The sequence below is a fragment of the Molossus molossus genome, unplaced genomic scaffold (genome assembly GCF_014108415.1).
Source record: "Molossus molossus isolate mMolMol1 unplaced genomic scaffold, mMolMol1.p scaffold_m16_p_4, whole genome shotgun sequence".
NCBI lineage: Eukaryota > Metazoa > Chordata > Mammalia > Chiroptera > Molossidae > Molossus > Molossus molossus.
In genome coordinates, this window is record NW_023425377.1 from 13,735,987 (window position 1) to 13,880,165 (window position 144,179).

General features: G+C 39.1%; 1 protein-coding gene across 1 annotated transcript; it reads right to left on the reverse strand.

Moving 5' to 3' along the window:
• Positions 1-40,673: 40,673 nt before the first annotated feature.
• Positions 40,674-98,850, reverse strand: GABRA1 (gamma-aminobutyric acid type A receptor subunit alpha1). The gene is made up of 10 exons (XM_036241637.1): positions 98,553-98,850; positions 96,196-96,286; positions 92,728-92,840; positions 79,008-79,075; positions 71,041-71,261; positions 67,709-67,791; positions 62,530-62,673; positions 53,447-53,599; positions 48,407-48,609; positions 40,674-43,583 (listed from the first exon to the last, which is right to left on the reverse strand). The coding sequence occupies exons 2-10, from the start codon at positions 96,270-96,272 to the stop codon at positions 43,272-43,274; spliced, it is 1,374 nt and encodes a 457-aa protein (XP_036097530.1). The 5' UTR covers positions 96,273-96,286; positions 98,553-98,850; the 3' UTR covers positions 40,674-43,271.
• Positions 98,851-144,179: the final 45,329 nt, after the last annotated feature.

A 144,179-nucleotide genomic window follows, 5' to 3' on the forward strand; every position in this document is an offset into this window, starting at 1 on the left:
TTACTGTTGTTCTCATTTTACAGCTTGGAGCTGATCACAATTGAAAACTTGTCCTAATGTCTTATAGTGGTGGTACTTCAACCAGGTAGATTCCAAATACTGTGCTTTGAAGAAAGTCAGTGAATATTATTATAAAAGAACAGCAATTCAACCACCAATGACTTGTATTCTATCAGGTAAGGAAGATGTGCCTTTAATTCAAATCATTTTCAATATATCTTCCACATTTGGTAAAAATCTATCTAGCCCTTTTTGTCTAATCTAGTAATAGAGAAATATAGCAATATATAAATAAAATGACTGAATAAAACAGTATCTTTCTGACTTTGTAATATGTTTTTGACAAAAATTGGAAAGACATAGTTTTCTTTTTGTAAAACAGGGTCTTAGATAAACTGTTCAAAGAGTAATTGCTCTTTGTTTCTTCGGAGCACCATATTGGCCTTATGTTCTTTGCAGGGCACGTACTTACACAGAGTGAGAGGCCATTAGTTTTCTGATGAATTAGAAACATCTGTGAGGCTGAAAGATTGCTCATCTAAAAGGACAAAATAAAATAGTGTTAATTCTTTATTAAAAAAAAATGTTGACATTGCCAGAAAAACTGACATATTTATCCAGATAACTGAAGGCCTGTATTCACTAATTGTGCTGAATGTTATTTCTTATGTTAATATTTAATTTATGCTTCTGTAATTGGGTCTTTAGAAATAAGTAAACACTTTGTTTTATCTATTAACATCTAAGTATACCTTCTTTTAAAAGGGAATTTAGTTCATTTACTATAATATGCATAGTTACTTTACTTTGAAAAATGAATATATGATATAGTGATTACACAGAAATCAAAGTTATTTTGAAATAACTCAACTGAAAAAAGAAAGAAAATAAAAATAAAACCAGAAAAGTTAATTCTGAGATATTTTAAGAATTAAATCTTATTTTTCTTCAACTTCTTTACAGAACAGTAGGTTCTTGAAACAGAAAAGTAAAAGTAAAAAGATGGCCTAAAAACGTTTTGAACCTTAAAAAGTCAAACCTGATTGTATGAAGCTATTTTTAGCTGTGCTGTTTAGTATCTTTAGCAATCAAGAAGATAGGAGATTTATGCTTCTACTTTTATCTCAGATAATACAAAGACCAAGACCTAGTATTAAATTTTTATTATTAATCACAGTATAATGTATATTTATAAAATTATTTCTCTAACAAGTATTCATAATGAAAATGATTTTCAAAGCCCAAATAAAAGAGCCCAAACTGAAAACTATATGAAGAAAAGGGTCTATAATCTATTTAGCTTGTTATCGTAAATTGACTTTCCTTTTGTAATATCAAAGAATTTTTTAACAAAGCTTAGACAGATTATGGATTCTTTAACTGTGTAATTAAACCTACTTTATAGTCTAAGGTCTGAGTGACAAAGCTAGACTCTGGTACAGTGTAAGACAGTCAACATTTTAACAAGGATAAAGGCCATGGAAAATCTGATTAAAGAACGTTTTTAAAATATCAATTTTAAATCATTATAGGGCATAAAGCAAATGCCAAATGAAAATGAGTCTTGTGAGTATAAGCCTTGGATAAAAGGATTATGATTTGTGCCATCTGTATTTCTGACTTGGTAGGTATTTAGAAATATGAAGAAAAACATTATTTCTTTACAAGGAATATGCATTACAAAGAGATCTGTAATCTCCTTCCGACAAGCCTGCGAATATCTTCATGAGATGACTAGGCTTTACACCAATATCCCCACTGTGAATATAAGAAAACATAATTTATAGGAAGACTAATGGGCAGGGGAGCAGGTCAAATATCAAAGCTAGGAATATGTTTATGAGAGCAGGCCTAGGAATTGTCCAGAAGCAAAGCAGACAAATCTCTGTATCCAACCAGTAGAAAGTGGTTCCATTTGACTCTTGCAGCATTCAAATTCTTTAATTCTCATTTTCTTTTCTTTTAGTTAAAATGAAACCTAATAGAGTTCAAACCAAACTAGGAGGAAGGGTTGTGGGAATGGAGGGAGAATGCTATTAACTCAGTGGAATCAACTCCTGGGCTTAGTAGTGCCAATCATAATAATAAAGCAACATTAGCGTGCGCACGCGCGCACACACACACACACACACAAATAGAAGTACTTGTTTTAAAGAACTGTTTTTTTTTAATTTCATTTTAATAGCTAAATTATCCAATATCACAATATTAGACTCAAGAACTTCATTTACATAAAAATACAAATGATCAAATTAATACTGCTAATAGTGAGAAATGCATATGCAAAAGGCTCTGTTTTCAGCACGTAACATTATATGCACCAAGGTATATAGTGGATACTGTTATTTCTCCAGCTTATCCATGTAGGCACATTGAGGTTGCACAACTTGACTAAATATTCAGCTTATAAGCGGCAGAAATGAACCTTGAACCCAGACATGTTCCAGTGCCTGTGTCTTAACCATGATACTGCACTGTCTTGCTCAAAAATGGAGACACTCTCTCTATATATATATTTTTGACATTTAATAAGAGAGTTGCTTCTACCTAGCTGTTGTTTGCTAGGAACAAAAATGTGTCATAGTGACATTTGTCGAATACAAAGAAATTTAGCATCTTCTCAAGTTAACTGTGGAAGTATCTGGCATTAAAAGATTCATTACTGAAACCCAAATTGAGTTAGGAAATTCCTGATGGGATGCAGACATATGTCTCCAATTTTCAGAGAATTTATGATAGATTTCATCTATTATTATTTTTTTATTTGTTTGTAAAATCTACATTTAGAAACAATATAAGTGAATTACCTACAAAATTGTCTGCACACCGTGCTCTCTCAGTGCGTTGCATATACCATAACTACCAGTTGTTTTGGAAGATGATGGGGATTTGGGAAGATGACAGGTTTTGAGTACATGTTTTTAAAAAAAGTTGCTCACTTCTGACATTTAGAAGTAAAACATCTTTTGAGTATTTTATTTGGAAAATAGTGTTATGAACTGGTGAATGGATGTAGAAATTGGGGTATGTCCAAACTATAGAATGCTACTCAAATAAAAAGAAAGGAACTACTAATACATTTAATAATATAGATGAGTTTCAAAAGCATGATATCAAATGAAAGAAGGTACACACAAAAGACTGCCTAGTATATGACTCCATTTATATGAAAGTTTGGAAAAGTCAAGGCTGCAGTAACAAGTGCCGACCAGTGACTGCCAGGTGTCTGAGGTAAGGGGAGAGGATTGGCTGAAGATGGGCAGGTGAAGCCTTTTGAAATTTCCTTGTGTATGGTAATGTTATTATGACAGACGATCTGTCTCTCTGTCTGTCCACTTACCCATCAATCCATCCAACCATTTGTACATATGTATATACATACACACATACAGATGAATAAAGAAAATGTGGTATATCCATATGATGGACTATTATTCAGCCTTTAAAAAGAAAGAATTCTTGACATATGTAACATCAATGAACCTTGAAGACATCATGCTAAGTAAAATAAGCCAGTCATAGAAGGACAAATACTGCATGATTCCACTGACATGCATGGTATCTAAAATAGTCAAAATCACAGAAACAGAGAGTACAGTGGCTGACAGGGACTAGAGGGAGTAGGGAATGGGGAGGAGAAAATGGACATAAAACTTTGATTATGCAAAATGTAAAGTTATAGAATTTTCTGTACAACATTTTGCCTAATGTTAATTATTTTATTGTATACTTAAGAATTTCCTAAGAGGGTACATCCACATAAAGTATTCTTATTATAATAAATAAATTTATAACTAAAATGATAATAGATCAGTACATAGTCATAATTGAAGATAACTCATTTTTTTTAGTAACTAAAAAAAAGAATAAACATGAAGTCAGAAAGAATAGATGAAGAAACCTGATTTGTATGAGAAGTATAGTAATCCAATGCAGAAAAAATAATGTGTTGCAGTGCACCTAGAAAATTTACTAAAATATATCATGTACTGAGCAATAAAGAATTCTCAAAATAATTTAAAGATTAGTAATTTTACAGAGTATATTCTCTACTCATAGAGAAATTTAGATTAAATAACAAAAGGAAAGTAACTAAAAGATCCCACCAAATGCTTGGGAAATAAGCAATATTATTCTATGTAATTCAAGAGTTTAAAAATATTCACATGAAAAATTAGAAAATATCTTGGACTAAATGATAATGTAAAAGCAACATATTAAAATCCAAAGAATGGCCCTGGCCGGTTTGGCTCAGCGGTTAGAGCATCGGCCTGTGGTCTGGAGAGACCCGGGTTCGGTTCCCGCTAAGGGCACGTACCTTGGTTGCAGTTTGTCCCCAGCCCTGGTTGGGTCGTGTGGGTGGCAACCACTCGATGTGTCGCTTTCACATCGATGTTTCTCTCTCTCTCTCTCCCTCTCACTCTATCTGAACAAAATATCGAAAAATGTCCTCGGGTGAGGATTAAAAAAAAAAAAAAAAAAAAAAAAAATCCAAAGAATGGAATGCCATACATATTTAATGGAAATTTATAGCTTTATAATCATAAAGTATATAAGTATAAAAATACAGATCTTCTAATTCTGCTCTAAGAGGTCATGAAACTATTAGAATAGCTGGTAATCAGTGAAATTGTAGTTTCACCTGTTCAAATTATGCATAATAATTCTTAGATTAAATTAATCATATTTAAAATTATGTTTTCTTTCAATTTTAAATATAAATTGATGTAATTTTAAGATACATACTTGAGATTTTATTTTTTCTTTCCATTGCTAAATATAATACATAAACTTATTAAAAATTTAGTTACTATATAAAAATTATACGACTATAAAGCCAATTTTTTAAGAATTAAAAATTCAAATTTTAACTCAACTAACATCTTATTCAGGAAATGAATGGGACTTTAGAGACAAAAATGGGTGATAACTCAATATTTTAATTTAATAGTAACACTTTTTTATTTCAATAAATGTTTAACTTCTTACTATCAAGTTTGACCTTTTAAAATTTAGGGCACTTTTTATTCTTCCCCTCAATGCAACTAGTATACATTAGTAGAAAAATACAATGCCATCCATGTAAGAAAAAAATGTCAGTGAAAGGCAGAAATCAAATTGCATATCAGGAAAAGCATTCAATGCACTTAGTGACTATAAGCCTTTGTTTAGCTAAAGACATAATTTTTATTGAGGACATTCTGTTTTCTGAAAGTTTTAATTATATTTCTTTTCTTTTGTTTCAATAAAGTCAAAAGTCCTTAGGAAATAATGCTTTGCTGGACTAGGTTGAGGAGATCTGTCTCCTATACATGCACTGTTATTAACTAATATTAAAACCTTGTGCAGCATTTTCTTCAATTCAGTTGTTTAGAATTGCTCTTTTGAGAAATACGGATTTCGTCAGCCGGGACTGTGCCACAAGGGTGTCACGGTCAGCAGATGAAGAGTGAGAACTTGGCACTTTTAACTTAATAATGCAGGAGAAGCCACTATGACTTGATTTATTGTTAGGAAAGTTAGAAAATTTCAGACACTATGATAATACAGGAAACTATTTTTTCCTTAATATTAGCAGTCAGTCATTACAACAATACCTTTTGTGTTTTTTTAAATCCTCATCAGAGGACATTTTTCCATTTTTGTTCAGATAGAGTGGTAGGGAGAGAAAGGAAGAGAGAAACATACATGAAAGGGACACATCAAGTGACTGCCTCCCGCACAACCCCAAACTGCACCTGAGGTATGTGTCCCCGGTGGGAACCGCATCTGGGACTCTCTGGACCACAGGCCGACGCTCTAACCACTGAGTCAAACCAACCAGGGCTTTACCTTTTTGATAACAGCTATGTATCCTAGGAGAAAGGGGTCATGACTACTCAGTACCAACCAAAGGAGGTTGGCCTTGCAGGAATCTTTGATAGAAACTTCCCAAGGGTACTATTTAGACCTTTACTGTGTAGGGTAAACAGCACACATAAGTGGCCTCTCAGATTGTGATCTATCATAAAAGCATCCTTACCACCACATAAAATCTTCACAAAATGCAGCAAGTGAATTCCAAACATGTTTGGAAAAGACACCTTTTACTTTTATTTATGTATTAGAAAATAAAAAAGTGCCTTATAATTGAAGACATTTCTCACTGAGGTTAATGTTTGTTTATTTGCAGGATAAGCATTTTTTCCCCTTCAATTAAATCAAGTGATTTCACTCTCCCTTATTTGCTTTGTTCGCCTGGCCAGGAAGTTGTGATGTTGCAAGGCTCAGTAAAAATACCACCTTCTTCCAAGCCTTTCCTGACTTTGCACAGGTGGAATTGGTGGTTATTTCCCATATGTCCAATAAATGCTTTCCACGCGATTACACTTTATTTCACTAGATACAAAATACCAGGCCCTGTTACAGACACTTTAGTTGTATTCTCATTTCATCCTCCCAACAATCCACATGACAGATAGATTGTAGGATTAGCTCTTTAACTTTCCCACGGAGGAAATGAAGCGCATCTCCTAAATTCTAATAAGCAAGAAACACAATAGAGAAGTTTTCAAACAGGTGGACTGAATCCAGAACTGATGCTCTCGTCCACAACGTATGTACCATCTACCTACTTATCTGTATGATAGAGGAAAAAATACAAATACTTATAGAAATTATATTACGTAGAAAATAAGTCAAAGTATATGTCGTACACACCCACGCATCTAATTTAGCCTCTGATTCTCTGATCCTTTATGTCCAAAATATCATCATATCTTACCTGGAGAACCTCTCCCAATATACTCTGAGATCTTTGCTTTCGATCATGCTCTCAGATAATCTATTACACACATACCAGCAAAAAGGGGTCTTTTAAAATGTAAGTCAGACTATGTGATCCCAAGTTTAAAGCTGTCAATGGCTCACATGGTAAATTCAGGCTTAGTTTCCTTTTCCAACATCATCCACATTCACCCTCATTCAATACTGTCCTTCCTGGAATACTGGTCTCCGAGATTCCTCCATCCTCCTTCCTGCCGTTCTTTCTGTCACAAACGTCATCATTCGTTCGGTCACACTCTTCCTGATTCAAACCCATGATGACAATCTTGGTTTAATCTGTCAGATGTAAAGGGAGACACCGCCTCCTCGAACAGGCATCTACCGCGTGTCCTTATCCCGTGCAATCACCCTATCCCAGTGCAATCACCCTATCCCAGTGCAATCACCTTATCCCAGTGCAATCACCCTATCCCAGTGCAATCACCCTATCCCAGTGCAATCACCTTATCCCAGTGTAATCACCTTATCCCAGTGCAATCACCTTATCCCAGTGCAATCACCGTATCCCAGTGCAATCACCGTATCCCAGTGCAATCACCTTATCCCAGTGCAATCACCCTACCCCAGTGCAATCACCTTATCCCAGTGCAATCACCTTATCCCAGTGCAATCACCCTATCCCAGTGCAATCACCTTATCCCAGTGCAATCACCTTACCCCAATGCAATCACCTTATCCCAGTGCAATCACCCTATCCCAGTGCAATCACCCTTTCCCAGTGCAATCACCTTACCCCAGTGCAATCACCTTATCCCAGTGCAATCACCCTATCCCAGTGCAATCACCTTATCCCAGTGCAATCACCTTATCCCAGTGCAATCACCTTATCCCAGTGCAATCAGCGCCCCTGAAACCAGCAGGTGTTTTCCATGGGTCCAGCACCCAGGTCCTCAAGGGCCCGCCCGCAAGCTTCTAAGGACCAGCCAGCCCTCTCCACGCAGGGCTTTCCACGCGAGATTCGCCCCGAGACTGCGTCCATCCCAAGAGGCTTTGCTCCTGCCCGGGTGCAGGGTGAAATCCGAACCGGGCTCCGCAGACCGAAGGCAGAAGCCGCGCTCTCGGGGCCGGTAGGTGGCAGCTTGAATGAATGAGCGAGGGGGCTCCCTGTGAGCTGGACTAGGTCTGGGCGCCGCCCTCCGTCTGCACAGTCGGCCGAGAGGTTTAACAGGGTTCAGGCACGTGCTCAGTGCATATGGTCTTAAAAACACTTGCGTCTGAAGCAAATACAGAATAATGAATGTAAACTGTAAATGGAAAAAAAAAATCCACATTGTGCTCTGAGGGCTGCATCCTTGAGACTCCACAGCTCCCTGGGGGTCCAGTGACGAGCGGTTTCCATTCCAAGGCCTGGGGCGGAGCCTTCATTTTCCCGGGTCCAGCTGTCAATCACGTGGTGGTCAGGTGTTCTGGATACCCAACCTCCTCCAACACAGAGGCTCCCCGGGCCTGCACCCCGGAAAATGAAAACTCACATCCGCTCAAAAACATGTACGAAGTTGTCATAGCAGCTTTATGTGACAGTAAAATCCTAGAAATAGCCAACTCCTTTCAACAGGTGGATAGTTCAACCTGTAGAGCTATGACTTGGAATACTATTCGTCCAGAAAAAGGAATTATATCCCGCGTGCTGAGCGAAAAAGAGATCTTCCCAAAAGGTCAGCTACTCTGTGATCTCATTTATAAAATCTCAAAATTAAATAGAGGAAAACATAGTAGTGATTACCATAGTTGGAGTTGGAGTTGGAGCTGTTGGGTGTGCTTATCAAAGGGCAGTGCCAGGGACATCTTTGTGGCCCTGAAATAGTTCTGTATCTTGATTGTGCTGGTGTTTACACCAATTACACATGTGATAAAATAATATAGAACTGTATACACACATTGCAGTAATGTCAGATTCCTGGTTTTAATATTGTACTTTGATGAATCCATAAGGAAAAACTTGAGTGATAGGTACACAGGACTTTTCTGTGCTGTTTTTCAATTTTCTGTGAATCTATACTTATTGAAAAATGAAAAGTTTAAAAAAAACCAATTAGGGCACATAGAGTGAAAGAAAAACCCTGAAACATTTAAAACGCAAATGGACAACATTTGGGGATAAAGGAGCATGCCACTGTGACTCTTAATCCTATAAACCTGAAAACTCACCTTTAGGAATTTGAATGTAAAAATCCACTCATGGCCAGATTGAGATATCAAAGAATGAAACAGTTTCACTGGGAAAAATAGAATCAGGCCCTTCCTTATATCAGAAATGAAGGTAATAGTAACAAGCTAACTGTTCCAGTTTATCTTTGTTCCTCCTTTATTATTAGAAAGGGAATAGTGACATTGTAGAAGCGGTCTGGGGAAAAATCCCTGTGAACAAATATTGCCATTTGATGGGACTAGGTTTCTCCACTTGCTGCTGGCTGTGTGACTTGGGCAAGTTACTTAACTTTGTAAGTTTTAGTTACATCACAAATTATTTAGAAATAAAATAGATAATTTATAGCAGATTCTTAGAACATCCCAATATGTGGCACGAGCCCCAATGATAGTAGTTATTCTGGCATAATATGAACATCAGAAATATGTTATGAAAGTATATTTGAATAAGTTGTTCCCTGCTAAATTGGCTTCTCGGGTTTTGATCATTTCTTTTATCTAATTGTGATTCTCTCAGCACCTTCTCGAAGTGCTCCAGGAAAACTTAGTTCTTTGCCGAGCCGGTATAATCGAAGAGGCCCTGTGTGCGTGTCAACAGGACCGAAGTAGTGTATAGACACGGAGTTGTATATTTTTTAAAAAATCACTTTGCGGTGACACAGAAAGGAAAAGGACAGAGGATGCATGAGTTCTGGTTTTTAAAGTTCGATATGTCCTGAAGCACTGTGACAATAAAGAGCTAGCTGCTGAGGCCAAGTTAAACCCAGCTGGGCCGGATACTGTTAGAGCTCCTCCTAATGGAAGCAGCCGAGGAAGGCGGGCATTTTGAGAAGATTCTCCTGCTAAGTGAGCAACGTAAAAACTCATCACTCTTCCTCCTTGCACTGAGTGGAATGGTTCAGAATAAGACAAACGTTTATTTTGTTGTTGATAACAGTTCTAGTTTTAATGATGAGAAAAACTGTGCAGTTATATCTCTGGATATAGAAACAATTTTTTTTTTTTAAATAGAAAGCTGATATAAGTGTATGCCTTCTTATGATAATCACTAATATTTTTCTTAACCAAGCCATCTTATTGAAATTTATGCATGAAATATTCCTTTGCAAAGTAAAAAAAATCTGTATTCTGAAAGCGAAACACATTTAATTTAAAATAGAAAAACTGTCCTGTTTATTATGATATGAGGCTCATAATGCGATTTTAGGATTTCCCATCATACTTCAGGTCAAACAAGCATGTTGGCTCTGTAGAGATAGAGGAGCAGACACCGCCTTAATTTAAGTTGATAAACTATTTTTTTTTCAGACAAACATCAGGGATATCATTTATAATCAGTGAAATGGCATATCTAGACTTCCATCTTTGTAGGTGATTATTTATCCCCCTATTCATTGAGATGCCTTTGTGTTTCTCCTTTTGAGAAGGAGAATCATCTTAAAGTACTTTTTAAAACATTTCTTTGAGGAATCAAAAGGTTTAATCACAGTCCTATGAAATATTCTTAAATGGCTATTTCTGTCACATGAGCGAAAAGGACATCGCTCCTTAAAAAAAAAAAGGTGACAATTATTTGTATTTCATATGAAGGAAAGCATGAGCATTTTACACAAAATATTATACTAATTGCTGTTTTCCTTTATATGCACGAGGGGCAGTGCTGGTCTCAGGAACACTGTAAGCTAGGAGCGAGGGCTTGATCTGTTGAGACATATGCAGTGCTACCTATGCATTTAGCTCTACTTCACCTTGGAGAGGACGTATCTGACTGGTTCTAACTGAGAGTAAGGTTATCTTCGAAAGGATAAAACACCGACCCATGCAAAAGTGGAGACACACAATCCACTTCCTCTTTAACCACGAATTACATCAATAATGGGTAATTGTTCCTGATTCTGGATCTAAGAAAGGCCGAACTATTGATACTAAGTTTTTAAATGTCTACTTGCTAACTCAAAAAAGAGGGAATCTTCATGAACAAAATGCCAGTAGATGTATCATAATAGCCTCCTCTTTCTTTTTAAGGAAGGACAAATATTATTTAAAAACTGACTGATAGCAACCAGTAAATACTTTGACTATTGCTAAGTGAATAAATATCAAGATTAAATATTAGGTTAAGTGATGATTTTAATTTTAAATGATAAAATAACAGAAATATGACTTTTTTTCAGGGCAGGGACCATTTCTTAGTATTCCAAGTATTCTATATATGGTTAGTGTCTAACATGTACCTGATATGTTATGCGACACAGTATGGTATACTTCCTTTGTGTAGGAGATTTTTAGAAATGCCTTACAATAGACACTCAAGAAGTATTTTTTAAGAAATTATAAATATGCAAAAAAGAAGTTTATGAGGTTATAGCTTAGCTTAGAGAATAAATTACACTATTAATTTTATGTTATAATGTTATATTATAGTGCTATAATGGTGATGTAAAATTCAGCCAAGTTTAATATTTCGTTTTCATTGTAAGTAATTCATCTTATTTTTTCCCATTAAATTTTAGCCAACTTTACTGTTGCATTTAATTTTTTAAGGAGCCTTAAAATAAAGAAAAAAATTAGTCATAGACATCTTATTGTTGAAATCAGCAAATGGTTCATTCATCCTACAGATCATCCTATTCTATTCTAATTTGTCATGCTGGCTTCTTTCTGAAAGGAAGGCCAATTGTCTAAAAGGATCAGCAACAGAGACAAGAACATAACAGTCTGAGGAACAGGGTAGTCCCAGAGACATGGAAGTGGGGTACAGACTGACAATCCCCAGAAGAGGCGGTGGGGGGAGAGACAAACCACAGAACTTATATGCATGTATGCATGAACAATGGACATGGACAGCAAAGCTGGGGACAGAGTGGGGAGGGAGAAGGAGGGGAAGTCTGTGGGGGGAAAAGGAGAAACACCTGTAACAAAAATCAATTAATTAATTTTTTAAAAAGAATGAAATCTCTACTTTTCCCAAGAGCTAAAATTAACATTTGAACATCCTCAATCTAAATACCAATAGCAGGACTGCCCAGCTGCTGTGGCTCAGTGGCTGAGCATCTACCCATCTACTGTGCACTAAGAGGTCCCTGGTTCAATTTCGGTCAGGTCACATGACCAGGTTGTGGGCCTGATCCCCAGGGCGGGGCATGCAGGAAGCAGCCAATCGGTATTCTCTCTCCTTGATGTTTCTATCTGTCCCTTCCTATCTCTCTCAAAAAATCAATAAAGAAAAATAATTAAATACTAATAACAGGAAAAACAAAGCATATTTAAACTTAATGATCCATTTAATGTTAAAACTACTGATATTCCAACTGTGCTGTAAAAAGTCATGTGATCAGTTTGCTCATTTTATTTGGTCAGTTGTGGTTTTATAAAACCAAAAAAATGTATTTTCCTTTGAACATATATCTGTGAAATTCTGTTTGATTATGAGGAATGATTTCAGAGCCTGCTCTTACCAGGAAGTGGTGTAAAATAGTCTAGTGATGGGCGATTCTTATTGGGCAATATCAATTGTGCTCTCTTCTAAAATAGTTTAGAACTCATAAGTCCTTTGTTCCTAGCAACAACCGTATATGGCAGGTGTTTTACAACTGACTTCTTTTATAGCTCAGGAAACGAATGCATAAGAAAACTAAGAGACTTTTCCAGGGTGACACAGTTAATACGCGTAGTTAATAAGTAGTCGAGTTGATATGTGATCACTGATAGTTTGGCTTCAGAATTTTCAGAGCTACTCTTCGATAGCTGTAGAACACAGAAGGTGAGGTATGGTAGAAACAGTTCCTGGTCCTCGTGATCTTGGATCAGCCTGTGGACTGAGTTCTTCAATTTCCAAATGCAGATGCTGTGTGTAGTTCCTATGGTATAATGTAGTGCCGAGAGCATAGAGTCTGGAGCTAGACTGGGCGTACAGACAAGTTCTGCTACTTACCAGCTATGTCTCTTGAGCAAGTTATGTAACATCTTTGCACCTCAGTTTCCCCTTTGTACTATGTGAATAATGATACACATACCTCATAGATATTTTGAGGATTAAATTAGAACAGAGCCTGGAAAATATAAGTGCTTGTTAAATATAAGGATGAAATTAATTTAACTAAATAATGGCTTTAAAGTGCCAAGTAGAAACTAAATAGAAAGTAGACACTGTTATCTTCAGCATTTAATATACCTATTTTTATGTCTCATCAAGTATATCCTTGGATTTTATGCTTTATACTACTAAACTACCTTCAGTTACTGTAAAATTCCAATTTTGTTCTTATTACCTGTTCCCAATGTCTGGACGACTTTTCCTTTCTGTATCTTTTCCCTCCTTCCTTACAGCTTTGTGTTATCGTCATAATCATAGTCACTACTATTATCATTACTTAGCCTTTAACTTCGTCTTCACTTTCTCTGCAAAGCTGCCTCTGGCTTGTTCAGCATCAGTGTGGAAGCCTTCACATGGTGTTTCTGAAACACCCTCTGCTGACCCTGTCACAACACTTACCCCCAGGCTGTATCGCAATTGATTTTCTATTTGCCTGTCTGTTGTTTCTCCTCAGCTGAGCACATCTTATGAAACACTCCATCCCTCTAGCACCTGTCACAGTTTCTGACACGCAGCATCTTTTCCTGTATATATTCAGTAAATGGAATCGTCCTTTTTCAGTTGACTGGTATCAAAGTCTTGATCAGTGATTCCTCAAAGGTGTTGTGTGGGAATCTTTTCTCAGCCAGAGGAGGAAAGCAAAAGACAATGTGATCAGTTTTTATAGAAGTAAATTTAATTAATACTTTTGAAGTTCTGAGAGCCTACAATTCCTATTTTTAATGATAATATCTGTTTTTCCATTAAGTGAAAGAAATAATGAATTTTGTTTATTTGTATTCATTTTACTGGGAAAATTAAAAACTGGCAACTTGTTACTACTAGGAGCTCCAGTTTGAAAGTTTAATCCACGAGATCCAAAATTCTGATGTAAAGGAAATGACGCATAGAAATAGGGACATAAGTGGATGATGGAGAAAGGTAAGATGATGAAGAGGCTCTAAACAAGAAGGCATGTGATATCATCCTTTTTTCATAATATTGCTTAGAGTTAGTAAACATTTTATTGTTGACAACCATGCAAGTTAAGATGCTTATTGTAATATAAGTGAATATTCTATTTTTTGCACCTGTCCCCAAACCTAGGTTTTATAGACTGGAAGTCAGAGTGCTTTTGCATTTTAGTAAGGCATTTGACAGACTTCCAAGAACTGTTATTGGACCAGGTATAGAAATATTTCATAGCCAATAACGGAGAGGGGTAAAATCGTAGCCTACAAGTGATGGATGGATGTCAGCATCAACTTGGGATGTTATGACATTTTCTTTGGCTTTGACACGTCAAAATGTATTAATGAGTTGGATCAGGACACTGATAGCTTTCCAGATTTTGAGGTGACAGGTATTATAAAGAAGCTGTTTGAAATAATTGTTCACTTAAGAAGAAAACAATTAAGTGACAATAAGTGTGGTGTGTGTGCTTGCCAAAAGGAAGTTCATAAGAACAATGTTAATTACCCATTAAAATAATGGTAGAAGAGATGTAGGAATTGTACTTCAAAATATGCTACTAGTAGAAAGTACCTAAACGATAGTTGTGATCTCCTTTTGTATTAATAAATGAAAGGATAGGGTCAGCACAAGGGAGAAATGATTCTTTGCTTTGGAGTAGTGGATAGATACCATATTCCAAGATGATTTGATAAAGGCAATGCATCTATAGATGAGCTAACAAATGTTGAAGTAAATTAACCTAAAAGAAGAGAAGGTTCAGAAAAACTTGGTCTATGTCTTCACATTTTTATTTTATTTAACTTTTCATTCTGGGGAGTGTGTGTGTGTTGTCCAAACATAGAGATTATGGAAAGATATCTATGAAAGAAAATATTTTTTATTTATTTGTAAAAATATTTCAGATTATGTAACATCAAAGTAAACGACTGTAGAGACAGTCTATTAAAAACAGAGGAAAATAATAATGAAGTAATCTTCTTGCAATTGAAGGTCAGAAAAAATTTATTTTATTTTCTCCCAAGAGACTGTTTAAAATGGAATTACTCTTCAAACTTATTTAAATATTTTGAGCTATAAAATATACATCCACTGTAATAAACTTGCACTTGATAATTGCAAATAATTAATGTCATAACTGAAGTCGTAAGCCATATTGACAGGTCATTAAGTCAGATTTGAATACCTTCTGAATATCTCTGCCTCCGAAAAAAATGTATTTTATTTATAACTAGAGGGAGCAAATAATAGGGAGCTGAAAAATAAGTGGCTTAATAAAATGTGTTTGCTTTTGGTTAGTGTTGACTGCAAATTCAGTCTGGAGACAGAAAGGGAAGGGACAGAGTCTAAGAACCATGTGTGGCTGCTGATGCTTTTCTTCACCCAAATGTCACTCTTCCATCTCACTTCCGCTCATTGGAATAGGTCCATGGGATGTATAGCTCTACTGGTAAATTCGAAGTTACCATGGTAGAGGACTACTCTTTAATTTGAATAAATGGACTTTCTTTCTCTCTTTTCTTTTATTATGAATGTCACACCTCATTGGTCTTGCCTACAGGTAATGTGTCACCATGATGAATGCCGCCCACTTCTCCAGACAGTGCAGTCTAGTGAAATGAGGGCTCCATTATGAGCTCCAGTTCATTTTGATTTTAGCACAGACTGGTTGAGTGACCTTGAATAAACTGGGTCATGTCAGCATATTGAAGCTTTCTGACTGTCCTTGCCTGCCTCGTATATAATGAATGTATTGCATATGGTAGCCTTTTGATATGAATGATCAGAGTTATCAATAAGAGAGTAACAATACTGTGCTATTTTATAACTAGCATTGCTAATTTCCTCACTTTATCTCAATAGCTAGTTTCTTTTTCAAGATTATAGGAATGCTTGATTTTTGTCTATGTTGTAGATCTTTATTTTTTAAACATGGTTTTTTTATTGAGGTATAATTGACGAGTAAATGTGTAAGATACTTAAAGTGTACATGATGATTTGATACATGTATACATTGTAAAAGCATTCCTTCTATTGAGTTAATTAACACATCCATCATATATTCACTGTGTGTGTGTGTGTGTGTGTGTGTGTGTGTGTGTGAAAGAGAGAGAGAGAGAACATTTAGTTAATATCCAAACAGGAAAATTAACAAATTTCAATCATACAATACTGTGTTATGTGTGTTATATATCTTGTATTGATTTGGTAGAAGTTATTTATAAGTTTGGCTTAAAAATATGGTTCTGGCCCTGGCCGGTATGGCTTAGTTGGTTGGAATATCCTCCCTTACACCAAAAGGTCTCGCGTTTGAGTCCCAGTCGGGGCACATACCCTGGTTACAGGTTTGATCCTGGGTCAGGGCACGTGCAGGAGGCGACCAGTAGTTTCACTCTCGTGTCGCTGTTTCTCTCACTCTCTCTCACTTTCCCTTCCTCTCTCTCTAGAATAAATAAAATTAATAATAATAATAAAGTGGTTCTGCACATGACTGCACCAGCAACTTTTGCTGTTTGGATATTATAGCTCCCCAAAGGACTTAGTCACAAATAAACATATTGTACACCTTAAACTAATACAGTATTTTATGTTAATCACGTCTCAATAAAGGTTAAAAAACAAAACAAAACAAAAACCTGATTTTCAAAGTTAGAATAAAAAAATTATTTCAGTGAAATAGGCTTACTTCAGATTAGATGATGTATAAAAACTACCAAGCACAGTGCATGACAAATGGCCCTCAATAAACGACAGCGACCATTAATCCTAGATGTAACACTAAAGGTAGGAACTTATGTAATTAATAACCTCAGTGGTGCTGTATGTAAAAGGTTAGTAATTTAATTATACCAATATATCCTGCAAATTTCTGAAAACAAAGGCAAAGTAAATGTTATGCGATTACATAGGAACCTGTAATTATTGGAGAGTGAAGGTTTTTGTTATGAGCATTCATTCTCCCTTCATTCTGGGGGGTGTTTAGGAGGATCTGACGTCACGTCCATCTTCAGGGGCAGTCAGAGCATCACATTCTCCGTCCGTAGTCACCGATTTCAAGACAAATACGTGGCCCAGTCAAAGCCAATTCCTGTCTATATTTCCGAGGCTTATTCGAGAGACATTCTCTTTCCTATGGTCTGAAACCTGCCAATGGAGTCCCAGGCCCGCAGGCAACGATCTCACTTTCATGGGGCGGCTGAGGATAAAGCCATGGCGAGCGTTTGAATCCAATATGTGAGAAATAAATCCTCCTTTTTATTTGCTTAAGCTGGTCATCCTCTCTGCATTCCTGAATCTTTTCTTTTCTTTTTCAATGATTAATGTAGATGTCAACAAAACTCTTTACACACTTCTGTTTTTAAATTCCTGGAGCACTTATGGCTGAGATAACACACATTTTTGACGCTTCCTCCTCGTCTATCAGTTGGATGCTGCAGCTTAACATTTCTTGTGCCCGCACCTCACAATTGTCCCCAACACTCCCCATCAAAGACACAAGCGGACACACACACACACTCTTGAGTAAAAACTCAACCAGCACAGGGCTAACATTTTATTCCCTCACAGGGCTAACACATTTTACTTTTATGACTAGATGCTTTAAACATACTTGCTTACTTACATATATTTCTCAAAATTTCTTTGAAATACAAAAAATTGCCCCAAATCATTAGCTTGATCCTATTGTAAGCTTTGATATATGCAGCAGTCTACATGGTTTTATGAAAGGGAGTAGGCTCTGATATTAAGATTAACTTAAAGAAATGAGAACGAGTCATTAAACACTATGCCAAGTGTGATATCGCTCGCTCGCTCACTCTCTCAGGCAAATAAATACTTATAGGCAACAAAGAAAAATTAGGAAATATTAATTTGAAATGTACTGAGGGCAGGGAGAAAAGTTAGGGGCTGATACCTTCTTTGGAATAATGCTATAATTGTAAATATATAAGCAACTACATTACTTCATAACTATATCTACTGCCTTGGAATATGGTATAACTTTTCGACTGAGACTCTTGGAATCAATGGACCGGAAGATCAAGAGATTGAGAATGCTATATAGAACATTGGTGTCGGAGAATATATCTGCTGTCTTTCCGTGGAAATTAAGCATACAAATACTGCAATATGAAATATATTTAGGCTTACATGTATGGTATTTACTAGCTATTTGTGAAAACATTGGCTGGAAAAAACAATGTGTCCTACTTCCTGTCACTTTTTTTCCCCCAGTTTTTTGACCTTCCACCAAGAAAGAGATAAGCATTGATCAGTAGCACGGATTATAGCTGTGCCTTTTTGCTCAGGATGTATTTGATGAGATCTGTGCATATCATTAATATCTTCTACAAACTACCAATTTAGAGGTAGCATTTGAAGATAACCCTGAAGTCCTAACATGATTTTTAGATGGCACTCTGCTAGATTTTTATTTGAACAATCCTAAAGACAGATCTATTGGAAGTTTACCAGTAGTTTCTACTCCATCAAATTTTCATGAAAAGTACAGGTGATTTAGCAGAATTGCCAATAAGATGTTTTTAACATTATGTTTTTGTATGGGAAGTCCAAATACTGCATACAGGTTATAGTATTAGCATGCATAACTAATTTCTCATCTATTGTCTCATAGTGGTATGCAAAACCATGCTGCTGTTATAAGTTGTACTGTGCTCCATTGTGTTTTAGAAGACATTTGACATTTTTCTGTACTGCCTTCAATGGAGTTAATGAGCTATTAACACATTTCAAAAAAGTTACAAAATATAAATCTTTCTTGCCTTTATATAAATAACTCAATATTTGCATGGCAATTTTATGTCTTTTGTAAAATGTGACTTTTACTTTAGGTTTCATATTTATTCCAGCCACTTAGCTGCTTTACTCTTTTTTTTAAATCCCAAATGTGTTTATTGGGATGGTTCTGCACTCATCTTGATTCGGGGTGCTTTTAGTGCTGCTTCTTTGTGAAGGAGCATCCTTCTGCAAGCCTGGCTTTTTCTCTTGTAGGCTGCCAGAGGATGGTGGGGCAGCCAACGCCAAAAATGACCGTTTGTGCAGAGCTGAAGATGGTGGTGATGTAGCATCCAGGGCACTTCACACCCAGGCAGTAGGAATCGGCTGTGTACCAGGCACCTCTCGTGGTTCCTCTTCTCTTCCGGAGAGGGACAAAGGGGATCCTTATCGAGAGGCATGTTGTCGTCGGTGGCTGTCACTGCTGGAAAGGTCAAGTTCCTAGACAGTAGTCACTCCAAAGGAGAGCACCATAGGAAGTAAAACTAGTTTTGTTAAAGATGACAGCAATAACTAGCATTTATTACACAGGGGCCCCCTACTAGTCACAGTGCTAGGTAGGTTCATGAATGATCTCCTTGGTCCATACAGCAGCATAAAGGATATGGTAAGATTAGTCCCTCAATGTCACACAGAAAACTTTGAGCTATAAGGATTAAGTAACTTAAAAAAAAAAAAAAAAAATCCTGCCTCTAGGCTTGAGGTCAGGTCTCTCTGGAGACTCGAATAGCTACACATGGAAGAGACGTATCAGGAGTGGGATGGAGCTTCTGTGCATAACCAGTTGGGAGAATGTGAGCAGAGAAAGGCGCCTACAGGCTCAACAACATTAGTCATCGTTTCTTAAGTTAAAAAGCATTTTCTGGAGATGTGAAGTATGACAGTGTTTTAAGTAAAAATCTTTCCGTTTAAAATAAGTAAGAGTAGAGGTAGAATGCATCAGCTGTGTACTTCTATTTAATGATTTAAAAATTTTTATAACTGTCAGTTAAAGAGAATTGTAGACCAAATGAAATGTTTAGCAGCATTATACTTTCAGTTCCGTGTGAGTGGGGACCTAGCGGTATATGAAATTTTGACCCGACTATTTTGTCTTCCCCTTTGGAGCCAGAACCTTTTAAATCTCAGTTTATCAGGGAACATTTTAACCAAATTATACCAAAGTTGCTGAATTTTTAGTAAAAAAAAATGCTTTTATGATAACCCAATGAAGCAAGTGTAATTCTTTGAACAATATTTTGAATAGGGCAGTTTAAGAAACTCGTCAACAAAAACAGTTATTTTCTGATACATTTTACAATGAAGATTGCTTAATTTACCAAATTTTTGTGTAAGTCTCACTGCTGTAGTTTTGTGGTTTTGGTTCTCTTTAGTCCTTTATGTTACATATTTCAAATGAAACTGATACAACAGTCCCATGAGGAGACAAAGCACAGAAAAGTAATTTATTAGCAGTGAGTTTTGTCAGTGAGAATTTATTCTTGTGCCAATTGTAGGCAATAAAAATTTTACTAAGTTGTTTTAGACCCTGCAAGGTTAAGTCCCCGCTGATTATTTCTACAAAGCTGATTTTTACTGTGTCAATTAGTATAATTATGAAATGGTATTGACATTTTCTCACTTATATCAAATGTTACTGCCTGCAATGCTGCCTACTTTCTACTATATTTTAGGTTGATATTCTTGTGTAGTTATATGGCCTATGACCTGAGTAAAAAACTTATGATTTTATTTTATTTCCTAGCTGATTTATACAAATTTTGAGCAAATTATCTCATGCATTTCAGTATTGACCTATGATTCAAGAGGGATAGATATTATCTCTGGAATAGTTTTCCTGTATATTTCTAAACACATTGAATTCTGTACTTGAAATATCCATGCTGTTTTCAAAACAAAAAGCAAATGAGGGATGAGGTCAAAATTCTTTCATAGTAAACATGTTTTTATGACCAATTAGTATAGGTAGAAAGGCAAAGTCAAAACTTGGCTTTACTGGAAAAAATGCATCCTGAGATGTTTAAAATGATCCGTCTCTATCTGAGTGGTGCTAATTATAGGTAATTTTATTTTTGTCCTTTTGATAAACTTTTTTCTATATTTTCAAAATAAGGTAAAGAAATAAAGCAAGAAAGCAAGCCAGCGAGCAGAGACAAATGATCTATGGACTTGGAAAACCCTTCTGGGGGATTGTGAATGGTAGTCAATACATCATAACTGCTGAGGCTGATTCACGCTTTGAAAGAATCAGTAGTTAGCGTGTGTAACGTCCCCAGAAATGGACCATTCTGGAGGCTGGGTTCCAGTTAAGGAGGCTATCATTATATTGCGAGTGAGGAATGGTGACTCCCTGAACTGAAGAGGGCGTGGGGGTGGTGGAAAGTTAGAAAACCAAGCAACAGCTATGGCAGGAGAAAGACTTAACCCAGCAGAAATAAGAAACCATAAATGTCCAAGTGGAGTGAATTTCAGCCTAAAGCTCTCAGTTGACTCTCGGTTGACTCTCAAATGTCAAAAATACACAAATGAAAAACAAGGAAAACATAACAATGGCGATGTGTTAAGGATCCTACAGGGAAAAAATTCTTAGTGTCTCTAAGTATTTTCACTGAAGTGCTTGAATTCTCTAGAAAAAAGTTTTCCAGTCTGTTCCCTGGGGTGGGCTGGAAGTGAGGGTTGAGGGTGCCACTCTATGCCTGCATGCCAGGTTTTTGAGAAATTAGCAGAAGAAAGAGACTGAAGGTAAGTTAAATACTTGTACTTCCGTGTAATATACATTGTAGTTAGGTGGCTTTCTCTAGGAAGAAGGAGAACATCCTGGCTTCTCTCTTCCCCTCCCACCAACTCCAGTACCTGATGAGGGGGTACATCAGAGGTACCTGGGTAGGCTCAGCATAGTTCCCTATGCCTTGAATTTTAGTGGAGAAGTCTACAGGGGAAGTCCAGGATTTCACAGCTTTGATTTTGACATAGTAGATAAGTCAATGTAATCCTTGGGAGAAGAATTATTAAGACTTGGTTGTTATTGTTGTTGTTGTTTAAGATCTAAAGGCACATCTTACCAAGTAGTCCATGCCCAGCATAAAGCTTGTATTTTGACTTTTCACCTGTCTACAGTATGTCAGGTGGTTCTAACTCAAGTAAGGAAAAGAGGGTTGTTGTTTATTAGGACTTCTCAAATCCCAAGCCACTGTTGTTAAGATGTTGCCATACCTGTTTCTTGGTGCTTTAGGCTAGAGCTCACCAGGTTCACTTTATCCAGATAATAAAACTGCTGTCTGCCATCAGGTTGGAGAGGTGACTTCTAGCTGCTCATGTATGATTGTGAATGAGAGAGGAAGGGTGTAAGTAATGTGATCTGTGAGGGCCTAAAGTTAGGTAAATGAGATTTCTAAGCAATTGTATTTTTCAGATCCGTTCATCAAATCCTCCAGTCATAAGTGTCTGGCATCTTTATTCATGAAACTTGTATGGCCTTGTGCATACTGGCTGGATTGCTTCTTGCTGTGAAAAATCATGGGCATACATGTTCAGCTTTCTCTGCTTGGTTATGTCAGTTAATACCTGACCATCTGTTTTCTATCTCCCAGCATTCTGTTGACATCTCTAGTCTATAGTGTGGTTTTTTTGTCCCACTCATTTTGTCATTGTAGATGTGTGCCTATACTGTGTGTTTACTGACATTGTAAAGGCGGTGTGAGGGGAGCCGTGTTGATCCAGTGTTAAATCTGTCACATTGTCCCTGCAGTCTCAAAGTGTCATCCCCAGTGAATAGCTAGCTACAATGGAAGAAACCAAAATTATTCTACAAATGATCCATAATTAAGAATAAATCTTAGCAATTACTCAAAGTATGTTATATCTGTACAAATGGTGCTCATTTGAATTATAATTTCTTGTTTATCACTCTCAACTACATTCTAAGGAGTGAGTTATGATCGATAGTTCATTAAAAAAGATCTCTAAAGATAAGAGAAGTTCCGTGGAAAGAGGGCCGATCCTGGACTCGGGTCCACCCTGGTCCTCCTCACTGACTCCTGTGTAGCCATGAAACGCTGAACCATAGTTGTGCTGTAAATTATAAAATGAAGGTGCTAGGTGGTCATAAAAATTGGTTCCAGGTTGACTTTTAGTTTTACATTTCTGTGTTTCCTTCTCTAACATTTTAGTAAATGTGCCCAAATAGAAAACTTGACTGCAAGTTACATACTCATCAATAAACAAAAAAACTAAATAAACTAACATTTATTTAGTAACTGCTTATTATGTACTAGCGATCTATGTGTCTTATCTTCTTGGGCTGCTATAAAAATGCCTCAGACAAGATGATTGAAACAACAGACATTTATTTTTCAAAGTTCTGCAGGCTGGCAAGTCTAAGATTAGGATACCGGCATGGAAGGGTCTTGATGACAGTCTATTCCTGACTCGCTGATGGTAGTGTTCTCCCTGAGACCTTCATGGTGGAGGAAGAGAGCTCTGGCCTCTTTCTCTCCTTTATAAGAACACTAATCTCATTTTGGGGGGGGGGGAACCCTCATGAAGTTGTCCAATTACCTCCCAAAGACCCTACCTGTAAACATCATCACATTGGGGGTTAGAGTTTCAATATATACATTTTGGGAGGACACCAACATACAATCCATAACACTATGTGCTTTACATGTGTTAATTTGTTAATTCTCATATGGAACCTATGGGAATAAGATTTTTGATATCTCCCTTTAGAATATGAGGACATTGAATAAGAGAAGAGTAGTCATTCATGCCTAGATCACACAGCTAAGAAAGCGTGTACCCAGAAATGCAAATTACAAAAACCCACATTCTTAACCATGGGGCTGTACAGCTGTGATTGATTATATGTTGTAACTACTCAGTAAAGTAAGTTAAATCTGTATCTTTCACATTAGGATTGTTTCTAATATACTGTTCTAGTCATTTCAATCACTGGCTAGTTTCAGGGACAGGAATGATCCTAGGTATTGAGTATGCCATGCCAATAAAATCTAATTCTTATTTTAAACTTTGTGCTCTTCTGAGATGCTCAGGTGAATTTTTAACAGTAAAAATAACCAAAGAACTTATATGTATAATCTTGGGGTGGGGCAGAAACTGGTTGGAAGGGACAACAGGGGGGTATTGGGGGACATATGTAATACTCTCATCAATAAAGATAAAAATATTTCCCAAAGTAATAATATTATATTGTAACATAAAGCTTAAAAATGATAAATGTCTCCTCTAATGCCTCTTCTCAGGAAAAAAAAAAAAATACACTGTAATTGTATGTGAAAAAATACTTTCAAGAAAATACTTTCCTAATATCTAAAAAAACCATGTCCTCTGAGTTTGCATTTTAGGAAATATCAGCAAACATTTCTTATTTGAAAGCTATCCCACAAATCTTTGCTCTGTGTCTTGCTGCCTCAGTCGCTCATGTCAGTCATGGCTTTGAACACTGTCCCTTCAGCTTCACGACAGTGTGCGCCGCACAAGAAAACCCTTCTTTTGTTTCTGAACTCGTACTTTATTCGCTGTATTGTTTTTTCTTCTCTTGCTTGCTCTCTGGCTCTTTCTCAAGGAACAATTTTCAATTTTGTTCTATTAATTCCCAGTTCATTCTGTCTGACAATTCAATTTACCTTTAAGGAAAATGTTGAAATTACATGATTTTGTTCATTGATTTCTGGAAAATGCTTCAGAAATGATTTATGATACAAAGATAAAACATTTTTTCCCCAAAAAACATTGTAACCAATAATGGAATCTGGGGCACTAGAATAAGAATGAAAATATATGGTAACTTGATGATACAGTGAGTAATGTCAAAATCAACATTTAAGGTTGTATAAAGAAGCAATTTATCTCCAGATGGTTGAGTTTAGTTCTCTCCATTTTAAAATTTGGCTAAAGTATAGAGAAGTTAAGCAAAATAAGAAAGCCTACAAAAATAAATAAATAAATAAATAAATAAAGGTACAATTCTAGTATAATTTATTGATGTTAAATGTGATTAAAGGACTAAACATTTTATATTAGTATTTAGTAATGTAAGATTAGTTCTAGTACTCATATCTGCTAATGCTACATGGATATGTATACATGTGAAATAGACATGAACCCTATGCTGAAGATAGCTCTCATCGTTTTAGAGGTAGTAGGGTTAGAAACATAAGAGCTACTGGGACGAGCAGATGAGTAAACAAATTAGTTCCAATGTGTGAAAACTGTAAAGTTTATGTGACTACCTTTTTTTTTTTTTTACGTTTTATAGACATATGATATAAATGATTATGATTATTAAGCCCAAACTGTAATATATTAAACCATTAAAATAATTGAAATTCCCTGTGTCACCCCAGATCGATTAGGCATTGTTACATATATTAACTGATCTAATGCTCATAACATTTTTGTGAAGTAGCCTTAGTCATTATCCTCATTTTACAAATAAGAAAATCAAATCAACAGTTCATGACGATCGGATGAGAGGGATTTAAACCCAGGCTTTCAGACTGCGTGTAGCATTGTGGACACTGCTCATTGAGGTGGGCATATCCCAAACCTACCAGATATTGCCTACAGCTGTTCTGCCGGTTAACAGTCCCACAAGTCAGTGTGAGTTTGTGATCCTCCACATCCTTCACAGTAGGTAATCTCAGACATTTTAATTTTTGAAAATTTGGTTATAGTGTATTACTGCATTTCCCTAAATCCTAGTATATACCCAGAAGTGGAATTTGTAAATTGTATGTTAGTTCTTTTTAATTTTGGGGGGAATCTCCATGCTCTTTTCCATAAAGGACACACAATTTTACATTTCCGTCAACAATGTATGAAGGTTCCCATTTCTCCACACCCTTGCCAACAGTGGTTATTTCTTTGCCTTTTTGGCAATGGCCATTCTGACAGGTGTGAGGCTGTGTCTCATGGTGGTTTTGATTTGCATCTCCCTGATGATTAGTGAGGCTGAGCATCTTTTCATGTGGTATCAGCAGTTTTCCAGCATTTTGAAGATAATAATTTCAGGTCCTCTTGCCTTTATTTCTGCTGTCTTCTTATTGGTCTCTTTTCTTAGTTTTTAGGATGATTTTGTTCAACTCAGTGTTCCGTAGATTGACTGAGGGCAGGCAATAGAATGGTGGTTACCAGGGCTGAAGGTGGGCACATTGTGGAGATGTTGGTCAAAGGGGAAAAACTTGCAACAAGAAGATGAAGAGGCTCTAGAGTTGTAGTGCACAGCCTGGTGATTCTCGTCAACAACACTGGATTATATTCTTCAGAGCTAATAAGAAACTAGATCTAAGATGTCTCACCACAGCCCTGGCCGGTTTGGCTCAGCGGTTAGAGTGTCGGCCTGCGGTCCTGAGAGACCCGGGTTCGGTTCCCGCTAAGGGCATGTACCTCGGTTGCAGTTTGTCCCCGGCCCTGGTTGGTCGTGCGAGTGGCAGCCACTCGATGTGTCCCTTTCACATCGATGTTTCCTTCTCTCTCTCTCTTCCTCTCTCTCCGTCCCACTCTATCTGTGCAAAAAATGGAAAAATGTCCTCGGGGGAGAATTAAAAAAAAAAAATTAAAATGTTTCACCACAAAGAAGAAATGATGACTATGTGACATTATAGAGGTGTTATGTGGTGATTATAATATCAGATTATACTATAAAAATGTATCAAGTCAACCACTGTACACCTTAAACTTGCACAATATTTTATCAATTATGTCTTAAGGAGAAAAAAGCAAGAGAGGAGAGGACAGACAAAGAGAGGAAGCAGAGGACAGGTTTCTTGGAAGACTGATCGATCATATTCTTTCCAATTTGAAGAATTTATTTGAATTGCACTGTTGTGCCCAAATGGCCTTTACAATCATATCTCCTTGAGACGAAGTGTCAGTTGCGAAAACAGATCATTTTTCCCTCTGAGTCCACGTTGTTACAGATGGAACACCACAGCACTGTTTATACTGAATTGGGTTTTTGAGCTGGGCAAGAGCAGAAATGGTAATACCTGGCATGATTACATTTAATTTACATTTCAATTCTAACTCCTTAGAGCACTGGTTCTGCATTCTCATTCTCTTTCCTTGTGAGATTGGTGCATAGGGTTCTGACTACAGATTCTCATCAGTAATTTCCATATCCTTCTCTCATCGTTATGCCTGGCAGCCTTCTCTCTGGAATATCTTCTTTTGTTTTGCTTTGGAAATTTGATGATTTTTTTCCTCCCTTGCTCATCTCTCTGTTACAGAAACATGATACTACCTGAAATTTGGGTTGCAATTATACTAGTTTAACAAGTAGAATGATTTAAGTAACTTGAATCAGATTATATAAAAACTTATTAACATCCATATCTTCTAATTAATTGCTATCAAATTCCAGGAAGAAAATATTTTTATGTGCTCAGAAATTGGTAAAGAACATTGTTGTATTGCTCATAGTGAGGAAGAGAGAGAAACTTAAATTGGAGCTTTGCAAAACCTTCATTATTAAAAAGCTAAATATTTAGGCCATTTATCAAAATTACTCTTATATGTCTACTTACTAAGGTTTTCTACTTTTTTTCATTTTAACCAATGCCTGCAAGTTTGGAACCCTATTTTTTCTACATGTTCTTTTTTCTTCTCAGAGAAGATTTCTCTCTCTCTAAATTATAAAATGTACATAGAGTTTATTAAATAATTTCTAAATGTGTATTATACAACTATATCGAATGTGAGTTTATTTATTGATCTTTTACTATCTATTATTTTTAAATTTATTGGGGTGACATTGGTTAATAAGATTATATAGGTTTTGACTGTACAATTCTATGATAAACGGGGTCAACTATATGGTGACAAAGAAGATTTGACTTTGGGTGTTGGGCTAACAAGGTAATATGCAGATGTAAGGTATCAAGATTCTGTTTCAAATGAAATAATTCGATTCTTCCTATAAACACATGTACCTGTAATTAGGCAACAAAGCTGTAAAACTGTAGAATTAAAAGTAAATACTATAAATTATGTGAAAAATCAGAACAAGTTGAAAATTTTGAGATATTTTGATATATAAAATGTATACAAATGCCAAAATTTACTAAGAATCTTCTAAGTCAGAGAGGTCCTCATTCAAGTCATATAAATAGATATTTGGTGAAATATCTATAGGATTAATATCTCTTGAATTAGTAGTCTTTCTGTCCCCTCTACTGCTTCCTTTGAACACACCTCCATTCATCACCTCAGACCTGTATGCCTGCGATCCTCCAGGTTAGTCCACCCCAAATCTATTCTTTCTTGTGCTTTTCCTTAAATGCAGACCTGCTGAAGCCATTCTCTTATAACACCTGTGCCCCTTCACTGCCCTCGGTGTAGCCTTCACATTTCTCAGCATGATATCATAGGTATCTCTTGAGTTTGCTCTTTATCCCTTATAGCTTTTTTTAAACCAACATAGCACACACCTCATGCACATTTTTATTTATTTTTTTGGTGGGGAAACTACTCCTCCCGTTTCATTGGGTTCATTAGAGCTATCAACCACAGTGTCTCTCCAGGGAGTGAGCACATGACCCAAGTTAGACCAAGCAAACTCTTTGAAAAGTAGAATGACAACAAAGACTGAAGGTGCTTGGAGCTGAGTCAATGCAGTGACTGTGCTCTTAAGAAAATGCCATGAATTCCTGCTACTGAGTTCCCTGGGGATCTCTTAGTTCCTGTATTTCCTGCAATCCAGCTACATAGCTTCTCCGTCAGTGATGTGGTTTAATCAGTTCCTTCATTTTCTAAAATGTTGTCCATAGTTGATATTCATTGCTTTTAAAGACTTTATTATTAGACCTCTTCATAGATGCCCCAACTTATCTCTTACAATTCCCCACTTTGCATCTGAGACTTAATCTCTGTTCTTCATTCATCCACCAGCCAATTTTTCTCATTCTCACCGTATGTCCCAGTTGTTTCTCATCTGGCCCTAGATATTTGCTCATCCTGACCTCTTTCCATGAAAACTCAATTCCTTTTATCTGGACATCTCTAAATCTTTACTATCCTCTGGAACTCAACTTTCATGTTCTCCAGGAGGACTCTCTTCATACCCCAGATGCTTCTACCATGTGTTCCTGTAACCCGTTTATCACGCTTTTCAGTTGTTGCTTACCTGCTGTGAAAGAGGAAGTCCCATAGGTGTGGAGGCTGTATCTGTCTGCCTTATCCATATTGTACTCATGCTGCCCAGCTCAGTGCCTGAACATAAAACAAGTTAGCAAATATTTGTTGAATAAAGAGTGAATGAATGAACAGGAGAGAAACTCATTTAATTCTATAAGATAGTCAAACTCTAAATTGAATATAACCATGGTCCAGGCAGTGAGTCTCTGGCTATTTTTTTTAAAAAAGGGGGGTGGGGTAGGGAAGGAAGCAGGAAGAACATGGGCTTGATTTGGTCCATAAAGACAGATAGGATCCAAAGAGTTCAAAAAATGAAGATATTTTGGCCCCAGCATTACAAACTTTGTATTTCAAAATGGTAGTTGTGAAATCTGGAGCTTTTTTCTAGGGTGGCATTTTATCGCTATGTAGATGTGTTGATAAATAAGTTTTATCTCACATGTCAATTCTGATGTTTGATGGGATAATGAGGCCTCATCTAGTCTTGACATAAATGAGTATGATAATTAATTAGCAATATCTGCCTTGGAATAGGAATGAGGGAGTGATAGATATTTTTTGTTCATGCATAGATTAATATAATCCATAACCCTCCAGTTGCCTTTTTGAATTAAATGACTCCAGGGATTTCTCAGGGAGATGCCAGTTGGACTGAGAAACCTATGGAGGGTTCATATAAAATGACAAAAACCTAACATGGTCAAGATGTCTCAGACATACCTACTTGCAGATTCGTACGTTAGTGACTAGAGGGGAGACGAGGCCTTGCCTGAGAATGCCCACCAGTCAGTGAGCAAGAATATTATTTTTTCTATTTCCTGGTCTGGAGTTTTCAAGTTACATAACCAAGTTTAAGTTTCATCTTTAAATCAAAGACTCTGAATTCATAGAAGTCTCGTATTAGTTGTGACGGCTTACATAATTTACTTTAGCCCTTCCATGTTCACATAAGTAAAATAGTGATTAGATCACACCATACTACAGGTAGTTATTAGCCAACACGTGGCACACGGTAATGAATTAGTAAGTGCTAGCTGACACTTCCTCTGAGACCGTTTAGTTTAAGTGTAACATATACGTGACTCAACTTCTGAAATTTTTTGTAAGAACTTTGTGTCCGTTTTCAAGCCTTGGTAAAATTCCTTATGTTTAAGGGAATAGGACCACATATGATAAAGGGTTACTAACCCATTTCATTGTAACTTCTTTACCAAACCTTTTCCTCTGCATCGGAGAGTACAGGGAGGAAGACAGCATAGGAAATGTGGGTAGGATTTGGATCATGGAAGGCACTGGAAACCAGACCTCTGGGGACAGGAGCAGGCTGAAGGAGCGGGGAACACGTAAGAGAGATGTTACCATATGTGATATTTTCAACAAGGTTTTTCCTGATTTTATCTTTTGTAATCGGGTTCCGTTTTCAAGGTGAAGTTTTCCTTTTCTCAGTATAAATGTTATGGATTATTACATTTTATTTACACACAGAGGTGGTGACAGCAACAGGTACGGCTTGGATACTCTGCCAGACTCTGAAGCCAGAGTCGTCATCCTCAATAAAATGAGTGATAAGCAGAGCCAGCAAATACAGAGCCCTTGTTATAGGCCAGGCACCGAGCTAATTGCTTACTTATGTTACTTTAATCGCCGTAGTGACTCTAGGAGAGAAATCGCTCCCATTTTATGGAAAGGAAAACGAGGGTTGCAGCCGTCGACAGGTCCAGTCACAGAAGGACAAAACCTCCATGCGAGCAAAGTCCATGCCTCAGCCTTTACGACAGACCGTAAGAGGCACCCACCCCTCCTCGGTCTTCTTGTGGTTTTCACACAGCGGAACAGCCTCCACCATCCCTGCTCAGGTCGGCGCTGAACAAAAACCAGAAGCGTGGGAAGCCGTCCAGCCCCATCCTCGTCCTGGCCGGACAGCAGTGTGCTCCAGGTGCACCGTCTGGCCCGGCTGCTCTGACTATTTGTGACGCCTTTGCACCTGCTGTTCTTCTGCTTGGAAGAAGATCCTTCCTCAGTCTTGTCAGCTCATGACTTCTATTTCTCAGAAACGTTACCTGACCTCCCGGCACGAATCAAATACGCTCCTCAACCCTTCAGGCCCCGGGACTGCTCATTCCCCCGTGGCGGACCCCAGTCCCTTATACTCACCTCTATCACGTTGTGGGCGATGTGCTATTGAAACTGTTGGCTAACTTTCCGCTTTTTTCAATAGATAATGGAATGTGAAAAATAACTCAATTTAATTCTACTTTTATCTCTCATGCCCAGCCCAGCATGCACAACCGAATGGATACACCCAAAAAAGTATTACATGATTGCATAGCAAATAATGATAACTAACCATAATAAAATACTTTCTGAGTAATTCTGTGTGGTAGGCATTGCACCTAGTTTTCCACGCATTACCTCGTTCTGTTTCTCCAGTCAATCTGGAAGCTAAGTAATAGTCCACTCTGAATTGGGGAAATAACACCTAGAGAGGACATGGGTTTACCCTTGGTTATACGGATAGTTAGTACCAAAGGAAATTTGAATTTTGGTCTCTCAAAAGTGGAACTGATTCTTATAAGCACTGCACTTTATTAGATCTCGTCATAGTGGAAATAGTGCAGACTTCAAGACACGTGATTTTAGAGCCATGATCCCACCGTGTCAGCTTCCACTATCGCTCTCCCACTTAGATAAGAAGGGCTTGAACAGCCTGCTTCCCCCTCCTCGCACTATGCCTGCATTGTTTCTCAGTTGGCACCTCTGTCCTGTGTTCACCCTCCCGTGATGCTCGTCACCTCCTGCCTGCTTCCTCAGACCTGACCTGTCCACTGGAGACTGCTGAAGTAGCGCTCCCCGATTTCCTGAGCTCAGACTCACACCCCCCTTTGAACTCACAGTGTATTTGGTCCCTTCTGTTCACCCTTTTTCTTGTGCTTTGAGTGAAAGTTTGTTAAGGTTAAGAGCACAGCTTTTGGAGTCCATCAGAGCTGAGTTTGTCGGTGACTCAGCAGTCAACTAGCGTGGCCTTAAGCTCCGTGTTGATTTTACATGATGGGTGCCTCCTTGGCGATTTGCTTGGCCAGGAAGAATCTTGGGATCCGTGGGTGGGTGTGGGAGTGGGCAGATTAGACCTGAGGCTCTGCATGCTGGGCAAGGCAAATGAAGGCTGGCTGCTGGTGAAGAGAATAAGGGGAATGAGAAAGACAAACCTGCAATTAAATGGGAGGAAATAAAAATGAGAAATTGATCTGAAATAAAAGTTCTGCCATAGGGGTTGGAAAAGACTTTGGGGAGGTTGAAGTATATCCCATTTGGCAGATATTCAGTTAAGTTTGGGTCCAATGACTAAGTTTATGCAGGGATAGTCCTTTCCTGGGTAGGAATGTTAACAGCCACACAGTCTGTCTGTGGGATCTGTAGAAATCTGCTTTGTGGCTATCTCTACCTGGTCTGCTACTGACAAATAGGCTTTTCTGTTGTTTTGTTTCTTAAGTTTGTATCTATTTTCTATTCTTATGGCTAAAAAAGAGGATGTTTTGACCTCTGCAAAGCAGATCCCCTTTGCTCCTGAAGCCAATGGTATTGAATGAAGGAGAGCGAAATGGAACAGGTGGAAAGGGAATATTCACTATTTCTCCTGTGCTGTACCAGGATGCCTGATACTGTGCCACCTGCATCATTTAGCAGCCCTGATTAAGGAGCCCAGGGCCTGGCAGTCTGCAAGGTTGCTCCCTAGTGCTGCCTGGACCGCCGTGGGCTGCTGGCTGCATTATGGTCTCCAGACAATCTGTCATTTCTGTTTCGTCCCAATAACCTTTGGCAACAACAAAAGCAAATAGGTACCTGAGAACCAGGGATGCCAGTATAGAGGATTTGCCCTTTCTTTATTTTAAAAAATGCAGGTGTCATTGGCACCACAAGAAGTCATTAGGTATTGAGAACGTTCATTTAGAATCAAGATCACCTATGGGCACGTTATAATTTTAGACCAAGAAACATGGCACTATCTTTGTCATGCTTTTTACCCTTTCTTTACCAGGCTCTGCAAATAGGAGGAACTATTTGGGGAGATAATAACTACGTGTGTACGTGTGTGTGTGTGTGTGTGTGTGTGTGTGTGTCTTACTCTATGTATCAAAAGAGAAAGATACAAACAGCCTCACACACTACATCTCTCTTTCTCTCTCTCTCTCTCTCTCTCTCTCTTCCTCTCTCTCTCACACACACACATACACACAAACACACACACACACACACATACATACATACAAACACACACACACACACAAATATAAGAAAGAATTAAATACCCAGATATATGCAGAAAGCAAGGCACCAAAAGTATTAATTCAGTTTCCTTTGCGATGCACACAATGCGTTCGACTAGGGGCATCCAGATGCCCACAGAGTTGAGAAAGGTACTATCAGTTATTGAAGCCAGACCTGCGTCTGGCTTAGGAACCCGAGATTGGGAACCGGAAGGCTCCTCCCAATCTGGAAGGAGCAGCTGCCACTTACCTTCAGTTCACTGTGGGCTTGCAGGATGCAAGCTCAGTGTTGCCAGATTTTCCTATCTCAATAAAACTGGAAAAATATGTAGTAGATCAAACAACTTTAAAATAAAATAAAAAAATGTGGATGTCTAATTCTCCCATCCCAACTTCAGCTTCCTCTGTTTCCCATTCTTCAGCTGTCCCTTTCTCACTTCCTGTTGCCACAGCCCTTCTTCACACATTGAAGTCACACCCTGGGCAGCAGCCTCATTTCATAGACGGAGCCACGAAAGCAGAGACGTGAATTACCACCACACGGTTTATGGCACAGGGGGTTCTGCAGTGTGGTCTCCAACCCCAGCCAAAGTGATTTCCAGGATGCCTTGTTCACCTTTCTATCTAAACAATGCACCAACAGCAAAGTTACTGAAACAACTGAACTTGATTGTAGATACTAGATTAGGGAGAAGAAGCTACAGAAGGTCCTTTAATTATGTCAACAAATTTCAAATAATTATACTTCCCATGAGAAAAGTGGCCCAAATTATATTTACCAGTTATTTGGAAGTTATTTTGGTGGCTTAAAAATTATGCGATGTATCGATAAGCAATATTTTCTAATAGAAGGCAATAGGATATTACTAAATTCCCACTTCTTTCCACTGAAAGTGCATAGCAGGGTTTGCAGTCAAAACCTTGCCAAACTCTTCTGGGATCATTTATTTGAACTATATGTCGTTATCAAGTCGCATTGAGGTTTATTGTTCTTTATGCATTCTGTTGAAAGAAAGAGTTACAATGTCAGTGATATCCTTAACATGGAAAAAAATTACTTAAACTACACACGTTAGAATATAAATATTACACGAGTGCAAACTACTGGCCCATTGTTCTTACAAAAGATGAATTTACTAGAACAGGGAAGGATGGACAGATAAAAATAATATATTCTTTGCATTCAGAAAAAGGGCTGGTTTTGGTAAACATTTTATACTGGCCTTGCAGATAATTAGGTCTCATCTAAGTCTGAGAGTTAAATGAGAAAATATATGAAAATGATACAGTATAATCCTTGACACTAAAAAGGCAATACATTACTGAGAGTTATTAATTAGATTATTATCCCTGTTGTATTGTACAATGGTTTATTTTCCTGTGGAAAGTTTTGTTTAAGATTATAGAATATGCCCTGGCTGGTTTTGCTCAGTGGGTAGAGCATCAGCCCATGGACCAATGGGTTGTGGGTTTGATTCTGGCCAAGGGCACGTACCTAGGTTTTGGTTTGTCCTCAGCCCCAGCTGGGGTTGTGTAAGAGACAACCAGTCGATGTTTCCCTCTCACATTGATGTTTCTCTCTCTCTCCCTATTTCTCCCTCTCCTTCCTTTCCACTCTATCTGAAGATAAATAGCAAAATGTCCTTGGGTGAGGATTGAAAAAAAAAAAGATTGTGGAATAAAGAGATACGATTGAACATCAAGATTGTACTTTTTCCTGGGGCTCTGGCCAGAATTTGTTGAGGAGACAAAGTCCCTTTCCTTTGGGCCACATATCACTTTAACCTTATGTTTGAATAATCCCTAACTCAAGAAAATATTTGTTGAATCAAAAATGTTCTAGAGAATACTTCTTCAATCAGTGCTGCCTACGGCTTGAATTTAAAACCAGTTTTGGCATATGGTTTCTGTTTACTTCTTTCAGTTTTTGCAGTGGTCATGAAAAGAACAGGATGAATTTATGTGGACAACTGATTTCCAGGATGTGGATTCACTTCCTACACATCAAATCACCAACTCCCAGTGGTAGTCTGCGCAGAAATAGGACTGTTGCAGATCACCAGTATTAATAAAAACAATTTTAAATGTTTACCTTTTAGCACTTGAATAACTTTGTTCAAGAGAAGTGCTCTACAGTAATTTGAAGAGAACCTCTTGCACCCCTCCCCCCGAGATCACTGTGATTCCAGAAATCCAAATGGCAGTCAGCAGTGTGGTTTCCCTGCCGTCACTGTTGTGAACATCTAGGCATGTTTCATTATGGTAAGCACACTGGCCAGCCTCTGAAACTAGACCCTTCTGAGCATAATTTACACTTCATCTTTCAGGACTGTAAAAGTTCATAACCTCCAGAGACATTCCCCTGCTCTTGCATCGGTTGGACACGAGAGCTGATGGGCAAAGTGGAGATACAGTAGCAGAAGCAAATGTTACTGTGTGGTCTAAGGATACTGCTCTGTAATGCAGAGAGGAGAGTGTAGTCTCATTTATAATGACTGAAATTGAGTTTTCTCTTTGAAGGACAAAGCAATTTAATTTTAAGAAATATTTGAGTTTATCATGTAAGGAAAGAACTCTGTTTTAACAGGTTCATTGAATTGTATTTCTTCATTTTCCCTTTGCGGGGAGAAGTTATTATTGGTTTTATTTTGATTGAGGTAAGATCTCTAGGTTTATGTCAATAAAATTTCTAATTCTTTGTCTTTGTCAGAAAAATTTAGAGACTTTCCCTAGCCTCCCCCACCTTCCTCACACCCATGAATCAACCCTGGCCAGTTTGGCTCAGTGGTGAGCGTCAGCCTGCAGACCAGAGTCCCGAGTTCAATTCCGGCCAAGGGCGCATACCTCGGTTGCAGTCTATCCTCAGCCCCAGTAGGGGTCATGCTGGAGGCAACCAATCAATGTGTCTCTCTCATATCAATGTTTCTCCCCCTCCCCCTCCTGCTCTGTCTGAAGATAAATGTAAAAATATCCTCGGGTGAGGGTTAAAAAAAACAATGAATCAATAAACATAAGCTGTGGGCATGCAAATAATAACACCTCAAATCTGCTTTTGAACTCCTCTAGTAACTTGACCACTTTAATTCTTATTTCTAAATCCAGACATTCCCTTTAGATTTACTTTTCAAATGACTTCTCTTTATTGAGATTCCCTATTTAGTGGATCATTGTCATAATATTTCTGTATTTGAACATAGCTTATTTCATTCTTTGAACATACTTATTACACAGTAGTTCCTCTTCATCCATGGAGGGTACCTTCCAAGACCCCCAGTGGGTGCCTGAAACCACAGATAGCATGAAACCCTATATATGCTGGGTTTTTTTCTTATACATGCATACCTATGATAATGTTTAATTTACAAATTAGCCACAGTAAGAGATGAACAATAGTAACTAGTAATAATATAAAATGACTATAAAACTATAGTGTAATAAAAGTGATGTGATTATGGTCTCTCTTACAGCAAACTAGCAGAAATTTCTTTTTCTTTCTTTGCAATTTTATGGATAAGAGAAGCGTTTCCATGGATCTTAGCAACCTCAGCATATGTGTTTTGTTTTTTTCTTTCCTTATTGAGAACTTTCATCTTTTCACTTAAAGGAAGCACTTTACAGCTTCTCTGTGGCATCTCTGAATTGCTGTCATCACTACTCCCGTGCCTGGGGCCATGATGAAGTAAAACAAGGATTATTTGTGCACAAGCACTTGCAATACTTTGACAGCCAGTCTGATAACTGAGGCGGCTGCTAAGTGACCAGCGGGGGCGGAGTGTGTGTGGTGTAGACACTCTGGATAAAGGGACGAATCACATCCCGGCGGGACAGAGCGGGACAGCACCAGATCTCATCACTTCTCAGAAGGGTGCACGATTGAAAACTCATGAATTGTTTCTTTCTGGGAATTTTCATGACTGTTTTCAGACTGCAGTTGACTGGGGGTGACTGAAACCAGGGAAAGCTAACCCGTGGCTAGGATTAGGCCAGTGTACTTTGGTGAAGACAGCCCTCTAGGAGTGCCTTCTTGTCCTCATCTTCCTGTTAAATGTTCATGTCTGGCTCGGCTAGTCTTTTTCTTGCTCTCATTAGGATTGTGACTTCTGGTTGCCTTCAGTATGAGCCTTTCTGTTCATTTGCCTGTAAGCTTGCTATTGTTTTCATCAGTTTCCATGGTTATGGAACTGTTCCATACTTTGCCCCAAATGAAGTCAGATGCCCTCAGGGGTGACGGCGTTTGCTTAGGCAGCTTGTTCTTCACTGGCTGCATTACTGCAGAAATGGAGTGGAGGAGGTCAGGGGTACATTCCGGGTCAAAACATTAACTATAAACATGCTTACAAAAATGTCAGTCTTTTTTTTTTTTTTTTAATAAACACTTCTTTGTTGTATGGCTTTGGTTGATTCCCACAATCCTGAAATTACTGCTTTAGAAACCCTGTCAAGTTTTATCATTGCTTTTGGGTAGTGGATTTGCTCAGGTCCTTACTCTATCATTTTAGAAGGTCCACATTATTGTTGAGGTTCAGAAGGAATTGCTCAGTGTGCCAAGTCAATATATAAAGTGAGATCTATGGGTCCAGTGGCCTTCCTCGTCCTGCTACAATGGCAAAATATCAGATACACCAAAGACGGGCACAGAATACCACACAGCCTGTCGTAGGTCACCCCATCATCTCTAACTTGTGCAGGATGACTTTTCCTTCTTAGGGCAACTTTTCTTTTTGACCTGAAATGTCTATTCTTTTCATATGGTATGTAATCTTTTATAAGATTATTAATTTTTTTAAATAAATCAGGTTCTTTTTACAACTAAAAGATGAATTTAGAAAATATCAGCTTTATAATGAGCACATTTTTAAGAAATCTGTTAACATGACCTACTTTCAGTATTATAGAAAAATCAACAGGCCTGCATGAATTTCTTCTTTTCTAACTACACCACCTTTGGTGAGAAGCCAAGAACGTAATAGGCATTGTACACTGATGGACTACTGATGAGGAAATCATCATGTCTGCCCGTTATAGTCACAGAGACATGTAAAGTGTCAACCAAAAACTCAGAGAACCTCCGTGTTTTCAACTCCATGGAGACTTTAGCCTCTTTTTATACAGTATGCGCTTTATTGACAATGTGACTTTTAAAAATGTAGATAATTAGCATTGTTTTAAATACAGTTTTGAAGTTTGCTAACTAACAATGAGGAGGACGACATTACTTTTCTCTGTGAAATAATCCTAATACCAGACATAACTTCTCAATACATGATGATCAAATGAATGTATGAATCTGTATAGACATTCTAAAAAAAGTGATCACTGATCAATTGGATTAGCTGAACTCAGCCAGTTCATAAATTATGCTTGGCAAACAGAGTAGTTTTACATTTTTCAAGATTTTCAATATCAAGTGTTTTTCTATACAGCTTCTTTCTCCACATAGCACTGAAGAGCCAGAGCTGAGGCTAAAGGGACTGGGCTTCCTTCACTGTCCTATGGGGTCTAGGTCACATATATAAGCTAGTTTCCTGGCAGTAGACTTTGTGACTCTCTGAGTTAAGTTTTAATGAATTACTATCTTTGATTTTTTTTAAATTGACTTTAGAGAGAGAGGAAGGTGAGGGAGAGAGAGAGAACCATCAATGAGAGAGAACATTGATTGGCCGCCTCCTGCATGCCCCCCACTGGGGATCGGGCCCACAACTTGAGCATGTGCCCTGACCGGGAATCGAACTGGCGACCTCTTGGTGCCTGGGTCAACGCTCATCCACTGAGCCACACTGGGCTGTATCACTATCTTTGAATGAAAGGTCTGTTTCTTATTAACAGCAGCCATCCCCAACACTGAAGTGCCTGATAAATAGCTCAGTGAACCCTTTCATTCGAAGACTTTCCTCATACACTTGTCAAATATACATCCCTATTTATTGGTAGTTGTATGTCTTATGTAAAGTGTTGTAACTTTAGGTTCACTTGGATTCTGTATGAAATTTTCCAAGAGCATCCTGTCTTCTTTATCTGTGTAATCTCAGGACCTACCATATTAGCTAAAAGATCTATGGGTCTCAAATGTTAGTCAGCGATTAAATGATTCAAAACTCATAGGGCTGGTACTCTATCTCAAATCCACTAACTTGTGTCCAGGGCCACTTCACCTGTGATGTGTTTCATCTTTGACATTATTAGTTTCTACAGATTAAATTATGAAACTGTATGAAGAGTGGCAAGGCCCCCTATTATCTGTCTCTTACCCTCTACCTTTCTCATGGCATTTACATTGTCTTTTCCTGATTCTCTGTCTGCCTTTCCCATCAGAACTATGATTTCCTTCATGAAAAATGCCATGAAATGTTTTTCTCTACATGTCTATCATCTAGCAAAATGTTTAACACAGGAGAGAGATTCGGCAATGTTAGTAGAATTTAGTTTAAATTAACATTGTTGTTAATTTATTTGACTGAATTGTGGCTATAATGTAATCAAATCAGATCATTGTTTTTGCTATTCCTAAGAGCTGGATAGAGTTTAGAAAACTCCAACAGAAGGTCTTAACAAACAGGTGTAATGAAATTCAAGCAGATGGTCAACAATAATGCCAAGTCCATTGTTATTTTGACTCCTTAGATAATTATTATGGTGTGCCTTGGCATGGATGGAGTTTGATAGCCAAAATACTCATTACTTACTACGTTCACTTTTAGGAGAGCCAAGAAATCAATGGATTTGATGGTTTAGCTAGTTTATAATGGACAATTTTATTTGGGTTGAATCAGGTAACTGAGTAGGAGGATTTTAAATTATTTTTAGAATTTTTTTTTTAATTTTTGAGGAAGAAGCATGTTTTATCTGTAGAAGTACAATTTACTTTGTTTTCACCTGGCCACCATGGACCCAGAAAGATTTTGCTTCACGTAGTCTTGTCTGTAGAAACCAGGTATAGTTTTATGCCTATCATTTAAATGATTTCTCTCTTGTCTTTCAAGTAACTAGAACTATTCTGTACTTTAACCTGACTTTGTGGTTATGGAAACACTAAGGGGTGTAATAGTTCCAGGGGAGTTTTAAATAAAACTACAGCTCAGATTCCTCCTCCAAAACTATCTAACCAGTCTTTTCAGAGTAGATCAGAACACAGATTTGCCTTATTAGCAATAGATATGAACAAACTCTACTCTCATTTAAGCGTTTTGATTCTGTTCTGGGCACATTTTATAAACTTTGAGTTGAGGTGCTACTGGTAACACCAGGTAGCATGTGTCTCTAATAACCCTTTGTCTTAAAAGTGATTCATTTAAAATGAGAGTTTAGGATCATACTACTGCTGCATCTTCAGGAATCTCCTGGGTAGCCTCCTCCTGCTAGCACTTGGCACTTTTAGGTGCTCCGACCTGAAAGTGTTTTACAGCAGGAAATGGCATGTCCTATTGATCATGTGGAAAGAGACTCAAGCATCCCGTCTTGTTATTGAATACTGTTAGCTTTATTATTATAATAGAATACAGTATGACATAAAATTAAGAGCTTTTGCTAAACTCTGTAAAGCAATACATGCATCTGCCATAAACAACCTCGATTCATGTTAGGTTTTATTGCCACTCACTGCACTAATGTGCAATAAACATTCAGTGTCATCTTTTAAAAAATATTCCTGGGAGGAAACAGGAACTGTCCTCTATAAGAGTGTAACTTTATTTTCAAGGAAGACTTAACTAGTATTACATGGGTGAGCAAAGCACTGTAGAAAAGCTACATAGAATAATTTGTCTTTGATAAGTTATGCAATCAATTAATACAATAGAATACTATCCACATGTACTAACAAACTAAGAAATGATAGGAATGCAGTCATTGCATAGCAGAAAGCAGACTAATAAGAAATTTTCACATCTAATGAGCAAACTACAGACCAAATGTTAGTCATGACGAGTCTGGAAGAGAAAATGCTCTTAATAAACACGTTAGATCAACGCTGAAAAAGAACAAGATAAACAGCAACACAGGAGTTAGAGCCATATTTTATTTTATTTTCTATACATGATATCTACACAAGATACCAGAGGATGAACATCCTTGGTTCAGCCTTTCTTGGCCTAGCTCATGGAATTTAGGCAGGACCAAATCAAACAATAAAGCACATTTAAAAAGAAAACCAGAGTTTGTTTAGGAAAACGTAGTGTATTTTCCTACATCATTGGATAGCAGCTTTTGGAGAAAAACGTTGTTCCCAACCTGGGAATGGATCCCAACCATCCTATTTGGCTATTATGCTGACAGGTTTATGTTGTAGCATTCTAAGCGGGTTTCTTAGACCATGACCTAACCATGACCTGTGGGTTCTGGATGCAAATTTTAAATATCTCTGAAACTCTATGAGACAAAAGGAGACTTCAAAAATACCTTCTGCATAAATATTTATCTCTAAAATATCTGGGAGGTAATGAAACAGACTAGAACTTTCACAGGGAGTATTAATGAACCTCTTGTAGTTAAAGCCCTTACATAGTATACCTACAAATATATTGCTACAGTATAAATGAAATGTAATAATATTACTCAATAAAAGCTATTTCCTGTACATTCTTTCATGTATTTTTATATTTGGTGCTACATATGGTACAACACTTATTGAAACAGTTGGTATCAGCGGAGATAGCAGGAATACACAGTTGATTGTTCTAGCTCTCACTAATGCGTTTCCATTTTCTTTCTTATATTACAAGAGCCTAATTTAGGGAAACGTAGCTGGACTGGAGCAGACAGCAACTGATTAACTACCGTACACTGGACAGCAGTAGGAAATGATGTTTTCTCAATGTAAGTGAACTTTGTACCCATATATTTGCAGTCCCATCTGATTTCTACAAGCTGTTCAGATCTTAAATGCAGGCTCTAAAGGTATTTCCATAGCACTTGACAACATTCTAACAGCTAAGAGCGGTGAGTCTTACACAATATTTTAAGAACACAACCTTAAAAAAAGTAAAAAATGTACAATCTCATGCTGTATATTTACATATATAATTTATATATTCTATTTTTTGTTCACTAGTCATAAATTTCGATCTAAAGCTTTTAATGTACTGTTATATAAAAGAATACATTCAACAATTCTAGAGCTTGCAAAATATTTTTGCCCCTCCCAAACAGCTTTATGATGAGAGTGAAGTGATGTTTGGACCCATGTGCTATCTGGAAATAGACATGATGAGAAAGGGAATCTTTTAAAGTTATTTTATTTAATTTTCCGATCTTTTGCTGTATGTTGCGTGTATATCATTGTTAAAATGATTCCCCATCAAGTCTAGTGGTAAAAGTGCAGATGATGCTGAAACCCCCTTCTTAGAGCATTTCTCTCCGTTGGGTTAAATGTGCTCTACAGGGAACTGCTCCTTTACATATGCAATTTCTGTGAACTTTAAAATAGCATTTAGCAACAAAATAACACGTTGGGCATCTGTAAAGGAGAAAGAATCAGGGTCTTTAGCTTTGTAAACAAAAATGTTAAAGGTATACATCAGTTTAAAAAACAAACAAGAATGTAAGCACACCATAGTTTGTGCAATAAAGACATAGATTCTTTGAAAATTTTCTTCATGAAACATTAGTAATTTATTCTTTTAAACACCTTCACATAAAAATATTTTTGACATATACAGTATCTTCTTTTTTATTTATTTAGAATATTTGGAAATATATATCTACAAATGATCTAGAGTTATAGTTAAGTTTTTCCTTCCACTTTTCCTCCTGTCTTTGAAACTACGTCCCCCTTCTTCCCTCTGTCTTTCCTTCTGTCTCCTTCTGTTGGGATTTTTTGCTCTCTTGTTCTCTCTCTCTCTCTCTCTCTCAGAATCCTGTCCCTCAGCTGTGTACTCTGCTCTGGACTGCTGGACAGGGGTCTGTTGTATGAATTATGGAAATAAGGAAACCTTCAGATCCTTTAAGAGAGGCAATAAAGCAGATGGGAATCACTGCGTTGAGAACAAAAAGCAATTTCCATTGCAGAGGACCGACCAGCAGACTGCGAAGAAAAGGACCTATTTATGCGGGGTGGGCGCTTTGAGCTGGGGCTCTCTGTTTAAATACGTCGCCCAGTAGACCAAGTTAAAGATCCCAAATAGCAGCGGGAAGGCTATTCTTGACAGCCGGTCAATTTTGCTGACACTGTTAAAGGTTTTCTTGGGTTCTGGAGGTTTTGCATCTGGCTTGGCTTCTTTTGGTTCTATAGTTGCACTTTTAGCGATGGTGGCTAAGCCAGGGTCACCCCTGGCCATGTTAGGGGTGTAGCTAGTTGCTGTTGGAGCGTAAGTGTTATTTTTCTTAATGAGAGGATCCTTCACTTTCTTTGGCTGTAGAAAGAGAGAGTAAAAGTATTTTGTTTAGTAAACTGTGAGGGAAGCAAGTTTGCAAGTTACTGAGTAAAGTGACCTTCACTTTGGAACCTAAATCTGTGCTTTATTTAATAACTGAAAAATAGAATTGATGACGGTACCGTTTGGGATAAATGGGAAACGCAGACACCAATGTTCAGTTGTAAGATTAACAGTTTGGGAGGTCCAGTGTGCAGCACGGTGACTGTAGTTGACAATACCGTATCATGTACTTGAGTGTTGCGAAGAGAATAGATGTTAAAAGTTTCCACCCCAAAAAAGGGGGGGAAGGTATCGGACAGGATGGCAATGGTAGCTAATGTGTGGTGGTAATCACTTCACAACGTATACATGTAGCAAATCAGCCACATTGTACACCTTACACTTACCCAATAATATGTGTCAGTAATATCTTGATAAAGCTGGAAAAAAATGCAGACCCAACATTTCCCCGTCTTTCCTGTCTGGAGCTGGAGTCTGTTTCCCCACCAGCTGAATCTAGAGCAGGCTTGTGGTTGTGGACAGAGTGATGCTGTTGCAGTGATGCCGGTTCATTCAAGAGGCTTTGCAGCCTCACCTTTAACCTCTGGAAACGTGGAGGAGCCTGGACTAGATACCGAGGGACAGAGGCGCAGCCACCATCAGGCTCGGGGCGTGGGGGAGAGGCCACTGTGGACCCCCTCACCCTGCTGGAGCCCGAGTGAGCTGCCCACGTGAGTGAGCCCAGGTTAGACTAACGGAAGCACCCCAGGCCGCTCCCCACCTCAAGTGCTTGGTTGCTGTTTTAGGTCACTACGTTTTGGGGTGGTTTGTTTTGCAGCAGTGAATTGCTGAGCCGATTATTATTATTTGCTCCTTCTCCCCATGTTTTGGGTGGGCAAAATGATAAAGCGGAATTATTCAGAGTATCCCGAGTTCAATTCTTATTCAATGTCAGCTGCTCATCCATGTTATCTATGCAGTAATTGACATCTGGAGCATTTCTGAGGGTTTCTGTCATATAGACATTTCCAAAAAGTCGAGTAGATCATTCTTTATAGCTGTGTGGCCCAGTACAGTTGCCAATGGCCACCTGCGGCTACTCAGCAATACAATGTAGCTAGTTTGATTAGAGACCTGCTATAGGGATAAAATACACATAGGAGTTTGAAGACCCGGTGTGAAAAACAAATAGTAAAATATATCTCCTTATAATAATGTTTTGTAAGGTTTGCATGTTGTAAAGAATATTTTTGATATATTAGCTGAAGTATAATATTAAACTTAATTTCACTGGCTTATACTTAAAAAATAAAGCTACTAGAAGATTTCAAATCACATATCTGGCTGATATTTGCAGTTCACTTCTGTTTCTGCTGGAGGCGATAGTCCAGAGGAGTGGTTCTCATTCTTTTTTGCACAGCAGATTACCCTGGCCGGTTTGGCTCAGCGATTGGAGCATCGGCCTGCGGACCAGTGAGTCCTGGGTTTGGTTCCCGATAGGGGTACATACCAAAAAAATAAATTTATTTTTTTAATCCTCACCAGAGGATATTTTCACATGTATCTTCAGACAGAGTGGGAGGGAGGGAGGGAGAGAGAGAGAGAGAAACATCGATGTGAGAGAGACATATCGACTGCTTGCTACCCTCACAACCTCAACCGGGGCCAGGGACAAACTGCAACCAAGGTACGTGCCCTTGCCTGGAATCAAACCTGGGACTCTCTGGTCTATGGGCCAACGCTCTAACCACTTAGCGACCCGGCCAGGGCACCAGTTAAAAATGTTAAAGTGCGATGTCTCGGACACAGTCTCGTATTCTGAGTAGGCTTCCTCGAGATCTGAGCTTGGTCATTAACATTGCAGAAAAGTTAGCCATTGATGAGCAGCTAAACTCGAACCAGCGGATGCATTACTTTCTGAATAATTTGTATTTTTAAATTATTGACTCAAAATAAGTTATGGCTTCCAGAAGACCCGATGTTTTTCACAAGACAGAACAGTCCGGAATGTTGACAGGCTGATTGATTTATTCTCCAGCTGTGTGCTCTCTGCCACTTGTTCTCCTTGAGTCCTTCAGCATATTTTTGAGCCTTAAAACCAAACAAACATATTGTTCTTTTTGCCAGTATGACTTCATTAAAATGGGGCCACTTTCTCACAGTATGCACTCGTTTTGCAGTGACGGCAGAGTTGGTTAAGCTTTGTGAGAAGCGACAGGATTTTCCGTAATTAAGTGGAAGCGATTCTGTGTGAGTGTGGCCAAGTGACCGCAGGCCAGAAACAGAGATGATGTATCTCACCGGGGTCAAACTGCCAAACTGACCTTCTATTGAGTTCATTTCTTTAAAAAAAATGAGAGCTTTAATATGAAGGATACATTAAACAGCTTGTTATGCCCTTTCGATAAAAGGTACAATGTATTCTGGTGTTGAAGACAGGCCAAGATTCCAGTTTAATCAAACGGTGTTGGGTGGCAGACCCTATTATTAGAAGTGAATAGTCTTCGAAAGAAAAGGTTTGTGGAGATTTCATAACTCCACTACTACAAATTCTCAAGTTGAGCATATGTGCCTTTTCTATTCTTTCCTTTTCTTTCTTCTTTTCTTTTCTTTTCTTTTCTTTTCTTTTCTTTTCTTTTCTTTTCTTTTCTTTTCTTCTCTCTCTCTCTCTCTCTCTCTCTCTCTCTCTCTCTCTCTCTCCAACATCATATTGAATATAATACTTAGAAATACCTGCTGCTGTTTGGCTTATCAGGAAATAATAATGTTTGAAAATGTTGAGCTCCCCCATGTTCTTTAAGAAGTTGGTATTTCAGCAGTTAACTGTGCAAGGATAGTGCTCACTCAATAATGTGATGATCCTGTGGGAAATTTTATTTTCAAGTTGTGCCTTGTAAGATATTGGAAATTTAACTCTCTTGAAACACTAACTTGGTGTCAGATAAAATATATTCTTCTTCTCTGAATGTCAGGATGAGCCCTGGATTACACTCTCATAATAAGCAAATCAAACTGCCAAAGCCCTGGGGAAGATTTTTACAGAAGCATAAATAATTTGTAGAAAATATTATCTGTTTCATTAGGATGATTGATATATATAGATGTATTATGGATATAAATATAACCATGTATATAAATATACACACATACATATTGAATAGTATGGACTAAAGATTGATAGAGATGAAAATATTTTCTTGGAGAAATAGCGCTTGAAAGACTAATATAGGCATCAGAAAGGGATAAATATAATCAGAACTATGAGTTCACCAATGCCTCAACCCAAATTCCATGGTTTCCAGACAAAATTCAATTCATCAACCACGAGTCACTAACAACTGAAACAAGCCAGAATCAGAAAGCCATTGGCCTCTCCCAGCCTGTAAAGAAAGGGGGAAGGTAGAAAAGCAACTTTTCCTAGTGTTGGCATCTCATTGTCCACTGCACGTCACCAATGTGTGCGCGTCTCACTCGGAAGATCATCAGCAGAATATGTCGTAATTCTAATATGTACGTTTAAAGATGTCCACAGCTCTGTCTCTGGGCCATGTCTCACACTTCACAGTGTCTTATGATAACCCGTCTCTGGGGCTGGCTCGCTCCCCTTTAGGCTGCCCTCTGGTCTAGGACAAAGGGAGGCCATCGATGACTAAGGCAGGTGTTTAACAATGACTTTGTCTCCACCCTCTCGCCCTCTGCTCCAGTTGGTAAACAAAGTCCCTTTATCTTGTCTCTTCTCTCTACTGAACCTGAACCAAAGTGCTCAGTGTGCAAATTCAGAGAGTTTTTGTACTGGGCAGGAATGTTTCAAGGCTTGGTGAATTTCGAGGGCCTCCTTCTGGTACACTTGGGCTGCGATAGTGCATCCCTCACAGAACCTTTTTGTTTTTACTTATGTAGCTCACTGGGGTATTGAACTGAGTCCTCTGTGGCTGAGTGTTACCTTGGCTGCATATTTTCCTTCAACTGTGTTTGACCACAGAGCTGTATTCTTAGGACTGTCATAAGAGACCAGCATTCTGTGGAATGCGATTATGGGAAAGCTACTGCGGAGTGATTCCTCCACAGATTATTTCTAGATGTTTTATAATCTCTGTCTCTGAATCTGCCTTTCTTCTGACTGTCCCAAGGCTCCCTTGCATTTTGGCATATTATTTCTTCAAACCTCAGAGGGAAAAATATCCTCTCCAACTGTGCTTTCAAATCTGCTCTAAAATAGGTTCTGATTGAGAACGGTGATATTCTTGACTTGATAATTTTCTACAATGAAGAACTTTTCTGTGATTTCTGTGTGCTATGATCCTTAAAGCAAACCTCTATTTTGGAAAGAGAGAATGTTTCCTGCCCTTTGCTTCGCTGATAATTGGCGGTAATGCATTTTGCAAACACAGTTAAATTGAGGCATTATAGTAATGATGTTTATGACCAGAGGGATTGGATTTAAAAAGTAACCAAAAGCTTATGACTTGCAAGTTACAGAAATGATCATGGTGTGTGTAAGTTTCTTCGCTCCTAATGGCAGGCTTGTTAAAACTCTTCTCAGATCAAAAGAGACCATAGAAAAACATATTTGAGTAGAAATACTAATTTTTGTGTCCCTCTGTGATCTCCTGCATCTATTCTGCACATCTGTCCACTCAAACAACCTCCCCCTAACAATAACAAAATCATCACAGCACTGGATCAGTTGTGACATAAAAATTAGAGTCCTCATTCCCCTCTCTGCGTTCTTCATCCATGTCCTCACATCCACGCTTCCTGTCGACTACGTTTAAAAAGCCATATTAGCGCTATGCCCCAGGGGATGTTAAAGCATTTACCTTTTCTGGAACCACACTTTTGCCGTCCCAGGCATATCCTCTCTTGGTGAAATAGTTCACGGTGGCGAACTCGATCAGAGCGGAGAAGACGAAAGCATAGCACACGGCGATGAACCAGTCCATGGCGGTGGCGTAGGCCACCTTGGGGAGGGAGTTCCTAGCACTGATGCTCAGCGTGGTCATGGTGAGCACAGTTGTCACTCCTGCAAAGAAAGACGTTCAGTGGATCTGCCGATTCCTACTGCAAAATGTCATCACTGGAGGTCAGCCCCCTGGTACAAAGGGAGACCGGCCAGAGCACCTGTTCTCTTGTTCATCCCACTTTGGTTTGGAATGGATGAATTTTGATTTTATCCCACTGAGGTTTGCGGTGGATGGTGTGGGAGTGTTGAAGGGGCTGCTAACAGGGATAAACTACTTTGCTCTGAGGAGCTATTATTAAAATAGTGGACTTCTTTAAATGGGCATCTTGAACATGCTCCCTCGTTAGGGAAGGAAATTGTATTCTCTCACTGTCCCAGCTCTTTGAAATAGAAAGCATAGATCTTCACTGTCTCCGATCCACAAGAAATCCCGGGATCCTCAGCTCTGTTTTGTTCTACCTGTGTGCCCCAAATGTATAAACCAAGAAACAAATAGTTTATTGATGATGGATAATCAATATATAATTGAATTATCTTAGGATAATACTTTGTTACATTATCCTAAGATATTCTGCTTTTATACTTTTTTTTTTTTTAACTGATTCTGAAGTAGCCACTCTTCGGAAGAAATTCCTGAAATAAGTTGCATGTAACTTGCTTGAGGTTACACAGCTCAGAAAGGGCAAAACCAAAATCTGAACACATTTTGTGATTTCAGTGTCCACAGTTTCCTTTTCTGTTAATTCTGCCTCAAAGCCATTTTTAAGTCAGTTGTTTGTAGTTGAATTATATAATTATATGAGTTGGTATATAAATAATGATGTCCTTTAATGCTCAGCCTAGTATTATCAGCCTGCTAAATGTAATGCACTGTATAGTTAGACTATTGTAAGGTTCCTTATGAGCCATTTGAAAATGTGTTAAAAATTTCACAATCATCCAGGAAGGATGGGTCAGGCTGCATGATATGGAAAAAATCCTGCCCTGATCCAGTGACCACTCTCAACCTCTCCACTTATTAGCTCTGTGACCCAAGTAAATGGATTAGCTTCTAGGGACCTCAGTCTTCATATTTGTAAAAGTGTAATTTAGACTTTATTCTCTTGACTGTGTCATTGTTGAAGTTCTAAGAGACAAAAACTTCTGCATAGTCATTCACAAGATTATTTGAGGATAAAATGTAATCATATGTAAAAGCATTTTAAAGATATAAATAAATTATTGCCATAGACGATACTGTCTTCCAATGGGTTTAAAATGAATATCTATGATTCCCCCTTTAGATGAATTTTTAGAGAATTAGTAGGATTATAGAGATGGCAGGTGGCTAATTTTTATAAACTACTTTAAACCATCCAATATTCCCTATTGTTTCATGAATTTCAAGGTGGATGATCTCTGTAACTGCATTAGAAGGTGATAGGATTAACAAGGAACACTGAGACCTTCATTAAATCATGATTATTACTTGGAACTTTGAAGGTGTTACAGAAAGTTCTGGTGCATTACCTACATTACTTAACCAACAAATGGTTTAAAGAATATTGGCTGGAAAACAGCCCCCAAATGTACATACCAATGTTCACTTGAGCAAAAAGCAAGGTAAATCAATGTCAGTGTTTGGGAAACAGAGTGACCCAGTTCTAAATCACAGGTCTGTAATTGCTGAGTGACCTTCGGAAAATTGCCACACAATTCTGAGCTATTGCTTCTTTTTTTTAAAAAAATGATTATTTCCTTGAATATTAATTTCAATAAGTCTAACTCAGAGGGGTGTTGTGAGTATTAAATACATTAAGTAGTGAAGTGTTTAGCACTTAGCCTGATATTTACTGAGGGCAAAATTAATAACTGTTATTATTGATAACTACAGTCCTTTTAAATAAATTCCTGCTACAATGAATTGCATTTTTTTATTTTTTCAAATTTTGGTTTATGTAAGTAGCTGTCAAAAGTGCCTTGGGAATAGGTGTTCTTAAATCAGATGCATGCATAAACAAAAAGCAGTTAGGAATAGCATGCAGAGGGTATGTGTGAATGTGTGTGTGTGTGTGTGTGCACGCATGCACAGCAGTGCGGTCTTACAAGTCCCGCTATAGGGAAAGGGAAAGGAACAAAATTGTGTTGAGCATCTATTAAGTTCCAAATACTAGGTCTGAAAATTTACATATTTTATTATCACCTAATCTTTTAAACAGCACACTTTTACTTTAATTCTACTTGCATTTTATAGGCAGCTAAAGCTTAGAAAAATGAAAATTGAACCTAAAGGTTGGATCTGTCTGGCAGCAAATCCCATGACCACATTGCCCCCCATGTGAACATGGAAAGTCAAGAATTTGATATTTGAAGGTATAAAACAGGCTGCAGCTTTGTTGCAGTCTGGATGCCTGTAGTCAACAAAGTACAACTTTTTTTATTTTTGTAGTTTTTAAGTAACCATGACCCTCTCAGGCATCTCACACAGCTCAGAGAAATGTGCTGAGTTCAGACAAAAAAAAAAGAATAGAAACACATGTACTAAATAAATGTTAAAAGGCTAAAGGTTTTGGAAAATTGTATTGGCAGTTTCATTGAGCTTAAAACATTAGACATATATAACTGGAGAGACAGAAATACTTGCCACAGCTGAGTTTACAGATAGGTAGTTATGTTCACAAAAAGGTCATGAGTTGTCTGATTGTTGAAAATGTTAAAAGCGAGACTTTTGGTTTATAATACAGTCCAAAATGCTTTAGAACGTTTCCAAAATGGAAGGATCAGCTATGTTGGGGTGAGGGTGGGGCAAGTGAGCATTTATAAAAAAAAACAAAAAAACATCTTCTCTATAGTGCTGGGTTCATTCTACACAAAACATAATGTAAATATCTTCTGTGTTCTATTATTTTTTAACTTCTAGTGAAAAAAGGGGTCCAAAGTACATATGCACACAAGTGAGCATCTTGACAAGAGTTTAATCTTCAGTTCTACAAAGTGGCCTCAACTAGTTAACACTGACAAATGGTGATGAGGAGAAACTAGTCTGAAGTGACCTTCTCTCTTGCTCTGTAGCCAACTCATCCTGGATCTTAATTTACTTGAGTTCTTAGGTTACTGTCAGAGCAAAGATTTGGTGGTTCCCAGACTGGAAGCACCTTGCTGTCTTCAGAAGGAAATAATCTTTTCTGGACTTGGAGCAGAGTCTTGCTTTTTTCTGAGATAACTGATGTTTTATACCTTGTACGTTACTGAAGAATGATGCTGTGGGGACCTTTGCACATGAATAATCTTTAATTTATATTTTATATACATTAATATTTTATATTTTTATAAAATATAATTTATATTTATATAAATTACATAAATTTACATTTTAAGCTTCTTAAAGCCTTTATTCTGTAGTAAAGGGTCTTAAATATAGCATTATGCCTAGCTGATATTTTTGGAATGGACCTTGGTAATTGCACGTTTCACCAAGGAAGATACGGGTTATTTACAAATGAATGATGTTGTCCACAAGAACCCCATTCCATGACTGCATATTGGTGGTGGTAGAGCATGTCATTAAGGGCACAGACTCTGGACCTGAGTGTTTGAGTCTCGCTCCTCAGTCCTTCACCTAGTAGCTTCTGACCTTACTTACTCTCTTGTTCCTTAGCTTTCTTGTCTATAACACAAGGATAATAATAGTATGCAGGCTTTTCCCCCTCCATGTTAAATAAGGTAGTGTAGGTTTATTTTATAGAACAAAGCCTGATATAAAAGCACTCAGTAAATAATATGTATGATTTTATTGTTATTCAAATTTTAAGCTCCAGATTATAACCTTCATGAGGGGAGTCATTATGTTACGGTTACTGCTGCTTTCTGTGCCTCATTCATAGTAGGCTTCAAATAAAAATTCACCGAGTGAAGGAATGAATCAAAAGTTTATGGTAATGGGATCTTTTGTTTACATCTGTCTGAAAAGTACAATTAAGATATTATACTACAATACAAGCAGGAAATACCTCTTTATGTGAAGTACACATTTCTAAAATAATAAATTCGGGAATGACATTTCCTATTACTTAAAGGTTGTTACCCTTGAAGCAGTTTTCCATTACAGTGCCTTAACTCGAAGCATTTGGGGCATTTAAACCATTTTAATAGAAAAATATGTATATTTGTGCCCTGGCCGGTTTGGCTCAGCGGTTAGAGCGTCGGCCTGCGGTACAGAGAGACCCGGGTTCGGTTCCTGCTAAGGGCATGTACCTCGATTGCAGTTTGTCCCCGGCCCTGGTTGGTCGTGCGGGTGGCGGCCACTCAATGTGTCCCTTCACATCGATGTTTCTCTCTCTCTCTCTCTCTCTCTCTCTCCCTCCCACTCTATCTGAACAAAGGGTGGAGAAATGTCCTCAGGTGAGGATAATATATATATATATATACACGTATATTTGTAACTCTTCAGAAGTGTACACATTAGATACGTGACGTACTCCTGTACTATCATATGATGTGGCCATCAGTGATCTCTCCCTACATAAGAAAACCCTGCTTTCATACATGTAAGGAAATAGTTCTGCTGTTTTCTCAGATTCTCAAAAATATACAAATATATGATTATGTATTCTGAAGTATGATTTAAATATTAATGTTTCTGTGTGTGTGTTAATCCAGCATGATGTATTTTATGCTTACTTCATTCCATTTCTCTCCCCAAATGTCAAATCAAATGTTCATTAATCCCATCCATTTGCAGGCACTGAAGCAGCTTGCTATTTAGAGAAGTAATTTTTTAAAATCATACCATGATAAGAATGGGAATTTCTTGCATCTTTCTATGGTACTAACTTCATATTTTAATGTATACTTATTTTCTCATTCTATTTGCAGTATCACCCATATAACTCGCATGCATATCGTGACTGACACTTACCGAAGACAGTCCTTGCTGGTACGGACTCTCTGTTGAGCCAGAAGGAGACTTGAGACAGAATGACGGTCATTATGCAAGGCAGGTATGTTTGAATAACAAAATAGCCAATCTTTCTTTTCAGGTGGAAGTGAGTAGTCATAACCACATATTCTCCTAGAGGGTGAAACAGAGAGTAACACTGAACAATTTGACCTTGAAAAAAAAGTTAATCTCAGGTTTTCTGTCAGCAGAAAAGACCTGGAGGTTAGACACATCCTTTTCCCATGTGATACCTGGCTCCAGAGAGAAAAACTTTTCTCCAAGAAAGAAAGAAAAAAAGACAAAAACACACTCAAATGGCTCTGAGAATGAGCATGACGTGCAAAGATACAAAGGTGAGTCTTGCATCCTAATCCCGGTGCCTCATACATTTACAAATGTAGCTCAAACGCCCTCTTTCCGGAGCTCCCTTGCTTTGGGTGTCATTTCGCTTAGCCTGAACTTCAAAGTGAAAAGAGAGGGATGGAATCTAGTGTTTCTCAAAATACATTTTGAATTCACCCGGGAAGGTTTTGAGACACACCTTTCTTCAGATACCACCTGGACACACAAACTATTCTCCGAGATGGGCCAGCTTCTGAGCTGGTCTGGGAAACAGTGTACTAGCAAGGCGCTCCAGGATTTTCATATGCCCCCAAGTCTGATCTCGTGTGGGGGGCAAAGCAATAGACACACAGCCCACGCTGCAGGAGGGATGTTTAGAAATCGATATTATGTGTGTGTTTTTCCATGACAAATGTTAGACGGTTTTAGCTTTATTCACTCTAAATATATGCTTCGTTTTCGGTAAGTGGGTAGGAGAGAAATAGGTATATTCTCGCTAAGAAAACATCACTCACATTTCTCTACCTTCCTCCTTCCCTTCAACTCGAAACGTTTTCCTTCTCAATCTGGGACTACGTCTCCAAACGTGGCCAACCAGCTTCAGGCCCTGTATAACGTGGCTGCAAAGGGTCTTGGCTTCTTAATATCCGTAACTGAAGCCCTCCGGCTTGAAGATCTCAGTGGTCCAGCTGGCTGCTCTCCTCCTTCGCATCACTAAGAATTAAACAATGCTGACTGCCCCACCATCTCGAGAGCACACTCTCGATTCACAGTCTCTCTTTCTCTCTCGTTTCTAGTTTATTTTGATAACTCATAGATTATTTCAATCTGAGAGTGTGTATTGAGTTTTTTCTCGGAGGCATCGATCTTCAACTTTCTGCAAAGGTAGCGTAGCACTTCCACTTCCTTTCCCAGTTTTTACTCGAATAGAAATTCGCCTTCTCACCTGTCCTGCTGGTGCCATTTCAATGCAGACGGGTGCAGAGGCTTCCTCTCTACGTGACATTGCTCTCGGAGTCACAACCTGCCTTTCCAGATGCTGACATCTACCTCATAGACCCTGCTTTCACGACCACCACCCACTCAGTGGCTCTGGCCTGGGTCTGTCCACTCAGGCTAACAACCTGGAACTAACCCTCGAATGGGAAGGAGGACTTGGAAAGAGAGAGCAAAGAATCAGTTGATCACCACAGTGTTCATTTCACCAGGGCAGTATCTCTTAGTCTGACTCCTAGCTTGTGGTCACTGCTCTCATCTCCTTTGTAGATTCTTCTAACAATCTACTAACTGTCCCATTTGTCTCCAGTCCCTCCTAACTCCACCCCCCCCCGCTAAATTTTAATATCAGAGTGATCTTCCCAAAGCATATATAAATACCTTAACAGATTTCCATTATTTACATCAGAATTTCCCAACCTCAGCACTACTGACCTTTCACACCAGATCATTGTTTATTGTGGGGGCTGTCGTGTGTATTGTAGGATACTCAGACATACACCTGCTGGCCTCTCTCCATCAGCAGAACTCTCCCTAATGTGACAATCAACAATGTCTCCAGTGTTAGATACTAACAAGCCAACTCCCTTAACTTGTATTCAGGACTTCCCACCCACATCATGACACGATACATTTCAGTAACATGTCTCATGTCTCACCACACATTCTCACATCTCGGGATCCTGACCTACAACAAAACTGTCTACCTGACATCTTCTGTCGGTGAATATTTTATTCATCTATGCATTCTCAGTCCGTGGTGGAACAGGAGGAAATGTACTGTAGAGGAGAGTTCATTAGCTTTGGAAGCAAATTAATTTGTTCTCAAAAGGCAGATCTATTATTTTCTTACTGTGTGGCCTGGGACAACTCACTCAAATTCTCAGGTCCCTGGATTCCTCAGCTATAAAAAGTGAGAAATATATTGTGGGGAGAGTAACAAATAAGGGCTAAAGGTCATACTACATAAGAGTTTTACAGAAGAAAAGGAAAAAAAAAAAAAAAGAGTTTCCAAATAAATTTTAGTTCCTCTTTCCATTTTTCCTTTCTTCTCTCTAGTTTGGTAGAACTATTGGTAGAAGAAATGTACTTACTCTCTATAAGAGGAAATCACCCACAGCTCATGTATGCTTTCATTATTGTCATTGATGTTAGCATCTGCCATTTACCAATCAATACTGGTAACTGCAAATTTATTTGTAGCTCCTTTTTCCATTTATAATAGTATCTCACACTTCTAATTGTATCTATTTATATGCTTATATCAGCAGCAAACTGAAAGCTTACTGACAAGAGGGGCTGTTCTTTGGGTATAGCGTGGCCTTACATATTCTAAGTATTTAATACTTGCCTGTGGTGACAGGGACGGACTGAGGCTTAAGGGCACTCGCTCAAATTGACATCTATAACCATCTCTTCTTTGAAGGGTCAATAAAATGTTAACTGTGGTTGATCATTGAGCAAAATGGGTTTGAGCTGAGCAGGTCCATTGATATGTGTATACTTTTCAGTAAATACTGTTGTTTTTCTCCCTTGTCGTTCTCTTAATAGCATTTTCTTCTCTCTAGCTTACTTTATTGTAAGAACACAGTATGTAATATATATATATAACATGGTAAATATGTGTTCACTAATTGTTTATGTTACCAGCAAGACCTCCAGTCAACAGTACAGTATCAGTGATTAAGTTTTGGGGGAGTCAAAGTTACATGTGGATTTTCAACTGAGTGCTGGGTCCATGCCCCAACCCCTGGGTGGGTCAAAGATCAACTGTAATTTCTTTTGATTTTCTATAGATACCTTGGGTGACGTCACTAAGGTCATCTGAAAGAAGTGTTTCAAATTTGAGAAAAATGCAGAAAATTAATTTTCTCAGGACTCTGCTAAAATGTAGCCTTGTGTGGACATAGTCATGTCACACTTCATCTTCTCAGGAGTGTGTGTTACTATTCCTAACCACTCAGTCAGTTGGGGTCTGTAAAATGTCATCAGCTCAAAGGAAAAAATGTCTTTCACATAATGTCAGAAAGATGAGTGTCCATAGATATTTCATATATTTCATTGTTACCTTTTGTTATTCACAATGTGATACTTTGGGAAGATTCTTCAAAGAATATGATTTCGGTGGTCTAAAGAGCAGTTATTTGACATTATATTTGTTTTATAAACCACTTCCTTACAAAAAAAAATACAACAGAATTTCAAATCTTTTAAAATCATCTTCCTGTTAAACAAGATCTAAATTTTGGCACAAAATGTTTGAATAAGGAAAGAAAAAGGCAGCAAAATCAGAATCGTGTTGTAATGATTTAAAAACGAAGGAAAAACATAACCAAAAAAAAAAAATCAGTCTCTCAAATTGGATTAAATAATGTGTCTAGACATCAAGTGCTTAGGCACTAAGCATGTCAAATTCTTTTCCTCTGATTCAACAGTCTGGAAGAATTGTAATTCAGATATCCTTGCACATCATGTAACCCTCAGGGAAGCTTGTACATTAGATAGCACAATATTTCTGATGCATTACGGTGCAAAATCAAGGCGAACAGAAGAAACGCAGCAGGGATTTTGTGAGGCAGAATCGAGCATTTGTTTAGACCTGGCTTCCGTTCTGTTCTTTCTCAAACATTAGTTACTTGAAGGGTAAATCCTTGCTAAACCTCTTTGACTTAACTTTTTTTCATTTGTTCAATTAAAATGATAGTGTTTCACTTCATTATTCCTGGGATGCCATGAGGCTAAGGTAAAATGATAGAAGTGAGAGTACTTTTTAAATACTGGGAGGCACCTGTAGATTTACAGTGCGGAGATAGAAAGATTAGAAATGTATTCTCTTCAGCTCAAGAGATAAACCATTCTCCTCTTCAACAAATTGTAGCAGGCAGCAGTTCCATGTGCAACTATCATTTCTCTTCCCAGTACTCGAAAGTTGGTATTTTCTGTAAATGCTACCTTTTTTGGAGAAGTGAGGTATCAAAAATATTGATGGAGGGGTTGGTATTTTAATATCTGCCTCAAAGTGTACTGAAATAGAAATAAGGAAACAGTGGAAATAGTTTCAAGTCACTTAGCCTCTTGGGACCTATCTTCTCATATGAAATATGAATAAGCTGACCAGATAACTATAGAAGTCTCCTCTCCTCGGCCCTAGTTTTCAAATGTTGTGGTTATAATTATTTCTCTGGGTATCATGTACTAGGCTGTGTGAGTGTGACCTGGAGGTTCCTTTGATGAATGTTCATCACCCTTGTTGCTCCCCAGTCGAGGAAGACAGTTCAATCCCTCATTCATTTCAAGTGTGTAGGGGCATCCTTAAATCATCTCATCCAGGGGAAACTGTCTCTTGGAAAGAGGATCCATAATTTCTCTTGGCCATCTGTTCTAAGGATAAACAGTAGTCATTCATAAAGAAAAGACATCTCTGTTCAGTAAAACTAACCTATGTTTCCTTTGATCAAATCTGTTGATGTAGGTAAATATGAAGGCTTTTCCATCATTGTGTGTTTTAAAAACATCACTTATTATTTCATTCGTATTCTCTTCCGGCCATGCTATTATGTCTAATGGCAATTTACTTATTTTGCTTCTCTGTGTAAGTCATATTTTCAAGTTATTTAGTCGCTTCCATAATTTTTGCATGGACTGTCCTTAAAGAATTACTTAGGAAGCATGAAGTGGTAGAGCAGAATGGGATGGGGCGTGCCTGGCGTCTGTTCCAAGCTGCCTTCCCAATACATCAGGCAGAAATGGCCTCTTCTTTTTTTTTTTTAATCCTCATCTGAGGACATTTTTTCATTTTTTGTTCAGATAGAGTGGGAGGGAGAGAGAAAGAGAAACATCGATGTGAAAGGGACACATCGAGTGGCTGCCACCCGCACAACCCAACCAGGGCCGGGGACAAACTGCAACCGAGGCACGTGCCCTTGGCGGGAACCGAACCCGCGTCTCTGGATGCTCTAACCGCTGAGCCAAACCAGCCAGGGAGGGCCTCTTCTTCTTTATGTTGCCACGTAGCTCTTTGTACTAACTCCTTCATTAGTAATTAATATTCATTATATAACTTTTACATGCCAGACACTCTGCTAATCAGTGCATGCATTTTTTTTTTTTTTTTTTTTCCCATTTCAATCTCACGGTAGCTTCTGAAGAGCATTCTCTTATTATCTCTAAGTAGAGAATTGTTCTGGATTTGAAAGCCGTCTGTGTGCCTCTGAAGGTTCGGCTCTGCCAGTCGAACACGTGCATTTCACACTGCGTCTGCAATTCATTTTCTTCCCCCAAACCCGACGGCAGACTCCAAGGAAGGGTCGTGCCCCTGATGTGTTTTTGCCAAATTAAAGAATCCAAGTAGTGGATTCAGCCTCATATATTTTGCTCCTGTGTCGTAGAATGGGGTATTTTGATCTGCAGGAGGTCACTGGTGAGTGTGTGGGAGCGGGTGTCCACATGAGTGTTGGTCGCAAGCAAGTGGAACCACGCCTTCTCGCCTTCTCAGAGGCACGCTGAATTGATTCTCTCCCCGCAGAGATTTTGAGGTGGAAGAAGATACCGTTTATTCAATCATTCTCAATGCATGTTCTTTCTGCCATCATTCCTAGTCTTCTGACAGAAACGGGGAGGTAATAACACCGAATGTCATTTATCTGGATGTTTTCAGGGCTCCACCAGGAGCTGTGAAATATGGGCTTGCAGACCTTGCAGAAGATCTTCATTTCTTCCCACGGAAATCCATCACGTTGGACTTCTGATGAGCGAAAGTAGACCCACAGGAAGTGTAGTTGAGTGTCGTGTTGTGGAGCTGAACATGTGCTTCATATTGGGCTCCCACACTTGAGAATTTGATCATTATCCACCACCACCCCCGCCCCAGTCATCATTATGGGATTGACAAGAAAAAGCTCTAATTCTGTACAGATAAACTTGCCGGCTCTAGCGCGGAATAACGACTTTTAATGAACCCTGTTTATGAGGTCCAGCCCGCGGCCTCTTACCCATTACCGTATTGTGACTGTGCATCACTTCTGAGTAACTAGAATGTGGGTAGACGGAATCCTTAGGAGGCCAGAGGTGAAGGAGGTCTCCAGGTTCATCAGACCAAGCCACTCACTTTGCAGACAGGAGAATGGGGGCATAGAGCAGGGATACAGGGGCACGTCAATGTCACTCGTGCTGGAACTAGAATGAAGCACTCCTGGGTAACGTCTGTGGTGTGTATAGACGTGCATTGCATGTGTGCTACTGCACTGGGATTGCTGTTTCCCTGACACCTCCGACCTCCGTTCCCATGAAATAGATGGGGAATTTCTTGAGGAAAAGTTCTATGTCTGTTGTTCTTAATGCCCCAGTCTAGAAGAATGATTATTTGGTTCCCAACGAACACAGATTAAGAAAACGAAGGTCAAATCCTGCAGTAATCCTTCTGTGATTATTCTACCCTGGATTCATTTGTTTTTATTTATTTAGTACCTCTTTTGTTTCAGCTACTATGGTAAACAATAGGGATGCAAAGGAGAGAGGTGGTCCCTGCCCTCACAGATGTTCATCATAGCACTCTCCACCTACTGCGATAGTTACGGTTTGTGTTTGTCTTCCCTGAGACTTCAAGAGAGCAAGATCTCTGCCTAGTGCCTGCCGCGATCCAGACTATAATAGCATTCAGGTTTTACAAAGTCAGCGTCCCGCCAGTGTGGCTCAGTGGTTGAGCGTCGACCCAGGCACCAAGAGGTCGCCAGTTCGATTTCGGGTCAGGACCCATGCCCAGGTTGTGGGCCTGATCCCCAGTGGGGGACATGCAGGAGGCGGCCAATCAACGTTCTCTCTCATCGATGTTTCTTTCTCTCTCTCCCTCTTATTTCCTCTCTCTGTAAAATCAATAAAGGGAAAAAAATTTTTTTTTAAAGTCAACACTGCTCCTTTAATATCTTTTCCAACATAACTTGTGAGGAGAAATAATTTTTCAGTATTTTCTACATTCTGTGATATTTTCAGGACTATGGCAATAAGTATTGCACACCATTCATTATATAACATTGTGATAAATATTTTATATTATCTGATCTTTAATTCAACATTATAGAATCCCCATTCTGAGGAGAGACCAGGGTTTCTAGTTGGATAAATGGCTTTCACAAAGTCACAGGCTTCTTCTAATGGACAGGACCAGGAATCTAGTCCACATCTTTCTCGGTGCGATGCCTAAGACCTCTGCACTCTTCCACAGCATTTTAGAAACTGTATTAAATATTTTTACATTACTTCTACATGCATTTATAATGTTTGCAAAGCTGAGAAACAATCTTCTCCATTTTTCAAAACAATCAACGAAAATATTTGAGCTTCTAGGGTAGCAATGGATACTTTAAGCAAAACACAGATTCTATTAAGCAGAGATTATCCTATAATTGCAGTAAGAGAGGTTGACCTATTACTTAAACATGTTAGAATGATCAGGGCCCCATCATAAAGTCAGAAATCTAAGAAAGAAAGTTTGCGGAGGAAAAATATACTCCTGCCCTAATTTATTACCAAATTGTCTTTCTTTAGAAGTTACAAATAAAAATGAAGGAACTAATTTAAAAATTAAAAAAAACAAAAACAAAAAAACCAGCCATGTAAGTAATTGTTGAGTGTTGCTAAGCTTTCAGTAATTGAACACAGTTAAAAATACTGGGACTGTAGGGGGGTAAGTTTTCCTAATTGTTAGAACCCAAATTATATTTATAATTATCTGGCCCTATGATCACTCACATTTAAGTTAGTCACAAAGTAGATACTTGCATAATTAAATTCTTAGCTTATTCTTTCTTTCTTTCTTTTTTTTTAATCTTGAAACAACTTCAAAAGTTTAAAATTTGAGATCCAGCCGCTTACTGTTACTTGCTCTAGCCTTGAGTGTTTCATTGGTAAGGTAGTTATAACTCTAGGAAGGATGGCACTCCAGTCACTTTCATTTCTAAAGTGGAGTGATCAGCAGTGTGATGATGTTTGCACAGGGTTTAGTTGAGGAAGATTCTTGGCTAGAGATATACATGGATTTGTAGAAGGCTTTGGCGTTTTGGTGTCCTGTGATCACTGCTAGAAATTCACCAAGTTTCATGTAATCATGGCAATAAATGGGGCCTACATAATATTAGTAACTAACATTTATTAAGAGTTTTTAAAATTTACTTGTTTTTAGAGAGAGAGATTGACTTGTTGTTCCACTTCATTATGCATTTTTTGGTTACTGCTTGTATGTGCCCTGACTGGGGTCTGAGCCCCCAACCTTGGCATATCGGGTCAATGCTCCAGCCAACTAAACTACTGGACCAGAGCCTAGTAAGAGCTTCTTTTGTGTCAGGAACTGTGATAAGTGTTTTTCATGGATGTAATTTTTTCCTGCCGGCAGCCCTGTGAGGTGATCACGAATGATCGGCGAGGTAGAGGAGTAGAATTTAACTCAGGCCGTCTTTCTCCAGTGTTCACATCCCTAATACCATGCCAGGCTGATCACATGGAATAGAATCCGACAAAAAAAACAACAACACAGGACAAAGGGCACTCAGTGGCACGTCCAAGGTCACAGGTCTGTAGAGATCACCCTCGTTGTCAGCTCAACTATACCTCAGTTGAGTGCAATCTTTCCCCTTTCCTTGTGCTTTTGAGGGACTTACTGAACTGTCACATTCTCAGGAAAAGTCTTTCTGCTCCCTCCTCCATATCTGGGGTGACCAAACAACATTTACCTGTGCTGGACTGAACGATTCCAGAGTCTACCGTTTGTCCAAGAAGATCGTACTGGTTGAGGCGCGACCCGTCTTCCGCTACCACCACTGAGCGTGCAGGCTCCCTGGTCCACTCGTAAACAACTTCTGCTCTCGTGTACGCATCTAGAAGGAGAGGACGGAAAATGCTCCGTGTATCGTGCCACTTTGCTTCCAATGAGATGGTGTGTTCTGTCGGCCTCCTATATTCTAGCTCAGGGTTCCAGGGGCAGGCGAGGGAAGAGGGCCCGTGTCCCTCAGTTTAGGTACACTAAAACACATTTTCCCGATTCATTCAGTTGTCTGTTCAGTCTTACAACAAATGGTTATTAAGCATCTACAGAAGACAAGGTGCTTTTCTGAGGCTACCGTAGTGAACATTAACAAGGTTCCCTATCTTACGGAACATGCATTGCAGCTTGGGGGCAACGCCAGGTAAGCTAATCAACATACGCTTTCCATTAGTGGTAGATGCAGTAAAGCCGCACACAGCAGGTAAGGGGATAGCAAATGGAGAGGGTGGGGCTGTTTTAGGTAAGGAACTCAGGGTCCCGGAAGAAGTGACATTTATGTGAATGCATGAGAGAAATGAGAATGAACCCTCTAAGTCTTGGGGAAGAGTTCTTTGGATAGGCATAGTAATAAGTTTCTTCCTCTGGGGCAGGTAAAAGGTCGACATGTCTGAAGACTGACAGGAAGACCAGTGTGAAATGCATGAAAGATAAAATGAGGTCAGAGGCAGTAGCCTGGGTGCAGATGATGTTTGTCTAGGCGAAGGTCATAGTAAATGTGAAAGATAACACTGGACATTGTATTGAGCATCTATTTTGTTGTTGTCGTTTTTAAGTGAAATTGGATTTTACTTTCTTTTAAGTTCATTATCCTTTTTATAGATATTTACTGTCATGATGATGATGATGATGATGATGATGATGAGTTATACCATATAGCTCTTCATGCTTCTCAATCATTTTCATGTATGCCACTGGTTAACCTAGCCATCCGCCTACAGGGAGGTTGGGTCGTAATCCTGATCTGTGGTCCAGGCAGGTTGGGGAAGGAGGTGCATCAAGGGAGAGTCAAAGGGTAGGGATTCCACAGCGTTTCTGATTCCTCATCTCAGAACCCCCACTTCACATAGGTTAGGACGATGGCACGTAGTCTACTCTGTTTAGATGGAGAGTGATATTAAAATGTAAAGATTATCACATTAGGAAAAGCAAAGTGTTTCCAGGGTTTTTAAGAGGAGGACATGATAGCAAAACTCAGCCTGCCAGAGAGAGCTTTACCCTTGGCCAACCTCTGCATTAGGCCCAGTGCCCAGAACTGCAATAACTTTAGGTGGCCACGGATACGCTTCAATTTCTTTTAAAGAAAAGAAATGAATATAAATATCAATGTTTGCAATATAAGTAAATTTATATATATATCTATATATATACATACATATATATCTATGTTGATAGATATATATCTATATCTCTATATATATCTATAGATGTGTATATATATATTTTCTGGGAATGGCCCACAAAGGCAAAAGTGCCGAGGGTTCACCATAAAAGTCATAAGGCACCCCTGCTCGACTGACCCACGCCCCAAGGTAACCAAGCTTGGGTGTTTAGTCCAAATTTGCATTTGTCCAAAGTAAAATATCCTGAGATGTAAAATGAAGGTTGCATTTTTACACAAACATGAAGCTGCCTAAAATTAGATGTGAGTCATGCCCCTCATTCTCTGAACCAAAGCTCCTTAAAGTGACCCCTTGTGTCCGGAGTGAGTGATGCAGGAAAAGATAGTGTTCCCTGGATTTCCTGTGGGTACCCTGTGTGCTCCAGCATCATTTCCAGACCAATCTACAATCAGATATCATTTTAAACAAAATTTTCCAGAAGTTTGAGAGAATATATTTGGATATATATATTTGGATATATATATTTGGATATATATTTGGATATATAGTAGATATTGCTTCCTTTGTGATACATTTAAGAGGGACAGATGGATGATTTTGGAATTTATTTTCATTGCCTTTTCTTTTTAAATTGTGCTTGTCCTCATTGACTGCTTTTAATTGCACTAACCTTTAACTAGTTAATTAATTAATTTTTATGAGGCAGGTGCACTAAATAATTTCTAAAGTTATTTATTCAGAATCCACTTGACTTTCTAGTATGCCTTCTCATTCGCAAGGCACCAAGCCTGATGGTCCGTCAGGATACAGTCATTTATTAAATCCTTACTAGATCTAGCACGTCTTATTGTCGGAATAGGATCTGAACCTCTTCCTTTAGAATCAAGGCCTTATTTTATATTTTCTTCGAAAAGCAGTTAAAAGATGTCAAGTGCATCATGCACATTGACTTCGGTTTCCTGGCCTTGTGAAGAAGGCTTTGTCCCCAACCCGCAGAAAGTGTCATTTGGCAGCCAGAATCTAAGAGAGTGGAAAGGAAAACATCTGCCGTCCCTAGCTTGGTTCTTACCAACGTATGGATGAAATAACTTCAGATGCTTCATAAACATTTATTACACAGCGTTCTACTAAATTATTGAAAAGTCCTCTTGTTTATTCTCTTCTCTGATATGTTGGCAAGAAGTTTGTTTCCAACATCGGGACAGAGCACTTTTAGCCACGACTGCCTCCGTTTCTTCACCTCTGAATCATGCTAGTTGGGCCAGGACGGACAAAGGACCTTGCAGTAAATGCACCGCCTCTGCATCCTCTCGTGCCAACGGCAGGCGCTGCTCAGTAGTCACGGCGCTCGCTCCCACCGAGCACGTGCCGTCTGAGCCTGCCTTTCAGGGTCAGGTCTTGTCTGTTTAATTCCCCACAGTCTTAAACCCCTTTCCTGAGGCCATCTTCTCTGAAACTTAAACACCAAAGGGACATTGAACGCCTGATTATTGGAATCTTGATCCACCCGATGGACATTTATTGAGTCCTGCGTTGTATTAGGCTTTATGGTAGGAAATGCTGAACAAAATAGATCCTACTTCTATGGAGTTTACAGGTCTCCAAATAAGACCAATGTTAACCAAGAACTAAAACTAGTGATTCTTCCCGTGATAAATAGCATGAAGTAAATGTGTCTTGTGATAAAAAAGATTGATGCAGATGTTGATGAGCTCATCAGGGAAGGCTCTAGGAGGTGATATTGATGCTGAGATGTGGACAGATTGAAAAAAAAACAGCAATGGAAAAATAAATGCCAGCACAGGAAGGGAAGAATGGCCCAGGCAGAGAAAAGAACCACCTGCAAAGGCTCGGAGGTAGAAAACATTACCTATTGTTCTTTAACTTCACTTTTCTTCCATGAGACACTATTTGTTTGCTATTGACTAGCCATGTCCTCCTCCCTAAAATACATTCCATTTTCTTCAGAGTGACAGTGTGCCCTGTTAAAAATATTTCTTCCCGGTCTCCTTTGCAGCTACTATGGGCAATGTGATACAGCTCTGATTAACGAGACGTGAGGTGTCTGTTAGAGTTCTAGGGAGAGCTCTGCAGGCACTACTATTTTCTTCTCTACCCACTCTTCTGTTCCTCTTTATCTGGAGAGCAGATGCTGTGGCTGGAGCTGTGGCAGCCATCTTGTGATTAGAAAGAACATCCAAGGACATCTTAAGATACCATCCTTGTCAAGATGCTGAACTAATCAGCAGTCAGCCAACAATCACTTACCTTCATGCATCTTATATGAAAATTTAAACCCCACCCTTTGTCAGCTATACCCACTGCTTGAAAGTATTTCTGACTAATATACTGAACCTATATTATCCAAAACAATACATTTTGGGAAAAGGGGGCGCCATTAATAGTTATACCAGGATATTAGTTATACCAGTATAAATCAATATTGCCCCAGGCAAACTATGATGCATGATATGCCTACCTATAAGGCTAATGTGTGGGTTAGATGAGCTGATGCATGTACAAATACTTACTCTATGCCTGTCATACAACTAACACATAATATCGTTGTTAAAAATGAAACTGGTAATCAAGAGAAAACATAATAGTCCATGACACAGAACATTCATTAAAATGAGAAATGAATGGGAAGAAGGGATTTATCACTAAAGATCTATTTAGTTGATAGGTTTTGAAGCAGTATATCATTGGGCTTCAGTACAGAAGGAGATTTATAAATAGAGAAATGTGTCCCTCCATGACTAGTGCTGTTAGGAGCCTGAAAGTCCTCTGCTATTGTCTTTGCTTGCTGTCTTCCTACACTACCACTATTTTTTTTTTCTATGAGTCATATACCTTCACGGAAATAGTTGCTTGGACTGCCTGTCTAGAGTGAACAGAAAGCTGGTTAGGTCATCCAGGAGTTGACTCAATGCTTGCATGTAACTCCCCTGCAGGCGACCAGGAATACATTATTCCCACACGCTTTCTGCATGCACACCAGTTGAAAACAGAAGGGTAGAGGAAGAACGGAGAACCTGTCTCTGTTGGCCACTGTTCTCTGGGCTCCTCTATGTTGTGCCCTCATATTTAATAACAGAAACCCAGAAAATTATTATAAAATGGATTTATCTAAGAAATCTTTAAAAGCATTAATGTATACATGAATTCCCTGCTATATTAAAATGGATCTATAACATTCCTAAGACATAGATCAGGGTAAATTCTTTCCTAGCTACATCTTTTAGGTGAAAGCTTAATTATTTAAAAAATAAAACCAACCAACCAACAAACAAAAAAAACAGTTAATTATTGTCCTTTGGCAACTACTAGTATTTCTATCTGATACCCAAGCTGGTTTACTCTTAATGTCCAACAGATGTCAGTAATGATAGAAAATAAACACAATCATCTCCATTTATTGGAAAGAAAAATGTTATCTATGAGGTTCAAGCATCCATATTCCAGTCGTTTTTCTAGGAATACAACTTCAACAAAAATATATTTTTTTCTCTAAATAGTTAAATCCATTCTCTCTAGTCCAGGAGATAGGGAATAACCCCTTTCTCTAATAACATTAAAATGGGAAGTCAAAAATTCTTACTTATAAAAAGCACTTGCAGAAAATCACTATTTAAACTTTCCTGATGCTCTTTATCTGTCTAACAAACACAACTCATTGGAGATCTCTTGCTTAAAGACTTAGGCCTCTCATAAAAAAAATTAAAAAAATAAAATAAATTTACTCACAGCTTCCAAATTTTAGTGGGCAGGCATGGGCATCCATAGGGAAGTCCTCCAAATGCATTGGGCATTCAGCTCTCACTGTCAGCCTTATCATTTAAGGAAAATATAGGACACAAAGAAGAGCCCTATAGATTAGATTCTTCCTGATACATATGATTGTGATATTATTAACTGTAGCAAATATAGCAACAAAGCAGGAGAGACAGGCACAAACTGTAGCACTATATTGAGATGTTAATCATCAGATGATCTAAAAAAAATTATTTACAACCGTGGCTGGATTCTATCCATTTTGTTGTTGTTCTGAGAAAGTATGTGACACCTGATTCTCTATGATGGGTAAGCATTGCTGATGTTTTCCCAAACAGTTAGCATCAACTAATCCACCTAGCTATACAGCATATCTTTTGAGGATGAGTCTGACTGTAAGCAAATAGGTACTTGCAAAAACACTCATTTATCCTTGGTTGAGAAGAAGCCATGGATAGGAAAGAAAAGAAAAGAAGAGAATTTCTCCTTTCCTAAGTGCAGCTCTCCCTACCTCCTTCTCGAAAATAGCACCAAATGCATACAACAAAGCAGTCGGTGAAGCAGGAGCTAGGTCCTCAGGCTTTGCATCACTGAGATTAATGTAAGTGTCCTTAAGAGTGGATATGAGACCTCACAGTATCACAGCCGTTTAGTTTTGTTTACAAATCCACGGCCCGATTGCAGCCAGGGCTCTGCTGAGCCTCCCAGGAGTCCCTGTCTCCTGGGAATGTGAGTTCTATTCATGTTTTAAAATGAGTACTCAAGAAAGGAATTCGCTGAAATATTGTTGCTCCTTCGGTGGAATTAAGAGGAGATTTATGCCCCAATTCCTCACATGATCTTTAGAAAATATATTTATCCATATTGATGCCATTGTAATTGGCTAGTTATCAGTAATACAAAAGGAGCGAAAGAAAGGCCAGACATGGCCGGTTTTGCTCAGTGGTTAGAGCGTCGGCCTGCGGTCCAGAGAGACCTGGGTTTGGTTCCCGCTAAGGGCATGTACCACTGCTGTAGTTTGTACCGGCCCTGGTTGGGTCGTGTGAGAGGCAGCCACTCAATGTGTCCCTTTCACGTCGATGTTTCTCTCTCTTTCTCTCTTCCTCCCTCTCTTCCTCTATCGCAAGATAAATGCAAAAAAGAAAAAAGAAAGGCCAGACAGTATAGGCATTGGCATCTGGGCAGCTTCACCAGGAAGCTGCAATTTTACACTCCCATGCAAATCACCGGCCCATTCCCTGCAGGCCACTGGGAATAAAAGGGTCCAATAAAGGGGAGAAAAATGCATGCGCTATAAAGCCCAGATGACACAGGGAAGGTTCCTGTCAGTCAAAACTGGAAACAGAGATCACGGGCTAGAGTAGGCAGTGCCATCGCAAGCCCGCAAAAATAGGGGAATAGGGGAATATTCCTATAAAAATAGGGGAATACATAATCCATCAAAGGAGTTCATTCTCTTGGCTGTCTTGCATTCGCCCATGTTTCCTCCACGGCCATGTGGCTCTGTAGACGCCCCGTGCAATGGACTGAGGAACTGCAACTGTGAGCACAAGCTAAGCTAGCCTGGTGCTGCACTGGACACTGCTCCAGGATGGAGTGAAATTCTGGACACTGACTCTGATTCTAGCTCTGCTGGAGCCACAGCTGAACTTCTTCCTGGGGGGGACAAAGGGAAATGGGACCTTGGAATCTCAGGGGTTTGTTCCACATAAATAAAACTTTCTACAACACTTCATTCTCCTGATGGGGCCTCTGGAATCTCTTATTCTGGTGATACCTCAAGAACCCTACTTCTACCAATAACAATATTCCTAAGCTCAAGAAATGTGGTAGGATAGCTTTATAGCCAGTAAAATCAACGAGTGACTATACTACTGATAAAAGCAAATACGAAATGTGTAAATTAATTATTAAACTTGCATCCTTAAGTCAAACTGTTAAGGAAGGTGTTAACACATTAGCAAAAGTGGTGAGAAATTTGGAACATGGGAGATACAGGCTAATTTTTTGTGAAGAACATTGAATACAATAGAAACCATTACTTGGTAAACATTTCAGTATATGCCACCAGCTACCCAGAAAATTGGCAGCTGGGAGCAATGAAGACTGGACTTAGGGTCAAACACAAATGTAGGGTATTTTATAGGGTAGAATATTTCAAATTTCAAATTTCAAATATCAATAGATCCTGCTTAGATGCTCTGGAAAGGTCTCAACACACTTGTCTACTGATCTTCTATTTTCTCTCTCTTTTTTGGATTTTTCCGTTTTTAAAGTCCTATTATACTTTTACTAGCTGAATCTAAAATCTAAAGTGGTTCTTAAAGCATATGTTCTGTCATTTTCATTTGAATATTTATGTATCCGAAGCTGGGAATTCTGGGAGCTTTCTCCAAAGACAAAATATCACTCTATTCCGATGCTAAACAAAATCCACCAAGTCTAGGATTTTGCCTTCATTACCTTTGCATACCAGAGGGATAGTTAGATAGTTGAACTACCAAGTGCTAGCCAGATCCACAAAAACATTTTAAGAGTCAGCTGGGTTGAAATAACTGCATTTCCTAAGAATGAGTCCCAAACAATTCTTAATTTCTCATAAATTATAGATAGTTTTAAATATCTCTTTATTTTATTTAAGAATTTTCTAAATTTTATTTGAGTTTTGTTTCCTTCATCCAACCATAAACAAACTATTGGGATTAGGTGCTAGGCTTTCTGGTAATCTCAAATTGTGGGAAATGTTTATAAAGCAAAACTATGTAACAGTCTTCAATTTAACAAAATTTAAAATATCTTTAGTCTCAATCTGACAATATCATTGTGAATTCCTAGGCATCTTCAGAATGTATGCTTCCACATGAATGTATCATTTTTAAGAATTTTTAAATTTCCTTTGTGTTTTTTTTCTCTTCCTTTTAATTAGAAACATTTTCAGATATGCACCTTGAAAGAGCTTTCAGAAATTTAATCTAGATCTTCCTGTAATGCAGTAATATATGAGGTTAATTGTAAAGAGAAGGAAGTTCCTCCTATCACATTAGAGCATGTGGGAGAAATACATTGAATTACTTAATATACATTGTAAACACTTTTATTTTTCATTTTCTCTAGTCATTTTATTTGACACATAATACTTGTGCAATATTTTACCTAGTTTATTTTTCATAGTAGAGTAATTTGTAAAGTTGAATAATGGGGAAAAAAAGGAAACCAGATGCCCTACCATGGCCATCAGCCTGACGATCACCTACCCGCGGAAAAGAAAGAAGGGCAGAAAGATTCACAAATGCAAACATCCTTACCTCATGGTGTACAACAAGGTACCATCCTCCGTGATCCTCAGGAGTTTGTTGGGCATGGTCATGTTGTGAGCCACTGACTTCTTTCCATTGTGAAAAAAAGTATCTGGAGTCCAGATCTTACTCGCCATTAGGTTATTTAACCGGAGAACTGTCATGGGTCCTTTAAATTTTAACCTCTCATCCTTCCAGCTTTGACGGAAAAATACATCTATTGTATATTCCTAGGTGATTATGGAAAATGGCAAAGAAGTTACTGTGCTGTATTTTGCAATGCAAATAGCTTGCACAGACAAAGCACAATTTTTGCAACTTGAGAAGCAAAATACGAGCTCGGTGATGTTTCTAGAAGTTAACGTGTGGTGGCCTGCACATGTTGATGTCAGGCGAATCACTGGTTGGCATAATCATTTTATGAAATATCTTAAATGCCTGAAACATGTCTTGGTCTGAAAAAGTCTGCTGATTATCTCTTCCCATAAGTGAAAGGAAAATAACACCCTACTCCCACCCACCTCCACTACGTCAGCACTTGAAGAGATAGAATATCTTACAAATAAAAATGAAAGTCATGGTGGAGGTTATTACATCTGAGAATTTTTTAATGAGATGATTCCAATTGTAAAGATAAAGCACAGTGTTTTGGGGGGTCCTTCATGGTCTCTGAAAACCTCACACTCAATCCCAAATTATCCATGGTTCCATTGTGGGTGTGACCATCCTATCTCCTTTTTAGCTAAAGTAAACATTTTTTTTAATCATAGATAATGTATGTAGACTTTCAATTCTACATAATGAAGACGAATATGAAAATAAGAGATCTGTTTCACTGGTATTTTGGATCTTTTCCCAAAACACAAAGAATATAGAATATGCGGGTGTGTGAGAGTGTGTAAATGGGAGTGTGTGTGTGTATAGGACACATGAGAAACATGTGAAGCTATCATCATTCTCAGCCAGGGACTCTCTTTATTTGAACACACACAGCATTCCTTGTGGCAATACCCAGTGACAAACACCTGCTAATCTGAGAACAAGCAATGTGACATACCAGCTCCTAAAATTGAAAAGGGTAATATCCGTCTTCCTTGCAGGATTTGCTACACTGACACTAAATTTGGAACTCAGTGGTCTGAAATAAAGATTACAGCATTTTCCATTCATCTTAGCATGCTCCAAACAAGGAGGAAGACGGACTTGAAAACATCATGCTACATTTTCTTAATCCCCCAGAACCCTGATGCATCAGAAAGCTGCTGCTGTTTTAAATCTTATACATTTCAACTTTTTGACATGCAAAATAAGTAATGTCTGTGTTCAGGCATTATGAGCGTGAGTTCAACTACCTATCTCTTTCTCCAACTTCTAGCGAGATTGGATAAAGACCGAATGAAAGTGCATCCTTCTGGCACCCGTTTGGCATTGCTGAGCCCTCACTGATAAGTAACCAACAGTTATTATTGGATAGTTCACGATGCACTAAGCATAGTGTGAAATTCTGATTGAGGCAAAAAAAGAGAGAACTCCTGGACACAGCAGTGTGGTGATTGCGGGGTGGGGTAAGACGGAGAAGTGGGAGAGGGCACAGAGGGTATAAATGATGATGGAAAAAATTAAATTAAATTTTATTTTTTAAAAAAGTGTAACATGATGCCAGCCTATCTTTGTAGGCAAGAGAAGTCCCCTTGTTCTTGTCTGGCAGTGTCAGAGGAGAGGCACTGAGATACATGAGGTGGGAATCGACGCACCACGAATCATTTGTTTAAGCATCTGTTCGATTCTGCAGAAGCAGGAGTGGTTTGACTCGAATGCAGTGAGAAAAACTCTTGGAGGAGTGGGATGGGCAGAGAATCGTGTTTTCCGGAGGAGAGAAACGGGGAGGGAGCCGGGGGGTTCCATCAGGAAGTGGTGCAGGGTACCAGTGCTCGCCAGGGCGGTGGAGGGCATGGATTTGCTCCACACTGTGCATGTTCTCGTCTCTGTACAGGCCAGTGTGTGAGAAAGGGAGATGCTAATGCGGATATTTCCATTATTCAGGACTCAGCCATGTCTGCTCTATTCTCTGTCCAACTGAATGACTTTAGCCCGGTTACCAGCAGAGGGAATGGCCACTTGTAAATCCAGGTTCCAGGGATGTCTAAACTGACCGAATCCCCATGAATCTAAAAATTGTGTTCCTTTTTTTTGCTTGTTCCAAGGGTATTTCTGAAAATAAATGTTAATGTAGGATAAACTTCAAATATATTTATTATCAAATCCTTGAAAAAATCTATACAAAATTTAGTGATTTAAAAAATATGTCAAGCTCTGGCAGGTTTTGCCCAGTTGTTAGAGCATTGGCCCATGGACCAGTGAGTCTCAGGTTCGATTCTAGTCAAGGGTACATGCCTTGGTTGCAGTTTGTCCCCAACCCTGGTCGGAGTTGTGTAAGAGGCAGCCAGTCAACGTGTCTCTCTCACATCGATGTTTCTCTCTCTCTCTCTCTCCCTCTCTCTTTCTCTCCTCCCCCCTCTTCCTACTCTGTCTAAAGATAAATGGAAAAATATCCTAGGGTGAGGATTGAAAAAAATGTCAAGCCCAGCTGGTGTGGCTCAGTGGTTGAACATCAACCCCATGCACCAAGAGTTTTCCGGTTAGATCCCCAATCAGGGCACATGTGGGCCCAATCCCCAGTGTGTGTGGGGGGGGTGGATGCAGGAGGCGGTCAGTCAGTGTTCTCTCTCATTGATGTTTTTATCTCTCTCTTCCTCTCCCTTACTCTCTCTCTAAACATCAATAAAGAAAAAAAGTTTTTAATTAATAAAAAATAAAAATATGTCAAAACTTGAAAAAATTCAGACATTTACATGAATGTCATGTCTACCACCAGCTTTACTTACTGGTGCTAATTGAAGACAATGAAATGTCCAAGTTCATTTAAGATATTCTCTTCTCAAATATTGTGTTTGTCACATAAATGTGCACACGCACACACACACATGCACACACACACAGAGGGAGCAAACTAACTAGACATGTTTTCATTTCCATTTCCCCCTGTTAGAAGTGGAAATGAAAACTGAAATAAAAGGAGTTGATAGTGATCAGCCCCTGCCTCATCAAGAGTGTAACTATTTGGTCGCCCCGTCCTGAGGACTGGCCCTGCAGTGTTGCCATGGCAGCAGCAGGTGGCTCCCAGCAGCTACTGCAGAGCATGACCTTGCCCCCATGGTAACAGTTCAGAGACCAAGGGGGGCCAGAGCCCCTTCTTGCAGAAACTGGAACAAGAGGGAGGAGAAGGCAGAGCCTTATGGTCACGAATATAAATTCTAAACCTGCTAACTCGAGCTGAATCATCTGTGCTGGCTGAACAGGCTGAGGTCGTTTTCCTACCTTCTACCTTCGCTAAACCTCAGCTTCCTGATGGGGGTGAGGGCTGCACTTCGCTCACTCACTTGGCTCACTTGCCCATTCTGAGAAGTTCGTTTTGAGAAGTCAACAGCTTGCCAGAATGTCTGGACCACAGGAAGCTCTCAGTAAATGTTGGATGTTATTATATGTCTCCTGTTTAATTATTTTATTTTTATGAACACGCATTTATCACGGATTTATGTGGCTGGGAATGAAAAAGTGCCATTTCTTTGGAAGGGTGGTAGGACAGAGAACCGGGGGGAAGCGAGAAGGTGATCACAGCAAGCATAGCACCGAGCGAAGGAGAGTCTCCGCTCCACAGAAGGCTGTCTGGACACGCGGGAAGGATTTGTCCAGGGTACAAGTTCCAGCCCCACCACTCAAGTGACAAGTCTTTCCAAGTTACCTGTTCGACCGAGTAGGTCCCTCGAGAGTGTGAGGCTCATGTTGCAGACTGGGACACAGCATGTCACGTTCCTAAATAAGGGTAGTGATGAAGTGTTCCCGCCTGCACTGCTCACGGCCATCTGTGTGTGTGCTGATTTACAACATTTTCAGCACCATGGAGAGCAGGCTGTAGGATTGTACTGCCTGGATATTTCTGTCAGAGCCTAGGGCCTTGGGGATGTGCTGTTTGATTGCTAATTAATGGTTTTTAAAACAAACTGAAGGAGTTGCCCTAATTTTATTTTCTATTCCAGTTGAAGTCAGATGCTTAGGGAGCTGCGGAGTCTCTAGGGACAGACAGTCTGGGTTCAAGTTGCTACCTAGCTGGGTCACTTCGTCCTCTAGGAAGTGTGGATAATGAGAATACTTAGCTAAAATGTTCGGTATGAGGATTCGGTGAAATGGTCTATAAAACCCGTAGCATGGTGCCTACCCTATTGTAAGCATTCAGTAATGTTGAGTGTTGGAATGGTTGTTATTAATTAGATACTTTGTTCGTTCCCACTTTAAAAACTACGGAGCTTTTCCGGCCTTAAAAAATAGCTTTGTCATTCTGCCTTCTGATTTTGATAGCTTCTAAATCATACTGCTCTATCTTATGCATAATTCTACTACAATGTGGTTTACATGATTAATCTCTCAGAGTGGGCAGGCTCAATTGCTACTACCCACTTAGCAAGTCAGTTGCAGACCTATGGCTAGTTTAATTACAAGAAAATATTTCAAATGTTGTCTGGTTCCGGAGTTTTAGGCAGTAGGGAGTATCATTGGTTTAGATGCCCTTCCCCTTCTTCCTAGCTGAGCTTTGACCAAAGGCCATGTATGAGAAGTAATTCATGCCAATCACAGGTTTAATGGTATATCAGAAATCCTATTGTGTCCTTCTAGTCTAAGACCAAAATACTCCTTGGTTCCTTAAATCACAGGTAATCTGAAGCAATAACTCAAAGGCATGACGAATATTTTTTAAAAGAAAAGTTTTTGATTGCCTAGGGCTTTATTTGGGCATTGTCTTTTTACAACTTCTGTTGGGCATCCAGTCTCTGTGGGGCAACGTGCTAGGTGCCAGGGGCAGAGCAGCCATTTATTATTATTATTATTATTATTATTATTATTATTAGAAATAATATAATTGTCAGAGTGTGACGTCTATAATGTTTCATTTTATGTCGTCTCTCGACGCTTCCATTGTTTAGAAGAGAGCTTCACCAGTGTAAGACACCTGAATACTCTCCATTCCCTTACCCTCTTCTATTGGGGGAAGAGGGGAGGGAGGAATAATGTAATTTGATGGTTAAATTTGGAAGGGAAATCAATCTTGCCTGTCTCAGCATCTTCCTCTTGTCTTTACCATTTTGGATGCTGGCTGTTCCTAAGACACACACGTTTTCATGTGTTCCTGCGTGCTAGCAGGGTTACACCTACAGTCTACACTCTAGCAGAGGGAGGCCAACACTGCCTGTTGACTGGAGGGGTCAGTCGGGTTGATCCTGATGTTTACTCTGAAAACCCACCTTTCTGCAGAGATAAGCCACCTTCTACAATGTCTTCATTTTTAGTAATAAAGGTGATTTTCTCATATTCCATATTCCCTACTTTATTGTCTTATTTTTCCCAAGGTTTGGAACTCAGGTTGGAAAAGAGTTATTTATTGAGTCCCTTAAGACTTTAATTTTTAAAGATAATGTAGACTCTCAAACCTATCACCAACTGAGTAGAAGGTCAGCACTTATTGTAAGGCAGCAACGCACTGACACAAACAAATGTGTCTTTGATATTTTTTGGCATCCCTTGAGGAAAACAAGACACGTGTGTAAAAAACATAATTTTACAAAGCAGTGCCACATGTGAAGCCAAAAGTTAAATTGTATCTTACAGTCAATAAATGTGATTAGGATGCTGAAAGAGAAAGTCAATTTGACATTGGATTAATTAAAAAATGTTTCATAAAGCATTTGGGTCTTGATTTGGGCTTTTGTGGACGTAGAGGATTTAGATGGGTGCAGAACAGAGGAAATGTCCATGCAGGGTACATACGGAGTTCAGAGGCAAAGATAATATATAGTATTTTCTGAGCACTGTCGATAGATACTTTAGTTACACATCTCATTTAAAACCCCCAACAGTCTTATAGGAGTGGGTAATTATAATAATATACTCACTGCAAGCTTGAGCGATTTGCCCAAGGCCATGCTGCTGAGAGTGGGCTAGCCTGAGTCCTAGAGCTAGTCCTGCTACCCCAAGGGGTACTGTCCCACTCACACACATTATTAAGGTAAAGGGTCAGCATTGAGAGTGGACAAGTTGGTAAAATCATTTACGGGTTGTATGGAATACAGGAAGAGGAGTTTCAATGTGACCTTAAACCTGACTGGGGTATGAAATGTTTTTCAGTCGAAAAGTAGCTGGAGAGAATAGTATTGTGGGAAGACTGGGTTCCCACCCGGGAGGGTCACAGTAGGTCCTCCGAGAGCAGGCCACATAGGAGCAATATGCTGAAGACCACACAGCCGTCAACAGAGGGGTCTGCAGACTGACCACAGTGACCACTGGGCTCCAGAGGAGCAAATCCACAGTCCCACGTGGCTAACTTCGTATTTCCATTCCTTCCCGTCATAATGGCTCGCATTCGTTGAGTGCTTATTATATGCCAAGAGTTTTTAAGTGCTTTTCATGTACAAATTTACTTAATACTTGGGATCAGCCCATGAAGTATCATCATTACTTCCATCTTGCACATGAAGAAACCGAGGCGGAAAGATATTACTCAAGGAAACATCTTTAGAAATGGAGGAGCTGGGGTCATAAATCCAGGCATTCTGGTTCAGAAGTCTGTCCTGTTACCCACCACCTTGCTGTCTCTCATGTGCTCCGCTGACTCAAATTGGCCTTGTTGGTACATTTTATAACCTGTTTTAAGATCTAAAGTATTTGATTACCCTGACCCAGCATTTCCCAACGTTTGACTCACAGAGCATTCGTTCTACAAAGTGTCAACAGGTGTTGCATGAAGAGAAAGGGTTTGGGACAAGTGCAATTGAAAAACACTAGATGATGTAAAGTTAAACAGGCTTCCTGACCTCAGGGCCTGTCAGGTTTCCAGCCTGCCAAGGTGGGTGCACTGGCAAGTTCGCACGTTGGGAAATGCTGGTCTAAGTAGATATTTTCTATAACTTATTCTCAATCGTCTGAGCTGCTATGAAGTACTTTAAGAAGGTGTCTACAAAATGGCATTTCACAAGTACTATTTGATTAACACAGCTTTGAAATATTCATAATGATGTATCTTTATGGCCTCCTTGTGATTTTTGCCTATACAGGAGTTTGGCTGTCTTGACTTCGGAAATATCACGTAATACCTGCAGAGCTCTGTGGGTGGGCCAGTTCTCATCAGATGGAAGAGAGATTCGTGTTAACCATTGAAACAGGTATGTATTAATTTAATTCACACTCTTGGTAATAATTTAATGAATGTCTTTTGTAATGAAGCTGACTATTTCTTACAGGTATATTTTAACTGTTTCTCTGTCGAATTCTGGTCAAGTATTCATTCAGATTTTATACTCACGTCCCCTTTTTAGCCAAATGTAATTCAGAAATCATGATACTTACGGCGATTCGGCAATAGTGCTGGCTCTTCAGACTCCTAGCATCCTTGGAGTGGATGAGAGACCCAAAGATATCGCCAAGCTATTTCAAGTGGTTCCCTACATACTTCATTTGTATTTTTCTTTCAAAAAGTAAATTTAGAAAATATCCCAAGAAAGCCAAAAATGCAGTGTCACATACCATATCGTCAACATGTCCTCCTAACTAAAACGGGAGATAACTCCTACTCACGCCGTTTGGCCCCCAGAACACAAACCAAGGCAAAGGGGTCATTTCAGGGACAGAGAGAAAGAGGACCGCGGTGATTGTTACCCACAAATAGTCTTGGCATGGGGAGCAACTGGGTACTTTCTACTATATAAATATTATGTGAACGTCATATATTACATATTATACACACAGAGAGACCCAAAGATATCGCCAAGCTATTTCAAGTGGTTCCCTACATACTTCATTTGTATTTTTCTTTCAAAAAGTAAATTTAGAAAATATCCCAAGAAAGCCAAAAATGCAGTGTCACGTACCATATCGTGGTCCGAAACGGGTCCGAAACTGGTGACGAAGATGTCGGTCTTCACTTCCGTGACCCGCTCTGGTGAAGCAGAAAATTGGGACCGTGAATGTCTACCAGCAGCCCTTGTTGGATCTCACCACCGCACACTCACACCCGAATGGGACGGTTATTGGCTTTGATTAGCTATTTCTGAAATTGGTCCACTGTGGATTCCTGATACCTGACTGCTTACACATGAAATTTCACAGTTAATATTTTTCAATGGTGAACAGACCCTAAATATGCTACTTTGCGAGGTAGAAACTTTATGGAGATGTCAGCTGCTGCTTAATGAATTCTTCGAGAATGGACACACTTTCCTAAATGATACCAAAGGCATTTCACATGGTAATAAAAATGTGTTGGCCTATGGGCGTGGTGTAAGCTTCAATATTCTTACCCAGCTCTCCAGATCCTTTGGGTATTTAGGCTGCTCTGGGGAAGTACGGACCGCATGGTAGCAAGCTTTAGTAACCCTTTATGGGCTCAAGAGTATGTTTTATAAACGATTGCTTTCTGTCACTAAATCATAACTGAATTACCCAAATTACTCCTGGAAAAATCTGACAAGCCATGTAAATATCTTCAATTTTGAGCATGAAAAGAACATATTAGGGCACAGAAAAATTCATTTAATAGATTCCATTTGAAGTTCAATGTGATTTTATTTTATTGGTTTCTGAGGCTTATATATCAGACAATAAAACATATTATAGCCCTGACTGGTTTGGCTCAGCGATTGGAGTGTTGGCCCGCATTCCAGAGAGACCCGGGTTCGGTTCCTACTAAGGGCACATACCTTGGTTGCAGTTTGTCCCCAGCCCCAGTTGGGGTTGTGTGGGTGGCAGCCACTCAATGTGTCCCTTTCACGTTGATGTGTCTCTCTTCCTCTCTCTCCCTCCCGCTCTGATTGAATAAAAAAATGGAAAAATGTCCTCGGGTGAGGATAAAAAAAAAAAGAAAAGAAAACAGATGACTTTGTAATTTTCAGCTTTAGCTCTGAGAAATAACAGCTCAGCATATTAAGCAATTCATTTCATTTATAGGGGCACGTATCTTTGGTATAGGACATTAAAGTAGTGATCCGATTTATGCAATAATAAATTTTTTTTGAATATCAATTTTATCCCTGTACAATTCACTTTTAAACCATTAGTACTCTCAGACTAAATTTCTTTCAAAGAAGTCATTATATAGTACAAATAATGTGTACTTCAAAATATAAAATAATTTGGAGGTAGCTTGGCCAGTGTGGCTCACTGGTTGAGTGTCGACCCATGCACTAGGAGGTTGCCAGTTCGAATCCTGGTCAGGGCACATGCCCAGATTTTGGGCCAAATCCCCAGTGGGGGGCGTGCAGGAGGCAGCTGATCAATGTTCTCTCTCATCGATGTTTCTCTCTCTCTTTCCCTCTCCCTTCCTCTCTCTCTAAAATCAATAAAGAAAAAAAAAATATATATATATATATATAATGATTTGGAGGTAGAGATAGTCCCTTCAATAACCAATGCAATATATATTGGTTTGATTTTGCAAACAATTTGGCTCCAAAATGCTTAAGAGCCAGTCGACATCAGAATTATCTGGGGTTTATTCTTAAAAAACTTCAAAATGGAGGATATAGTTCAAGACACTAAGTAGAGTTGTGTTTTTAGAACTCACTTCCGACCTCAGTTTTAACATTTCTGCACCACCTGTGTAGCTTTGAGGGCCGGACAGCTCTCAGCTCTCAGCAGTCAGTCTGCTGTGTCAGCCGCTTGCCCCTCACGTGGGCTCCCATGCTTGCAGGCCCCTTCAAGCAGTCCTTTGTTTCTGCGGTTGATTTTTATTTCTCTCCAGGTTACAAACTGAAAACCTTATGGTGAACCTCTTAAAAATCTGAGGGACATCTATGGAATTAAAATTATATCCACTCTTGCCCGGCCGGTGTGGCTCAGTGGTTGAGCATCAACCCAGGCACCAAGAGGTCGCTGGTTCGATTCCCAGTCAGGGCACATGCCCAGGTTGTGGGCCCGATCCCCAGGGGGAAGCATGCAGGAGGCAGCCAATCGATGTTTCTATCTCTCTCTCTCTTTCTCCTTCCTCTCTCTCTAAAATCAATTAAAAAATTTATATCCACTCTTTTACTTTGATTAGCAGGGATCTATCATTAAATGCATGCTCATTTGGGAAGTATATGAACCCCTGTCTGTGCTGGGCAGCCTGGGGCAGCTCTCCTGGTCTCCTTTGTCTCTAGTACCGACTTCTTGAGTACGGGGAGGGTAAACTTTCTGCACTGCAAGGCATTTCCCTACAGTAGCTAGCTTTACAAAACTTGGCTTACCAGATGTTTTCGGAGCAACCCGTCTGTTTTCTCTAGCATGATAAAGTGCTCTGAAGATGAGACAGCCACTTGCCAAGTGGATGTGCTATTGCCCTCTGCTGTTTTTAGCTTTCTATATAAGCAACAAATTATAAAGGCCAAGAAGCCCATTTGTAAAGATTACTGTACCATTCAAATAAAACATAAAACACGGCTAAATTACATACATTTGTTGCCAAAGTTGTTACTGGGCCATGTAGGGATTAGGCAGAAATGGGAAGCAGGTCACCTCAATGGCTATAACCACATTTTCAAAGTCTGTTTCTCTGTTCTTTGATCTATCCTTGCCCCTGTGTGTATTTATCACACCATCATCTTCCAATGCTTCATCTTAATTCTTACTAGCCACCTCCCTCCAAGATCTCCCAAAACTCACCATTGTAATATCCCGAGGCATGTACCTGACCAAGACCCCTCCCCTCACGCGTCTCTCCACGGTCCCTCTCTCCATGCACCGCGATCCTACAGCTGTCCTTAGAGACATTCTGAGTGTTGCTGCTTATCCTCTTTCTCCTCCGAACATATTCACAAACCCTACACTAAGGTGGCAACATGTCCAAGTCCCCGAACTGAGGGCCGCCTGCGGGACGGTGGGAGTGATGGTTTGGAGGAGGGAGACGCTGCGGCCGCGCAGTGAAATCCGGGCTACCATCTAGCGGTGGGGACGGGTCCTCGGAGGAGGATAGCCACTGCTTCCTGCACTTTCCTTCCTGATAGATTTCCTTGACCGCATGCTCAGGGCTCTGACTTGTCAGCTCAGTGGGTGTCCGGTGGAAAGGAAGGTTTCCATCGCCGGGAAACTCCGCCTGCTCCGTAAGCGTCGGAAATTCATCACGCATGTTAGTTACCATCCAGTGTCTCTAAGAAATTATATTTTAAATAAATGTGCTCAACTTTGTGTATCTGCGTGTTTTTTCAAACTGATTAGGCAATGCTACTCTAAAATAAGTTACAACGCTGGCTGGTTTGGCTCAGGGTTAGAGGGTCAGCCGCGGACCAAGGAGTCAAGGGTTCCATTCGGGTCAAGGGCACACACCTCGGTGGTGGTTGGATTCCGGTCAGGGTCGTGAGGGAGGCAGCCAATCAATGTGTCTCTCTCACACCAATGTTCTCTCTCTCTCTCTCCCTCTCTCTCTCTCTCTCTCTCTCTCCCCCCCCCTCCCACTCCCTCCCTTCCTCCCACTCTATCTGAAAATAAATGGAAAATATTCTCGGGTAAGGATTTAAAAAAAAATTATAAAAGCTTTAGGGTAAGCATGAGGCCAATATAATACATCCTATTGTTTATTAAGAAATAAATAATAAAGTTTTAAAAATATGTCTGTATAGTATAAAGTTGGAAATTTCAGAAAAACATGAAAAAAATAAACATTTCATGGAATACCACCCTCCACATAAATACCCTCTTAATATCTTGATGTATTTCCCTATTTTGTTTCTATTCAAAGATATGCTTAATGGTTACCCTCAAACCACGTTCCCACCGAGTGCAGCGCCAGTGACAAGGAACAGACTCCCTGGACCAAATGTCCGTCTTTCACTGTCGCTCACGGGCAAGTCCCTGAGTGGTGCGTGGAGTGCTGCTGCTTTAAGACAGAAGGGTTATAATCTGGAGCGCAAAGCTTATAATCTGGAGCGCAAAGCTTATAATCTGGAGCGCAAAGTTTATAATCTGGAGTGCAAAGTTTATAATCTGGAGCGCAAAGTTTATAATCTGGAGTGCAAAGTTTTAAGGTAGCCAGAGGCTTGTTGTGGTGAACTTCAGATGGCAAACAGTGGCTAACTCGCTTTCTGGGAAAGAAATGGGGTTCTGAAACCCAGACCTCTGCAGGTTCGGGATCAGGCTGAAACAGAAGAGGGGCTGGTCTGCGTGTTCTCTGACTGAGATCTAGGGAAATGGTGGAAGTACATTATTTTCCCCGTTTCTGGGGAAATTCAGTCATCTCCTCCTCTCCGCTTCAGGTTGGAATCTGCGTGGGGTGGGAGGAGGGGATGTATTTATGTAAACTATTTATTATCTGAGGAGCACTGGAACATTAGAATCTGAATCATCTGCTCTAATGCCAGCCTCTATTGACTTAGTGCTGGGCTCTAAAGTGTTAGTAGAAATACCTAGAAAGTACTCCAAGCCTTTCTGTGGATTACATGAGGGAAAGATACAGTGTATCTATCCTTCCCCAGCCTGTGTGGCTCAGTGGTTGAGCATCAACCCATGCACCAAGAGGTCGCCAGTCTGATTCCCGGTCAGGGCACATGCCCAGTTGTGGGCCCGATGTTCAGAGGAGGACATGTAAGGGTGGCCAATTGATGTTCTCTCTCTCTCTCTCTCTCTCTCTCTCTCTCTCTCTCTCTCTCCCTCCCTCTCCCTCTCCCTCTCTCCCTCTCCCTCTCCCTTACTCTCTCTCTAAAGTCAATAAAGAAAAAAATTTTTTAAAGATATATTTATCCTTCAAAATACTCTGTTTAAGAGCATACAACATGAGTCAGAAACTTCTGATGAAGTTCAGCTAGAATGATAATACACCTAGCCAAAGTTAAACATGAATGAACCCCTTACCTAACTAAGAAATAGTCTGAAAAATGAAAATTATTTAAAATAACTAGGAAGACATGTTAAAAGGAAAGATTAATCAGCATTTTTTTCAATCAAATAATTTCTTCATAATAATCCTGCACTGTCCAATGTAAACAAAGTCAACAGATTCTTTAAATGTATATACATGTTCACATTTTCAAGGGACAAACATGGGATAGTTACGTAAAATAGGATTTGATGATGATTATTCTTCTTACAGTGTTTAGGGAATATCTTCCAATAGTTCATCAATATAAATAAGGTTTTTAGGATAAATAAATCAATTAAAATCAGTCTTTGAATAAGCACACCCTGCAAAGATATGTTTATATATGTAACATACACACACACACACACACACACACACACGGATACATACATACACTGTATTATATACTCTGCTAAGGCAGCAGTAGATCTGTTCTTCTGGGGGATTTCTCACAATGTTGATATCCTGCTAAGTATTGAATAACAGTGATAATTCGCAGTAATAATTCAAAAAGATGATTAGTGTTTGGGGTCAAAATGAGGAAAGCTGGGGAGTATAGTGAGCAGTAGGCACGTTGGATTAAGAGTCAAAACCCTGAGATTTTAGCTGTGGTTTTCTGGAGAACAAGCGGCCTGACGTTGGGTACTACTCTCTCACCTCTCTGAGCCTGGCTGCTCACTTTTTCAATGAAAAAATAATACCTGCACATTGACTGCCTTGCAGTGGGTGAGGGTCACAGACGACTGTGATGCCGGAAACACTGGGAGGTGTCTTTGTTGGGTACATTAAATTTGTCAACAAATGTTTGCTTAGCATTTCCTGTATGCCAGGTGGGTACTGTTCCAGGGAACTAATACATTGCTCAAAAAAGTGCAAATGTTCTCGTTCTTTTGTAGCATAGTTCATAGTCTTTGGGAAAATATGTTTTAGATCGAGCAGGAGCATAGATTAGACAAACAGATAGGTATTCAATGTATTGTTATGTACAAACACATACAAGTTATACTAATTTCAGATTATTGGGAATTCTCTGAAAAAAAAAAAAAAGTGTCTTTTGAAGAGATGACTTTAAGCAGAGACCTGAAAGATGAGAAATTTCAGGGTTGGGCAGATGCAGGGAAAGATTTTATCAAGAAGAGGAAGAACAAGATTCAAGGTCAGTGTGTTCTGTTTAATAAACAAAGTTTGCCCTTGCTGGTGTGGCTCAGTTGGTTGAGTGTTGTTCCATGTGCCCAAGGGTTGCTGGTTTAATACCCAGTCAGGGCACATACCCAGGTTTCGGGTTCAGTCCCAGTGAGGACATGTGTGGGAGGCAACTAATCCATGTTTCTCTCTGGAATTCATGTCTCTCTCTCTCTCTCTCTTTCTCTCTTTCCTTCTCTCCTCCTCTCTCCCTCCCTCTCTTTTTCCTCCCTCTCAAAAATCAATTATAATAAAATCAATACAATTTAATATGTCTGGAGCCTGGTGTTGCTGATGATCATGGTACAAGATGACACTCTAGTGGCAACTAGGGCCACAGATGCTAAAGATCTGTGAGCATTTCTCTAAGCACTGACCTTTCTTCTAAAGCAAAAAGAAATCTTTGGGTAACAAAGTGAAAGTATGTCTCTCGCAGTTTAGGAAGCTAGCTAATACTGTGTGAATAATGGATTGTAAGAGTGTTTTTAAAAAAGAGGCGGGGATATCAACAGCGAAGAACTATAGGTGGTGTTTTATTAGAAATGCCTATCACAACAACTTATTTAATATGGCATTGGCCATATTTTCACTGGAAATGCTGTCTACTGAGGAACACAGAGCAATATTTATTATGTCTAATTCCACGGACTTGTAGTTTATGAAGGAGATTTACTACCTCCTTTAAGCTACTTTGTGGTCTGTTAATTCATGGAGCCAGTCACTATATGGAGACTAAATGGACTAACATTAGTCATCATAATAAAGCATATCTTTACATTTCACTTTGAAATCGTTCTGTTTGGAATTTGAAAATATCCTGTTTGGAAATTGAAAATATCCTGGGCTCCCTCCATAAATATCAACGTGTACTCCTGCACTGGACAATGTTTCAGCTCCCTGAGATCTTTATGGAACATCCTTCATTTGCATTCCTCAATTCTTTAGAATAGTTGGCAAGTTTCCCTAGTTGGTAAGTAGTGCTACTTAATTTTTCATGTGTTCAGCTACTAAAGATGCAGAGAGGGGAGAGACTCACAGTTCAAGGTGTCTAAATAGTCCCTGATCCTTGGTGGCTTTTGCATTTCAAGAACTCAGATGATACAAGCAACTCCCGGGAAGAAAGTAAATTTTATTATGGCAGACATTTATCTCAATTCCACTGAGAAATTCCCTCCTTCCTTCGTTACGTGATGGTAGTTTCTCTTGAGAGAGGGCTGACCTTTAGAGAAGAGTCTGAGCGCTGTGTTGGAGGAGTGGGTTCTTTCGGTCATTGTAAGTCTTGATCAGAATAGTATAACCTGCAGTTGCTTTGAGGTAAGATACTTCTTTTCCCCATTTTAGTTATATGAGAAGAATAATATAACAATGTTGGAGGGAGGTGGCATGCACTTAGGATTTTGCCCCCTCTTAACTTTTCCAAAGTGGCAGCATACGAGACTATTAATAAAGAGATTCTCATCTGAAAAACACTCCAACATTATTTTTCAAATAAAGAATCCAGATTTTATCTGAAAAAAATGAATCATCTATAGCAAAAAATTTTGACATTGTTTCTAGAAAGAAGATGGGAAATGAAACTACATGAAAGGTCAAAAGTAACGGCACACACGCACACACAAGACCAACTGCAGCCGTTTGCTAATCATTTGGCCTTTATAAGGTGCGCGTAGTCTCTAGGGCGTCATTTTATCTGCGGAAATTCTTGGCACTGAAGTGGTAGATGATTTATATACACCAAGAAGAGGTGAGAGTAGGAAGTTTCTAAGCATGCTCGAACATTCCTTTGGGTATTTGGTTGGATTCATTAGACAAGCTGGCTTCATGAGCTGACTGCCCATGTCAGTCAGGAAAGGTTAAGAGGTGCTCTCTGTTCATTTTAACAGCTCCTCTTGGGTTTAGGTAACTGCTTTTTCACTGAAATTCAACTGAATTATGGAAGGTCTGGATATACGATTTCTGTGGAAATAGATTGCATGATGCCAAAGTCAGCATCTGCCACACACCTTGCATTAAAAGCACCAGATAAAATGACAGCCAATTCGAAAAGAAGGGATCCAGAGGAGAATTTCAAGAGATAACACTAAGAGCCATTATCTGAGAAAGTAAATATAACAACAACAACGAATATTGCATAACTCTGACTTTTTAAAATTTGTTTTTGATATTGTCAATATTTTAGAATCTTTTTCATTTTATCAAAAACTGTTGCATTGTGACAGAAATGTCGTCCTCTAACGTTTTGAAATTCTAGCTTTTCAGAATAAATACAAAATATGTGGTTTATCTTCAGTTGAACATGAATAAAATGGTTGCCGCTAATCTCAACATCACTCAGAATACAAAACAGAATAAAAGATCACATGAATATCAGATACCTTATAATCTTGAGATAGAACAAAGCTGAATTTTTAAAAATATTAACCTATACTGCTTTCTCTTTCCCTTAGTAATCTAAACTTTACAAAATTGCAAACTATTTGAAATTGGAGTTAATCCAGTTTTCCCACAGCACTTAGTGTTCCACTTTCACATATCTTGACATAAAGACACAAAGGCCAACATCCTAAGCTGGCTCCCCAAGGAGCCTGGCCAGCTACATGCATATCCAACCCGGTCATCTTCCTTAGATGGAGATGTTTAAATCTCACAGCTGAGATCTCTTGCAATAATTGAGTTAAAAGAAGTCTGAAAGGTATTACACGGGCATAAAAAAATCCAAAATTATGAAAAGAAGGAGAATGCTTGCTTGAGGCAGAGATTGTGTGTTAAATAACTTTTTAGTGCTGAAATACCTTGAGAGAAAACTCTAGTTACACTCTGATTGCAAATACTCATCTAGCTGATAGCTCCAATTAAGTAAAATCTAAAACAAAACAAAAACCAACATCTATAACACTTAAGGAAAAAGAAGAAAATATTAACTAAATGTATGTTAACTAGGGATAAATAAAGTCCATTCTTCTACCTATAGTCCGACCTCCCTTATATCTACTTCTGTCATCCACCTGCGTTTGTTACAAGATGGTGCTCATTTATCTCTTTCCTTTGCCTTCTTTATCTATATAGTCTGATAATAAAATATTTGAGAGGTATCCATCATCCTATACATTATTTATTGAGATTAAAGTTAAGGCAGTATTTAGAAATTATGACAATTATTTTTAGGAAATACTATTAGCAGGGAGTGAGAGGGTGAAAAGTTCTGTAATTCCTTTAAAATGTGACTCAACCAAGATCTCACATCTTTGGCATTGTCCTGGTTGACTTCCATTTAAAAATGGGTTTTGCCCTAATTTGTTTTCCAAGGAGTGAAATAAACGTGTTTATAGAAGAAAAATTCTTTTGTAAATTAGATGTGTGAGGATGATCCTGTATACAGGAGGGAAGTAAACTCTCAGCCTGGTGGCATGTCCCAGACACTACCCTGTATGTCACTAACCTGGCCTTACCCCGTGATTCTGTCATATCATCCATAAAGTATTACCTGTATATATATGGTGGGGCAACAGGGAATGTAAAGAAAGTCACTGGAAGGGCATTACTTGTCATTAAAACTGATCCCAGGGTGCGGGGGTTAGGGGCATAATGATGGTGGTGGAATCCAACCATATGGGTATCATGCAGCAGGAGCATTTTTTTATTTTTTAGATCGTTGGAGAGAATTCTGGTTTCTTTAGTTTTAATAATCACAGTCAACAAGGAGACACTTGGGAAAATGCATCTCAGAAAAGTGTTTAGTTTCGTCCTGATGTAAATGAAAAGAGGAACCCTGATTCATCAAGGAACACTCATAACACAGCTCCTTCTCCTTCGCCACTTCTTCACGCTGCTCCCCTGACCTTCTCTACCCCTCTCGCTCCCCTCTCTGCTGGCTTCTTATTTCCAGTCCCCTCTTTTGCTCTCCTTTCTCCTCTAACCTCTTCTTTCCTGTCTCGCCATTCCTTCTGGCTTTCCCCTTCACCCTTTCCACAGCCTTGATGTTCTTCTATACTGCCCATGTTTTAAGCAAGCACCTTTCAAACACATTCCCCAGCCTCTTTGCAAGAAGGAAGCAGACCTCCACACCAATTCCACAATTCATGACAATTTTGGTTTGTATTTGTTGGCTACTGGTTATTTCAATTCAAGTTCGTGCAAACCTTGAAATTTGAAAGGTTTCTTCATTTACTTTGTACTTAAACTATGAACAAAGTCAACTGATTTTTCTCTTTACGTTCCTGAATAGAGTACATTAAATCATTATAATTCTACACATTCTATTCCTTTTATCTCTTCTATCTCAAACAAAAAGTCCCTTCCGGGATATCTCTTTTATATGTTATCCTTTTATTTTCGTTTTCTCAGCATTGCTCTTAGCCTTGAAAGGGTAGCCTTTTAAAAGTGTTATAATGTCTGTAAACTGGTTGCTGTCCTCTAGATGCACCAGTTTAAATACTTTGTTTCTTAGACGTTGGACCCAGTGTGTATATCTCCAGAGCAGCGCCACCCTTCTAGTGCGGTGTGTGCTTCTGCAAAACAATGAATCTGCACACACAAGAGTTTCTTACATTCGTCTCAAGTCTTAGCTTGTCACATTTTTATATTTTCTGAGGGCATTCGGAACAAAATATCCCTGCCTTCTGCAAAATGTTATTTTTATAAGACCAGACTTTTGCAAGAGTAGATGATCTCAGCCGTGATCATAAACCTACTAAGAGGAGTTTACCTCCCGATAAACCAATGACAGTCTTTCAAGCATTTCCTATACATGGTCTTTGCATCTGAAAGCAAACGGGAAGTTTTTTGTTTTGCTTTTCCCTAAGGTCCATTTTTGCAATGGAGAGCTGCTGGAATGTATGTCATTCTTAACCTACCAGAAATCTGTGGTAAAGAAATGAAATGAAATGATTCTGCAGAGAAATATGTGTTACATCATTTCAGTTCATAGCATCCAGAAATAATGGCATTAACATTTTTCTCTAATTCTGTAGCTGATTATGGTTTTTTTTTAAAATCTACAACCAATATTTAATATTTTAAAGAGTAGTTTTCAAAACACAGACATTCTCAAAATGTATTTTAAAATTTTAATAACTCTGGAGATATATGTATTAAACAGATAACATCAAACCCCTTAAGGCTAAAAAATACACTCCAGAAAAATTATAAAAATTAATTAGTCATTATTATTGAAGTTTTCTTCAGTCTCATATCCATCAGACTGAATTGTAATACAGTTCAGGATGATACATAAAATAGAAGTAGAGGAACATGTTTGAGTACTTTTAAATTTTTTAATGTTTCTTATATCCTTAAAAATCATTGTTTCCAGGAACCATAAATATTGGAAAAATCATCTTTAGTAAAGATGAAACGACATTCATTCTTTTCAGTTGTCCCGAGTCCCTGAATTTGCTATTACCATAGCATATTTTACCCGTTTGAATTAAGAAGAACATACCTTGACTATTTTTGGCCAACTACCAATTTCTCTTTCTTAAATACATGTCTGTTTTTGTTATTTTGAGGGATTAAATAGGTAATAAAGATTAATTATACCGAAATAATAATGTTGCATTATGAATTAATATGGTTATTTCTGCTCATAGAAGGGGAGTGTGAGAGTGTGTGTGTGTAAAATTCTTTAACAAATGGAAAACTTTGTATAGAGCTTAGAAAGAATATACATATTCACATGTAAAAATAGTAAATGGATTTCTTAAACTAGAATAATGACCAAGTTTTCTAGATGTGTTATAAATTTCTGCTGATTGTGTAAGGGTTCACGCACAGGGTAGGAAGGAGATCAGATGCCTATCAGAAGATCTTGCTTTTTAAAAGTGATGTCACTATCCTGACTGTTTCTTCTTTTTGGGTATTCCTCCCCTACCTGCAGTCTTTCTTATTGGTTTCCAATTTTAAGAATCAGGAACAGTTTTCCTGAAACCAATTCAGATGCTTAGATATACACAGACATTATATTAATACATTATATATCCCATTATGTATTCTATTTTGTGAGCATACATTTTGTACTCTTAAGATTTTTTTCCTAAGAACATAGTAAGAGCCCTGGCTGGTTTGGCTCAGTGGTGAGAGCATCAGCCCGCAGTTCAGAGAGACAGGGGTTTGGTTCCCGCTAAGGGCACGTAACTTGGTTGCAGTTTGTCTCTGGCCCTGGTTGGGGTCGGGCGGGCAGCAGCCACTTGATGTGTCCCTTTCACGTCGATGTTTCTCTCTCTCTCTCTCTCTCTCTCTCTCTTCCTCTCACTCTAACTGAACAAAAATGGAAAAAAGTCCTTGGGTGAGGATAAAAAAATAAATAAAAGAACATAGTAAGGAAAATTGGGTGGAATACAAACGCCAAGGAATGTGTATAGCATGTCCTAGAATTAATGTGTGAAATTGTTAAGAAAGGACATGTGGCAAGCCTTTTGAGTATATTTGACTCGTGCCTTTGACAAAGCAGTTTCTCTTCAACCTCTGAGACTCTAACGGCATTTAGCAGCCTCAAAACAGACCCATGAACCACATCCGGGTAATGACATTACCCAAAGTATAAAAAAAATTAACTCCAAAATCCATGTTGCCCTTCAGTTTTAAAATCACATCTTGAACTCTTAAGCTTCGTATTGTTTGCATATCTTTGCTGTCTAAATGGAAAAGAGATGACTCTAATATTGCCATTTAATTGTAATTTCAATATTGTTAATAAATAGTTTCCACAACTTCTTTGGAGAAGGTGCAGAGCGAGCAGTGGTCGGGAATCCTAGATTCTGTCCTCGGTTTTCTGTGTGATTTTGGCTGTTAACTTATTTCCTTGCTTCATTTGTTTCACTCTGAGATCAATATTTTGTTTGGGCTTCATTAGTCTTTGTTTAACAAAATAAGATATGTTGATTATCTTATTCAAGGGTTATTCAAGTAAGTGTGTAGTATCTAACACTATTTACGTTTTTTATTATAAATATTGCATTATTCGGTGCTCTCTCCTTCCTGAGCAGCAATGTATTAGTATAAGCAAGTAATTGTAATTGGTTATAATTAAAATTTATTAGTATACCCAATTAACAATACCAATATAAAGAAAAATACATTTTTTTTCTACTTCAGAAAATAAGGTTTTAAGTTTGAATGCATGGTTTATTAAAAAACACTACCATCTATCTTATTCACCTTTCATCTCAGAGGTGGAGGTCACCAAATGCAAAATAGTGGATCAATCAATAACGTTCTGAAAGAAACATTTAGAGCAGTGGATTCAGAGGTATCCTACTTGAGTTCGGGGCACGCGCAGCAAAGCCGAACGAGAGAGATGTACTCTTTAGCCTGGAAGGAAGAATATCACCCCCACTTTTCTCTGTCCAGTAAAGTAACGTACCTTGCATGTCACTATAAGTTTGTATCTGCCTTTTACTGCATAAGGATATGTACATGGAATGACCATGGTAAATCCAATTAATTTGAGCAATCTATTAAAAATAGGCTTCATCATTAAACTACATGCTGCCATTTTTATGACTTTACCATTTAGAGGGGAAGCCAGGCTTTCATAGTAAGAGTTTAATTTTGTTCCTTAAAATAAAAACAAGAATGTGACCCACCTCCCAATCCCGGTCTTAGGCGATTGTCATAACCATCCAGGAGTCGGTCCAAAATGCGGGTGAAGACTGTGGTATTGTCTTTAAGTTCATCTTGTAGGGAGGTTTGTCCATAGCTAGGAAAAGCACAACGCAAGGTGGTCACTAAATTATACATTTCCACGAAAACCTTTTCGCAGATCGATCCCTCTCCAGATTTTCCTACCTTCCTCCATTGAATCTGAATGTGAAAATTCCTTCTGGTAAAGTAAAAACAAAATATGTCATATTTTAATTCCTACCATTTTCTCATACTCGTTCTCATGGGTAATAAGCTGTTTATTCTAATATTTCTAACTATGGAAGGAAAATTACCAGGATATGAGTTCTTGCTCTTTACATTTGTAATTCTCAGCATGTACACAATGCTCTAATGCATTTTTTTTCTGGGCAAGCTAGAATGTTAATGCATGCTAGAAAAAAAATCTGGAAGACTTCTTCCAAATAAAAATATATATATATTTATGAGCTACAGAAATAATGAATAGTTTTATTTTCGTTTAATTTAACACATAGCATAAGCCTAAAATTTCACCTCCTAACAATCCCGTTCTTTATCTACTTCATATACATATATATGGGTTTTGCTTATTTGATGTTCTTTTAAGATATTAAGTGAGAAAAGTAGATAAAACTTGTTTCTTAGTATAATTACATTTTACATCATTGTGTAGTTTTTCTTAAGGAAAACCTTAAGGTTTGTGAACCTATTTTGATAATGTTATCATTTGTTTATTCAAACCTCTAATTAATTGAATTTTTGTCATTTCTGGTCTTAGAAGTAAAAAATACCTTGAAAAAGATATGATCTAATATTCTTAATTTATGATTTGCTAAACTACAGTGCAGGGTTAGTATTTTGTTTAAGAAAACACAGCTAGTTGTGAGCAGAGCTTGAAATGGAACCCAGGTTTCTTCAGATTTTAGTCTAAAACTTTATTTACCTTCTTCTATATTGGAAAATTGTTTATACTTAAATTTTTATAGTTGAAGGTGTAGTTATGATTCTTTATCATGACCAGTCACTGAGTTTCAAACACGTAGTGACTGCAGTTCAAATAGTGTATATTTCCTACATCAATCGCATCATTATCTGTGCTCCTGGAATTATGTTTTATGTAATGATTAGGATGACACCTGCAAAATCCTGGGGGAGAAAAGTCTTCTATTTTAGGATGGATCACACTCCCCGACACATTTCAGTGACAGCTCTGACCTTGAGTAAAAAAATGTGAATTGGAGTATAAACTAAGAAACTGCTACAAAATATCACTTGCATACTTTATGTTTAATATGCGTTGGCTCCACTCTTGTGTGTTAATATTAGTGATCAAACTAAGAAAAATGAAACCAGGATTCACTTATTTCACAGGAGCAAGCTATCTAACCAAAACATCATTTCAAAACCAAAAACTATTGTTTAGTCAATTAATTTTATATCAGCAAAATGTAGTGGCCATTTTTTCTCATAATTTTAATTTGATAAAGTTATAAGTAAAAGCTATTGATGATATTAAATATCTGAAAGGTACCTCTATTAAATGATTTTTTGATCTCCTGAATTCAGCATCAGTATCATGCAGATTGAATGTTTACTCTCCTTTGGCAAAATTAAACATCTTACTAGCTTTTGCAATCAGATTTTTAATGAGCTCTGTTGTCTTCCACCCTGTCTCATTCGTAGATGACAGCACTAAAGCAAAAATAGTTGTCTGAGTGCAATTGTTTACAAAAACTCTGTCACAAAACCAACTGTCAGGCATGCATCTTTCAAGGATATCGGAAGGTCATCTTGATAAAGATGGAAAAGAAATGTTAGCACACCTTAAGTGGTAAGGAGAGCCAGAGCAAGTAGTTTAAGGAAGAAAGCAATAAAATAAGAAGTGGGGGGAGAAGAAATGGGTGGCATAACAGAGCACGATGAAATTGTTAATATGATTATGAGAATATGGAGTTATCTGTTACTTTTACCTCTATTCCCTTGTTTTTGCAGTGTAGGTGCGGTTCAGGAAATGCTCCCCCCACCCCCCTGGTTTTAGCCTATAAATATTGTAGTCACCAATTGTTTGCATTGGAATACAAATACCATAAGACATATATCCCCTCCCAGAAAACCAGTTCTGTTATCCCCATTGGAATAGTAACCTTTTTTTTCTTTTAAATGTGATTTTCTAATCAGATATACTTTATCTTTACTTCTAATTTACTATGCTCAATTGTACTTTTCAGAGAATAATCCTAGGATAAAAATGTATTCTCTATTAAACACTCATACCAATGTAATGTTTCCTAAACTAAATATATAATTTGAAGAAAAATGTCAGTTACAGTACCTGATTTTGGTCCCCTATGAGCCACTATATAATAAAACACTGTGCACTACCTCCATCTACAGGTCATTACAAGAGTAACACTTGATATAATTTTCCAAAAGCAGTGAAGAACATTTAACTCCCCAGATTAAGAGTGTCTGGCAGGAAAGCCTTTTCTGTTCATCTGGTAGTCATTATTTACCGCACACGATAGCAAAACAAAAACAACTTCTCAGTTTTAAAAAAGCCTCCTACGTTCATATCTTCCCATGCTAGTTTCTCTCTTTGCCTTACCCATAGGCTTCACTCTCTATTACATTTTGAAGAATCTTAGATTTTTTAATATATCTAGGACTTTCTGATGGGCCATAGGAGTAGGCTACACAAGAAATACAAAAGTAGATAAAGAAGAATCTGAAATATTTGGTCGTTTATGTCATTGCTACTATAATATCTTTATACGTCAATTTGGTCATTAGCAAATATTTTGAACATGGTTAAGCATATTATTAAATTTTTCTCATAACTTGTCCCCATGGTAATTATGCTTAAATTATGAATTTCAATTTTATCTAATATTCTTAAATATTTTTCTGGCATAATTTACCTCTTCTGGCTATATAAATAATGTTTTCAAAACATGGTATGTACATGCTTTGACAGAGACTTATGACTTTCAAATTACAAATATTACTTTCAACTTTTAACTTCCATATAGCCCTAAGTTTCTCTATGATTTTTCAATTGACCAAATCTTTTCTTGTGGAAAAATCAATTCACATGGTATGCAGACTTTAATTAGGATAACTTTCCTATGAATTAGGAAACCGCAGGTTTTTTTTTCCAGAACAAATGAACTGTGAAAAAAGTTCCCTTTAAGACAAATGTGGAATTAATACACTCCTCAATAAAAGTGTGTTAAGTGTGTTCTAACTACCATACACACGAGATGATTATTTTTTCATACTGCTCTTCTTACTCTTAGCTGGTATTTTATTGCAGTTAAGTTTTTGGAATTCCCTTAGTCATGAATTCATCCAAGGGCAATTTTCTTCCCACTGAAAGAAGAAATGAAAAGTTACAGACATGCTCATGCAGATTTAAAATAAAGTGTCCCCACCTTCTTCCAGTCAACGTGCTGAGAAGGAGGGTCCAGGCCCAGAGACAGTCAGAGAGACCCAGGCTTTTCTTCCTCATCGCGGGCTGTGCAGCTGAAAAGTAGAAGAAGTAGGGATCAATGTCTCTTGTAAGAAACACCAGGTTATAACCACTAGGGCTGACTGAGGCAGTTCAGATGAAGCCTTTGAAGTCAGGAAATGACCTCACTGGGATATGACACCTCATTGGAAGCAATGGAAACCTGGACCATCCATTCTCCACTTTCCCTTCTATTTCTTCATTCAGAAATATATCAGTATCTTAATTTCTCCTGTAAAAGAATACAAGTTGAAATGCTTTCAGGTGACAGTATTGCTCAACATAAAAACTGTGAGTTTTGTTTTGTTTTTTCTCTAGGTATTATATTTCCAATACAGTCTGCATGACTCTCGCTTTTTATCATCTGAAAAATTTGACCTTTCTCATTTGAGTTCCCGCAACTGAACTGTGCTTTGAAATTTTTGAGCTGAGAGAGCGCGTTTGGGGGCTGGAATGGGGAAGGTTAACATGCTTTGAAGCCTGAATTCTTCTTTGCATTCTGGATGCACCTTGATTTCAGAAGCCACTGTACTTATCTTTTAAAGAAGAAAAAAAGAAAACACACTGTTGAATGTCAAAGTCGTGCTTATATTTTCTGCCTGTGATTGCCTTGTTAAATATGCTCAGTAACGCTTCTGTGAGGCTAAAGGACATACTTTATAGTCAAGCCATGTGCTGATCTCTCTCGCACACACATACCACACTCACACCAATGCACACAAACATGCCCACACATATCTTTCAAGCCCTCTCCAATTCTGCCAGGTTGCTGCTAGAAAATGTTTCATCTCAAACAGATGGAAGCTGAGTTCCTTGCCTTGCATAAATAAGGGACTCTTTTTTCTCTCTTAGGTAAAGTGTAATCAATCATCATCTGATTGTTGAATCGAGACTTGGTAGTGGGATGCTGGAGAACTGGAGTATGGAGAGCTTACAGAATTTTTAAAAATTACAGTCGGTTTGTGGAGTCAATTTTTAAAAATCACTGCACTGCCTAGTTAAAGAGCAGCTATGGCAACATTTTATTTAATGTGCTATCATTCATTCCAGTCTTTATATGAGAAATGTTCAAGGTATTGGTTAGCACTTCCCCAAGTCTCTAGCAAGTCTTCTAAAACAGATTTTTCATTAAGCACTCTATAGTCTAATGCATTATATGCCTTTAAATACATCTAACAACGCTTTTCCTCACTCTCTGGGGTCATTTATATCAGTAAAAACCATTACACACAAGCATGTAAGCAATGAAACATAATGTGTTTAGAGTGAAATGGTCTAGAGATAAGAACTGTGAGCTGCATAGTTTTTACTTAATTTAGTGTCTGGCTCTGACACAGAGGGGTTGCATATGACAGAAAATATTTGATAAATAATATTATGTTAAAATATTGCATCTCAGTGGCATGGTGGTAATTCACCCTTTGATTAATCTTTGACATCTGCTGTGAAGGAAAAATAACTTCTCTTACCCTATTAATATTTGTTGGTTTTTATATTTTTAAAAAAAATTCCTGAAAGGGTAAGTGAAACAGAACAAAATCCCAAGGCAGGGTGCCACAGCTTTTAGTCCTCTGACATTTTAAAATGAGAAAAACAAACCTACCATGGCACTTGAGTTGTTGAGTGAGAAAGTTTCTTGCAAATACAAACATCATAGTTTAAAAGGAACACTGAGCTGCCTGCTTACCCCTTTCCACCGTCAACCTCCCCCCACCAAGCACACACTCCAAATGTCCATCTCCCTCGCCATCCATATCGAATGATAAGTTGAGTTTTTGGTGTTCGGAATAGGAGAGACCCCCTACACCAGAGGGCATTTCAGCAGCAGCCACTGAAAAGGAGAAAAGCATTTTTGCAGCCAAAATGAGAGCATGCCTTCCCTGGGCTGGAACAGCGAGCAGGTTTTCCGTCCCAGCCTTCTTAACTTTCAGCTGTGCCCACCAACGCCCCTCCCCACCGCATCCCAGCTCCCTTTGGGGAAAAAAAGAAAAAAAAGAAAAAGACTAAAAACAACAGGTCACCACCCACCCCAGCCGGGCGGAATACATTCCAATCTGCTTAAGAAGGGGGAAAGCCAAGAAGAGAGACGGGGTAAAAAAATAATGCTCCTATATCGCTGCGGTTTTCAGCCCCAAAGAAAAACATTCGTTGTTTCTACCTGCTGTGGGATCAGGCTGCGTCCTATTCCCCCTGTCTCCCGTCTCTACAGCCTTGCAGCCTCTCCAGCTAGGAAAAGCCACGTTCCAAGCTGTGTGTGTTGCGGTCAGAAGCAGCACTTACCTCAGGCCCCCTCTGGGCACAGGATCGGTCCAGACCCGGGAAAAGTGTGCGAGAGCGAGAGCCGTGCAGAGCCCGGCGCCAGCTGGAGTCCGCGCGCGTCCGCGCTCCCAGCGAGAGGGGCGTCCTCGCCAGCCTCTCACTCACTCGGTCTGAGCCATCATGGACTCTGCGTGCTCCTCTGCCGAGGGTTTCACACCCCAATTTGCTCCCCCAAATCCAATCCGCGGCTATACAACAAAAGATTTCTCTTTACCAAGACAGTAGTAATACGTCCCAGGGCAAACCGGATGTGAAATAGGCGGTGACTTCATGCCAGAGAGATTTTATTTTAGAAAGGAAGGTGGTACCAGCCTCTGGATCTGGAGACCAATCCGCCCATTTTTTTTTTTTTTTTTTTTTTTATATGCAGCACAATTTAACTTGCACCGCCCTGGCCCTAATCCCCTTCTCTCTGGCTGCAGACTCAAATCCTTCTACAATCTGCTGCCAGCGGTCCCCTTTAGGGGGGACTGCAAATGGGGGAGGGAAGGGGAGAAAGGGGTAGAGAATCTAGGACCGACACTCGGAATTTTCTCAGACTTTCAATTGAGGAGCATGCTATTTTAAGGTGTGCCCATGCAAAATAACACTGATGAGTGCAACCGCTCTGCCTTTGATCACGTCTTTAACCACTGCCTGCACATGAATGAATGCACGCTGTGGAGCTGGGCGAGGGTTACACATGTGGGCAGCGCGCTCCCCTCTCGTCCATCTCCCTCGCACGCACTCCCACACACATGGCCCAGTCCCCGTGCCTTGCAGAGTCACGGGTGACGAGGAATGAATGGCAGGAGCGAGCTCTGGCCCGTAGGGAACCGGTTACCGGGCTTGGAGAGGCTTTCGCACTTGCACTGGCTGTGAGCGCTTCCCACCCCGCCTTAATCTGTGGCTTGGAGGACAGCGAGAACACGCGGGTGGATCCGGGCTTTTAACCTTTGGGTGCAAGTGTCTGTGTGTTTATGTTCTGATGGAGGAAGCAAGGCTCTTTAAATCCCAGCTGTGCTGGGTTCCTAGGATGAGGAGTATTTAACTTTAAATCAATCGCTCAGATCATTTCTAGGTTTGAGACTCCTATCTCCATTTCCGGAATCATTCCTTTGCCTGGAACCCCATCCTTCTTCGGATTATGAAAACGGGAGATGGGGAGGAGAGAGGAATACAAAGGTTTGTAGAAGTCAAGACCAAACCTTCTTCTGCTTTCTACCTCTGCCCTCTTCTGTTACCCTCCCTGGTGGCTCTCCACCCACGAATAATTATACATGTAGGGAAGGAGGGTGTGTTTTAGTATCAGTCTAACTCAATTTGCAAGTAATCAGGGACGACTGTAGTTCTCCCCTTGGGTTTTGTGAATGGGTGTTTGTAGCAGAGATGGGTGCTCTTTCTGGGATCTTACCAAACTGACCTACCGCGCTGGGAGCTGTTCCTTCAGCACTCTTGCCCAGACGAGGTAGGAGGAGCGGGAAAGATGGGTGATTCCCAAGTGATGATTCTGGTAAAGAAAGTCCAAACTTTCAACTTCGGTGAGCTCCTAGCCATTTTCCCCAGAAGGACTCTAACAGAGGAGATATTTCTGATAAGGGTAGGCTTCTCTAGGCAAAGGAAAAACCAGCCCATACCACTCATAGGTTTTGATTCTACAAATGTTCCTTGACTTTGTACTGCAATACATGATTAAAACTTAAGACAGGTGATTGCATGATAAGGAATATAACATTGAAGTCCACATTCACACTTGGGTTTGGTTATCTTCTGAGCTTTGAAAGGGAAATATTACCGGGAAATTATTTCAGAAATAAATCTTCAAGGAAGGGAGATTTGAAGACCAACTTATAATACCTCTGTTTCTGGGCAGAAGTTGCCTCCTCTGTTCAGACTCAACAAATGTTAATATATTCTTAAAGATATCTATTGAAGAAACATCATAGCTTCTCTAAGTGACATGACCCAGTTTCTGTTTAGTTTGCTTATCCACTAATTCTGTTGTTTATTGAGCAGTTCTGAGAATAACATTCACTCTAGTAAGGTTTTGAAACCCTAGATAACAATTAGAAAACATTGTTGTTGTTGTTTTTACCTGACAATATATAATGCAATTCCATAGTTTTGTTTTGACTCAACGAAGACTGATAGTCCTAAAAATGTGATCTTTTTGGTTGAAATGTCACAGTTACTCTTCTCTACAAATTAAGAATAAGTTTATTTCCTATGCCTAATAAATACAACCAAATCACTTTACTGATTATGTTTTTTGAGCACAGTCACTGAAATTTTATCATTTGAACAGTATTGTCTGAGAACAAATCAAATCACATCTTGATTCAGACTTAAAGAATCATGTAACTATCCAATAGGAATCCATTGCATAGCAATGTCATATACTTTCAAACAAATATTAATAAATAACCATTGGGTATATCTTAAAACTATTATACACATATGGAAATGGAAATGTCTGTACTATTATTTTCTATTTCAAATACCCTCAAGGTAGTTTTTACTAGATGATACATGTATACTTTGTTTAGGGATATGTATGATTTTAGTAAATAAATTTAATAACGTGTGGGTGTTTAAAATATTGTTAATTTGACGACTCCAAAAACAGCAGTTGCAACCAGGAATTATGATTGGGTTTATTCTTTCCCATCTAAGGTATTATTAACATATGCACATAACACAGAGAATAGAATATAAGAAATTAATGGCAAGGAAATAATGTACTTTATATTGTCTTGTTAACTGAATCTTTTAGATAATTGTTGACATCCTTTTCCTTTTTTACCCAGGGGAATAAATCACTTCAAAATGTGTGTGAATCTGATTCCAGTTCTGAAATAATAATAACCATCATGTTTAATATTCTTAAAACGTTTACTTGGTGCCAAGTAACGTGCTAATCAATTTGCATAAGTCATGCCATTTAATTCTCAAACATGACTGTGAGAAATAGGGTTAATATCCCCATTTTACAAATTATTCCATAATTTATGAATTGTAGAGAGCAAGAGACTTGCCGAAGGTCACACAGCTGGTGAGTGTTCACGTGGGAATGGTTCTCTTAACCACACGTCTACATTATTGTATTTCCTTCCGATGTGGTAGTGAGCTCAGGTTAAAATCTGTTTTACTTATCTTATACCCGTGGTTGACCATCTTCATGTCAGTCACAGAAAATCTTCCCCTGAATATTTTCTAAAATATTTATTCACACCGAGACATCTTATTTTAATGATCTAATACATCCAGCTGCAATGTAGTGTCAGGCTTACTTTAGTATTTCAGAGGTTTCTATACTTAGGGCAGGGGTAGTAAAAAGTATTCTTTTTCTCTGAACACCTTATAAAAAAAAAAAAAATACAGACCTAGGATTTAAGGTGGTGTGGGAGCCAGCTTCCACAGTATTTTGTCTGATAACCGAAAATGTTATATTTCCTCCTGCCTTATGAGGCCAGTGGCAAAGGCCTTCCAAACAGTTACCGGTTCTGGGCAGAAGGGATTTGAGGTCAAACCTAGGACCCGGGATCCTGGGGAGGCCTAATAGCTCTATTTCTAGTGTTGCAGTCTGGTACATTTTGCTTTTTCTGTCAATTTTAAATGGCAGGAAGCCCTGACCTAATTGAAGAAGTGGTACTGATTCTTTTCAACAGACATGTTTTTACTTTTTTTCAACGAAATGTGAACCAAATGAGAAAAAGAGTGCTCTCATTAATTCAGTGTGGCTCTTTATCATTTACAAAATAAATTGGGGTAAGGGAAAAGAAGATACCAGTAAAAATGATGATCTAGCCGATAAGCTTCAGCTGAAATCTAGAATTAAGTGATCTTTTTAAATGTATTTCCATGGCTCAGATATAGACGCTGAAAGTATATTTTAATGTTAACATGCTGTGAAACATGGTTATCAGTTTGCAACAATAAACATACAGGTTGCAATTAAACATGATTTTACCCAAATGTGTGTATCTATACTTAGATATTTATGTAGACTATTTACACTCACTAAATTAGCCCTTCTTTCTAATTTCCCTGTATGAAATACAGACCATCTTATTATGAACTATACTAGCACACCCAAAGGGCTACCGCTTCCTTTGTAATTGGTATTGAAATAAAGGTTTAGTTTGGGAAAAGGAAAGAACTGTGATGTAAGTAATAGAGTAATATTTGTACTTTAACCTAGACACTGACTTTTTTTTTTAATTTGGATTACTTAGACAAATTCTTTTATCCAGGCTGGAGGGCTAGTTTAACATCTCAGTGTAGTGAGAGGCATGGTAAGTATACTAAAACAAAATAAAATAGTTACCAAAATATTTGAGTCATAAATGTTTGGCACTCTGCGGGGACTTAGAGATAGTTTGCCCCAGCTACTCTGACAGATCACAAAGATGACATACTCTTTCCTGTGATCTGTGCAGAAGTAGGACCCAGGTTAGCATGGCGAATGCTCACATATGGACATGTGTCTGAAGTCACTGACACCTCATAGCTGTGTGTGACTGAACTTTACCGAACCTCATTTTCTGAAGTTTTAAAATGAGTGAGCGATACCTCCTTAGCTGGTTGTGGCATAATATGGGAAAACATTGTTCTCTTGCATAACACCTAAGAGGTAGCCAATGAATGCTATTTTCTTTCCCTCTCTTTTATCTGAGCACAAATTCATTCTTTTTGAGCATTTTAGTTCATTCTCTATAATATGTTCATGTAACTCATAATACTGATTGTTATCCACATTCTATGTAAGACTGAACTGAAATATAACATTTTTAGTTATCAGACAAAATACTGTGGAAGCTGGCTCCCACACCACCTTAAATCCTAGGCCTGTATTTTTATTTATAAGGTGTTCAGAGAAAAAGAACACTTTCTACTACCCGTGCCCTAAGTATAGAGTATTTTACATATACTCAAACCAGGGAGATTTGAAAAGAGCATGCTCCAGGGTAGATCCAACCACAGCATGCATTCAAACCAAGCTACTGCCGTCAACCATAGACTCCCCAAAGGTACATTTTGCATCATTTTTCCATAAGATCAGAGGACCCAACCAACACCCATCAGGAGTAAAATATATATATGAGAGAGACACTCTATTTAATAGTCATATAAGTAGGACACTATCTAATTTTCTTCTGTGGCAGTTTTCATTTATCAGCAACTCATGTGTAACCCAGATTCATCTATTTTCCTTCAAAGTCTTTGCACATTTGTTAAACCCATCAATCTAAGCAGGAAAATGCAGATTTATTCAGAGTTAAGAAGAATGATAATATGCTGATCGTTGAAATAAATTATATATTTTATTTATTTATCTTTATTTATTTATTTAATGTTTTTATTGATTTTTTTAGAGAGGGAGGAAGGGAGAGAGAGAAACATAGATATAAGATAAAAACATTGGTCGGCTGCCTCCCACACGCCCCCTACTGGGGATGGAGCCTGCAACCCCGGGCATATGCCCTGACCGGGAATCAAACCAGGACCACTCAGTCAATGAGACAATGCTCAATCCACTGAGCCACACTGCCTGGGCAGAAATTATTTATTTTAGAATATCAAATAAATTTTCAGCTCTGGCCTGTTTGGCTCAGCGGTTAAAGTGTCGGCCTGCGGTCCAGAGAGACCTGAGTTTGGTTCCCACTAAGGGATGTACCTTGGTTGCAGTTTGTCCCCAGCCCTGGTTGGGTCATGTGGGTGGCAACCACTCGATGTGTCCCTTTCACATCGATGTTTCTCTCCTCTCTCTCCCTCTCTCTCTCCCTCTCTCTCTCCCTCTCTCCCTCCCTCCCTCTCTCCCTCCCTTCCTCACTCTATCTGAACAAAAAATGGAAAAATGTCCTTGGGTGAGGATTAAAAAAAAATTCAATATTTTCCAAAACTTTGAAGAAGGGTTTTGAACTCTGTAGATACCACTGGCAACTTGATGATTGTAAAGTAAGTCAGGAGGAAAGTGAGGAAACAAACATTGTTCACTAAAATGTCACAGTTTTAGATTAGATATTTTTAATGTTATATCCTATGAGTTGACTGAGGAAGTATATATTTTTGTGGGGAAATGAAGGCATTCAGGATGTGTGTGTGTGTGTGTGTGTGTGTGTGTGTGTGCATGTGTATGCTCGCTCTCTCTCTCTCTCTCTCTCTCTCTCTCTCTATACACAGTCTCTGTAAACTCTTTTAAACCATTAGAATCCTTATTTATCCCTGTTTTTTTGTTGTTGTTGTTAAGGTGAATGTAATGAATTGAATGTAATGAATTAAATCAGTATCATTTATAAAGTGTTTAGCATGCAGAATGAAAAGTAAAGATCTAAGTTGTGAAATCAGCTTAGAGAGATTACTTATCAGAAATAATAAAAAAAAATAATAATAGGTTTGTTGATACCAAGAATCTACATGTAGTTTATGCAGAGCTTTCTGGCACGATTAGGATATGCCTTGTTGAGACTATTTGAGGATTTTAACATGGCCTCGTTATCCTGTTGGGCAGCTGCGTTTACATATTTGTTGGAATTTGTAAAACACAAAAAAGTGGCACAGACAGCAAAGCAGCATTTAAAAAACCCTTCATCCTTTTCTGAATGGCTGTAGTATTTGTGGAAAGGATATGAAACGGAAGGATTTACTAGAACAAAGATCAAGAATTAAGACACTAATGCCCCATCTGTTCAATAGTTCCCAGGTCTTGATGTTTACAATAATTGTGTTCTGTGGAATTAAATAAAAAGGAGTTTGTGGATGTGAATGCATTTTCTATTAGAGTTATTCATAAATATATTAAAATGTAACTACTGTCCTGCATTCAATGTAGGAAATAGAACTAATTCAGTTTTTTTTACTATGATTTAAAACTAAAAAAAAAAAAACCACACACACACAAAAAACCTCTCAGCCTAATCCATTTCCAATTTTTATTATAATAACACCAAGATTTTTATTAGAGAAAATGTTACAGCCTCCATTTTAATTGCATCTATGAACTTGGGCAGTGGTATGGAGGAAATGAAGAATTTTAAAGACAAGTGATGATCACTTTTGAGTAATTTTATTTATGAAACTACGCCCATATAATTCTTCAAAACGCAGACTTTTCTCCCATGACAGCTTGAGGTTTGGCCCAGAGAGCATTGCACTGGAGAGTATTGAGATAAAGCATCAGAAACTATCTTGCCCAAACCACCTTAACATAAAGAATCGAAGTGACAAACGAAGATACATTTAGGTGTCCTACATTTCAACTGCTTATAAAGATAACAGAGTTGCCTTTGAGGATGTAGAGTATGATTTTGAAAGCAATTGAGTGGGTTTACTGTTTGTCACTACTCACATTCGGTGCTAGAATTTAAACATAAAATAGACCATTTTAAAATTTCATTTAAGGAGATGAGAGGATGAATTCCAAAATACTACTTTCTCCCCTTACAAAAGAGAGCATATCCTATTTAATACCTATAATATACCAGACATTATAGCGTTCTTTTTTCCCCACATAATCTTCTCAGTTGGATTCTCACAATAGTACTATTCACAGACAGAGAACCCAGGTTCAAAACGAGTAAGAGATTTTCTCAGAGACACATGGTTTATAAATCAGCCTTAATTTGAACCCAGGCATAGATTTCGTGTTTCAAAAAACTTGTGATGATAAGACAGTAAATGCAAATACCTTCCATGCAGTGTGGGAGAAAAATGGTCACAAGAGACTGGTGAAAATGTTTCAGAGCACAAACACTTGCACGATGAAATGTAGATTTTATGAATTAGAAATTGTTAAAAGTTAAATACAGGGAATCAGAGTAACGTGTTCAAGAAAGTAGAATTTGGAGTCAGACATTTTCTTTTTCTGGCAATCACTTACTGTTTGGCCACCTAAACTTCCTGAATTTCAGTATCATTATTTGTAATTAAGGACGAATGATTTAATTTTATATAGAATATTAGTGAGATAATATTTGTAAAGTCAATAATTTATTCAAATATATTCATCCATTGGTAACTATGGTAATTATTATTTTTTAATTTAATTTAATTTTTTAAATTAATTAATTTTTGTTACAGATGTTTCTCCTTTGTCCCCCACTGATACTCCCCTCCCTGTCCCCAGCTTTGTTGTCCATGTCCATTGTTCATGCTTACATGCATATAAGTTCTGTGGTTTATCTCTCCCCCCCCACCCCCTCTTCTGGGGCTTGTTAGTGTGTACCCCACTTCCACGTCTCTGGGACTACCCCATTTCTCAGACTGTTATGTTCATTATATTCCACAAATAAGTGAGATCACATGATACTTGTCTTTCTCTGCTTGGCTTGTTTTGCTTAGGATAATACTCTCCAGGTCCCTCCATGTCATCTCAAAGGACAAGAGATCTTCCTTTTTTACAGCTGCATAGTACTCCATTGTGTATATGTACTACTGCTTTTTTATCCATTCGTCTATAATTGGGCTGTTTCCAGATCTTAGCTATTGTAAAGAGTGCTGCTATGAACATGGGGGTACATATATTCTTTCTGATTGGTGTTTCAGGCTTCTTAGGGTATATTCCTAGAAGTGGAATCACTGGGTCAAATGGAAGCTCAACTTTTAATTTTTTTGAGGTAACACCATATTGTTTTCCATAGTGGCTGCACCAGTCTGCATTCCCACCAGCAGTGTACTAGAGTCCTCTTTTCTCCACGCCCTCGCCAACACTTGCTGTTTGATGATTTGTTGACGGCGGCCATTCTGACAGGTGTGAAATGATACCTCATTGTTGTTTTAATTTGCATCTCTCTGATGATTAGTGATGTTGAGCATTTCTTCATATGTCTCTTAGCCATTTGTATGTCCTGTTTGGAGAGATGTCTATTTAGTTCCTCTGCCTATTTTTTAATTGGGTTCTTTGTCTTCCTTTTGTGGAGTTTAATGAGCACTCTATATATATTGGAAATTAACCCCTTATCTGATGTGTCATTGGCAATTATGCTCTCATATACAGTGGGTTGCCTTTCCATTTTGATGATTGTATCATTTGCTGTGCAGAAGCTTTTGAGTTTGATGTAGTCCCATGTGTTCATTTTTTCCTTTATTTCTTTTGCCTTAGGTGATGTATTAGTGAAAATTCTGCTGCGTATGATGGCTGAAATTTTGTTGCCTACAGTTTCTTCTAGGATTTTTATGGATTCATGAGTCACATTAAAGTCTTTTATCCATTTTCAGTTTATTTCTGTGTATGGTGTAAGTTGATGGTCTATTTTCATTTATTTGCATGTAGCTGTCCAGTTTTTCCAACACCATTTATTAAAGAAGCTGTCTTTACTCCACTGTATGCTCTTGCCACCTTTGTCAAATATTAATTGAGCATATTGCCTTAGGTCCATTTCTGGGTTCTCTGTTCTGTTCCACTGGTCTATATGCCTGTTCGTGTTCCAGTACCAGGCTGTTTTGATCACAGTGGCTTTGTAGTATAACCTGAAATCTGGTAATGTGATTTCTCCTACTTTGTTGTTCTTTTTCAAGATTGCTGTGGCTATTTGAGGTCTTTTTTGGTTCCATATGAACTTTTGAAGTATTTTTCTAGTTCTGTGAAGTATGTACTTGGTAATTTGATGGGGATTGCATTGAATCTATAGATTGCTTTGGGTAGTATGGACATTTTAATGATGTTAATTCTTCCAATCCATGAACAAGGTATGTGCTTCACCTTTTTAATATTTTCCTCTATTTCTTTTTCCAATGACCTGTAGTTTTCTGCGAATAGGTCTGTTGTTTCTTTGGTTAAGTTTATTCCTAGGTATCTTAATTTTTTTGCCACAATGGTAAATGAGATTATTTTCTTAGTTTCTCTCTTTCTGTGAGCTCATCATTGGTATATAAGAATGCTGTCAATTTCTTGACATTAACTTTGTATCCTGCTACTGTTCCAAATTCATTTATTAAGTCTAGTAAATTTTTGATGGAGTCTTTGGGGTTTTCTACGTATAGTATGTCATCTGTGAATAAAGACAGTTTTACTTCCTCCTTTCCAATTTGGATCCCTTTTGTTTTTTCTTCCTGTCTGTTTGCTGTGACTAAGACTTCAAGTACTATGTTAAATAAGAGTGGCGAAAGTTGACATCCTTGTCTTGTTCCTGTTATTTATGGAAATGCTTTCAGATTTTGCCCATTGAGTATGATGTTGACTGTAGGTCTTTCATATATGGCCTTTATTATGTCGAGATATGATCCCTCTATTCCAAGATAGCTGAATGTTTTTATCAGAAATGGGTGCTGGATTTTGTGTAATGCTTTTTCAGTGTCTACTAATATGATCATATGATTTTTATCTTTCATTTTGAATATGTTGTTTATCACATTTATTGATTTGCAAATATTGTAACAGCCTTGCATCCCTGGGATGAATTCCACTTGGTCATGGTGAATAATTTTTTTGATGTATTGCTGGATTCGATTTGGATTGATTCTATTGTTCAGGATTTTGGCATCTATGGTCATCAGGGATATTGGCCTGCAGTTTTCTTTCTTTGTAGTGTCTTTTTCTGGTTTTGGAATTAGAATTATTCTGGCCTCATTAAACGAGTTTGGAAGTCTTCCTTCTTCTTGAATTTTTTGAAGTAGTTTGAGGAGAATGGGTACTAGTTCTTCTTTAAATGTTCGGTAAAACTTCCTTGTGAAGCCGTCCGGGCCTGGGCTTTTGTTTGCTGGGAGAGTCTTGATTACATCTCCAATTTCTTTTGTTATTATTGGTCTGTTCAAGTTTTCTTTGTCTTCCTGGTTCAGTTTTGGGAAACTATGTGTTTCTAGAAATTTTTCCATTTTGCTTAGATTTTTGAATTTGTTGCCGTATAATTTTTCATAATATTTGTTAACGATCCTGTGTATTTCTGTGGTGTCAGTTATTAGTTCTCTTTTATTTCTGATTTTGTGTATTTGGGTTCTCTCTCTTTGTTTCTTGGTGAGTCTAGCTAATCGTCCATCAATCTTGTTTATCTTTTCAAAGAACAAGCTCTTTGTTTCATTGATCTTTTGAATTGATTTTTTTTTTTTTTTGTCTCCATGTCATTTATTTCTGCTCTGATCTTTACTATTTCCTTCCTTCTACTTGCTCTGGGGTTTTCTTTTTGTTTTCTTTCTAGTTCTTTAAGTTGTGAGGTTAGGTAGTCTATTATAAAATTTTTTTTGTTTTTTTGAGGTAGGCCTGTGGTGCTATGAATTTCCCTCTTAGAACTGTTTTCGCTGCATCCCATAGATTTTTGTGTTATTGTGTCTTCATTTTCATTGGTTTCCAGGAAGTTTTAAATTTCTGCCTTGATCTACATGGTAACCCATTCATTGTTCAGTAACATGCTATTTAGCCTCCATGTTTTCAAATGTCTTCGCATGTTCTTGTTGCAGTTGATTTCTAGTTTCATGCCATCTGTGATCTGAGAAAATGCTTGATATGATTTCAATCTTCTTGAACTTGTAGAGACTTAGTTTGTGCCCTAACATGTGGTCTATCTTTGAGAATGTCCCATGTGCACTTGAGAAGAATGTGAATTCTTCAGTTTTGGGGTATAATTCTCTGTAGATATCTATTAAATCCATTTGATCTAGTACTTCATTTAGAGTCTGTGTTTCCTTGTTAATTTTTTGTCTAGATGATTTTTCCAGTGATGTCAGCGGGGTGTTGAAGTCCCCTGCTATGATTGTATTGCTGCTGATTTCTCCTTTGAAGTCCTCCAGAAGATTTTTAATATATGTTGGTGCTCCTATATTGGGTGCATATATGTTTACCAAGGTTATATCTTCCTGTTGGCTAGATCCTTTCAATACTATGTAGTGGCCTTCTTTTTCTCTAGTTATGATCTTCACTTTGAAATCTACTTTATCATATATGAGTATTGCTACCGCAGCTTTATTTTCCCCTTTCTGATCGCTTGAAAGATTTTTTTCCATCCCTTCACTTTCAACCTATGTGAGTCTTTTGTTGTGAGATGAGTCTCTTGTAAACAACATATATGTGAGTCATGCTTTCTTATCCAGTCAGCTACTCTGTATCTTTTTATCAGAGCATTCAGTCCATTTACATTTAAGGTGATAATTGATATGTACTTATTTATTGCCATTTTTGTTTAGTGTGGTTCTGTTTTTCTTCTTATTTCTTCTAATTATAGCAGTCCTTTTTAGCATATCTTGCAGTGCTGGTTTGGTGTTAATATATTCCCTTAGACTTTTTTGTCTGGGAAACTCTTTATTTGACCATCTATTTTGAATGATAGCCTTGCTGGATAGAGTATTCTTGGATTCAGATCCTTGTTTTTCATGACCTTGATTACTTCATGCCATTCCGTTCTGGCCTGTAATGTTTCTATTGAGAAATCAGCTGAGAGCCTTATGGGTTTTTCTTTGTAGGTAACCTGTTGCTTCTCTCTTGTTGCCTTTAGGATTCTCTCTTTGCCTTTAATTTTTGGCATTTTAATTACTATGTGTCTTGATTTGGGCCTGTTTGGGTTCTTCTTACTTGGGGCTCTCTGTGCTTCTTGAACTTGAATGCCTTCTTTCTTCACCAAGTTAGGGAAGTTTTCTGTAACTATTTCTTCAAATATATTCTCTAACCCTTGCCCATTTTCCTCCTCTTCAGGGACTCCTATGATGCAAATGTTATTATGTTTCCAGTTGTCTCACAGTTCTCTTAAGCTATCTTCCTGTGTTTTAATTGTTTTTTCCTTTTGGTTTTCTAATTGTTTGATTGTTTTCTACTCTGTCTTCTAATTCACTTATCCAGTCCTCAGCTTCCTCCACTCTGCTGGTTAGTCCTTCCAATGTGTTCTTAATTTCTGCTATGTCATACTTTATTTTTACTTGGTTGGTTTTCAATGTTTCTATATCTTTACTCATGATGCTAATGTCCTTACTCATGCTGTTGAGCCTCCTCAGGATCATGGCTCTGAACTCTACCTCTGATAATTTGTTTAACTGCATTTCATTGATCTCATCTTCAATAGAGTTCTCTTGTTCTTTCATTTGGGATTTGTTTCTTTGTTTCACTATTTTGGCTATCTCAGTGGGTTTTGGAGCCTGACAAATTTTTTCTGTTGGTGTTGGTGTTCTGCTGTTTGTAGCTCTCTCTACTGGGTTTGGATGAACCTGGGTGGGCCCACCTTAAACCCCACTGTCAAGTCTTACTTTCCTGGTTAGATTTGCAAGCCCAGGAAATGTTCAGTTATCCTCTAGATTTTTCCTGGTGGCTAGTAGTCTCAGTTACTCAGTGCCTTGGAGTGTAGCCCTGGTGTTCTTCATAAGAGGATTTCCGGAGGGTGGAATAGAGGCTGATTGTTAATGAGCCTCAATTTGCATTTCTTTGACTCACCTGGGAAAGGCTGACTCTGGTGGGGGGAGGGGCTGCTGCTTTTTCTCACATCTCTGGGAAGGAGCACACTGGCCACCATCTTTTGTGGCTGCCACTCAGCAAAAACTCTTGAGTGCCCCCCAAATCCTGGTTGTCCCCACAGAGTTCCAGTCCAGTCTGTCCTTCCTCTGCTGGGTGAGTGGCTGTGGCTATTTTAGCACTCTGTCCAGGCTCTCTGTACTGTGGATTGGGCTTGGTCTTTATTCCCCAAGGGTGCTGCTTACAGCTAAGACTGCTGCTGTCCATGGGCTCCCATCCCGCCATCCTTTCGTGCTTCCACAGATCCTACCAGTGTCCCTGGTTATATGGTCCTGTCTGCCTGCTTTTCTGTTGCTTTTTTTTGAAGATTTATCTTTATTTTAGTTGTAATTCCCATTTGGTCCTGGGATATTGTCTGCGTAGCTTCTATTCACTCCATCTCCTTTTTCACATCTTCTAAACCAATCTTGTGTGCAGCTGGGTCGCACAGGCCTTTCTGGTGCCCCTGCACCCTGCAGGTCCCAAGGGTAACTGGATCGCACAGTCCCTTTGGGGACCCGGCTCTATGCCTATGTTATGAGCTGCTGGGTCACACAGGCTCTCTGGTGCCCCTGCACCCTGCAGGTCCCGCAGGCAGGCAGCTGGATTGTACCAGTCTCTCTGGGGCTCTGGCTTCCCACTGTGCTCGTGAGCTGCTGGACTGCACAGGCCTCTGTGGAGCCCCCGGTCCCGCCGTTGGCGGCCGGGGAGTGCTGCTGCCCCATGGGGCTCAACTCCTGCTCAACTTTTGCTGTAGTTTTTGGGGATGGGTCTCAGCTGCTGGTCTGTGCTTCTGTTGCCTGGGGATGGATGTCTGCTCCCCAGCCTCTGTTGCTGGGGGTATATTTGGACTCTTATCGGGCTGCTACTATGGGGGATGATGCTGGGCTCTCTGCTGCCTGCCGGTGGCTTCTGAGACAGGCACCTTGGCAGCTCCACTACTGTGCACCGGTCTGTGTTGGCACAGTGTCCCCTGGTCCGATGGTGCCAGGTGCGCTGGTGGGCTCAGGTTGCTGGGCCCCAGCCGCTCCCACTGCTCGGTAATTATTAACACAATCTTTACAATGTAACAGTCTGTGAAAGCATATAACTTTTCCTAGAACATTTCCTAGCTTTTCAAATTTTGAAATTAATTTTTTTAAGTCACAACCAGTGAAGTTGAGACTTTGCAGTTGAACTCAGCCAAAATTTACCAAGTACCAGATTGACCTTTTGTTTTGTTTTGGTTTTTTCATCATATAGTTATAGCCTGAATGAGGAAAGCACTGGCCTTTGCAAATAAAGCAAATTCATTATTTCAGAGAAATTCGACTCAGCAGGTAGTAGGACATAAGACATAAAATGCTTAAGGCTGAAGCAATCGCAATATGCTACGAACACCCCACAACAAGAGGTGGAAGATTCTGTCTCCATCCAACATCTGCGAAACTATTTTGGCAACAAGACAATGTATATTTAGTGAAAATATAGGAGAGCTTAGTACTGAAATCAGATAAAATGGAATATAAAATAAATGGGATGAGAACAAATGAATAAATAAGAGGTTAAGGGAAAACCACCTACTCTTGCAATGTTTTACTCTTTTCTGTCAATTGGAGTCGATATTGCTCAAGGAGGAAGCTGTTCGGAAACCCTGGAAGGGAACCTTGAAAGACAAGGCATTATTATGGTTTCAGCAAATTCTGAAATCGAGAAACAACTTTTACAGGACACAGACAGGATCGGGGGAAGCTCCGGTGGAGATCCATTTCATACCCTGCTTTTGCTTTTATGTACTTCTGTGGGAATATTTTAGCAGGGACGGTCATTCCATGATGAACCCAGTGAATCATACCAATGTTCTGAGATGCAAATTCAATACAAATGTCAACCTTTATTAAATTGGAAATCATACAAAACATTTTGTTTTGTTTTACGATTCTTTAATGGGCCAATTTGAGTGTGTTTATATTTCTTCTAAACTATCAAAGTGGAATAAAGCCAGACTTTAGAAACATTGTCTGAAAAGCAGCTTAACTAGGCTAATGTTCTGTTCTTAGCCTTCAGTATTGGCTCTGTGAACCATGTTAAAATCCCATCGTTACTCTTTGGGTGTCCTTGAGAGACTCCATACCTCTAGGAAAACTAGCTATTTCAGGAATTGAAGTGTCCTAAGTTAGTCTGACAGCCATATGTTTAAATCATGATGTCAGTGCCTGGAGAAATTGTTGTCAGGCTCCCAAGCAAGTCAGCGAATTCAGGAGAACTGCCCTGTGGCTTTGGAAGAACATGGTTGGGGAAGGTCAGTCAAGGTTCGAAAGGCTTGCTGAAGGAGGACACAAACACAAGCCGTGTTCGCAGACAGCACAGCATCTGTCTCCCATGTACGTGTTCACGGAAGGCTCCATAAGTTATGGGAAAAAAAACAATCCATTACAAAAATGATCTCTCCTCACATTTCCTGTAATTTGGCCCTGAGCAACATATAAGAACAAAATAAAATAAAATAGAGTAGAAGATGGTCTAATACTTTTCTCGATAAGAACTTCTGAGGCACCAGGACAATGTAAGAAGAAAAAAAAAAATTTCAGGACTACATTTGTTTAAACTTTCCAGTAGCTTCTGAAATATAATGGGCATTATATTTGATATAATACACCTGTACCTGCATGGGTACAGGTAGGAGAAAGTGTGTGATTTGAAATTGTAGCCCCCAATTTTTTTTTTTTTTTTATCATTCTTCACTTTGAAATATTCTTAGGCGAAAGTTGCTCAAAATCCCTTATCTTTTGAAACACATTGCTTAAGACATAAAAAGAAGTGTAGTCTTCAGAACTCGGCACATCAAGTATCACGGGAAAATAAAAATGTTTATGAAATCTGAAAAAGCGACTCTCAGACAGAGTTAAGTGGTCATTGGCTCGTGCTATGGTTATTTGAGGAGGCCTCGGGGACCGCCCGTCGTTCAGAGCATCGTTTCTGTCTCGTGTCCGACTCCGCCTCCGAGGTCCCCTCCCTGAGCAGCACACTCTGCTGGAGGTCACCCTGTGCTCGAGCCGCGGGTCACACTTTCCTTTGCCCGTTTGCAGGATGCGTATCTGTGTATTTACTGCCTTGGCGTTTCTGGAATGTATTTCATACAAAATCTTTACAAATGTGATGAGTAATCTGCTCAGATTAGTTTGAAAACTGGTTGAGTCAATTTAAAAGTCCCTCTGCGGGAGTAAATGTGAACAAAAACCTCAAAAAAGAACTGAGGGGAAAACCATCTGGGCGTAGGGATTGTTCCACCGGATGTAAAAATACACATGAAGAAACTATAATAAATAAACTCAATCATTCTGGCCCAGACATAGCTGTACAGATATAAAAACAATGAAGAGCCCCGAAATAGATCCATGCATATATGATAAATTTTCTATGAAGAGGTAGTACTCCAAATCATTGGGAAGTAATTTATCATTTAATACATGGAACAGGATTATGAGTCATACATTAAAAGAGAACAAAATAAACAAACACCTTAAAATTAGATTTGAACCTCCAACCGTAAATGAAACAGGATTCCTGGTACAGAAAGAAAGCGTTTACAATTCTGTATGTCACTGAAATCAACACTAGGCGACAAACAACTCACAGACAATGAATACAGGATGAAGTGGCACATTTATAAGCAGATTCTGCTAATAGAAACATGAGAACATATATTCAGCTCAAATTGTGATTTGGTAAATGTTAACTAAAACAATGTAATGTCATAATAATCAGATTAAAATGTTTTCTCAAGAATTCAATGTTCTTTTATATTGAATTTATTGGGCTACAGGTTTCAAGTGCACAACTCAATAAAATGTCATCTGCACGCTGCATTATGCACATGTCACCCCAAGCAAAGTCTCTTTTTGTTTCCCCTCCCCCCTTTGCCACCACCCACTTCCCTCTGGCTATAACCACACAATTGTCTGTGTCTATGTGATGTTTATTTATTTATTTGCCTAATTCCTTCACCTTCTTTCATTCAGTCCCCTATCCCCCCAACACTCTGATGACTGTTAGTCTGTTCCATGTGTCCATGACTCTGTTTCTATTTTGTGTGTCAGTTTATTTTATTTAATGTTCATCTGAGTTTCTGGTAATAAAATTGGTAGTGACCTGTTAGTATATATCAAGTGATAAATATACACAAAATTTTGTATTTGTAGTTCTATTTCTAGGAATCCATTCTGTAGGTATTTTAATGCAAGTAGGGAAGTAGTTGGAGTTTTAATGTAGAATCATCTATCTGTAAGTGCCTCTAAAACGAGGGGCATCTTAGAAGTTCAAAACTAGAGGAATAGCTGAATACATTTTAGTATAATCACAGTATGTGATTATATGTACGTCGTGTTGTTAAGAAATGAAATAAATATTTACCCATTGACACAAAAACATACTTGCAACGTATTGCTGAATCAAAAAGCAAACATCTAAATAGTATGATCTCTCTGCCAAGCATCATACCGTTGTCTGTGTCTGTGAGTTTCTGTTTGTTCATTTAGGGGTGGGGGTAGGAAAGGTGAAGGGGGTCAAATACCTGGTGATGAAAGAAGATTTGACTTTGGGTGGGAACACACAACGCAGTTTACAGATGATGTGTCATAGATTTATACACTTGAAACCTATGTAATTTTGCTAACCAATGTCACCTCAATAAATTTAATTTAAAAATAAAATAAATAGTATGATCTCTGTTTTGCAAAATACATATATGACAAAATATAGATCTGAAATGGTACACATTTCAAATGCAACTGTCAACAGAGATCACACCTTATCCTTTGATCCTTTCCATATAGTATGATTTTTTTTTTTTTTTTACTATGTATTTCTTTCGTAGAAATCTTTATAAAACAGTAACAAAAAGCAAAAAATTTGATTTAGATCCCTGGATAGAGAAGAAATGAATCAGTGAAACAGGAGTTCACGTAAAACCTCAGAAGTCTGACTCGAGGTTTCCAGAGACAGGGCTGTTATAATTATCACCCAGGGAGAGCCAGATTCACAAAATTGCTGAGATTTCATTCACTTCTCCCAGAAGTCGAGGACGAAGTGGCAGCCTAGTGCTAGAAGCTCATGCTCACTTTCTCCGTCTTCCTAATTAAACAGTCCTCCAAGAGTAACACTTCTCTTCAGAAATAAGACACTTAGTCCGGAATCTTAGGCGCTGCCCCAAATAACGGGCTGAGAGGTTTACTGTAAACTCAATAACAAATGATTGAAAAATAGAGGCTGTCAGTCAACTGAGCAGACATGGTTGAGTATGAAAGACTCCCTGATGCATGCTATAAATACCACATCGTGTTCACAGAATTATCCAGTGTGGAAACTTACAGCCACCTTTCTTGGTTTCAGGCAGAATTCATTTTGTGCCTGCTAAAAACCCCAGGGAACACATGTTTAAGTATGTTAGCATCCTACTAACATACTTAACCTACTAACATACTCCCTACGGAGGGAGCCCAAGGATTTTGCCTCGTTCTCGGTCTACAGACTTTGGAACTTCACCAATCACCCAACTCTCATAGCCTGTTGTTAAGTGAATCCCCTGTTACCCCTTCTGTTGAAGGATGTTTAAGTTTTGCTTTGTGGTTTTGCAAAAACAGTTTTGTGAGTAAACAGCTCCAAATCCATATCAAGCATGGTCTTTTCTCTCATTTGGAAGTTTGTGTGTGAGTGTGTGTGTGTGTATGTGTGTGTGTGTCTTCCCCTCAAGTAACCTCAGCTAGGAGAATAAGTTTTAAAACAGGGAGTGAATTTAAGCCCTGGCCACATGGCTCAGTTGGTTGTAGCATTGTCCTGTGCACCAAAAGTTTGTGGATTTGATTCCCGTCAGGTTGTGATGCCCAGGTTGTGGGTTTGATCCTGGTCAGGAGGGCACATGCAGGAGGCAACTGATCATTTCTCTCACGTGGATCTCTCTCTCTTCTCCTTCCTCTCTCTCTAAAATCAATAAAAACATATCCTCAGATGAGGATTTTTAAAAAATTGAGAGTAAATTTAAATGTCTCAAGTTTCTATGTTTTCACCCCTAAAAAATATATATAGTCATTGTTTATGGAGACAGTAAAAAAAACAAAACAAAACAAAAAACGTTAACCTCTTGGTCAAGAGAAAGGTATAATTTGCATCTTTGTACAAAGAAAGACAGCGGTTCCTCCCTATCCAAATACACATTGCAATCTGGACAGCCATTCCCTGGATGGACAGACAGCGCAGTGTCTGTCTACAGGCGAGAGATCAGGCTCCAGCTACGATAAATCTTTCTGCAGGAGTTTGTTGCATCCCTGCTAAGTTTAAAACTGACCGTTGCATTTTACTACTGAGTTGCGGTAGATGCGGTTAGCATCCTTCGTTCTCACCTCCCTTAAGCAGGTCTGAACTTCAGAAGAGCAGGTGAGTGGAGGTGAACTGGACAGCTTGACAAGGGGGGTTTCCCTCCGGCCCTCGAGGTCAGGTGAGCGCGGAGGGCGAAGAGGGCGCTCAGTGTCCAGGTGGGGATGGCCGTGAGGATGGCAGAGGGGTGTTCAAAACAAACTCGATGACGTAAATGCCCCGGTGGAGGCAGAGCGGAGCAGTTTCAGGGAGACGTGTCAGGTCCCAGCTCAGCTGGTGACTGAGCTGAGAAAAGTGACTGGACCTTCCTATACCTCTGATGACTCACCCAAAAATTAAAATAAAAGCCACTTCAAATTTTTTTCTCATGAAGCCTAAATTAGAGAAAGTGCTTAGTACAGTGCCTGGCACATGATAAATGTTCAATGAGCATTTAAAAAATGTCACTGAGCCCTGGCCGGTTTGGCTCCGCGGTTAGAGCATCGGCCCATGGAGCAGAGTTGTGGGTTCGATTCCGGCCAAGGGCACATACCTCAGTTGTGGTTCGTCCCCAGCTCTGGTCGGGGTCATGTGGGAGGCAACCACTCCATGTGTCTCTCTCACATCGATGTTTCTCTCTGTCTCTCTCTCTCCTTCTCTCTCCCTTCCCCTTCCACTCTATCTGAAGATATTTGAAAAAATATCCTCGGGTGAGGATTGAAAAATTAAAAAAATATTTTTTAATGTTATAGATATTATTTCTATTCATATTAATATCATCGTTGCTATTATAATAAATGCTTTCTGAGAACCAGTTTCTAAATCTATAGATTGAAATGAACATTTCTTTCGCACAGTTAGGTTCGAAATCAATAATACAAGGAAAATTTCACTGTAGGTACCATTACTTAAGACACTGATGTTAAAACATTTTTGTTGAAGGAATGTTGCTATGTCACTATCACTTGAGAATGTACAAATAGCTGTGTACATGTCACACTTCCAGGAACTCACATCTCTGTGTGCACTGCGCAATTTAGGGTTTAATGGATGAATCCAAGTTTCCTAGAAGAAGTGATGCCAATGCATGAGCGGTCATAGGCTTTAGAAAACCCTGTCTGTACGGCTGCACTCTGCAGTCTCAAAGGTTACAAAGATCCAGGTCATTGGAGCACTGCTGTTAGATCTCTCAGAAGGTACAGTTTCTTCTTCTTGGCTGCACGATTCTATACATAGATAAAAATATGCTAATGTTGCGTATTGTAAATCGTGTATGTCCCTACCACCTTCTCTGTTTCTCTTTGAATGCTAAAGGCTATGTCCCTTATTGCAGTCATTAATCAAGAAAATGATTTCTCTCTATTCCAGACTATATGTCCCTTATGTATAAGGCAAAAGATTTTCCTGAACATTTTCCAAAAGTTGACAGCTCGTGTATTGGTGCCTAGGCTTCGCCTGGATTACAAACTTTCCTCCCCTAATCTTGACCCTACACCTGTAGACATTGCATTCCAAACTAGGACAGGCACATGTCCAACTCCAAAGCTTTGGAGCCATGCTGACGAGGGATATTCTGAGTATTACCAATACCAACAATAGTGATTCGCATGAGGGAGTTCTTCTCAGTGCAATTATGCTGTAACTTCTCCTGCTGGGTTTAATATCTCCAAGGGCTTCAGAGGATTCCAGCCTCCCAATCTCGCTGGAAGCATCACTTGACTCCCTGCCATCTGCTCAGCTTGGGGAGAGAGCCCAGAACAGGGGCAGTCACTGCAGCTGTGGAGGAGTCCGAGCTCAGGGGAGTGGTGGGGCAGCTCGTACTGGTTTCGGAGCTGGAAACCCCGGGTGTCCTTCCTCACTAATTGTATGCTGTAAGCCCTGAGATCCAGGAGGACGCGGAGCAAGCAGATGAGTTGAATAAGTCTTACACAAGGTAGACTCTAGAAGAGAAGGTAGGCATTGAGTGGAAGTGTGAGTAAGAGTTCAAAGGACTTATTGGGAGACAATTCACTGTTGTTTTCTAGCATTACTGCCCATTTTATGAGCAGAGATAAAGATTGCTTGATCCAGATGATCTTTTTCCAAGGATGTTTCTGTAGTAAACAGCCTTAGAGAGAGCATCTCTCTTCAGAGAAAGAGCAGGCTTTCTTACAGCCTTGGAAGGTGGAGATAGCATTTCCCCTGCGGCTCAGTGTGCGCATACTTCTCATTATAAGAGGGGTGGGTTCCCCAGGTTCAGGCTTACTTCCCTGTGATGCACCCTGCTCCACATCCGGCCCTCTGGACATTGCCCTGTAGAAATTGGGGTACACAGCACTGATGCAGACATGATACTCATGCGGCTTGCTATGCCTTGAATATTAAAGTCCTCTGTCTTTGACCCAGAAGTCTGTCTGCCGGCATCCATGACACTGCAGCAGAATAAAGTCTTAGCTTGCAAGTAGGGTAAAGTAGAGGCACTTCATAGATTTTAACAGGACATAGACAAATGAAGAGATACAGTGTATAAAAGAACTCTAGAGGGATAAAAGAGTAAACAATGGCCTGTAATTCTCTTCCTTCATGTTTAATGAAGGTTTATTTGGCATGAATTCCTTTATTCATACATTGAGCACCTTCCGACTGACAGCTCTTATTCTAGGTGCCAGGAATACATTCTGACTGTGACTGACAACCTCCCTCCTTGCTGCATGCCTGCTCATGAGCAGAGACACATGTAAATAGGGGGATAAATACATTTTACAATCTCAGATGCTTATAAATGTTGAAATGAAAAGGATAATGTCACCAGGGGCAGCTTTTTTAGTTACAGCGGTCCAGGAAGGCCTTCCTAAAGCGATGACACGGGGTATGAGGTCTGCCATGTAGAGTTTTGGGGGAAGACATTTCAGGAGGATGGAAAAAAAAGAGAGGGAGAGGGAGAGCAAGAGGAGAGAGAGCTAGAGAGAGGGAGGGGGAGAGAGGGAGAAGAAGGATGGAGGAGGGGAGAGGGAGAGAGAGAAGGAGAGGGAGAGAGGGAGGGAGGGGGAGAGAGGAAGTAGAAGGATGGAGGAGGGGAGAGGGAGAGAGAGGAGGAGAGGGAGAGAGAGGAAGTAGAAGGATGGAGGAGGGGAGAGGGAGAAAGAGAAGGAGAGGGAGAGAGGGAGGGAGGGGGAGAGAGGAAGTAGAAGGATGGAGGAGGGGAGAGGGAGAGAGAGGAGGAGAGGGAGAGAGAGGAAGTAGAAGGATGGAGGAGGGGAGAGGGAGAGAGAGGAGGAGAGGGAGAGAGAGGAGGAGAGGGAGAGAGGGATGGAGAGGGAGAGAGGAAGTAGAAGGATGGAGGAGGGGAGAGGGAGAGATCGGGAGCAGACACTGAGGTGTAACGAGATGAAAGCAGTGTTGCTGCAATATCAGACGTGACAGAAACTGTGCTTCTGCACAAGCTGGTAGCGTGCGCTGGGGCCGATCGCACTGGACGGTAGGCAGTCAGATGGAGTGAATGCTGTCTCTTTTCATTTATGAAATTACATTAGATCACTTGCCTTGTTTCTTTAAAAGACGCCAAGCTTATTGACGCTATGAGTGTTCTGAAAGCAAGGGCTCCACTTGCACTGTGGAGTTCAGTTGTATAGACTTTGAGAAAAAAGTGCCTTCACCCAGGAACTTAAGAGAACAGAGCTAAGTGTCTGTAATGAACTACTCTTGTTACTACCAAAACACTAATACTAAACATAACGATCTAAGGATGAGCAAAAGGATGAGGATGGGGTGGAAGGAAAGAAGAGCAAGAAGGAAAACAAATTACAAAAAAGAGTCGCGTGCCGAGAACCATGTTCAACGCTTTTCCTGCTTTCTCCAAACCTCACAGTTGCTCTGCAGATGCTCTGGTGCTCCTTTCAGAGCCGGACATGCAGGCCCAGAGAGGTGACGTCCTGTGCCTGAGACGTCCCCCCGCCTGTGCCGAGCCAGGATCTGACCCTTGGCTCCGTGTGGCTGCAGATCCAGGCCTTGGCAGAGTGCGCAGCCCTCGTCCAGTGCAGCCTCCTCATAAAGCAGGCGGCTCTGGCATCGGTCGACAGAGAAACTGTAGTGTCCCAGGAGAGATCGTCAGGCTCAGTCACGGGACAAAGTGATCGGTGGTTTTTACCTGCGTTGCTTGCAAAGCCGGGGTCTGCCGGCAGCCGAATCTCAGCGCCTGCCATTTGTCCTTCCAGACGGCAGAGGCGGTGTCGGTGCGCGAGGACGGACAGAAGCACCCAGACCGATCACCCAGCGTGGGGATACGGCTCACCCGTGGCTTCCTGCAGGCACTTCTTGGCGTTGGTCTTTCGGAATAAAGTGAATGACTTTCTGGAAACTATCTCGAACAAGAAGGAATTCTCATCACCCTGGAGAAAATACTTCACAAATGCACAAAGGGAAGGGGCATGGGAACACCTGAACTCATAAGGCAGGTTGGATCGAATAGCAAAACAGAAGATCATACCCGAGGGAACCGAAATCCAGTCCCAGCGTAATCAGTAACTAATGACCTGCTGTCACCCTGGGGAAGAGTCATGTCGAACGGAGATTATCTAGACCAGTGTTTTCCAAACGGTGTTACAATAAATGCGTGTTACAATAAATGCATATTTCTAGAAATGCTAATGTTTTATGAAATGAATATGTCATAGTTTGAAAAGTCTCTAGCAGAATTTATCCATTCAATTTTTTTTCTTAAACTCTGTTTAGTTTTATTTGGGAAAGTAGTAAAACCACATTAATATGTATATTATAAGCAGGAAGTTATAAACATATATATTTTTCTCAGCCTAGAGCAGCGGTTCTCAACCTGTGGGTCGTGACCCCTTTGGGGGTTGAAAGACCCGTTCACAGGGGTCGCCTAAGACCATCGGAAAGCACATATTTCTGCTGGCGATTCATAACAGTAGCAAAATTACAGTTTTGAAGTAGCAACAAAAATAACTTTATGGTTGGGTCACCAGGACATGAGGAACTGTCTGAAAGGGTCGCGGCATCAGGAAGGTTGAGAACCACTGGCTGAGAGTTTACTGAGGAAGACAATGACACGACCACAGTTCTGACCATGGGATGGTCCAGAGCAAGTCTCCAGAGTGTGCGAACCACTACAGCAGTAACTTCTTGGACCACCGAGTAAAAGCCCACTAGTGGTTATTCAGGGCACAGTGCCAGGCCCGCGAAGCTCACCAGCAGCCAGAGGAGATGAAGGAATGCTCACTCCTGTACCAACAGAAAGCCCACATGTGAGGAATCTCATTCCAGGAATGAAAAGTTTAAAAAATGCCCATTCTTTATTTTTTTAAAAAAGCACAACTGTCTTCAGAGAGCTCTGAGCTGAAGGCGATTGGGACCCTCCACCAAGTGCACACCTCTTACTGTGCCGGGTGAGGGCCCAGAGCCCACCCAGCTCCACGTCTGTGGTCAGGGGCCCAAAGCCCACCCAGCTCCACGTCTGTGGTCAGGGGCCCAGAGCCCACCCATCTCCACGTCTGTGGTCAGGGGCCCAGAGCCCACCCATCTCCACGTCTGTGGTCAGAGCCCACCCAGCTCCACGTCTGTGGTCAGGGGCCCAGAGCCCACCCATCTCCACGTCTGTGGTCAGGGGCCCAGAGCCCACCCATCTCCACGTCTGTGGTCAGAGCCCACCCAGCTCCACGTCTGTGGTCAGGGGTCCAGAGCCCACCCAGCTCCACGTCTGTGGTCAGGGAGGCTTCTGTTTCCTGCCCCACCTTCGCTCCTGCCATTGAGAAAACGCTGAGCGGTTGACACTGTGCCCACTGTAGTGTTGTGATTAAAGGCAGGGTCGTGTTCACGGAAGGTGGTACAGTTTACACTAAAGAACCACTGGTGCCCTGGCCAGTTTGGCTCAGTGGTTAGAGCGTCGGCCACGGACCAGAGAGTCCCAGGTTCAATTCCCACTAAGGGCATGTACCTCGGTGGCAGTTTGCCCCCGGCCCTGGTTGGGGTCATGTTGGTGGCAACCAGTCGATGTGTCTCTCTCACGTCGATGTCTCTTTCTCTCTCTTCCTTCCTCTCTCCCTCTCACTCTATTTGAAGATAAATGCAAAAATGTCCTTGGGCGAGGATAAAAAAAAAACCATTGGCTACAGCAGCAATAAAATGTGTATGGTCTTTATCTCAGAAGAAATCATCATTTCCTTGGGAAATCATGACACCCTTAGGATCCCCTATCATCTCTAACATTAAAACAAAACAAAAATGTATGTCCAGCCTCATGAGTTCCGGTACCAAATTCTGAGGGGATTCTGAGCTTCACAACAAGCCCATCTCTGAAATACAGTGTTTATTTTGTGACCAGTCTGGAAGAGCTGTGAAATGAGCTTCCTAGCTGATGTGAGTCTTCATCAGGGTCTCGCTCTTGAGGAGCTAGAGTATGGTCTTTATCGTAATGGTCGCTTTTGCTATCGTTGATATCCAACCACACCCCTCATCGCCACCACCTTACCATCCGAGGCTTCGGGGGGGCACCCAGCAGTGCATGGAGAGTTAGGGCTCAAGTTCATCCAGGCTGCTTCGCCCACCATCTGTATTTCTTTACAAAGACTCCTGCCTAATTAAAACCAATCTTTAAGAAAACACACACACCTAAAGAAACATTTGAACTAGTGTCAGAAATCAACTACTGAAAGTTCCTCTGTTTAGAAATTCAATGTGACATCATTCAAATCGGATTTTTAAACCTAGGTAGAACACTATGTAATTACTTCTCTTGCAGAAGAGAGACATGAAAACAAGTCATTTCAAATAATAATTAAAAAGGGCCTTCATTATATTCAGTTGAAGATCCACCAGTTACATGATTAAAGAATCTTCCTTAGAAGTAGTCTCTAGAACTACTCAGTACCCCGTTTCGCAGGATCCCATTCTATCCTAGCAGGGCTCATGTTTGGGAGCTCTTGACTATAACACTTTAGCTTTAGGGAAAAACAGGTGCCTGGGTACTGAAGGGAAAGTATTCTTTTTTTTTTGAGTTTCACCTTTAGTAATTAAATTAATCAAATAGGTATTTTTCACTTTCCTTTCATAAAGTACATATTTAGAGACCATTCAAATATAAATTGCTCTCAGAATCACGCTAATTGGTTCTCTGGTAATTCAAGAGATGACTTCTTGATGAAGATAATGATAAGCTCTCAAGGGTCTATACGGAAATTCAATTTTTAAGAGCTGTTTTACTCATATATATATATATTTAAAAGTTATACACAAGAAGAAACACTTGAGATTGGAAGCATGAGAAGGGTTCCTTAAAGGGATGGTAATGCTGATATTCATCATCTCAAATCCTCAGGGTGAAAGGAGGAAAACTTTATAACCTAAAGAATTACAGACTCTCAGATAATAGGATGAAATTGTGTATTCCACTTAGCTCCACAGTTATAGTTTTCCCCAAATGCAAAGACTTTATAACTTCCTATTCTGTTATTCCACGTCAAAGAGCAAGACCATTTTCCACCTTTGTGCTGCAGAAGAAATGTTTAAAAATTTATGGAGCAGAGGAGCAGAATGTCCTTAGAATCCAGGAGGCTGGCCATCTCAGTCGGCTGCCCCCCTTCCAGTTCTTGGCTGCGGAAACTCCCTTCAGTGGAATATTCACACTTATACGCCCCCTAAAAGCAAATAGAGGGGAGAACTGTGATAGGCACCGCTTGGTACTCAGAGACTAGGCATGAAGGTGTGACCCAATCCTGATCAAATGCAGGCAGGAAGAGCTATTGACCACTAGATAGAGGAGGAGAAACATCCCTCTCTTTTGCTGGATGTGGCCATACGTCAGTAAGGTACCAGAACGCTGCTGCAGACATCATGTCCGTTTCGATTTAAGTTGGGTGTTCAATATATCATCTTTAGTCCAACAAATATCGAGGGTCTGCCATGTTCATCCCACTTTTCCAGGTGCATGGATTACAGGTGGAAACAAGAAAAACAAAGATCCTGCCCATGTGTGTCTAGAGACTAGTGGAACCACATAACCACATGAGGTCTGTGATCCCTTTTCTGAAGTAATCAATTCATTGGAAAATTATTTCCATTTATTTTCTTTTTAGACAATCCAGTGGCCATGTGAAAGAGGGGAGGGAATCTGAGGACAAAATGATAACATTCAACAGAGTAATGAATGTGTCCATTGAAGTCTCTTCTTTATGGCAACGTGCTCTACTTCCTAGTTTCTAGGATCTGTCTGGAAGGTATGTTATATTCCAATATTATTACCAAGCTTATGAATGGAGCTGGTGTGTTGCAAAGCTTTTCCAAGTAGCTTCCCAAGGATGATCTCACTGTCAGAGCTGCAAGGGATCCGGTAGGGTACAGCGTCCTCAGGTGATAAATACTGAACCCTTCGTCTGCAGCCCCCAGCTCCCTCCGTTTCAGTGGTCAGCATCATTCTGAGTATAAAAAATAAAGACCAAAAATCTCTTATAAACTGTAGTGGAGACATACAGTGGGAACTTATTTTTAACGTGTTTAAATCAAAATAATAAAGAAGGTGGTAACCATACTATATTGACACATTTCTTTCAAGTTCCGTTTGCTTAAACAATAAATGTTTTATTAGCTTTAATATGTCCTTTATTCTGTATTATATCTTTTATAACTATAGAGTTTTAAAACCACAAAGAAAAAATATTAAAATTCTTAATGTTTGCAGTCTCACTAAGAATCTACGTTTTGTTTTCTATAGTTTTTTCAAGTTGCAATACTTTTTGCAGTTGGAATTTGACAAATGAAATCGGGGTAAAAATTATCACTGCATAATATGAATTTATTTTATTTCCATGTGCACAGTAGTTATTCAGAACATCTGTATATATGAAAAGTAGAATTCGACCTAGAATATATATGTTGAATGGCTAAACTGTCTCAAGGCAATGCTATTACACACAAGAAACATCAAACAAAAAGTAAATTCTCAACAGGAAACTCATTTTGATAACAAAAATAACAAGTCAATAAAAAATGTATTAATATATTTATTATTAAGGGGTAGAGAAACTGTAGAGAAAAATATGACTGCCTCCCATTAAGGAAATACCAGGGTTGGCTTCCAGGAGAAAATGGAAAAAACTGAGGTTTTAAGATTGAGTAGAAGTTTGTCAGACAAAAAAATAAAAGTCTCTAAAGATATAAAAGCATAGAGAAACCATAGAATGTGATGAATATATTCATGACTGTCTCAGCACAATGTACATTTGTATGTGTGTGATGGATGAGTGAGGATTGTTTACAAAGGTTAGAGTGAAGAGGGATATAGGGACCAGATCATGAGGAACTTTGAGTGTTAGCCTACAAAATAAAATAAATTAGGGAGCTGGTCAAAAAACAAACAACAATAAAAACAACAACAACAAACAAACATTAGATGGAAGAATCAATCACATGGTCATGGAAAAATATTGAAGAAAACCATAGTTAGCAATTGAATAGTATACAGAAATAAAATGCATTCTAACAATAAAAATGTATATAAACTGTTTTTACACACTGAGTATTTTGCTTATGAAATTATAGCTAGCATTCCGTTCCGATTGAGTTGCCAGCCGTAGGGTAGGACCCCATCCTGTGTGAGATCACTCATGCTACTGCAGCTGGGTAGAGAGGGAGGGGACATGTCGTCTGGTGAGCAGAGACTCAGCATGCAACACACTCTCTTCCCCCATCCTGCACATCCCTCCAAAGGGGACAGGCAGCATGTGGGGTGTGAAGGTGCATATACATGTATGTATACGTCTTCCAATCCTAGTTCATCCACACCATTCAAAAGCTCACATCAGATCATGTCGCTCTTCTAACTGAAACCTTCAGTGGCTTCCTGTTGTGCTTAGAATAAAATCTGAAACCCTTGACACAACCAACAGGATCTTGCAAGATCTTGAGCTTGCCTACTTCTCCGATCTCATTTCAAACACTCACATGGTCAGTCACTTGCCAATTTCCAGCCTTGTTGGCCTTTGGTCAATTTCTAGAATACTCTATTCTTTCCTGAAATATGGGCCTTGGAGCTTACTGATTCTTCGGTACAAAATGTCCTTTCTATTAGCAGACTGGCTCCATTATGCATTTCATGTTATAGATTAAATGCCACTGAGCTCAGAGAGGTAATTCCAAATTGTTCCAAGGACTATTACATTATGCTGCTGTCCATGGCCATGGTGGCATTAACTATTGGAAGCTCGATAGGAACCGTTGGCACAATGGGATGCCCACAGGGTTTGAACCGAAATCTGTAGTTAAATTCCAGGTGTAAAGCTTACGAGCTGTGTATGTTTGGATACGTTTCTTGAAAATCTTTTAGCCTCACTATTTATATTTTGCATCCACAGATTCATTCATTCAGGCACAGTTCTGGACTCTGAGGATTAGGTAGTGACCAAGACAAGACCTTTGCATCTGTGAATCTTCTACGGATGAGGGGAGACCGAGTTTAGATGCATGTTACAATGTCAGGGAGTGACGACTTGGGTGGAACCTCTTTTCCCCAGTTTGATCAAGAGAAATCTTTCATGAGAAATGACATTTTATTTAATGGCGAATTAGTGACAGATAGAATGGCAGTCCCAAATCCAGAAACAGTACTGGAGTGTTCCTGAGTTAAAATTTATAGATGCTGAGACTATTTTATAGGGCTGCTGTTTTGGAAATTAAGGGACGTGTAAGGTATGCTGCATAGTGCACGAAACGTAATAACATTCCATAAATGCCAGTTTCTTTTCGCACGGTGTCTGTCTCCCATTGTACCCCTGATATCGAGGAGGACAGGGAAGGAGGGAAAAGTGGGCTGAAGTTGGCCAGCACTGTTATTTCTTGCAAACTCATACTCTCTCACACTCTGGGTGCATCCAAAAAAGTCTCACTAAAATACAATATACTAAGGAAAAAAGTTATTTCTTCTCAAATCATTGACCACATTTCCAATAGCATTTTGGCTAGCATGTCTACAATTTGAATTTCCCAGGCATGTAATGTGGAAAAAAAAAGGGAGGGAGGGTTGATTCAAACAAATATTAGTTTGAGTCTATGACCCATTATTTGCTAGCGGTGTGAACTTTGTATAAATCACCCTGTCTTTTTGAGACTTCATTTTCTCATCTGTCAGATGACAATAGAATTTTAATCATAAAGTTAACATTTAGTGTGCCTACAATGCCATAATCTCCTGGTACACGTGCATTATTATTATTCCCATTATACAGAGGAGGAATCTGAAATACAGACAAGTTACCTGCCCAAAGTTACATCAGTGGTGAGTGTAGGAAACAATATTTACACTTGTTTAAAACTTTATTATATATAATATGAGTGAAAAATTAGTGTTTATTGTTATAAGTCATTGAGATTTTTATTACCACCCACAGCTGTTATGTTATTGGAGCTTTCAATATACTCATGCATTAATACATTAATGAGGGGGCTATTGTATAAGCATTTATTAGATGCAGTTTATTTAACAGATTTAATGTAAGGATTACTATGTATAGGCAATGTTCTAAGAACTGTATAACTAGTAACTTATTTAATTTTTGTGTCAACATGGTAAGTGCCACTGTACTATGGTATTGAGGGACTGTGGTACTATGAGGTAATGTCTGCACTTAACAGCCAAGAAATCTGAAGCACGAGAGGACAAGTCAAGATAATCAACTTGTCCAAGGTCACATCACTATTATGTGGCAGAACCCGGCTTTCAAACTAGCTCCTGGCACGATGCTATGACGCCTTCCATATATTTGATACTATGCTCCATAAGTCTTGGACTAATTCCTTGCAGAATGCACGTGGCTAATGCCAGGATGTTGGAAATGTGGTTTTCTTCTGTACAGAAGGATCTCAGACAAAGTGGGGTCCCTGGAGCCCGGCCATGAACTATGTAGGTACCTGTTAGACTCTCTATTACTTATTTCCTTAAGAAGGATGTTATGAAGATTGCTCCTATTCTTCAACCAGGATCTTTACTGTGTCTTCTCGTCTTTCCAATTGATTAGGTACCATGTACTTCAAACATTTGGATGCCTGGAATTTTGAGTGGGTGGTGCTACAGTTTTCTTGTTCTGGAAAAACACATACCTGGCTGTTCCCTTCATCTGTAGCCGTGCGCACTGTATGTATCTGAGGTCATAAATGGGAGTTTTCTTGCCTAAAGTCAGTGATAATCTCTAAAGAACCATTATTCACATAATTTCCAATACTGCAACTCTGCACTCCACATTATATCTTTGTGTGGGAAAAAAAAAAAAAAGAGAGAGACAACAAAAATATCATTGCAATATGGACACTGATTGCTATTTAGGAGTGCACTGAAGCTAGACTTAGAGACAGATGGATGAAAATTAAGGAAGGTCGCAGGTGCCTATGGTAAACAATGCCCATACGGACACCATCGCACACCGTGTAGGTGCTCAAAACTCTCTGTTGAAGGAGTCAGGGAGTCAAGTTTATAAGTTACATGATGACTAGAAAGAAAAGCTGGCAGTATCAATGGATATTATTTGTATGTGCTGGTGAAATTTTACCCTAAAATTCCTGGATCTACAGAATATGAGCACTGTCAACTCCTACAGACATAGGTCCATGAAAAATCAAGATTCAGTGGCTTCAGAACACGGACCTTTACAACATGTCCTGTTCTGTTTCTGGAACAATATTTTGAGAGCAATATTTTCTAAGCTAAACTATACTCTGAAAACTAAACTTTTGAAAGATTTTAGAAACTCGGGCCCAAGACAATGATAAAATGTCCAGGTTAAAATCAATGCCTCATGCTTAATTTTTAAACAATTGTCTAAATATGGAATTAGAATAATACAAGAATTTAGATAAGAATTCTTGGTTATTGCCTCCATTAAGTCCCTGATGATACGTAGTTTACTAAAATAAATCTAAGTCGTATGTAGTTATATTTACCTGTAGTTACATCTTTCTTGTATTGATGGCTTTCACTCACCATATTTGCATATTTCTGTTATGTGTGAGGCAATGTCCTGGGAGCTGGTTATTAAAAGTAAAAAAAGCAGACGAGAATGTAGGTCAACATGGAGCTTTCATCCTAGTGGAAGGAGAGCCCATTAAAAACGAGACACTTTGTTTTCTGTGCTGGAGAGAGAGAACAATAAAGTAAGGGCGGGAGATGGGAAGCATATGGAGTGACCATGGAAAACCTCCCTGAACAGATGATGTTTGAGCAGCATCTTGGGCCGTTGGAGGAGTGGTCCAGACAGGAACAGCAGGGGCAGAGTCCTGATACATACACAGCGCCTTGTGTGTTGAAGGATGCCAGGCGGGCTCGTGGGAAACAAGTACCTTTAAAAATAACTCTAAGAGTATTTACAAATAAGAAAACAAAAATCTTCCTCTTACAATCCTCACACGGTGCCTACATATAAACTCAGCAAGCCATGTGTCCATCCCCAAATTTTAAATCAGAATACCACAGGAACAGAGAGCAGTTACTCTCTAATTATAACCACTAATTAAGAAGCAGAGCTGGAATTAAACCCACAGAACCCACATTCGAGACAAAGACTTGTAAATGAGATCAAGGGCCAACAAGTTTTTTCTGCTTCAACTTTTCTCTCCATCTGTACTGCAAAATAACAGTGTGTCTCGGTATTAGCCTACATAGAAACTAGCCACAGAAATCATATTTTATGCCATATTTTCTCTTGACACTGTTTCAAAGATAACATCCCTGCTTGAGAAATAAAGCAGACCATTACGATGCTATCCATATAATACGAGCAAGCAAAAATCCCTCAGTCTGAGCTGCCCAGATAACCTAGTTTCTTGCCTCAGAAGTTTTCTTTGCTTACTGTAAAACTGAACAAAGGTAGATCTTTGTGTCTTCTCTCTGCCTCTTCTCCTTACCACAACCATGTAAACAGCAAACCACTTCTGTGTGATCCAAGTTATCAAACACACCGGAAGAGATCACCAGGTCACCTGTTGTGTTAAGACCAAAGTTCAAGCCTCGGGGCAGCCCCTTCGTGGAAACCTGTCCTGTTCGCTCTGGGCTGCACACCCTCCCTTCCCTTGCTCCATCTCCCCGCCCTGATCTCTCAGGCCGGCATCCGAACCCGCTACCTGAAAAGGTATTCACAATGAAATGAGGAGGAAGAGCTTCAAATAATAGCTCTCCTAAGAATTTGCATTTACCAAGAGGATAAGAGCTCAAGGTAAGATCCAAAATGTCTTGTTACTGGAGAACAGTTTGGGAAGAAGTTTGCAGGGCAGAGGCTGCGTTTCACTCAGCGGTGATGCAGGCTGACTTTCCCACCTGGCTGTTATTTTCCATCACCTGGATGTACTTTAAAACAGGCCTGGTCCTTGGATAAAAGGAACAAATCCCATGTGCTCTCCTATGCCCTGTGTCGCAGACACCTAACAAGGGAACAGAAGAGGTCAGCTTCTCCAGGAAAGACATAGACACATGGTATATATTCATCTATGAACAGGTATTTAGATCTACCATATGATACAACAGACACAGCGGTTCTCAACCTTCCTAATGCCACAACCCTTTAACACAGTTCCTCATGTTGGATGTGGGCAGACCCGCCTGGAGACGGATCGAGGAGCAGTGTCCCGGTTCCTAAGACCATCAGAAATATGTGTTTTCTGATGGTCTGAGGTGATACCTGTGAAAGGGTCATTAGGCCCCCAAAGGGGTTGCGACCCACAGGTTGAGAACCACTACAATAGAGTGAAAACTTTTAAAATTAGATATTTGCAAATGATATATCCGATAAGAGGTTAACCTACAAAACATCTAAAGAACTCATGGAACTAAACATTAAAAAGGTCAATCTTATTACAAAACAGGCAGACGACCTCCAAAGACATACAGATGGCCAAAGATATAGGGAAAGATGCTCAGCATCACTAACCATCAGGGAAATGCTAGTCAAAACCACAATAAGGTAGTACCTCACACCCATTAGGATGTTGATCATTAAAAAAAAATGAGAGAAAGTGTTGGTGAGTATGTGAAGAAAAGCTAGCCCTCCTACACTCTTGGTAGGGCTGTATATTGGTACAACCATTATGGAAAACAATATGGAGATTCCTCAAAAAATTAGCAATAGAATAATTACTTTGGATCCAGCAATCCCACTTCTGGCATATATTCAAAGAAACTGAAATCAGGACCTTAAAGACATCCCTGTAACCCCAGGTTTATTGTGGCTCTATTCACAATAGCGAGATATGGAAACAACCTAAATGTGCACCAACGGATAAACGGATAAAAAATGTGGTGTATACATACAATGAACTATTATTCAGCCTTTAAAAGAGAAAGCCATCCTGTCATTTGACACAACATGTATTGACCTGGATGACATGATGCTAAATGAAATAAGCCAGAAAAAAAAGACAAATACTGCATGAGCTCACTTATGTATGCATGGAATCGGAAATAGTCCAACAGGTGGAGGCGGGGAGTAGAATGATGATTGCCAGTGACGGGGAAGAGAAGAGGGGAGGCGGTGGTCAAGGGGTATACTTTCAGTTATGCAAAATAAGTTCTGGGGGTCTTCTGCACCACACGGCCCTGTGACTTCCAATACTCCAAACTATTCCCGAGAGGCTAGATCTTATGTCAAGTGTTCTTACCACAAAAAGAAACCAACAGAAAACAAAAGGACAAGAGAAAAACTTAGGAAGGGAAGAATAACTTGATGGCCTTGATAGCGATCATGGTTTCATGGGTCTATTCTGATCTCCAAATGCATCAGGTTGTATCAATTAAACATTTACAGCTTTCTGTATGTTAATCACACCTCATTGAAACAGTAAACACTGTAGCGTGTACAATTTAACATTCACAATTATGGACCATGATCTATTTAAATATGTTATAGTGTCCACATTATTGTTTTGTTTTTGTTCTCAACAGAGAACATGTACGCACTAAATGGGAACATTTCTTAAAGGCATAAACCCTTCAAAAGGAAAAAAATCTTACCATCAAACAGTTTCTCTGCAGCTTTATGGCACCAACTAGAGAGTTGCTAAGGTCAAGACGCATGTGTGTGCTTATGTATGTGGACTTGTCCCCAAGGGGTAATTTAGAGGACCCTGTTGCAACATTTAAATGTATTTGTCAGTCTGATCACACAGTTTCTTTGAGAAGGAGGTTTTCTGCTGAGAGCGATGCTGTGCTTTCCACTAAAACACAAACCCATCGGCTCTTCGTTAAACCTCCTGTACAATGAAATCAAAGCGGTCGTCAGTGGATAAGGTTCACTGGGAAACGTAAACTGGCTTCTCCACACCAAGAGAAACGGATTAAGCAGTACAGGAGGTTCTGCACACACTCGCTGCACACAGCATCGCTCTGGGTAGGGGAAATTTTTACTGCAACATTTCTTGTTGCACCTGCCAACTCTCTCCTCTCCTGAAATCACAAATTCCCATTCCACATTGAAGAATGAGTAATGCCTCTAAGTGCCCAGAATATGTTTATAATAATTGATATTTCATCCTCTAGTGCCAGGGCTACACGAATGGAGTGCTCTATTTTGAAGGCTCAGGAATGTGCTTTTGTCTCTTTGGTATCCTGCCCAGATTTAGTATGCCCAAAATCAACGCCGAATGAATGCAATCCAAGCACATAGAGACAGCGTCTCAAAAACCAGAGGAGTGCCAGAGGCTTGCATAATATAGCAGAGGTAGCTGAGTCTTCTTTGGGGAGATAAAAATACGGTATACAAAATACCTGGGAGGAAAATCACCTTCATTTTTCTGAGGAGTGAGATCTGTATTAATGGGGATAAATATGGCATGAAATTTAGATTCCAAAGCTTGTCGTACCTCTAAGCTTCCTTTGTCTAGCTAAAATAATGTTATTTATTATCATAAACTGTTTCTGCTCTTTACCCAAAGCTATATCCACTACTTGGGATTGATCATTAGTGTGTGTGTGTGTGTGTGTGTGTGTGTGTGTTATCCTCACCTGAGGACCTTTTTGCATTTATCTTCAGATAGAGCAGGAGGGAGAGAGGAGGGGAGAGAGAGAGAGAAACATCGATGTGAGAGAGACACATTGACTGGTTGCCACCCACATGACCCCAACATGACCAGGGACAAACTGAAACCGAGGTACATGCCCTTAGCAGAAACCGAACCCGGGACTCTCTGGTCTGCGGGCCGATGTTCTAGCTGCTGAGCCAAACTGACCAGGGCAATCATTAATGTTTTAATAAAATGCTTTATATACATTTTCCATGAATCTCATTTATTATTTTCCAAATGTACCTTTATTAATTTGATAATTTTTACCCAGTTATTTAAACTTCTCATATATATTTTACTGCAAAATATAATTTATAAGTATTTTAAAACAGAAACCTATATCTACATCTGAGTAATTCTAAAAAAAATCACATTTGATGTTCAATTAATTACTGTGCACCACTGATTAATTGGTTGATAAATTGTTAGCATTTCTCTACCCCCTATGCTTTTTTACCTTGCTGTCTCTTCCTATCCTTACACCTTCACAATGTAATGTTTTTGTTAAATCAAAGAAAGAATAACCTACAAATGCCATCAGTTGAAAATCAAAGTGCCCATTTCTCATCCCTTGTAGTGATGAACTTTTGTCATCCCTGGAGAGTTAGAAAGCAGTCCTTGGCAAAGGGAGTGGACGAAACAAGACTAACGACAGACGTGACTCAGGTGTTTCTGATGTTCGTTTGTGCCGTAATGGAACATGCATTCGTTTTTATCTGACTACCACCAAGACTCTTCCAAGTTTCCCAATCTCAAGGGCCAAGGTTTTCAAATAGAGCCTCTTAAAAATAAAACCATTTGAGCATATGGATGATTTAACTTAAAAACAGTTGAATATAACAATGAAATATCTGAAAATGAAATAAATAATAATCTCATTTATAATAGCATCAAAAAATAAAATAAAATACTTAGGAATAAATTTAACCAAAATGATAAAAGATTTGTTCACTAAAAACTCTGAAACTTTGACAAAATTGAAGAAGACACAACTGAGTGGAAAGATATCCTATGATCATGGGTTGGAAGAATTAATATTGTAAAAATGTCCATAATACTCCAAACTCTGTATAGTTTCAATACAATCCTTTAAAAGTTCCAAGGCATTTTTTTACAGAAATAGCAAAAATAATTATAAAATTCATATGGAACCACAGAAGTACCCTAACAGACAAAGCAATCCTGAGAAAGAACACAGCTGGAGGCATTACCCTTTCTGATTTCAAACTTTATTACAAGGCTATAGCAATCAAAACAACATAATACTGGTATAAAAATACACACATATACCAATGGAGCAAAATAAAGAGCCCCAAACAAACGTATGCACATTCAACTAACATTTGACAAAGGAGCCAAAATTTCTTAATGTGGAAAAGATAGTCCTTTTGTAAGTGATGCTGGGAAAACTAGATGACCACATGCAAAAAAAAAAAAAAAAAGAAAGAAAGAAATTGGACCCCTGTCTTATACCACTCACAAAAATTACTTTGAAACGTACTAAAGTCTGAAACATGAGACCTGCCATTGTAAATCTCCTAGAAGAAAACTGGTAAAAGGCTCTTTGACATTAGTCTTAGCAGTGACGTTCTGGATGACAGAAAATGCACAAGCAACAAAAGCAGAAATCAATAAGTGAGACTGCATCAAATTAGAAAACTTATGCACAACAAAATAAATAAATCAGTATGATGAGAAGGCAGCCTATGGTACAGGAGGAGACATTTGCAAACTGTCTATCAGATCATTGTTCAATATCCAAAGTATATAAAGAACTCATACAACTCAAAAGTAAGAAAAGAAAACAAAACACAAATAATCAAATTAAAAAATGGGCAGAGGACCTGAGTGCACATTTTTCCAAAGAAGACACATCAATGACCATTAGGTATATAAAAAGAAGTTCAACATCACTAATAATCAGAGACATGGAAATCAAAACCATTAAACCTGGTAGAATGACAGTTATCTAAAAGTTAAGAAATAAACATTGTTGACAAGGGTGTGGAGAATGTGCGTTGGGACCAGCACTATGGAATATAGTGTGGAGGTTCCTCAAAAAATTAAAAAATTAAATGTATATGATTCAGCAATCTTACTTCTGGATACATCTATCCAAAGGAAATAAAATCAGTATCTCAAGGAGCTTCCTGTCCCTTATTTATGGCAGCATTATTCACAGTGACACAGATATGAAAAGGGCCTAAGGGACCATCTACAGGTGATGGATAAAGAACTGATTGTTCCTCTCTTTCTCTGTCATCTTCGTGGTTGGGGTTCACCCCACTCAGGGCTCCTTCTGTATTCCCCTCTCATCCTCCTGGGGCGCTGAGCAGGGGGCTGCCAGTCACATGGCAAGTCCTTGCTGAGGCCCCTTTGTCGTCAGGGTGGAGCTCAGCAGGGCAGCGGAGCCATGCCGGACGGGGAATCTGTGCAAATGACTTCTAAGTAGAGCTTCCGTTCGGAAAGGGTGCCGCATGTGCTTCAGACATTTTCAGCAGAAATAAATGCCACTGCCTCATTGTCATGGCAACCATCTTGACATTCTGATGTGAGCTCAGGCCTGCCTGAGGCATTCCAGGGAGATCTGTGCCATTTCCAGAAGGGCGTAGGGTTCGTCCTTGCCTATTTTCCTACTACTGGTCATCCAGGGCCATTTCACTTACCTCTTCGGCTGCTACCATCAGCTTCCAAATATTGGTCATTTAAGAGGAAGACAAACGAAAGGAAAAGCATCCACAATATGTTTTACTAGTTCGATACCTGGGAAAAGCTGTCAGTGGATATTTGTGTCTGCTGTGGGGAGCCCATTGTATTTGTTGGGGTGATGCCGGGTTCTGTCATTGTGAAGCATCACAATTCCAGGTCCCAGCCCATGGGAAGTGTTCTTAGTGCTCCACTGTGTTTGGGCACCTTCCAAGTGACCATTCAGAACACTAATATCCTTCCAGTTTGTGAATCTGCCGTCCTCTATGGCCTTTAAGTCCTCTAGTCAATGCTTAGATGAGGAAAAAGCATGGAGGAACTCTTGGTGGAAGTTTTTTTTTTTTTTTTGGAGCAAGTGTGGTAGGGGAGTCTATTAGCTTCTGCTCACACTCCACATTCGGTGAATTACAGACAACCCAGCCATATGGCCACACAGAGCCAATGGAACAGCTGGGAAATAAAGTTTAGCTATAAGTAGAGGAAATAGAAGAAACAATTTGGAGAACAGCTAAGTAGTCTCTACCATGTACATTACGTCCTTATTTAATCTTAAAATTTTGGGATAAAATGGTAAATGTAATGTAATGTATATTTTAACGTAACACAATGTATATATTTAATGTAACAATAGAATACTGGGGGAATAGGATCTTCAGAAACAGTAGATTTATCATTTATTGAAATTCACTAAAAAAATACTTTTAATGGTCCTACTCTCATTGTTGAAAGTGACATTCAATTAATTCATTTTCCTGTCTTATTTAGCATAACATGATTTGCAACTTTTGGCATCCAAATTCAGGGTCCAGAGGCTGATCAAAACTTTTAGTCATTAAATGAGAAGTAATCATTATCCAGTATTCAAATAGTGAAGAAAAATCTTTAATTTTGAGAATTTATACCAGACTATATAATGCTACCTCGACAAATCCCGTAATTGCCTTACAATGGATGCAGATAATTTTTAAGTTAAAATTAGTTACTTAATTAACACTGAACATTCAAAGATCATGAAATTGGGAAAACTGAGAACGTTAAGTAGTCAGGACTCCGATCATCAACCTTTCACTGTCCCGACTTTCTCACTGGTGTGGGATGTTGAGAAAGAGGTGGGGTTTCTTCTCTGCCCTGTGATCCCAGATACGTTTCCTTCAAAACCACTTAAAGTTATACTAATTATGAGTGGTTCTTCTATGTTTTTTCGCAGCATCTGTCATTTCATTGATTTATTTTTCCAACAAATATTTATCGAGTGCCTATTATATTCAACCACTGTATCAGGCAGTGGGAACACAGAGATAAACAAATAGGTAAGTCCCTGACCTTGTGGAGTTTATATTCTGTAGAGGCAGAATAATATTACACAAGGCAAAAAGCAGTTTATTCACAACTACATAATATTTATTACAAAGAACACAGCCCTTCATGAACCACCAAATTCGTGAGACAGTAGTCTGTTTCCACTATCTAATTCTCACTTACCTGTCTTTAATTTGTCTACCGCAATATGATCTGTACATTTACAATGGCACAAAAATGGCTCCGGTAGACAGTGACCCCAAATTACGAAGTGTACGGGGCAATTTGAACCCTTATTTTGCTTGATCTCTCTGCTGCACTTGACAACTTTGGGAACACCTTCTGTTTCTGAGCTTCTGAAGCATAGGTTGTGGGTTATTGTTAATCTGTTTTCTCATTTTCAGTGACACAGACTTTAGAAACACAGATTTTTCGTCTCCTTTGGTAACTCCTTTCTCCTGTACAATTCTTAAAACATTCATCATTCTTGGGTTCCATTTTATACCCCGTGTTCTTACCTTGTACTCTCTCCATCTTATATTGCCAAATATAATTTATGATCTATTTATGTGGTTTTCACTCTCAACTTGTTGTCATCAATTTCCATTTCTCTCCTGAGTTCCAAATGTGTAAACACAAATTCATATCATCCAATCACTTTAAACTTATGTAAGCCCAAACTGACCCTAACTGGTTCTGCTTTACATCCACAGATTCTCCATCTACTAAAAAATCCACTAAAAACAAGTCAGCTCCCATTTCTCCAAAATTTACATCTAATTGTCCGATAAACATAATTTATTGTATCTCCTAAATATCACCAAGACTCTTTACTGCTGTCCAGGACCTCAGCATTATAAGTAGCTCGTCATCTTTCCCGGATCATCCCATCAACCTCTGAATTGCCCTAGCCCTCAGTGACTTGTTTTTCCTTTCAAGATAAACACCAAACTATTCGAAGCAGCAGAGACACTTCACTATCTGGCCAAATCTATCTTTTTATTTTCCCAGCTACAAGAGGAAGCAGTGGGGTTTGCTTTGTAATAAGCGTGTCCGTATTAACAGTAGAGTAATATCATTTCCCCTGTGAAGACTTCCTTGCTGCTCTGGCAGCTGAGGTGGCCATCTCTTGCTCTTGGAACCCAGAGCTTAGTGTGCATTCTTCTTTCATATCACTTAAAGCATTGCCTTATAGTAGGGGTTTTTCCATGTCTGTCTGCCACCTTGTGACTTGGGAATGTGGAAACTATTTTATTCATATTTATGTCCCTAGTACCTAGCACAGCCTAGGCTTATAAAAGATGTCTAATATTTATTGAGAACGAAAAAGTATAGATGAACAAGTAAATGAATTAATTTAAAGATGTGGGGTGTCTTATTGATGATCTGTGGTGTAATGAACTAAATAAACACAGAAAATATAAACAGACTCATAGATACAGAAAATATACTGACAGCCGCCAGAAGGGAGGGGGGGAGGGCGAGGTGAAAGGGTAAAGGCATTAAGAAACACACACACACACACACACACACACACACACACACCTCAAAGACACAGACAACAGTATGGTGATTATCAGAGAGAAAGGGGTTGGAGGGAGGTAGATGAGGGTAAAAGGGGGGATAAATTGTGATAGAAGGATACTTGACTTGGGGTGATGAATACACAATACAATATACAGGTGATGCATTATAGAATTATACACCTGAAAGCTATATAATTTTATTAACCAATGTCACCCTAATAAATTCAACAAATTGTTTTAAAATTTTAAGAGAATGTTGATAATATGGTTGAGAATTTTGATTATGTAGTTGACATCAACTATTGTAAATTTCTAAGCAACTCCAAAATAAGGAATATAGTCTCAACTCTAGATTTTAATTTTTCAAGTATTAAAAGCCCACTCTTCTATTATTTAGAAATCCTGTCAGCACATCATAGAAATAGTCTACTACTTGGGTCGTTAGCCCCGTGCTAGGGATGACTGGGGGCTGGGATGACAGCTTCTCATACAGGGACTGAGAATATAGGTAAACATAGCTTTTATAAAAGGAACTTTGCAAAATAGTTCAAGAGCCTTTAAAAACCTCATGGCAATGTATACTGTAATTTTATACCTGGAATCTATCCTAAGAACCCAATCAGAATACATAAAGATATTTAGGTAAAAGGCTATTTGCCACAATGTTACTGTGTCTACAAGTCTGATAACAGGCAATTGGGGGTGGGGGAGTAAGTAAATAAAGATGATGAATTCCTAAGAGAGAATATTATATAGTCATTGAAATTAATATTTTAAGGGGAGTAAGCAATATAAGCAACCAGAAATGTAAGATCTTTAAAAACCTACAGAATGAGATACCACATCTATTTTTTTAAAATGTATATAGTACATAGTATTAAGAATATATGCATGAAACTAGGTTGGCGGAATATATACCAGAATATACATAATGATTCAGTGTTATAAAGATACTCATGAGTTATCTTCAATCACACATTAATTTCATAATCTGAAAAAATAACGAACAAGTACACTTTTGAACTAGATCTATTCTGTGCCTCCCCTCTTTTCCGTGATTTCTTCTCAGAAATCTGTAACCCCCTGCTGGAAGGTCAGTGTGCTACATGACCCTGGGCTCCAATTCGCCCCACATTCAGCCCATGTATTGGGTAGCTTGTTACTTGTTGCCTGAACAAAAAAACAGGAGCTTGGCAAACAACATACTTTACTTGACATTTTAAATATAGGGACTTTCAACAATGAAGATACATTAAAATAGATATATAAATACATAAGACTGAAGGCATTGATCAGTCAGCATTTGGAACCAAAGTACAAGTGTTGTGATAAAGGAAAGAAACAATGGAACCCAAGGAGGAGGGAGGGAATTAGAGCTGTAATATATTAAGAGCACCAGGAAGCAGAAGCAATGATTTATCACTGAGGGAGAACTTGACTGGGCAAGACTAACAAGACTGAACGACCCCCCATTCAGCTCCTGAGAAAGGCAGAGCTGGGTCTGTTCCTGGTAATTTCTCTGTTTCCCAGCTGTATAGTGATCTCTGGCACCTCGATCCCCATGACATACATGTCTCATTATAATAAATTCCTTCTTCCTTCTTCTTGGAGGTCGCGAGTGTCGCTGTTACTTGCAACCAAAATCATCCTAGATAAAAGGAAGCTTTTCGAGTTCACATAGGCAGAATCTAGGATTACTGGTTGTTAAAAGATTTAATGATTCCTTGTTTTTGTTGACTTCACCCTCTGTTATTAATTTCACTTGTCACATAGGACTCACTATTATAGCAATTAGGATATTTGACTGCAATACAACTGTTTCTGTGTCATCACCCTTCATAAAGGGCAAGGTCCATGCCATTCATGACTGCTCTTTATTTCATTCATTTATGTATTCATTCCACAAATGCTTATCCAGTGCCTGCTTTCTCCAGCACGATGCTAGACTCTAGGGATGCGGTGATCAGCAGGAAAAACATTGGTCCTGATCTTGTGGGATCGACAGCCCTCTGCAGGGAAATGTCTTCGAGGTGTCACACTGAGTGAAGGCTAGATTAAACATCACTCATTTAGTCAGTTGCAAAGTTAGATATTCTTTAAATGTTTCAAAGACAATTTATTTATTTGTGGTCGTTTCTTTAAAAATAGCATTAAAATGCCTGCAAAGGATCTACAAACATTAGAATGAAAAATTATTATTAAGAATTAATTAAGTTTACACAGTTCTTTCGGGTTGAATTGTTGGGAAGCAAATCCAGTCTCCATTGGGTCTTTACGACCTTTGAATGAGCATGTTGCCACTCTTATTTTCCTTAAGTCGCTGCTGAAGAATTTCCATTTTGCTCTTCGTGAGGACCAGAGAAACATGGTATATAAACCTCATTAACCATTTGGATGCTATGTACAAAGCTCACAGGACCAGGCATAGGGGGCTGCTCCCTACACTAGTTTTACATACATGATTTAAAATGCAGATATGTCTAAGATTGTGTTTTATGTTTTTAGGTCTGTGATAAGGGTTATTTAAACATTTCTCATTCAGCTCTCATTCAAATTTAGGAAACAAAGTAAATATAATAAGTGATTCATAGCACGAGGGTACTGGTTTAATATTGTGGTACATTTGTACTCTGACCTATTACGAAGCAATTAAACAATGAAAAAGAATACGAGATCTACCTATATGATGGCATGAAAGATATTCAAGACATGCTTATCTGTATCTGTAGCTAGATTCACATTCATCTAGATCTAGAGAGAGGGAACTATTTATTGTGTATGTCTGCAGTGAACGTTGTAAATTGTCTACTGTACCTTCCTTTCCTCTTCTTACCAGAATCTGCAGGAATCTTCAGGAATTCTCACATCTTCCGTGAATCCCACGTGTCTCCCTGTGATGCTGCCCCCACTCTAGACTCTCCAAACTCTTCCTTCTCATCAGTGATTGGCTCAGGAACGTGACCCAGCACAGCCCTCTGTGCTGTGAAAAGTTTGCTGGGGACCTTCTAGGAACATTCTTCTTTCCCTTCTGGTATAGTTTCTGTAAACACCTGTGTCTTTCTTAGGATGTTGCTCTGTGTGGATGTTAAGACCCAGAACTGCTGAAGCCAATGCACAGAGGAGGCAGAGTTCAACAGGGAGTCCCAGGAAACATAGCCAGAGGCTCTGAATTCAGCCAACCTCGAAGCCTACACGTATCCAGACTTTCAGTACGATAAGCTGATAAATGTCCTTAGTGCTCAAGATAGAATATTTTTAATACATTAGCTCTCCCCCCCACCCCCAATGAGGTTAGCTTCCTGTGGTTTCAGTTAC

Excerpts from the sequence above, each read along its gene's own strand:
- GABRA1 (XM_036241637.1), bottom strand. The coding sequence starts at position 96,272 with ATGAGGAAGAAAAGCCTGGGTCTCTCTGACTGTCTCTGGGCCTGGACC. Across the intron at positions 67,792-71,040 it reads ACCTTGTTGTACACCATGAG|GCTGACAGTGAGAGCTGAAT; the intron begins GTAAGGATGTTT and ends TTAAATGATAAG. Across the intron at positions 53,600-62,529 it reads AATCGTTCAGTCCAGCACAG|GAGAATATGTGGTTATGACT; the intron begins GTAAATGTTGTT and ends TTCACCCTCTAG.